Source organism: Canis lupus, chromosome 5, assembly GCF_011100685.1.
Source record: "Canis lupus familiaris isolate Mischka breed German Shepherd chromosome 5, alternate assembly UU_Cfam_GSD_1.0, whole genome shotgun sequence".
Taxonomy (NCBI): Eukaryota; Metazoa; Chordata; class Mammalia; order Carnivora; family Canidae; genus Canis; species Canis lupus.
Genome location: NC_049226.1, coordinates 50,347,944 through 50,453,998, shown reverse-complemented (window position 1 = coordinate 50,453,998; position 106,055 = coordinate 50,347,944). Strand labels below are relative to the sequence as shown.

Genomic DNA, 106,055 nt, shown 5'->3' with positions numbered 1-106,055 from the left:
AGAGAGAGAGAGAGAGAGAGAGAGGCAGAGGCACAGGCAGAGGGAGAAGCAGGGAGCCCGACGTGGGACTCGATTCTGGGTCTCCAGGATCAGACCCTGGGCTGAAGGCGGAGCTAAACCGCTGAGCCACCCAGGCTTCCCATGTATCCCTATTTTTAAAGCACTTCCTTGCTTCCTGTCATTCCAAGATGCTCCAGACTCATCTTGCATTTTCTCTGCCCTAGCCCTGGAATCAACTATTTCTCCAAGGAGTCCTGGCTCCTTTTACTGGAGAAAGGTATTAGAAACCAAGATCTCAGGCTAAAGGTACTTCTAGACCCTCAGTGGAAAGAGCTAAAAAATATGTGTATGGATGTATACTAATCCATGTATAAGTTTTAAGGAGATAAAAGTACAAATTGGTTATTATTAATGCCAGAAATGAAGAAAAACACCAGATACCATGTAAAAGAATTATAGGTGTGATTTAATATAAAGAGTGAGGTGGAGGTCAGAGTGGTCTTCTCTGCAGAAGGAATATTTAAACCAAAATCTATTAAATGAATAGAAATTAGCCAGGTGGAAGGGTGAGAAGAAAGTACTTCAGGTAGAAGGAGCAACACCTGAAAAAGTTCTGAGTAGGAAGAGCTCAATGCATTTGAAGACTTGGTAGAGGTCCATCATGGTGTGAGCACAGTATTCCAGGGAAAATGTGACTACAAATGAGCAGAAGCTAGATCATTAAGGGCCTTAAAGACCATAGTATTTCCAATTTTTTTTTCATTGATGCAGTGGGTTGCCATTGAAGGGTTTTAAATGGGGAAAGGAGATTATCCTATTTCACTGAGAAATGTAGAGCTAAGTGAAGCAGGAACCTCACCAACTTCCTCAGCTTCCCCACCCCACCTCATAGAAGCTTTGCTCTGCTGCCAGTCATCCCCAGGAAGTTTTCCACCTGGCCACATCATAGTCATACCTTTCTAGGTCTTGGATTTCACCAAGGCCTTATCTATAACATACGTTCATATGAGGGATAATGGTTCTCTATTTACTGAGTTGCTAAAAAGCTCATGCCTATGTTTTGTTTTGTTTTTTTAAGATTTTATTTATTTGAGAGAAAGAGAAAGAGCATAAGCAGAGGGAGTGGCAGAGGAAGAGGGAGATGCAAGCTCCCTGATGAGCAGGGAGCCAGATATAGGGCTCTATCCAAGGACCCTGAGATCATGACCTGAGCTGAAGGCAGACTCTTAACCAACTGAGTCACCCAGGTACCCCATGACTATGTTTTCTACATAGTTATATTTTCCTGAGCTGTGAATTCATGATAAAATATATTTCCTCTCCTTCTCCTTTACTGATTAGTTACGTTAAGTGAGTGCTGGGATTGTTGTTGTTTTTTATTATTATAAATACCTGTACTTTTATTGTAAGCAAATTGAAGACCTCTTTAGAATTTAGGACAGTTACACACTCTGGTGTTTTTATTAAATTAAATTAATTAATTAAACTTTTTTTCTGTAAAAACACTTCCAGTGATTATTTTATTCAGGAAAAAAAAAAACAAATAGGAGAAGAAACACAATTCTGGTCATTTGCAGTATCTATCAGCTTTAAATTTGGCTCTCCTGTCCAGAAGTGTTTTATGCAAAAATCCATCTTTCTGGGCCTTTTTGAGAATTTTACTGTCTTCTTTACTTATTTTAAGTTTGTGGTCTTGGAAGCTCTGAAATTTCTTTACATAATTGATTTCACACTGTTTAGCATTTCCTTTGTCTTCTTCTGGAATATCATCTTTTTTCTTAGTTTCTCTTTCAGCACATGATCTAATCTTTATCATTTCTTCTCCCATTGTTTTACTTTTTGCTTATTAAATCATTTATTTTAATTCAATTAGCAAACATACAATACATACTTAATTTCAGATGTAGTGTTCAATAATTTGTCAGTTACGTATAATACCCAGTGCTCATCACATCACGTACCCTCCTTAGTGCCCATCACAAAATTACCCAATCCCTCCACCTATCTCCCCTTCTGCAACCCTCAGTTTGTTTTCTAGAGTTGAGAGTCTCTTATGGTTTTTCTCCCTCTCTGGTGACTTCCCATTCAGTCTTCTCTCCCTTACTCTATGATCCTCTATGCTGTTTCTTATATTCTACATAGGAATTAAATCATATGATAATTGTCTGTCTTTGATCAACTTATTTCTCTCAGCATAATACCCTTTAATTCCATCCACACTGATATAAAGTATTCAACCTTTAGGATAGCTTAGTAATATTCCATTGTGCATATATATGTATATATATATATATATATATATATACATATATATATCACATCTTCATTATCCATTCATCTGTCAATGGACATCTGCACTCTTTCCACAGTTTGGTTATTGTGGACCTAGCTGCTATAAACATTGGGGTGCACATGCCCCATCAGATCACTACATTTGTATGTTTTGGCTAAAAACCTAGTAGTACAATTGCTAGGTCATAAGGTAGCTCTATTCTGAACTTTTTGAGTAACCTCCATACTATTTTCTAGAGTGGCTGCACCAGCTTTCATTCCCACAGTGCAAGAGAGCCCCCCTTTCTCCACATCCTCACCAACATTTGTTGTACCCTGTCTTGTTAATTTTAGCCATTCTGACTGGTGTGTGGTGGTATCTTACTGTGCTTTTGATTTGTGTTTCCTTGATGCCAGGTGATGTGGAGCATTTTTTTGTGTGTCTGTTGGCCATTTATATATTTTCCTGGAGAAATATCTGTTCATGTCTCTGCCAATTTCTTGACTGGATTATTTATTTTTTGGATGTTGAGTTTGATAAGTTTTTTTTTAATAAGTCTTGGATACTAGCCCTTTATCTGATATGTCATTTGTGAATATCTTCTTCTCCCATTCCATAGATTGCCTTTCAGTTTTGTTGACTGTTTCCTTTGCTGTGCAGAAGCTTTTTATCTTGATGAAGTCCCAATAGTTCATTTTTGCTTTTGTTTTCCTTGCCTTGGGAGATGTGTCTAGCAAGAAGTTACTGTGGCTAACGTCAAAGAGCTTGCTGCCTGTGTTCTTCTCTAGGATTTTGATGGATTCCTGTCTCACATTTAGGTTTTTCATCCATTTTGAGTTTATCTTCATGTATGGTAGAAGAAAATGGTCTAGTTTCATTCTTCCACATGTGTTGTCCAGTTTTCCCAGCATCATTTGTTGAAAAGCTGTCTTTTTTCCATTGGATTGTCTTTCCTGCTTTGTCAAAGATTAGCGGACCATAGAGTTGAGGGTCCATTTCTACATTCTCTGTTCTGTTCCACTGATCTACATATCCATTTTTGTGCCAGTATCATACTGTCTTGATGATTACAGCTGTGTAGTATAGCTTGAAGTCTGGAATTGTAAAGCCTCAGCTTTCGTTTTCTTTTTCAACATCCCTTTGGCTATTTAGGGTCTTTCCTGGTTCCAAACAAATTTTAGGAATTTTGGTTCCAGCTCTGTGAAAAGCGTGGATGATATTTTGATAAGGATTGCACTGAATGCATAGATTGCTTTGGGTAGCATAGACATTTTAACAATATTTGTTCTTCTGATCCATGAGCATCGAATGTTTTCCCATTTCTTTATGTCCTCTTCAATTTCTTTCATGAGTGTTCTATAGTTTTCAGAGTTCTATAGTTTTCATAAGTGTTCTATAGTTTCAGAGTGTTTTATAGTTTTCAGAGTATAGTTTTCAAGAGTTCTATACCTTTACCTTTTGGTTAGGTTTATTCCTAGGCATCTTATGGTTTTGGGTACAATTGTAAATGGAATTGATTCCTTGATTTCTCTTTCTTCTGCCTCATTGTTAGTGTACAGAAATGCAACTGCTTCTGTGCACTGATTTTGTATCCTGTGACTTTGCTAAATTGCTGTATGAGTTCCAGCTATTATGGGGTGGCGTCTTTTGGGTTTTCCACATAAAGTATCATGTCATCTGCACAGAGTGAGAGTTTGACTTCTTCTTTGCCAATTTGGATGCCTTTTGTTTCTTTTTGTTGTCTGATTGCTGAGGATAGGACTTCTAGTACTATGTTGAACAACAGTTGTGAGAGTGGGCATCCCTGTCATGTTCCTCGTCTTAGGGTAAAAACTCTCAGCTTTTCTCCCTTGAGGATAGTTCCTGTAGGTTTTTCATAGATGGCTTTTTATCATATGAGGTATGTTCCCTCTTACTCTACCTGGCAGAGAATTGTTATCAAGAGAGAATTCTGTATTTTGTCAAATGTTTTTTTCTGCATTTATTGAGAGGAGTATATGGTTCTTGTCCTTTCTTTTATTAATGTGGTATATCACATTGATTTGTGGATGTTGAACCACCCTTGCAGCCCAAGAATAAATCCCACTTAGTTGTGTTGAATAATCCTTTTAATGTATGGTTGAATCCTGTTAGCCAGTATCTTAGTGAGAATTTTGGTATTCATATTCATCAAGTATATTGGTCTGTAATTCTCCTTTTTGATTGAGTCTTTCTCTGGTTTTGGGATGAAGGTACCGCTGGCCTCATAAGATCAGTTTGAAAGTTTTCCTTCCATTGCTTTTTTTGAAACAACATCAGAAGAATAGGTATAATTTTTTTCTTTAAATATTTGGTAGAATTTCCCCGGGAAGCCATTTGACTCTTGTTTTCTGGGAGGTTCTTGATTTGCTTCAAATTCCTCTCTGGTTATGAGTCTGTTCAGATTTTCTAATTCTTCCTGTTTCAATTTTGGTAGTTTAGATGTTTCCAGAAATGCATCCATTTCTTCCAGATTTCCTAATTTGTTGGCATATATTTGCTCATAATATGTTCTTAAAATTGTTTGTATATCCTTGGTGTTACTAAAGGAATGGAATATTATATCATATATGATATATGGAATGGAATATATATATCATATATATGGAATATATCATATATATGGAATATATATCATATATATATGGGGTTATATATATCCCCATGGGGATATATATAATGGGATATATAAATATAAATATGTGTGTATATATATATATATATATATACACACACACACATACACACACACAATGGAATATTACTTAGGACGAATACCCTTCATTTGCTTCAACGTGGATGGAACTGGAGGTTATCATGCTAAGTGAAGTAAGTCAATTGGAGAATGACAATCATCATATGGTTTCACTCATATGGGGAATATAAGAAATAGTCAAAGGGATTTTAAGGGAAAGGAGGGAAAATGAGTGGGAAAAATTAGAGAAGGTGACAAAACATGAGAGACTCCCAAGTCTGAGAAATGAACAAAGGGTAATGGAAGGAGAGGTGCGTAGGGGAATGGGGTAACTGGGTCACAGGCACTGAGGAGGGCACTTGATGGGATAAGTACTGGGTATTATACTATACGTTGGCAAATTGAACTCAATTTTAAAAATTGGGTCCTTTCTTTTTTCTTTTTGATAAGTCTGGCTAGGGGTTTACCAATCTTATTAATTCTTTCAAAGAACAAGCTTCTACTTTCATTGATCTGTTCCACTGTTCTTCTGGTTTCTATTTCATTGATTTCTGCTCTGATCTTTATTATTTCTCTTCACCTGCTTGGTGTAGGCTTTATTTGCTATTCTTTCTCCAGTTCCTTTAGGTGTAAGGTTAGCTTGTATATTTGAGGTTTTCCTATGTTTTTGGGTTTTTTTTTTTCTTTTTTTTGAAAGGCTTGTATTGCAATGTACTTCCCTCTTAGGACCTCTTTTGCCGTATCCCAAATGTTTTTAACAGGTATGTTTTCATTTTCATTCATTTCCAAGAATTTTTAAAATTCTTCTTTAATTTCCTGTTTGACCCATTCATTCTCTAATAGGATGCTCTTTAACCTCCAAGTGTTTGCATTCTTTCTAACTTTCCTCTTATGATTGAGTTCAAATTTCAAAGCATTGTGGTCTGAAAATATGCAAGGAATAATCCTAATCTTTTGGTACTGGTTGAGACCTGATTTGTGACACAGTATGTGGTCTAGTCTAGGGAATGTTCCATGTGCATTTGAAAAGAATGTGTTTTCTGTGGCTTTAGGATGGAATGCTCCATATATATCTGTGAAGTCCATCTGGTCCAGTGTGTCATTCAAAGTTTTTTTTCTATGTTGATCTTCTGCTTAGATGATCTGTCCATTGCTGTGTGTGGGATGTTAAAGTTCCCTACTATTATTGTATTATTATCAATGTATTTCTTTAATTTGGTTATTAATTGGTTTATATAATTGGTTACTCCCAAGTTAGGAGCATAAATATAACTGTTAGATATTCCTGTTGGAAAGACTATTTAAATACGATATAGTGTCCATCTTCATCCTTTACTATAGTCTTTGGTTTAAAATATAATTTGTCTGGTTGAAGATTGCTACCCCAGCTTTCTTTTGAGGTTCATTAGCATGATAAATGATTCTCCACCCTTTCACTTTCAATCTGGAGGTGTCTTGAGGTCTAAGATGAGTGTCTTATAGACAGCATATGGTTAGGTCTTGCTTTTTCATCCAATCTGGTCTCTTGTGTCTTTTGATTGGAGAATTTAGCCCATTTACATTCAGAGTAACTATTGAAAGATATGAGGTTAGAGCCATTGTATTTCCTGTAAAGTTCCTGTTTCTATAGACTGTCTCTGTTTCTTTCTGGTTTATGTTACTTTTGGGTTCTCTCTTCGCTTACAGGATCTCCCTTAATATTTCTTGCAGGGCCAGTTTAGTGGTCACATATTCTTTTACATACTTTGTAAAAATTAACAAAGATGTAAAGATGCCCATCCCATGACTTGAAGCAAGATTTTTTTCTTTAGCACCACTACCAGCCTCATCCTGAAGATTCTAGTTACATGGAACTCCTGAGGTTATTCTGTTTTTCTGAACAGCTCTAATTACAGTGAAGTTATTAGATGTTTATTGATTGTTGTGCCAAATGAATAAACAATGGTCTTTTGTTGTTAAATAATGAGGTGTTAGTTGTTCAAAGATGTTTATAGTGTCTTATGTAAAATCTAAAGATTTATTAAGTGTAAAACACATTAAGAAAATAGTTTGCCTATTAAAAAACAAAGTTTAAAATTGCATGCATCAAATATAACTATAAAAATGAAAATGGAAGGTTCTACATCATCTATAGAGCTGTGCTGTTAGAATGCAATAGAGACAAATAATTATCCCCAAGGGAACTCTATTACAGCCATTGCTTAATTATGGTTTATTTTTCCTTTCCTCTTGTGATAATTATTCACTCCTTCGGACTGAGAGATGCTGACAGTTCACTAACAACATGGTTGTTTTTGTTCCACAGACCCTGTGGTTTCTTCTAATTTTAGTCCTAAGACAATGTATTCAACATTTTCAGGTCCTAAATTTGTTTTAATGATTTCTATGTCTGTTTAGATTAATAAGTCTCTAATTTAAGAAATTATACCAATTTTATTTTTATATTTTAAAAATATATTAACCACCATTTAACATGTTAAGGAATTCTTAGTCCTTCCCTCATGCATAAATTTAAATTTGAAAGTCAAGCCAGGAGAGCATTGGGACATGCTCTTTTTTTTGCTAGCACATCAAAGCATATTTCTTTTAATAAAAAATCGACAGTATGTACATTATTTACAAAAAAAAGAAAAATCAAGTTAAAATTGTGTGTGTGTGTGTGTGTGTGTGTCAGAGAGTAAAGCTGGTGGATGGCACTAGGGTAGACTAGTAAAGAAGCAGGTACAAAACAGTTCCACGGGAGCTAAAAAGGACGACAGATTTGAACTTGCTGAGGTTGAGAACCAGAGGAGAGAGTAAAGGGTGGGCAGCGAGGGATTTGTCAGGAAAAACCCACAAGATGGTCAATCCCAAAGCCAAACTGCAGGTCCCAGATAAAATCTAATGGGTGATCTAGACTCAAGACTTGGTTTTGAATGGCAACTCCACACATATTAATTTTGACTGAACTTGGACAAATCAATCAATCCCTGGAGGTATATATTTTTCCTTTTTTTTTTTTAAGATAGAGTTGGAAGTCATTCCAACTTTCATCACTGGGTGGTTAGGTGGTTCAAATGGAATAGTGGCTGGAAAACTGCTTTGTAAACCCTAAAGTTCTTGATAAGAACTATGCTATTGAAGTATAGTGTATGTATGCATTCATCTCAAGAACACTGAACACACACTATGTGCCAGGCCCAATGCTTATGCCAAAAATGTGCAGGTGTTTGAAAAGAAGATTATGATTATAATGATTATGATGATGACAACAACCAAAGTTGCATAGGTTTGAAAATATATGTAATAGTTCTTATAACTATATAACAACTTCAGGATATTATTTTTAATTTAATTAACTTAAATTAAATTTAATTAATTAACAGTGTATTATTAGTTTCAGATGTAGAGGTCAGTGATTCATCAGTTGTATGTAATATCCAGTACTCATTACATCATGTGCCCTTCTTTTTCTTTCTTTTTTTTTAAAGCTTTTCTTTTTTCTTTTTTTTTTTAAGATTTTATTTATAAAAAAATAAATAAATAATTTAAAAAATTTTATTTATTTATTCATGAGAGACACAGAGAGAGAGAGGCAGAGACACAGGCAGAGGGAGGAGCAGGCTCCATTCAGGGAGCCCGATGTGGGACTCGATCCCGGGTCTCCAGGATTACACCCTGGGCTGCAGGCAGTGCTAAACCACTGCACCACCAGGGCTGCCCTCATGTGCCCTTCTTAATGCCCATCGCTCATTTACCCCATCCTCCATCTACCTCCCTTAAGCAACTCTCATTTGTTTCCTATACTTGAGAGTCTCTTATGGGTTTTTACCTTCTCTGATTTTATCTTATTTTTCTTTCGCTTGCCCTATGATCTTCTGTTTTGTTTCTTAAATTCCACATATGAATGAAGTCATATGATATATGTCTTTCTGTGATTGACTTATTTCGCTTAGAATAATACCCTCTAGTACCATCCACATCATTAAAATGGTAGATTTCATTTTTTTGATGGATGAGTATATATATATATATATATATATATATATATATGTGTGCACTACATATATATACATATATATACACACACACACACACACATATATATATATATACACAGGTATATATATTTCATATCTTCTTTATCCATTCATCTGTCAATGGACATCTGCGCTCTTTCCACAGTTTGGTTACTGTGGACCTTGCTGCTGTAAACATTGGAGTGCAGGAGCCCCTTCAGATCACTACATTTGTATGTTTTGACTAAATACACTCTTTAATTCTAATTAAAGAGTGAGAAACTGGTTAATTTTTTATTTACCTGGTGAATTCTATCAGTGCAAATGCTGGGCTATAGAGTAGCTCTATTTTGAACTTTTTGAGGAAACTCTATACCATTTTCCAGAGTGGCTGTACCAGCTTACATTCCTATCAACAATATAATAGAGTCCCCCTTTCTCTGCATCTTCACGAACACCGTATGTTGAAAAGACGGTCTTTTTTTCCATTAGATAGTCTTTCCTGCTTTGTCAAAGATTAATGGACCATAGGGTTGAGGGTCCATTTCTGCATTCTCTGTTCTGTTCCACTGGTCTACATATCTGTTTTTGTGCCAGTATCATACTGTCTTGATGATTACAGCTGTGTAGTATAGCTTGAAGTCTGGAATTGTAAGGCCTCAGCTTTCGTTTTCTTTTTCAACATCCCTTTGGCTACTTAGGGTCTTTCCTGGTTCCAAACAAATTTTAGGAATTTTGGTTCCAGCTCTGTGAAAAGCGTGGATGATATTTTGATAAGGATTGCACTGAATGCATAGATTGCTTTGGGTAGCATAGACATTTTAACAATATTTGTTCTTCTGATCCATGAGCATCGAATGTTTTCCCATTTCTTTATGTCCTCTTCAATTTCTTTCATGAGTGTTCTATAGTTTTCAGAGTTCTATAGTTTTCATAAGTGTTCTATAGTTTCAGAGTGTTTTATAGTTTTCAGAGTATAGTTTTCAAGAGTTCTATACCTTTACCTTTTGGTTAGGTTTATTCCTAGGCATCTTATGGTTTTGGGTACAATTGTAAATGGAATTGATTCCTTGATTTCTCTTTCTTCTGCCTCATTGTTAGTGTACAGAAATGCAACTGCTTCTGTGCACTGATTTTGTATCCTGTGACTTTGCTAAATTGCTGTATGAGTTCCAGCTATTATGGGGTGGCGTCTTTTGGGTTTTCCACATAAAGTATCATGTCATCTGCACAGAGTGAGAGTTTGACTTCTTCTTTGCCAATTTGGATGCCTTTTGTTTCTTTTTGTTGTCTGATTGCTGAGGATAGGACTTCTAGTACTATGTTGAACAACAGTTGTGAGAGTGGGCATCCCTGTCATGTTCCTCGTCTTAGGGTAAAAACTCTCAGCTTTTCTCCCTTGAGGATAGTTCCTGTAGGTTTTTCATAGATGGCTTTTTATCATATGAGGTATGTTCCCTCTTACTCTACCTGGCAGAGAATTGTTATCAAGAGAGAATTCTGTATTTTGTCAAATGTTTTTTTCTGCATTTATTGAGAGGAGTATATGGTTCTTGTCCTTTCTTTTATTAATGTGGTATATCACATTGATTTGTGGATGTTGAACCACCCTTGCAGCCCAAGAATAAATCCCACTTAGTTGTGTTGAATAATCCTTTTAATGTATGGTTGAATCCTGTTAGCCAGTATCTTAGTGAGAATTTTGGCATCCATATTCATCAGGTATATTGGTCTGTAATTCTCCTTTTTGATTGAGTCTTTCTCTGGTTTTGGGATGAAGGTACTGCTGGCCTCATAGAATGAATTTGGACATTTTAGTCATTTAAATAAATAATTTTATTCTAAATTTGTCATGGATATTATGTACTGAATGTCAATGTAGTTTAAACTCTGGATTTGCAAGCAAGATATAATTTATATTGCTATTAGTTCTAATTAAAGAGTGAGAAACTGGTTAATTTTTTATTTACCTGGTGAATTCTATCAGGTTTTATATTGAGTTTCTAGTATTTTTTCTGATTAGCTTTTCCTATTTTAGAGTGACAGTGGGCCAAATCAGAGTTTCAGTACCAACTGTCATGGGGAAAGACTTTTGAAACCTTCTATATAATCTTTTTTATGATTTTATTTGAGAGTCAAAAGCATAAATGGCAGTAAGGATTCCAAGAGCAAGAGAAATGTGAACTGTAATTGCATTGGGGCAGCAAAGAACTATAAATATTAAGGGGCAGCAAGAGACATTAAGATTATATGTTGATTTCACACAGTTAGTCAACAAACCCTGATGGAGTATTTGCCATGCACAAAGCATTGTGCTGCTGACAGGTAAACCACCTAGTGAACAGAGCGTGATTCCTCTTCATGAAGCTTAGGAAAATTAAGAAGAGTTCAGAAAAGTTAGAATCTTCTAGACAAAAATGGCACTTGGGAAGGCCTGAGGGTAGGAAGAAGTATACTACCTTTAAGTTACTCCTGGAGCATAGATGGCATATCTGGGTGTTTTAAATATCTGTGTATTCCTCACAATGTCTGGTATTGTGCTACACAGATTAAACAGATATTTTTGAAATAATAATAAATTATGAATGCCAATGACTATGACACCATTGTTATCAGTGGGCCTTTCCAGAGTTTGTCTAGTTCTGAAGGCTAGAACATGAATATCTTCTCTCGTAAAGTGTGCAAATGATATCTACTACACACTATGATATAGAAATATAAGGTGTCATACAAAAAACAATCTCTAAAATGCAAAAACATCATCAACGTGCTCATCATTCATCTTTGAAACAAAGAGAAGAGTAGAAAAAGCAGGGATAAGAACATCAAGGAAGATTATCATTAAGAAAGGGTCAGAATCCTTAACATTTTGTTAATTTAATGCTCAAACACATAAAATAATGTATCTGAAGCAGAAATAGCCTCATCTGTGTCAGTGTTAAAGTCTCATTAACTTGGGGGAGAAAGAGAAAATCCTCAATCTACCCTCTTGAATAAAAGAATAGCTGTTTCTCATGAACAAAGCTCACAGGTTGGGGGCGCCATCCATTTCTGTTAGGAAGGACGTTAGGCTTGAGGAGAATAACTACCATGACTTCAGGCGCTTTGAAGAAACCTCAGATGCGAGGCCTTCTGGCCAAGCACCTGCGATTTCATATCATTGGAGCCTTCGCTGTATCCCTGGGGGTTGCATCTTTCTAGAAGTTTGCTGTGGCTGAACCAAGAAAGAAGGCATATGCAGATTTCTACAGAAATTATGATTTCATGAAAAATTTTGAGGAGATGAAGAAGGCTGGTATCTTTCAGAGTGCAAAGTGAATTTGGAATATAAAGAATTTCTTTGGGTTGTGTTTCACTGAAGCTTGTCACTGACTGTCCTGTGTTCCTGAGCTATGAAACATGAACACTTGGTAATGGAATAGATTCTCTTAATAAACAAATAAAATAAAATAAAATAAACCAAAGCTCACAAGTCAAAAAAAAATTAAATTTAATTTTAAAAAAGCTCACAAGTCAATGCACCTGAGTTTCACACAACAGCATAGAAGTTGAACAATTTGGTTAAAGAATATGTTAATATTCTTTGGCACTGATGCCAATCAGTGAATTTGGATAGATTTCCCCACAGAATCAAACTCTTGTTTTGATTATACATTTATATACACAGAGTATGTATGTGTTAAAAAGAAATTTGTTAACACTTTTTTTTGGGGGGGTATGAGATATTGTATATGAAAGCATATAATCTACAAATACAGGACTCTAAGAAACTGCTATTATTAGTAATATTTTTACTGTTATATTGTTCCATGCCATTATAATCTTATGGGCAAGGCTTCTTAATAATGATCCTTTGGGAGCGTTCAGTAAATGGTCTTGAATGAAATCCAAGTCTTGAATTGCTTAAATGAATTCCACTCTCCCCTTAATGGCATAGTACTGCTTCAGGATGTTAGTTAATGGAATTGTGACCCTACAACTTCAGCAGGGCTAACTCTATTAATAAGGCTAAATAGGCCTTTATCTAGGATGATAAAAACAAATAGCACAGCACTTTTTTTTTAATATCCATTGAGATATCCTTGGAATAATGCCACAAATTTGAGTCTGAAGAAGAAAAATCAATTATTTGGAAAAGGAATGCATTCACATATTGCTCATCCTGCCTTTTACAAAAAGTACTTCAAGTATGAAAAACAGACTATACTGATGCTCATCACATCACATACAGTGAACTTGAATAAAAGGCTCTCAAGATGTCTGCTAGTAAACATGGAAGCCACTCTCTCCATAGGGCATTTCCATATTAAATATCTTGTGTTATTATCAGTTAATTTACTGGTTATATTACACTAAACATTGCAAATAGGTTTCAGTTCCCCTGCCAATTCTAATTGATTGGTAGTGGCTGTTGGGGGCACTTTGTTGAATAAAAATGTGATGGAAAAAAATGTGATGGTAAAATCAAATTCTAAAGCAAAGATCATGGATGTGTGTATCTGAGGGTGGAAATAGGAGGCTATGCAGTGAATCATGGCTCTGGATTAAGGAAAAGGCTGATTAAGTACAGGCCCATGGTTACACACTCATTTATTCATTTTCTTATCATTCATCCCTTCCAAAAAATGGGAGAAATATTTAATATAAAAAATATGAAGTCAGGGGAAAAGGAAAGTAAGATCAAATAGTAAGAAATGCAATCCATAAAATCCTGTACCCTCAGCAAAAGGGCCTTATTACTTGACTCTGAATTTCCTAGTAGCTAAATTAAAAATGGGAATTACAATCATCTACAAGATCCACTTTGTCAAAAATATAAGGAAGGTCCTATAAGGAAAGTATAAAATAGACATATTGGTAAAAAAAAAAACAAAAAAACAAAAGAATAGAAGTGGATCTAAAAGGCATGAATTTAAATCCTATTTAAATTTAACAGCCATGTCACTTTCAGCAGATTATTTAAAATTGACTGCCTCAATGTCTTCACTTGTAAATATTACTTCCTGAATTGTTTCAAAGTTAAATTCTAAAGTGAGTGTGCTCTTTATTTTTCTTTTGTCACCTAAATCCATTCCCCTCACTTCTCTGCCCTGCTCTGTGCCATGGGAGGCTGACCCTGCAAACTTCATCATCCAGGATCCCTTTGCCCTCTGGTGTCCAGTTTGGTTCAGCCAACAAGAAGTAACCTCTCCCCACTGACTGAGTGCTGAAAATCTAATGGTAGCCACTCTCTCCATAACCATAGCTTCTGATGGGCAGCAGCCTTCCATAGCACCAGCTCTCACAGAGCTCCAAAAGTACTGCTGCCTCCCCTTGCCTACAGGTAGTAACAGCTTCTAAATTACCTGGTGCCTCTGACCACTTGTTGTTTTCCTCAACTGTATTCATACTTCTATAATTAGTCCCTTCTTTAAGTTCTCATCAGAGACCAATTTGAGCATGCATTCTGTTTCTGGCCCAGGCCCTAACTGATGATACAATAAATATTTATAACAAGATGGAAGAAGGAGGGAATAGAGGCCTAGTTTTGAGTCCCTAATACAAGTCAAGCACAGACACTGTTTATGATAGATATTCAATAAATGCTGATTAATCTAAACAAAGGAGTCTGAGTCAGGATAAAAGAAAAAGATACCACAAAAATTTCAGACACAGGACTCAGATCCTTTCTATTGGATGTCCACTTTCCCCAGTATGAAGGTGAGCAGAAGAAGGAAAATCAGCATTGATTTAGTCTGGACAACAATAACATGCTAGAATTTTGAAGATGGAAAATATTGTTCTCAGTTTTAATACAAGTCAAAGAGGAATGATGTGGCAAAGAGCAACTCATGATTTTTCTTTGTGCTGCTTTATATACATGGGTTTATGATGGAAGCAAGTGGGCATAACATAATTAATGGAATGACTAATATTCTCACATGCCTAACCACTTTTTGGAGTGATTTACAATTTTCAAATAATGTACCATCAGAAAATAAATATTTTGCCTCCTTTTCACATGCAAAAAAAAGGGGTCAACTTTAAGAATGACTTAAACAACAGAGAAATTAACTAGTGCCCCAAAAGTGTAATGTTCACAGGGTCTAGCACAGGCATAACAAAAGGTTTGTGAGCATCCAGGAAATTCTGTTGTTATTCTCAGAAATCACCAAAGCCAGTCCATCCTAGTGTTTCTCTTAATATACTATCCTATATGTGACTTAATATACTATCTTACATCCTAGTGTTTCTTTTAATATACTATCCTACATGTGACATGGGCCTCAGGGGAGGCCCTCTTCCTCAGATCCTCTTTATTGATAGAGACATATTTTTTTCTCTTCTGATGCATGATTTTTTACAGGAGAACAGAGATGTCCTAGATCCTTTCTGTATAAGTCATCTCCATAACCAGACAGACAGATCTTGTATAAAATAACCACAGTGTAGGAGAAAACTCACAAAGAAAAAGACTCATAAAGTAAAAACACTTTACTTTTCTTTTTGCCATTTTCATCCTGTTTTGATTTTCAACATGCGTAAATAATTCTGTGCTATAAAATTTATTAAACAAAGTAGAAAAGCAAAGACCAAAAATTTAATAATTAAGCAAAGTTTTAATCCTTTACAATTTTTTGGCATGATCAGCTTGGTTATATTTGATATACACTTAAGGGTTTTGTGTCTCAGAGGGAACTTTTCTTAAAACTGTTATGTGTCCCAGATGTGACCTAGTTTCATTCTGGAAAATAGATGCTGAGTGTTGCACAGGCAAGTCAAACAGACATGGCTATTTTAGGAGTCATTAATGCAGTATACTTAACAGGAACCAAATATGAAATCCCAGCTGGCCAGTGCAAGCCTTTGTTGAGCATGTACTATGTGCTGAGCACAGAAATGCAGAAACAAAGGACAAGTCCTGATTTTAAGGATAGAGTAGTAAAAGCGGCAATAAACATGTCACATTGTAAAAGAAAACAAATGTAAAAGTACAACCAAACACATTAAAATATCAGAAGGTTAGGGGTGGGGATAGAGAAGCATTTTGTATAATGCAACCATATTTTCTGTTTTAGGAGAGTTGGGATGCTTCATAGAGTATTGGGATTAGAGCAGATTCTGAAGTTTTAATTCCGGTTTGCAAATTTTTTTTCAATTAAGTCATGACCTGTTTATGGACAAATGTCCACTTGGATCAGCAAAATAACAGATGGACAATGACTAGCCCAAGGCTGGACATAAAAGTAACAATTATTAAATGTTTCCTCTTTCCTTCTATATGTTTTTTAATGGAGGTAAAATTCAATAACATAAATTCACCCTTTTAATCATTTTAAAGTGTACAATTCAGTGGTGCTTAGTACATTCACAATGTTTCGCAACTATAACCACTTTCTAATTCCATAATGCCTTCATCATTCCACAAAGAAACACTCTGCCAATTGGACAGTCATGGGCCATCCCCCCCTCTCCCCACAGGACCTTGCAACCATTCAGCTGATTTTGTGTCTGTGCCTTTTGTGGACATTTCCTATATATATTGTCATCCAATATGTGGCCTTTTGTGTCTGGCTTCTTTCACATAGCTTAATGTTTTCAAGGTTCATCCATATTGTAGCATGAATCAGTACTTCCATTTCTTTTGATGGTTGATTAATATCCCATTGGATTTGTAGACCACATTTTATTTATCCATTCAGCTGTTGGTGGACACTGGGTTGTTTCCATGTTTGGACTGTTGTGAATAGTGCTGCTATAAACATTTGCATATGGTATTTTATTTAAAAACTTGTATATATAATATATTCATATCATCTGTGACTAGAGATAGTTTGGCCTCTTTCTTTCCAATTTGGATGCATTTTATTTCTTTTTCTGGCCTTGTTGCTCTGACTAGAACTTCCAGTACAATGTTGAATAGAAGTGGCAGTAGCAGACATCCTTGTCTTGTTTCTGATCTTAGGGAAAGCTTTCATTCTTTCACACTGAGTGGGATTTTCATAGATGACCTTTATCGCATTGAGGAAGTTGCCTTATTTTCCTACTTTTCTGAGTATTTTTATCATGAAAGATTATTGAATTTTGTCCAATGCTTTTTTTTGCATCAATTGTGATGATTGTGTGGGTTTTTTCCTTCCTTCTATTAAGATGATATAAATTGTTTTTCACATGCTGGACCATGCTTGCATTCCTGGGATAAATCCTACTTGGTCATGGGATACAATATTTTTAATATGCTGTTAGACTTGTTTTGCTAGCATTTTATTGGGGACTTTTGCATCTAAATTCATAAGGGATATTTGTCCTATCATTTTCTTTTCATGTGATGTTTTTGTCTGGTTGTGATACTAGGGTAAAGCTGGCTTCATAGAATCAAGTGTTCCTGCCTCTTTTATTTTTTGGAAGAGTTTGAGGATTGGTGCTATTTCTTAAAGCATTTGGTAGACTCCACCAGTGAAGTCATCGAGTCTTAGCTTTTCTTTGTTGAAGACTTTTGATTATTGAGTGTTACTTGTTTTAGGTTTGAATATTCAGATTTTTCTATTTCATCTTGAGTCAATTTTGCTGGTGGTTGTGTGTGTGTAGTTTGTGTGTTTTGAGAAATTTGTTTATTTCATCTAGGTTATATAATTTGTTGATATGCAAGTGTTTGCTGACTGATGAGTGGCTAAAGAAGAGGTGCTATATGTATACAACGAAATATTACTCAGGCATAAAAAAGAACTAAATCTCACCATTCTCAATGACATGGATGGCACTAGAGAGTATTATGCTAAGCAAAATAAGTCAGAAAAAGACAAATACTGTATGATTTCACTCAAATGTGGAATTTAATAAACAAAAGAAAATTACTAAAGGGAAAAACAGAGACAGGCTAACCAAAAAACAGACTCTTAACTATAGAGAACAAACTGACAGTTACTGGAGGGGAAGTAAGTGGGCATATGGGTAAAATAGATGATGGAGATTAAGGAGGGCTCTGGTTGTGATGAGCACCAGGTGCTGTGTGGAAGTGTTGAATCACTATATTGTACGCTTGGAACTAATATTACTCATTACAATATTATATGCTACCTATACTGAAATTTAAATACAAACTTAAGAAAAACAAAAAAAGAATATATAGCCAGGCTTTGCTGGCAATGGGCCAGGCGTAACAGAGCAGGTATAATAGCATGTGGCTTGAAATGGACCATGGCTATGTGAGATCGGTACATGTGAGCTGTGTATACTGCTGTGCAGCTTTTAGAAGCCGTGTGTGTTTAACAAAACAATGTAAAATATCACATTAAAAATATTCATAGTATTCCCTTATAATCAGCTTATTTCTATAAAGTCAACAGTAATGTCCCATTTCATTTTTTATTTTGTAGTTTGAATCTTTTTTTCCTTAACTAATAGAGCTAAAGTTTTGGTAATTTTGTTACTTTTTCAAAGAGCCAGCTTTTTATTTCATTTATTCTATTTTTCTATTTTCTATTTCATGTATCTCTATTCAAATATTTATTACTTTCTTCTTTCTGCTTGCTGTGGGTTTAATTTGCTCTTTCTTTGCTAGTTGCTTAGGAAGATGAGATTATTGATATAAGATTTTTATTTTCTTAGAATGAGGCATATAGAGCTATAAATTTTCCTCTGAGCAAGCACTCTTTAATTGCATCACATGAGTTTTGATGTGTTGTTTCTTTATTCATTCATTGCACACTATTTTCTAATTTTCTGACTTCTCTTTTGACCCATTGGTTGTTTAAGAATGTGTGGTTTAATTTCTGCATCTTTGTGAATTTTCCAGTTCTCCTTCTGTTCTTTCTTTCTTCCTCCTTCCCTCCCTCCATTCTTTCCTTCTAAAAGGATGTGTTAAGAACATTAGACATTAAATCTACTATCTAAAAAAATTTTAGGTGCATAATACAATATTGTTAACTATAGGCACAATGTTGTAAAGTAGACCTCCAGAACTTCTCTTACATAACTGAAACGTGTACCCATTGAACTGTAACTCCCCATTTCCCCCTCTCTCCAGCCCTTCGAAGGGAGCATTCTACTCCCTGTTTTTAATAGTCTATTTTAGATAACTCATATAAGTGGAATCAGGCAGTATTTGTCCTGTGACTGGCTTATTTTACTTAGTGTAATGTCTCCTGGGTTTATCTATGTTGTCACATATAGTATGATTTCATTCCTTTTTAAAAAGCTGAATAATATTCTATTGTATGTATATACCACATTCACCTGTTGATGGACATTTAGGTTATTTCTATACGTTGGCTATTGAAATAATGCTGCAATGAACATGGGAGTTCATATATCTCATTGAAATCCTAATTTCAATTCTTTTAGATATATACTTGCTAGACCAGATAGTAATTCTAATCTTAATTTTTTGAGGAAATCCTATAATGTTTTCCCCAGAGGTTGCACCATTTTGCATCTTACACGTATCAACCATGTACACCAATTTCTCCATATCCTTACACTTGTTAACTTTTTAAAAAATATATAATAGACATCCTAACAGATGTGAGTGATATCTCATTGTGGTTTTGATATGCATTTCTCTGATGATTAGTAGTATTGAGCATTTTTTCATATACCTGTTGGCCACTGTATGCCTTCTCTGGAGAAATGTCAACTAAAATTCTTTGCCTATTTTTTAATCAAGTTATTTGTTTTTGCTGTTGAGTTGTAAGAATTCCTTGCATATATTCAGCATTAATCCCTTATCAGGTATATGGTTTTAAAATATTTTTCCCACTCTTAGTTTGCCTTTTCACTCTGTTGACCACCTCCTTTCTGTGTGGAAGTTTTTGGTTTAATTACTTTTATAATTTTGCTTGTGTTGCTTGTGCTTTTGGAATCATGTGCAAGAAATCATTGCTAAACATAATGTCATGAGCTTTTCCTCCTTTTCTTCTAGAAGTTTTACAATTATTTCTAATATCATTCCATTGTGGTCAGGGGAAATGCACTGTATGGCTTATCTTTTAAAATGTATTGAGATTTATTTTATAGCCTAACGTGTGGCCTTTTCTGGAGAATGTTCTACGTGCACTTGAGAAGGATGTATATTCTGCTGTTGGGCAGTGTTCTATATATGTCTCTTAGATCTCATTGGTTTATATGTTGTTCAAGTTTCCTATTTCCTTGTTGATCTTCTGTCTCATTGTTCTATCCATTATTGAAAGTGAGGTAGATAAGTCTCCTATTATTATTGTTGATCTATTTTTCCCTTTGTCAGTTTTTGCTTCACATATTTTGGGGCTCAGTTTATGTGGTTATAATTGGTATATCTTCTTGATGGGTTAATTTTTGACTCATTATGTAATGTCCTTCTTTGTCTTGCAACAATTTTTTTCTTAAACTCTATTTTTGCCTGATATTAATGTAGCCAATTCAACTATCTTTTGATAATTATTTGCATGGCATATAGTTCATATCCTTTGTCAACTTATCTTTCTTAGGATTTAAGGTGTACCCCTTATAGAGGACATGTGGCTGAGCCATGTTTTTTACTCTATTCTCCCATTATGTGCCTTTTGTTTGGAATTATTTTGGGGGGTGAAGTTTTGTTTTTTGTTTATTTGTTTTTTTGTTTTTTTTTTTGATTGAGAGAGAGAAAGAGAGAGAGAGAGAGAGAGAGAGAGGATGAGTGGCAGAGCCTGACCCAGAGCTTGTTCCCAGGATCCTGAGATTATGACCTGAGCTGAAGTCTGTAACTGACTGAGCCACCCAGACACCCCTTGTTTGTAGTTTTTAGTCCATTTACATTTAATGTAATTACTAATAAAGAAGGACTTCTATTTAGATATATGTTTTCTATATGTCTTCTATATTTTTTCTCATTTCCTCCATAACTGCCTTCTTTTGTGTTAAATATATATTTTCTAGTATATCATTCTGATTCCTTTCTCATTTTTTTCTACACTTTTTCAAGTTATTTTCTTAGTTTAACATTCAATTAGAGGGATTACAATTAACAATTGATAGCAATATAGTTTGAATGAGTATCAGGTTAGTTTTAATTTTATATATAAGAGTTTTTTCTATACAACTCTATCCCTCCCTTTATATTGTTATTGCCACAGATTACATTTTTATATACTGTGTACCCATTGACATAGATTTATAATTATCTTATACAATTTTTTAAAAATTGCATAGGATGGGATGCCTGGGTGGCTCAGCAGTTGAGCGTCTGCCTTTGGCTCAGGGCATGATCCTGGGGTCCTGGGATCAGAGTCCCGCATTGGGCTCCCTGCAGGAAGCCTTCTTCTCCCTCTGCCCGTGTCTCTGCCTTTCTCTCTGTATCTCTAAATAATCTTAAAAAAATAAAAATAAAAATTGCATAGGAAAAATAAGGAGTTGCAAATCGAATTACTGACATATATTTACCTATGTCGTTACCTTTACTGCTCCTCCTGTGTTCTTTTTTTTTTCCCTTCTCTTCCCCTCTTTTACTTTTCACTCATCTTTTGTTCCTTTGCTCCTTCCTTTTTCTTTTTTTTCAAACACTGGTAGGGGAAAAAAAGAGAAAATTATACTTTACTATGATTTTAAATTGGGAAGCTTATAATGTCCTCAGTGATTAAACCTTTCTCTCCTCCTTGAAACATGATTTGTCTCTGTGTTATTTGCCTTTTTGATGTGCAAGTTCAGCATCCCTAATTACATGGTAAGCATAGTAAGGATAGAGACTCTGTCTTATATTTCTCCACATTTCCAGAGTCAAAGGAAATGTTCTATTCATAGAATGCACTTAAAATATGGTTGGTGATGTTGTCCTAGATATCCTGCCTCCTTTCTTCAGGCAAGCAAGCTATTATCCCCACCTATAGTGAGAAACTGAGAACCAAGAGAGTTCAGGGACTTCACCAAAATAATAATAAGAAGAGGAGAAAAACATGTTCTTCTGGGCTTTGTACCCAACATTGTTTTCCAGGCAGCTTGTCTCAGTTACCTCTCATAAGCTTGTAGCATGCTTTCCCACCACTAGCAGTAACTTCTGGCAATAGGCAATACTTGTAATGAATAATCCAACTGAGACAGCATTCAATTTGAGATGCTTATCTGTTCTTTTTAAATCAACACTGCAAGCAAATGAAATAGAATTGTTTCCCACAGACTTCCTGAGCAGTAGAGAGAAACACTTGAAGCTATTTTTTCAACCGAGGACAAAGTTTGTGAGGGTGGCTGTGCAGGCAAGTCACAATGAATAACTTCAAGTGAAATAGGAAAGCAGCATGTTAGCATCTTGTTTCTCAAAGTTTAAAGTGGTTGAACTTTGTCTTCTCAGGCCCAGAACTCCTTGCTTGGGTTTCAGAATGTCATGGTGTAGTTGAAGGCACAGGTGAGACTCCTAAGGTTAAATTGAAAAGGGGGGGAAAAGGGGAGGGTTAGTTCTGGGTTATCTGCCATATGCATTCCAACTTTGAACAAGTTACTTCCTCATTTGCAAAAGTAAGGATTTATGTGAGGATTAATTTATGCCCTGTATGTGAGATGCCCGGAAGAGAAAAAATTGACACCAGCCTTCTTTCCTCATCATGGGTCCCTCTCACTTTTTCGTTGTCCCTCCCACTTTCACATTGTTCAGTGTCCTCATTCCCTTAGCTTCCTATCCCTTATAAAATACATGGGGTGATAAATACTTTCATGCTAAAGTATACCAAATGATGATTAGGGTCCATATTGAATTTTTACAGGAACATCCTCATTTTAACAGGGGACTGAAATCAAATGTCCAATAAATGAAATTATAATGTTGAAATGGAAACTGGCTTGGTTACAGAAATTCAGTCTTATTAAAAACATCATTCCTCACAAAATAGAGCCAGGGCTTCTTGGAGAAATGGATGATTCCAGGATAGGGACATTAAAGCACCAAGTAAACCTGAAATATCTTGTCCCAGGAAGTATAGAGTACTTAAAAGATAGGAGAGGTATGCAGAAAGGATGTAGAGATGAACTTGAAGAGGTTCCCACTGGCTGAGCTTAGGACAATTTGATGATTAAAATGAATACTGACAAAAATGGATTATATCATATTAAATAAAAATACATTTATGAATCCATATTTACACTTAAAAAATATAAAGTTGGGTGTGGACAGAAGAGGAAATACTCTTTTAAAAAAACCAGAATAATGCCAACTAATGGATGTAAAAGGAATAACAGAAATAGAAAATCACCATTTTATGACAACATAGTAATAGTTAATTCAGGCAATGACATGGATACTAAAAGCACTGTGTGATAACCTTTTGAGGAATCATATATTCAAAAATTCTCAAGACTATTTAGTAATTACATTCAGAAAAAATATCTTTACAATGAGGAAATCTGGTGGACACCATCCTGACTAAATGATAAAATTTAACATCTCCCATAACTGGACAATCCAATACTATGTTCCTGCCAATGTGATGCACCGAGCTCACAATATAATCTCTGCTAAACATGATAATGAAATAAATCTGATCATGAAGAAATAATCTGAGAAAACTTGCTGCACTGGACCATTCAAAAACATTGCTGTCATGAAATATTACAATACCGTCACATATATGGGTGTTCATGGGCCCAGATAGGGAACAAACCTACATCAGAGGAGACAAAAGAGACATGGTTATAAATACAATGCATGATCCTTGATGCCTTGATTTTGGATCCCAGAGGAAAAAAAGAGAAAAAAAATGGGGACAATTAGGTAAATTTTTAAAAGATGCAATTTAAATTTTAAATTGCATATTAAACAATATTTAATTTAATTTAAAATTTAAATTTAAATTTCCCATGTTTGACAATACATATGGTTATCTTAAGAGAGTGTCCTTATTCTTAGAAGATAGATGCTGAAGTACTTGGCAAAGGATAATTATTTTTGTTACTTTAAAAAAAAAATATATATATATATATGTTTCTATATATATAGAAACAGAGAAAATGTGGTTAACTATAACCAAAAAAGAACTTTGTACATAAAAATACACCACAAAGGGTAGGCCAGTTATTTAATCAAATAGTCAATTTAGTTATTCTTCAGAAAAAAATCATGTTAAGTTTTTAAGGAAAATTATAAAAGGTCAAGTTTACACTTGTGGTGAGCATAGCATAATGTAGAGAGTCTTCCAATCACTATGTTATACACCTGAAACTAATGTAACATTGTGTGTACACTGTATTTCAATTTTTAAAAAAGCGTCAAAATGTCAAAATATGTTTAAGGTCTCTGAATCATCTATTGTAGTCATTAACCTTCAGTCAGCAGATTTTTCAAACAGGTAACAATTAATTTAACTCAACCAGATCTTATGGCTTCACTTGCTTCACAGCGCAGAACAAAAAGAATCTTGACTGCCTGAAAAAAATATTTTAGTAACAAGGGAAAATATAGAAACAATAATGACTGAAGACCTGTACATGTTGTATTTTATTTTGGCATGATTATCTTTAAAAATCAATTCTTACCACAAAAAAACATACAAAGAACACAAGGTAATTTTTGGAGGTAATGAGTATGTTTGGAACCTTGATTGTGGTGATAGTTTCACAGGTGTATACACATGTCCAAACTCACCAATATGTATATATTAAATGTGTGAAAGTTTTTGAGTATCAATTATACTTCAATAAGGTTTTATTTTTTTATTATTTTTTATAAATTTATTTTTTATTGGTGTTCAATTTGCCAACATATAGAATAACACCCAGGGCTCATCCCATCAAGTGCCCCCCTCAGTGCCCATCACCCAGTCACCCCATCCCCCAGCCCACCTCCCCTTCCACCACCCCTAGTTCGTTTCCCAAAGTTAGGAGTCTCTCATGTTCTGTCTCCCTCCCTGATATTTCCCACTCATTTTTTCTCCTTTCCCTTTTATACCCTTTCACTAATTTTTATATTCTCCAAATGAATGAGACCATATAATGTTTGTCCTTCTCCGATTGACGTACTCACTCAGCATAATACCCTCCAGTTCCATCCACGTCAAAGCAAATGGTGGGTATTTGTCATTTCTAATGGCTGAGTAATATTCCATTGTATACATAAACCACATCTTCTTTATCCACTCATCTTTCGATGGACACCGAGGCTCCTTCCACAGTGGCTATTGTGGACATTGCTGCTAGAAACATCAGGGTGCAGGTGTCCCGGCATTTCTTCAATAAGGTTTTAAAGGGCCATTCTGATCTCCTCTAGGAGGAGTTTCCTCTTCACCTCTGGAAAGAGATTTTTCTGAAGTATTCAACTTATTTCTTATATAAGCATGGGTACTTTTATGCATCAGTTTCCTTATCTATGAAATAAAAAGTATTACTACTCTGTCAGATTGTTAATAATAAATGAATTAACACAGATGAAGCACTTAAAATAGTGTATAGCACCTGATAAATAATTTTAGGTGGTTGTGTTACTTCTAGCCTCAGGATTGGATATTTTCTTGGTTACCAGTTGTGTTCATATAAAACATTACTAAAGTGTGGAGTTCCTTACTTTAATGAAATGTGCAACTTCTTGTATAAGGCTAAGCCCTCATCAGTTTTGTGTTGTTACTTTATGTTTTTGTTTTCTTTTTGCAATTTCTGGAAAATATTTCCAAATTGCATTACAAAGTATTTGTTTATTTGGTTAAGTAATTTCAAAAAGTCCAGTAGCCATAGTGGATTTCCAGGTACTTCCTACAACTCTTCATATTAGCCAACCCTTCACATATCATTCCGGGCACTTCCTTCTTTGTTCCTACAGCCCACTTATTATTGCTCATGGTTAGGCAGCTCCTCTTCTTCTGTCTTCTGTCCTTAAATGACCTGATAAATTTCTCCTATTTTGATATTTTTAAGATGTTTCATGTTCTATATAGGTTATACTATGTAACACATGGAGGGTGAGCAAGACATATTTCCTCTGGCAAAAATCACTTTAATGTATTTTCAACTGATACATGTGCAGAGGTTTCAGAATACTGTATTTAGCCACAGTAGTATCAAATATAGTTTTCTCAGGCTATGATAAAATATAAGCAGTATTTCTAACACAGTGATCCCTGTCCTCTTTAGAAATCACGCTTTTATTTCTGTGAATCTTGTCTCAAGAGCAGAATTCTATTTACTTTCCATTTATATAAACTAAATAATTCATTTTAAAATATTAATTTTCGATACCCTTGGAAAAAATAGAAGGTACTTTAAATATTTATACTGTAAATTTAGATTTTACTTGATTTATAGAGACAGACATCCCTGGATTAAATGATTAGCCACTATGTGTCAGTGTTTGGCCTTTATTTTTAAAATCTGCTTACATGGATTAGAAGGATTTTTGTACATAAAAAAATAGGTCACCAACAGAATGATAAACATGGATAATCCCTTAACAGAGTGTAAAATTATGACATATCTTGTGATTCACTTAAACTGAAATATAAAGTATAGGATTTATATGTTACAAAGATACTTTAGACTGATTACACTATCAGTACATTTTACTAAATGTCTTTATTACACATTGTTTTTAAGTGTTTGAAAAAATAGTGCATATACCTTTTTATTAATTTTTTATAATCTGAGTTACTTTAGGACATGATGAATTAATTATGTCCAATTTTATTTCACTAGGACTTTGGGGTGAATTTAAATAAAATGGTTATATTAATTTTAACTCAATAAATGGCAAACTAAACAACCCTTTCCATTAGTTTAAATACAATTTATAGGGGTGCCTGGATGGGCGCAATCATTTAAGTATCTGACTCATGATTTCATCTCAGGTCATGATCTTATTGGTTGTGGGATCAAGCCCTGAGTCAGGCTCTGCACTCAGTGGGGAGTCTTATTGAGATTGTCTCTCTCCCTCTCTCTACCCCTTTCCCTTCTCTCAAGCAGATAAATCTTTAAATAAATACAATTTATAACATTTACCTGTGCTGTGATTTATCTTTCTGTAATTTCTGTTTCCCCAAGTACTCCAAAGTAACATTTGTTTAGTTATTTGATACCAAGTCCCTGCATGAAATTATAGCTGTGACTACAATCCCTTTCCATTTTGGAGCTTTTTCAGTATAAGAAACAAAAATCCCAAAATTCTTCCTCTGTGACCATTATAACTTTGCAGTTATACTATTGGCACAGTTAGAGATACTTTTCCATTTCTGACTCCATGCTTTACCATTCTGAATGATGGCACCTCCACCCTAAATGACTGTGAATACTGTTCAGAAAACAATATGATGTGATGCCCAGGTCCCCAACATTTGAGACTGCTGTTGTGAATTGCCTTGGCTGGCACACCACTTTTTCAGGACAGTTCGCATCCAATGATTCATCAACATGGAGGTATAAAAACTAATCTGCTTTCATCTAAACTCTGACAACCTGAAAGGCCCACTCTAGCTTCAGAGCTCCCCAGAAATTGGTTGAAACTTTTTATTTATTTTTTATTTTTTTTTATTTTTTAATTTTATTTTTTTTAATTTATTTATGATAGTCACAGAGAGAGAGAGAGAGGCAGAGACACAGGCAGAGGGAGAAGCAGGCTCCATGCACCGGGAGCCCGATGTGGGACTCGATCCCGGGTCTCCAGGATCGCACCCTGGGCCAAAGGCAGGCGCCAAACCACTGCGCCACCCAGGGATCCCCTGGTTGAAACTTTTATTAGGACTGCACCACAGCCTTCTTTCCCCCTCTGTGTACTTCTGCTTCCATTTCTTCTTCTCCATAGCTCTTAATTCCCAAGACCACTTCTTAATAAACCTTCTGCCTGCTAATCTCCATCTCAGAGTCTACTTCCTGCAATTTTTCTGCTTATAGTGTAATTTTAAAATCCTTTGTACTATAGATATACATGTCCCAGTAACAGAGATGCCTTCACCCTTAGTTTGAACTTCTCCATTGAAATCTTAAAATAATTTTTCTTTGGGTAGCCCACCAGATGACATTGCTTGCAAGCATGGAACTAAAATGCATCAAAAGGCAGTTTTACTAAATGATATAAAAATCTTTTGAACTTAAGTCTAAAAGCACTAGAAGCAAAAGTCTCAGTGTCACCTACAGTCTCCACTTAAACATTAGTTTTGTAACAAGACTCACTCAGTTCCTGGTCAGTGTGAGGAATAGATAAGTATTTCCTTTTATGCAGTGAGAAGTAGTCCACATTCTTGATTCCCTTCCTCCAGCCTCTACCCAAATAGACACGTCACCGGAAATATCTGTAGAGATAAAGTTGCCCCAACCCCATCACCTAAAAGTTCAGACCTAATGAGTATACAAGTCCATGTTCTCCAAGGTTTTCTCTTTATTAGAAAACCAAGCCTTGGGCAGCCCAGGTGGCTCAGTGGTTTGGTGCTGCCTTCGGCCCAGGGCGTGATCCTGGAGACCCAGGATCGACTCCCGCATTGGGCTCCCTGCATGGAGACTGCTTTTCTCTCTGCCTGTGTCTCTGCCTCTCTGTCTCTGTGTCTCTTATGAATAAATAAATAAAATCTTAAAAAATAATAAAAAAATAAAAAGAAAACCAAAGCTTACCCATGGTTAGTGTCGGAGATTGGTCTTATTTCCCTAAACCCAGTACAGTAGTTAATAGAGCCAGACAGTAATGCCCACTGGGATCAAAGGCCTAAGAAGTAGAAGCAGTTTTAGAATGTCAATTTTTGTCACCATTTCTCTTCCCTAGAACTCTGAAAAGGGCTTGTGATCTTTCCAATGCCCTAGGCACTATTATTTCAAAGTATCTCTCAGATTCTGAAAATTGTCAATTAGAAGTATCTGCTGTTATATTTAACTGCCTGTGGACCTTGATGCTTATTGGACATATCTAGAGCCTGCTATGGTTCTTTGGATACTGGACTGCAGACAAATCCTGGGGTTATCATCTAGAAAACCAAGTTAACCCCTATGGTGGATTTTATATCATTCTGGATTCTTTTCTCTGTTGCTGAGATCTAGCCATTTTGCAATTTCTTTTTTTTTTTTCTCCTTCCTTCTTCCCTCCCTTTCTTTATCCCCTTTCCCTTTCTTCTGTCCCTAAAACAGCTGTAGGACTTCTGTTTGGGGGACTAATGCAAAGTACAGCTGCACTTAAACAATGCTGTAAGGATCTTGTGTAGGGGCCCCGATAGTTTGCTTCAGGAATAAATGGCTTATTAATGAGGTCTGCCTGGAATGTTTGCAGCTGGTATGGTCATTCTGCTAGAATGGGTGCTGTGTCTGAATGTCTAGATTGGTGTCTGTCCAGGTCAGAGTTTTCCTTTAGCTGAGGTCTATTCTCAGCCATTCAAGGTATCTAGATATCGGCAGGGGAAAACCTTTGATATCTCCATCTCTTCTCACCATCATTTGCTTGTGCAAGGTACAGATTTCCTCTTCACAAGTACAGCCTACTACAGTTCTATTTGAGGTACCTAATCAGAGATTCTCTTTTATCATTTCTCCATCTACTTATAGTCCAATTCAGAGTTTTACATCTCATCTCAACCCATCTCTCTCTAAGATAGTATTTGTTTTTATTCATTTTTTAAAATTTAATTTAATTTTACTATCTTTTATTTGTATTTGTTTTAATTAAAAAGTTAATACTTGTTCATTTTTATGAAATTGGAAAATAAAAAAATTAACAATCACAATGAATAATCACTGCTAATATTCTAATATATTTACTTTGTTTAAAAAAAAAAGTGAGTAGAAACATAACCTTGCACACACACCCTCCCAAGACATATACACTGTATATATAATAACTAAAATGTATTGAGCGATTATGAGCTAGAGTCTCTTGTAAGTTTGTTTGTTTGTTTGTTTGTTTGAGAGAGAGTGAGTTTGAGCAGGGGTGATACACAGTCTTCCCACTTAGCAAGGAGTCCCAAATGGTGCTTGATCCCAGGACACTGGGATCATGACCTGAGCCCAAGGCCGACTCTTAACTGACTGAGTCACCCAAGTGCCCCTCTGTTAAGCATTTAATATGTATTTGATATTCAACAACAATCATGTGAAGTCATGTGCAGAGAATCATTTTTATTTTTGTCTGAATGTATCCATCTTCTCCACCCTCCATCAACCACCTCATGATTTCACCTTGGATCTGCAGTCCTGCTGGAGCAGACAATCTAGGGACTTGCTCTGTTTCTGGCAAAGGATTCGACATTCATCCTATGACAGACCAGTCATATGGTCTCACTGGAACTTGAATCTTGATTAGAATGACTTAGAAAAACTTAGCAAACATTTGATCATATTCATCTAGGTGGTGTTCTCTTCAAAAGACTTCCATAGATCCATAGATCAGATCCTAGATCTGATGAGCAGCTCTCCGACCTGCTCTTGGCCATGCTGAGTTCTTTAGATATTCCTCTGTATCTATAAGATTTCTCATATTCTTGCAACAACATAGTTCTTTATAAAGTTACCTAGGTTTTATTTCTCCCACTTACCACCAGAAAATCCATAACTAATATAGAAATACATAGAATCAACAAGTCTTACTCTATTTTGCAGAGACTGAGACTTACTGAAATGAAGTGACTTGCTGAAGATCACCCATGCAATAAGAAATTATATTAGTTCTCTGTAACACTATAGAGTGCTTAATTTTAACCAACTCTCTTTTCAATCTCCTTCTGTATAGATACACAGATATGTGTGTGTATTCTTATATTCTTCCACATTAAGATCTGGCCATACTCAAAATTTTAATCATTTTCAGCCTTTAGGGTTTTTTTTTTCTTTGTCTGATAATAAAACCATCGAAGAGCAATTTTAAATTAACAAAAAGTACAAAGAAGGTAAAACATACCCATTATTTCAATACCTAGATATCATCAAAATTACTGTTAATGGGGCACCTAGGTGGCTCAGTGGTTGAGCGGCTGCCTTAGGCTCAGGTCATGATCCCGGAGTCCTGGGATTGAGTCCCATATTAGGCTCTCCAGAGGGAGCCTGCTTCTCCCTCTACCTGTGTCTCTGCCTTTCTCTCTGTGTCTCCCATGAATAAATAAATAAATAAATAAATAAATAAATAAATAAATAAATAAATAATTTTAAAAATTTACTATTAATACTTCAGTTTATTTTGTTTAGTCTCTCTTCCCTTCCTCTCTTCCCCAGTGTGTACATATACACTGACATGCATTCACAAATAGGGATCCATACATAAATTTACATGTATAGTATATATATAACAGAGAGAGCCATACTGTATATATGGATTTGCATCATCTATTTTCTTTTAATATTATTCTTTAAGCCTTTTCCTGAGCAATTAAACCTCTTTCAAAATATTTTAATAGCTATAATATATATCATTGTATGGATATACCATAATGTATCTAATCACTCTTCTTTCAGACATTTAATGGCTGTTTCTTTTTTTACTTTGATAACTAGTACTGCAATCAACAATTTTTTTGGCATCTGATTATTTTCTTAGAATAGATTCTGGAAGTGAAACTATTGATTTAAAGGCTTTGAGCATTTTAAAGATTCTTGATATATATTGTCAAAAATTTTCGGAAAGATTATTTCAATTTACAACACCACAAGCAGTGTTTAAAAATAAGCTTTATTCAGTGCTCCAAATATAGATGCCAACTTTTAGAAATGAATGTCAACAGTTGGAAAATAAAAGACTATATTGTATTAGGCATTTTTTAAATATATATATTTCTGATTATAAAGTATACAAACTAATTGCAGGTTGAAAAATATAGATTACAGAAAATAATCCCTTAACCCATAGATAAACATGAGTTTGATGAATATTCCTTTTTTTGTCTTCTTACTGTGCGCATGTTAAATAAATTAATATTTATAATGTTGAGATCATATGGCTTTTACTTTTATATCTGAATTTTTAATTTAATGAAATTTTAATATAATTTAATTTAGTATCATGAAGAATTTGTATTAAATATTCTCCAAAGCATTTTTTTATTAGTTGCCAAATATTTTATCTTATAAATTGGCTATAATGTAGTTAACCTTTTCTGCTTATTGTAATGTGTATTGATCATTATATACAGGATTGCAATACATAACATTGTTTCTAACCTCTGGCTACATTTCTCATTATTTCAGGAGAATTCGTGACCAGAAGTGGAATTATAGAATCATGGGTTTAAATAGTACGGATATTTTAAAGTTTCTTGATACATATGGATAGAAAATCAGAAAAATTATTCTAAAATGTTTCATTCAGCTTTGTGCTGAATAAAAGTGCACTTCACTCTTCTCAATATTATTTTTTGTTGTTTTTTTCAATGATCCATGTTTTGCATTTTTCTGTTTCATATTTGCTTGAATTATTTGTTTTTTCTTATTTGAATTCATCAATCATGTCCTTCACATATTTTTCCATTAGACCTAGTATCATGAAGACTGAGCATCCATCCCCGAGAATCTGTTCTCTGCTTCTAAAGAGCTCAGAAGGATAACTCAGTTGCCCCTAGTAATTCAATCACTTGTGACTCTTAGTGATAAGCATATGATCATAGTAACTCATATTTACAAAGGAGTATTCAGTACATTCAACTCTTCCACATCCATCATCAGTTTTGTCCCTGTGAGGGAGACCGGGCAGGTTGGTGTCATTAGCATCACGGTAGAAATGGGGACGTTGGGATCACACAGGAGAAAGCCGTCAATAGCCAATGGGGAGTCAAGTCAAGACTCAGACCAGGTCTTCCATTCCTAGATCTTTTCCTTTTCCTTAAGTCACTTTACTGATGTTGCTAGTGTCCAGAAATAGAAAATGACTCCACATAGGGTAAGAAAGTTCTGAGATAATCTTAAGAGACTTGATAGCAAATGCAAGGACTATAAATTTAGAATGAGACTGATTTACATTTGAGGGCTTTTAATTGCAGTCATCCATCAGTTTTAAACTTTCAATGTCTAAATATAAAGACGTGGCAATATAAATGAGCCAGCTGCACTTTTACACAGCACATGAACTGATGAGTTTATGAATGAGTGAAGTGATGGAAATCAACAGCGCGAATAAGAATATCCCAACCCATTTCAACAGCCTAAGCCAGACATCAGTACCTTGGAGAGCTTCCAACTTAAGCCATACCCTCCCTCACATTCCTGTCTCAGAAAAGACAGGTTTGCAACCGCCAAAGGAAAGTCGGGAAGCATTTTATTTACACTCTTATCTTCCATGATTCTTGAAAACTAAAAGATGATTTCATTTTCCATTTTCCTACCTGAAAAAGAAAAAAAAAAAAAAAAGGTCTTCCCTTTTGCCCTATTTAAAATAAAATTGCCCGTGGCTTGTGATCTTGTGACAGCCTATTTAATTTAAGCAGCTTCACGGTATTTCCCCCCCCCCCCCCCCCTTAAAGAACAAACATTTCTTTGCCACGTCTGCAAATTAAAATGTTCTTTGCCGGTGAGCTCCCAGGAGAAAACCAGCTATCCACTCCCTATCGCGAGTGGTGTTTATTCTGGGGGTAAGAGCTATTCCGGAGGGCAGGAGGGCATCAGCGTGTGGGTGTCCACAGGTAGGAGCGGCCCCACGGCGAGAAAGGAGGCGGGAGGAGGCCGGCGCCAGCGGCCCCGCGGCCTCTTCTGCGCCTGGGGCTGCGCGAGCTCCAGCAGCTCCCTCGCCCCGCCGCGCACGCGCGCTGCCGGCCGCCGGCCTCCCCGCACCTGCCAGGTCACAAACCCCTCCCCACGCTCCCGCGCTCCCTCCCGGAGGCTGTCTTGTCTCCCGCTGATTGGTCGGAGCCCGGAGGCTGCGTCCAATCAGCAACCCCTTCTGCGCAACCCATCCCCGCTCTTCCCGCCCCCTCCCGCCCGCACGCCCCTCTCGGGCACCTACTTTCTTTGTGACTGGTGCGCGCTGCGGTCACTCAGCGCGGCGGGGAGAGGTGCGCGGGAGAGGGCCGGAGGCGGGGCCGGGGGCGGGGCCGGGGCCGGAGGGGCGGGGCCGGGGCCGGGGGGCGGGGCCCAGGTGCGGAGCCGCGCGGGGGCGCCTGGCCGGGGAGGGGGCCCTCCGCGGGGCGGGGCGGGGCCCGGGGCGGGGCCCGGGGCGGGGCCCGGGGCGGGGCGGGGCCCGGGGCGGTGGCGAGGAGGGGGTTACGCCGGCGACGTCGGCAGCGCGAGGCTTCGCGCGTGAGCCGCGCGGGCGCTGGGCCTGGCTCCGGAGCTTTCCCGGCCGGCGGCGGGCAGGTGGTCGACGCCGGCTCCCGGAGGAGCGCGGGGCGGAGGGAGGTGTCGGTGTCCGCGGCGTGGTCGACGGCGGCCCCGGCCATGGAAGAGACGCAGCCGCTTCCGCAGACCGAGCTGCCGCTGTGCGACAGCCTCATCATCTGGGTGAGTACGAGGGGGCGAAGGGCGCCGAGCGGCCGAGGCCAGCTGCCCCGGGTCGCGGGGGCCCGCAGGTGAGCCTGAGGAGTCGGCCGGGCCACCTGCGCCGCACACTGGGCGCGTTGCCCTTCGCGGCTGCTGTCGCCCTTGACCGCGAGAGTGCCACCTGCGGGGCGCGAGGCAGGTGTGTGTGTGTCTGCAGACGTGGGAGGGGTAAAGGGAGCTCTGCAGGTATAGGGGTGGAGGAGGCTTGCCTCTCCCCGCGGATCCTGCTTCTGACAGCTGTGACTGGAGCCAGGTGTCCATCCCCTTTTGGCTGCCCTATTTTCTCCCTCTGGACCACCGACTCTCTCGCCTTCTGTCTGCTGATCAGCCTCACTGTATGGATCTTTGTGCCCCTGGGGAGCGAAGCCTCCCTCCCTCCCACCTCCCACCCCCCCACCCCCCACCCCCCGCCGCTGAAACTCCCCTCCCAGCCAAACCACTTTGCTCTGCTTGGACACAGGTGGCCAAGAGGTGGTTTTGATGCCTGGATCGTGAGAGCTCCTCCAGGATCCCAGGACATTCGATTTTGTAGAAGTCATTTAGAAGGGTTATTTCTACATAGTTCCTGTTTGGAGAAAAATAAATGTTGGGGGTAGGGGCTCGTATTACCTTTTTTTTTTTTTTTTTTTGCCGGCCCCCATTTTCTCCTTCCGGTGGACAGCATTCTCTGTAAAGAAAAAGACTTGGCATTTTCACTTGCACTTTGTGCGTGCTTAGTATTTTTTTTTTTCCCCTAAAGTAGGCTCCATGCTCCTTGAACTCAGGAGCCTGGGGTGAAGACCCTGAGGCTTAACCTACTCAGGCACCCAAATGCCCCTGTACGTGTTTAATATTATAATTAATTTGTGTTAGGTGGACGAGTAGAATCTGCCCCCAGTATTCCTATCAGTAAAATGATATCTCACCTTTTGGAGGTGCTCAGCCATCAGAGTGCTGGCATTCAGGTGTGGTTTCTAACCTACATTTGGTAAGGTTGTTGCTTGATGGTCTGTCCACAAGGTGCTGTTGATGGTGCCCATCCCCAAACTAGTTGTTTGGTGTGTGTAGAGGAGTGTGTGCATAATGGAATGTATACAGACTGGATCAGGAGGCGGTAATTAGTTGATGAGATTCTGTAGCAGTCTCTTAATTGGAGTAATGCAAAAGAATGGGAGAAATCAGAGCAGGTTTCTGGCCACGTATGAAGTCTGTTGGAAATAACCATGATTTAAAGCAGCTTTTACAGTGTAGAGGTAAATAGCTTTTGTTATAAGCATAATGCAAGTATGTAGGGTTTCTGAGTTAAAAGCAATTAGCTAACTATTCATCTGTATGTTCATTCAAAATAAGTATTAGGGTTTAGATGCTATATCCTAAGACTGTCATGAAATAAGGTAGCATTGTTTTTAATGAGGTGTTTTGTTTAAATAAGTGACTAATTAAAGAGCGTATCCTAATCTGTAACTTTATTGCTCCAAACAACTGACTTAAGTAGTAAACTTAGTCTTTATGATGTCATTGACTTATATGAGGTGGAGGAAGAGTTTAGGATTTTTCTTGAATTGTATTGCAGTATTTTAAAATATTATGTGACTGTATTCATTCTTTGAACCAGTAATTATTGAGTTCCTACTTTGTTCAAGGACTGAGGAGGACAGATAATGAGAATAATCAAAGAACTTTCCATTTTTTTGCTGGGGAGCTAGGCAGAGCTGTGCATTTTCACAATGAGAGGCAAAATTCCTTAAAAACTGCAAAAATGGTACAAATGACAACAGTGTAATAAGTTATTTGCTTCTCGAGTTCTAAGGCTGTTGAAACACTGTGGAGAAAGTGGAGTTATTGTGCAGATTATTGCCTTTTGGATGCTGCTACAGCCAAATCTATCTGTTCCCATAACAATGCCTAGCTGCATAAAGACTAGCAACAACCACCCAGTTTCCCTCATGTTTTCTTGCAAAGTTTTATCGGTACCCTCTTTGAGCCCCCAATTTTTCTCCCCTCGGGAAAATGACCTCGTCCTTATCTTTGACTCCAGCTCTAGATCCCATCCCTTCTACCTCTTCTAAAACTTTGCTCTATCATTTATCTTCTTTCTGTATTTACTACTTCTTCCTCTCCTTTGGCTCCTTCCTCTCGACATGTAGACTTACTCAAATCTTCTTTATCTTAAAAAGAAGGAACAAAGAGCCACCACTCCCTATTAAAATGACACTGTATTTCCCTTCCCTATGCAGTTGAATTGAGTTTTTAAGTACTCAACTTTTATACTTCTTGAACTTTCATTCACCCCTGAACCCAATGCACTTGAGTTTCTTTTCTTTAAGGCCTTCATCTATTAGATTTGGCAACCTATTATATATAATGCTTATCTTACTTGCGAAATGATCTTATCTTACCTTTGTGAAATGATCTTCTGCCTTAGTTTCTTGGGTACCTGTCTGTTGGCTTCTCTTTACCTCTCCAGATGATTCCCAGGGAACTGTGGTATCTTATTTTGCCGTTGCCAGCCACTGCCTTATTGATGTCACTTCACTTCCAACATGTTTTCCCAAACTCTCCTGATGCCACACTCCCCATGCCCACCATGCTGCACTGACGTTTTCTTTCTTGAGGAAGTTAAGCTGTTTTTAATATACCAGGTCTTCTTAACTTTTCTTTCCTCTACCTAGAATATTCTCTTCCTGGTTCTTTTAGTGGCTACCTTCTTCCTACCATTCATTTCTTGGATCTCTTGTCATCTTTCTGAATCAGTAACAGTGAATGGCCATCTTGTGCCCCACTCCTATATCCCTTTGTAACTGGTTACCCACTTTCTATGTGCCTATAACATTTAACACTGTCTGAAGTCCTCGTATTTGCTCCTTGGGGTCAGAACCCTTGTATGACTGGTTTTCTGCTCCCAGAAAGCAAGAACTGGCCAGGATCTCTAATACAACATTGAATCAAAGTCATGATAGGCTATATCCTTGTCTTGGTCCTGACCTTAGAGACCAGCATTTCACCATTAAGTAGATTCTTGTAGATACCTGAAGTGAACTTCTAACTGTATTATAGAGGATTGGATTTCAGCAAGTAGAAATCAGGGGAAATGAATATTCTAAACACAGGGAAGAACCCCTGGCAGTAATGTAAATGGTCTCCTTTGGCATTAGATCCAAAAGAAATAGTAGCAGCCACATCCTTGTCATGATATTTCTTGTCTTGTCTCTTAATGGGTTCCCTACCATGCTGAGTAACTTTACATGTTGAGGAGAAGTAGTAGGAGATATAAGATTAAAAAGTTATGATGGGGGGAATGCCTGGGTGGTTGAGCCTCTGTCTTCCGCTCAGGGCAGGATCCCCAGTGGGGGGATTGAATTCTGCATCTGTTTTCCTGCAGGGAGCCTGCTTCTCCCTCTGCCTATGTCTCTGCCTTTCTCTCTATGTCTCTCATGAATAAATAAATAAAATCTTTTTTAAAAAGTTGTGATGGGATTGAATCATGGAGGTGAGAAGACAGTTGTAGTAAACTGTGTTCTTTTAGCACTAGATGGTGTTCTAGGACAGTAAAACCTACATTAACAGAATTTAAGAAGTCATAAAGAAAAGTTGGTTAGTAAGAGATGCCTCTTCCGGCAGTTATTAAGAAGTTATATTTTATAATTTGGAACTCATCTTAAAATAATTAGTTCTTAGAAACATTATACCACTACTTAACAAAAAACTCAGGGCTGAAGGATAAATTTGGGCATCATTTACAAGGTAGAGGAAGTATAGGAGTTTTAAGTATATTCGTATGAAGATAAATTTAATTCTGCCTCTAAGCTCTGTGACATTTGGAAATTTAAAATTTTGGGACTTTAATTTCACCAATAAAATTAGAGTTGAACCATATTTTGTTTTAATGGCTTTCTTAGTTCTTGTATTGTTGACTTTGACAGGCAGGTAGAGGAAAAACTCATGCCAAATAATGCCCAAATTCACAAATACTAAAGGCTGAATCATTTTTATGAAAACAATAATCTTCTTTCTGAAATGAGCATTTAGAGGAGGAGAATATGAGAATAGAGCTGACCCAAAGTTGAGTTTTCATTGGCTGTCAGTTGTGAAAATCCTTTTTTCCCCTTGATTTTGGGAAGACATTTACAATGAAACAATTCAGGAACAACATTTCCACATTTCTAATTTTTTTTTTATTTAAAGATAAAAAGAAACTAAGATGGTTATTTGCCAGAACACTGAGGTTACTGATGGAAGCCCTGTCTGTTCCTTCTGGCCACTTACTATAAAAAGTCTTTTGCTTCTTCACCTCTACGTAAAGAGTGTGAAAGAAGACATTTTCCTTCAGCTGTCTGTTTTGGCTTCACTACCCATACTGAGTTTTTAAATTTATTCACTCTACTTGGTTATAAAGCCTTTCAATTTGGCCAAATGAACTTACATTTATGTTTGTCACTAATTTATTTTGCCACTAATTTAAGAACTTACAAGAGACGCTCCAGTTTCCATGTCTGTAGGAAGGGAAAATTGTTTTAATCTGGACATGATGAGCAACAAGGCAACTACTTAGTATATGTATAACTTTTACATATTTCTTTACTGTTTAGCTTAATAGTCTATGCTTCTTAAATCATCCTTTTTAGGTAACTAATCATATCCATTTTGTAAAAAGTTAATCATGTAAAGTATGAGTAGGAAGAGTTGAAAAATGGAAGCCACAGTTTACCTAAAAGTATGTGATTGTCTTCTTTTTAAAGATGCCCTAAACCCTGGGGTTTTTCTTTAATGTACATCCACTTAATTGCAAAATCCGGGGATCCCTGGGTGGCTCAGCGGTTTAGCGCCTGCCTTCGGCCCAGGGTGTGATCCTGGAGTCCCGGGATCGAGTCCCACGTCCGTCTTCCTGCATGGAGCCTACTTCTCCGTCTGCCTGTGTCTCTGCTTCTCTCTATATATATCTCTCATGAATAAATAAGTAAAACCTTTTTTAAGAAATTGCAAAATCCTTGTTATTTTATATTTTAAATTCCATAAATTCATTCTGTCCTCTTAGTTAGCATTACCTTAATTTCAGCCATCCATTTTATCAACAAGATCATTGCAGGAGCCTTCTCCTTTAGGAGCCTTCTCTCTTCCTTTCTCTGTGTCACTATTGCTGCTATTCAGAATATGCTAAAGATGTCACTCCCTTACTACTCTAAAGTGATTCATTATTACCCAGAGCAATGGTTCTAAAAATTTTATGTGCATAAGAGTCACTTAGGGATTTTCTGATTGAATATGTCTAGAGATTCTGATATGTACAGTTCTTAGACCCCAAACATTGAGAAACTCTGAATCATAGTTCATTGCTAATAGCTATTGAGCTTGTACCATGTGCCAGGTACTGATCTAAATTTGCTGTGTTTGCTAATTACATAATTCTCAAAACCAACTTGTGTGGTAGAAAGTATTCTACTGTTTCTTATTATGAGGGTGATACCATCAAGGGTAGGTCCAGGCTTCTTGTCATGGCCCTCCAGAGTCTTGACCCATGTTTATTTTCTTAGTCCCTTAGTTGTCACCCCTTCTCTTTCCTCTCTACACTGGAAATCTAGTAATACTGAGCTGTATGTGGCCCCAGAATACCATTTCTTTTATATATTTGTGCTCTTGTAATGTTCCTTTTTCCTGAAGCTTCCTTGTCTTGGACCTTTCTTTACTTAAGACATTCCGTTTGGCAATCATCCCTAAGGAGTCTTTCCTAAATACAAGCCCTAATTAAATTAGTTAACTCCCATCTATTTCAGAACAATTTGTGTGTATTGTAGTCAAGAGACTGGGAATGGCATTATCTAGAAATAATTTATATCTTTTTCTGCTCTCCTTAACTCTTTTTTTTTTAAAAGATTTTATGTTTTCATGAGAGACACAGAAAGAGAGGCAGAGACATAGGCAGAGGAAGAAGCAGGCTCCCTACAGGGAGCTTGATGCAGGACTCGACCCAGGACCCCAGGATCATGACCTCAACCAAAGGCACATGCTCAACCACTGAGCCACCCAGGCATCTCTCCTCTCCTTAACTCTTGATTGAAACTGCTTGAAGGTAGAAAACTGGTGGTTTTCCTTTGTAACCCCATCATATACTACAGTGCCCCCACATAGAGTAGGAGCTTGGTAAAGTATCTTTGTATGTGTACTTTGAAAGGAACTGTGTCTAGATTTATTTGTGTCATCTTTCCATGTTGTATTAGGATAATGGAGATAGATTTGCAGAATCTCAAAATAAGCAATCACTAAAGGTGAATCATGGGGAGAGATTTTTATCAGATTAAAATAGGTGGTAAACTAAGGAATTATATATAATTCAGTAGTAAAGGGGATGAATATGTTTAGGCAAAGAGAATCATAGTGTATTTAATTTGAAATGATTATGGGTTGAGATTAGATGTCTAGGAAGTATATAAACCATTGTATCTCTGTTACAATTCGCTTTTCAAAAATTCTTCTGTCTTGTATTACTTTATTAGAGAAAGATGCCACAGTTCCACTTCTCTCTCTTTTTAAAAAATGTATGTATGTATGTATTTGAGGGGGGAGAGGCAGAAGGAGAGGTAGAGAGAGTCTTAAGGTGATGCTGTGCTGAGTGTGGAGCCTGACGTGGCCTGTGCCACCCAGAACCCCCCGCACACTCTCTCTCTCTCTATCTTTTTTTTTTTTAAGATTTTATTTATTTATTCATGAGACACACAGAGAGAGAGCGAGAGAGAGAGAGAGAGAGAGAGAGAGAGTAGCAGGCTCCATGCAGGGACCCCGACATGGGACTCAATCCCTGGTCTCCAGGACCATACCCTAGGCTGAAGGTGGTGCTAAACCGCTGAGCCACTGGGCTGCCCACGCTTCTCTTTTTGATGTTTATGTGAATGTTTAAAAGTAGAGATTTGAAAAGAGTAATATCTAAAGCCAAACTAGATGTAGTGGGTGGGCCCTGGACCATTCATGCCCTGAGACTAATTGTTGAATGACAGGCTAAGGCTCTGCTTATTTCAGAGCCCACTGGTAATTTAAGTAGTTTTAGACTTGACATTTCTAGCCTTTGTTGTCTTACCACATGATGTGAGTGAAGTTTTAACTTGAAATAATAGGTTTTCCTAAAGCTCTTTCTGATGTTATTCTCCTAAAAATGAACACAATGCTTTCCATGAGGGTTTCAGAAATTCTAAAGTACTTCATACATTACATCAAGGCATTTCACTGTCTTAGGTACAATTTTTCATGATTTTAAGAATTGTTAAGTGTTTGCTTTTATAAAAATATTACATAGCCATAGAAACTTATTAATATAGTTTCATTTGTTTGGCACAGTCTGAATTTAAACAAGACAGGACAATTTTTAGTTATTTTTCTCTGTAGTGTTCATATATATATATATGTGTGTGTGTGTGTGTGTGTATGTTTTGGGGGGGAGGGTGGTAACACTACCCTGTAAGTATACAGAGGCAGTAAAGTCATTTGTTCTATGTCATTTTAGCTGCAGACATTCAATACAGCTGCACCCTGTCAAGATGTCAAACAGCTGACTAATGGAGTTGCCATGGCACAAGTTCTTCATCAAATGTAAGTAGTGGTCCAGACTGTTTTTGGAAGAATTATAAACCCAATACCAACGAAGAAAGCTTAGAGTCATTCTAAAAGTCACTGAAATTGTATCCTATGAAGTCCTGCCAGCCATATGGTACTAAGGCATTATTGCATCTGGAGAATTAAAACTTTTACTACCTGATTATTCCTTGCTTGTTCATAGAGATACATGTTAATTAAATGAGCAAACAAGTTTCTTACTATTTAAGAGATTTTAATTTTAAACTTGTTCTGGTCACATTCACAAGTTAAAATAACTTGAAAAGAAACAGCTTTGAAATGAATGGTATATTGTTTATAATGTTTTTTTTTTCAGTTATATTACTGCCACTGGAAGGTATCAATAATCTTATAATAATAAGATTATTATTTTAGAGATAACTGAAATATAAATACTGTCTTTGGAAAAAATATTAAATTTTAAAATCTATATTTGAATTGGAAGTATGACTTCTGTAACTCCACCAATAATAAAATGAAGTATGCATGAAATTTGAAGTCACAAATATTGGGAAATCTTAACTAATAATTCTATTTGGGGTAGGCCCATATTATATAGTATCAAAAGTGCTTAAGTCCATTATTTCCTAATTTTTGCCAAACATTGTGCAAGGATTATGATTATAACATCTGCAATATGAGGGGGATCCCTGGGTGGCTCAGTGGTTTAGCGCCTGCCTTCGGCCCAGGGTGTGATCCTGGAGTCCCGGAATCAAGTCCCACATCGGGCTCCCTGCATGGAGCCTGCTTCTCCCTCTGCCTATGTCTCTGCCTGCCTCTCTCTCTCTCTCTCTCTCTCTGTCTCTCGTGAATAAATAAATAAAATCTTAAAAAAAAATAACATCTGCAATATGAGCTCTACCCTTAGTAGGAACAAATGGAGCCAATTTATTGATAGCCACATTGATTTTGCTTACGTTTATGATAGCCTTTGTTGTCTGTCTATTCTGAAGCCAGAATCCTATCTCTGCCACTTGTGTTACAGCCAGAGATTATTGATTTAATTGTTGCCATTATTTTGTCAAGGTTTGTTGTGATTGGCATTGAAAACCCTGTAGAGGTTTCTGTAGATAGGTTTGCACCCTCACACAAACAACTTAAAAGTGTCAAAATTCTAGTTACTTGGAATCTTCAACATGATCTAATTTGAATAGACAGGTTTTATGGTTAACTCAAGATGAACACATTAAGAGACAAACGTAGTCATTCTAAAATATGCCTTCCTCCTCTGTTTCCTTAAAAAGGGATCTTAAACATTTCGTTATTTTATACTCTGATTAGTTTCAAAGTTATTTCATTGGTCAGATCCAAGCATTCTGGATATTGATTTGGGAAAATCCTCATTGTTTTTTGTCATTAGAATGTACACCTTGTCTTTTCTTATTGCATTATGTTGTGGGTATTAGTATAGATGCAGCTACGTTGTGGTTAGTATGGATTGTAAGGCTGGTGTGCATTCATTGACTTCAACGGTGCCATCCAAAGCTCTTATTTTTATGTGTCGTAGTGGCCCTGATACCTTTTATACTATATAACACAATGGAAGAGACCTGTTTTTACCATGGTGTGATACAATGACTCTTTAACTCCCTATACTTTAGCACTGTACCTAATATTTAGAGTAGGGTCGGTTCAAATTCAGTTAAACTCGGGGATCCCTGGGTGGCTCAGTGGTTTAGCGCCTGCCTTCGGCCCAAGGTGTGATCCAGGAGACCCAGGATCGAGTCCCATATCAGGTTCCCTGCATGGAGCCTGCTTCTCCCTCTGCCTGTGTCTCTGCCTCTCTCTCTGTGTCTGTCATGAATAAATAAATAAAATCTTAAAAAAAAAACAAAACATTCAGTTAAACTCTACAGACCCTTATCACCAACTCATTTTCTGTAATCTTTTGGATTTCGCTGTCACTGCTGGTCCTCTAGCTCTCTGATTTTCTTTTCTTTTTTGTTTTCTTTTTTGTCTCTTATTGTCTTCTAATAGCTTTTGTGCAAGAATAATATAATAGCCAACCAATCAGAAAGCTCTCTTTCTTCATAAAACTATGATTGACTTAAAACTGGATCAGAACCTCTTTTTTGCTGTTTGCCAGTTTTTGCATTTACTTAGCTGTCTAAGCCTCCTTATCATCTAAGGATTACTTTAATTTTTCTTTTTGAATCTGCTTCTTGTTTTGTAGCTTTACAGAAGTCTGGATCTGGAGAGTGAAACTTAGAAGCATACATTTCTCCCTAGTTGGATCAGTATATCGTATTCCTGCTAAAAGGGCACATTTTACCATATTTCATTGAACACTTCAAAGCACTTTGTATATGTTACAGTCTATCATGTATTGCATTGATTGCTATTGTGACTCATATTAAATCACATCAAAGTTGTTAGTGAAGATGAGAAGGGAAACTTTGCTTTCTAAGGAAGTAGCAACATTAAATGAATAGTTCTTTTATTATTTACCTGAGGCAAGTATGCTACAGAATAAGATCTAAGATCATAAAAATTAATGCCTGGAGCATCTGGATGGCACAATTGGTTAAGCATCTGACTCTTGATTTCAGCTCAGGTTGTGATCTCAGGGTTGTGAGAGCCAGCCCTGCATTGGGCTCCATGCTCCTAAATAGAGTCTATTTAAGATTGTCTCTCTCCCTCTCCTCTGCCCCTCTCTCCTGATGCATGTGCACGTGTGTACATGTGTGCGCTCTCTCTCTCTCTCTAAAATATATAAATCTTAAAAAAAAGAAAATCAAAGCCCAAACTGTATGACTTAGACATGGGAAGTCATAGACTTATTTCTAGGGTTCTACAAGTCCCTAATTATCTCTGGTCTGAATGCGTTATATATATCTATATATCTGTATATCTATCTTTTTAAAATATAGGTTGATATTTAAAAAACACATGGGGGAAAAGCTATAACTACAACTGTATTACTTTCCTAGGCTTACTATAACAAAGTACTACAGAATAGGTACAAAACAACAAAATTTTGTTCTTTCATAATTCTGGAGGCTAGAAGTCCTAAATCAAGGTATTGGCTGGGCTATGTTCTCTCCAAAGCCTGTAGGGGAGGATCATTCCTTCTTCCAGCTTCTGATGCCTTCCCCTACTCCCCATTCCTGGTTTATGGCAGCAAAGCTCCAGTCTCTGTCTCTGCCACATGGCTGTCTTCCCTCTGTGTCTTTGTGTCCTCCTCCTCTTAGAAGGACACCAGTCATACTGGATTGGGGCTTACCTGAATTATTTTGACCTCAATCTTAATTTGATTACATCTGGAGTAATTTCCAAATAAGGTCACAGTCACAGATATCAGGGGTTAGGAGATAAATGAACGAATATTTTTGGAGACACAATTCAGTGCACAACAACTATATTATAGCATGTGACTCTATAAAGTCCTCTAAAAGAAAGGCTTAATTTGGCCACTTTATGCAACAGATAACTTCTGTTTGTTTGTTTTTGCCTTTGACAAGACATTTTTGCTAGAGGAAAAAGAGTGAGATCAAGAGTATAGGAGCCCAGAGGCCTCAAGTACCACACACTCATTTGTTCACTCATTCATTCGGTAGATATTCGAGCATTTGAAATGATAAATCATGATAGCCATCATCTGAGTATTTCCTAAATTATAAGACATTGTTAGGTACCCTAAACATATGTTTATTTCATTTAATTCATACTGTTCTATGAGGTAGACATTCCTCAGTCTATCTGTGAAACAGAAGTTTATAGCAGTGAAATAACTTTTGTAAAGTCAAATAATGAGTTATTAGCAAAGCCAGGATTCGCATAGCTTTGGCCTGACTCTGACACCAGTGCTTGCAGTCAGCTGTAATCATTGAAATCTAGTATCTTGAACTTCTGATAGATTTTTTTTACTTTGGTGTTTTAATACATAAAAGTCCAGATGCACATGCCCAAAGAACAGCTCACAATCTGATGTTTTAAGTAAATAGACCTTTTGAGTATTCAAGAAGAGTGTCAGGATGTCTGTTGAACCAAAACAACTATGTCATGTATAGTAACCTGTAGGTGTTAATTACTGCATGTATTTAGTTGGTAAGACTATCGAAAACAAACACCATGGGTAGAGTTAGAAAATAATTTTATACGAATTCTCTCTTACCTTTTTAGAAAACAATTGGACCATATTTTGCTTCCTCAGTCTTGAGTCCTCTTATTTGGTGTCCCTTGAGATTCACTCAAGTTCTGGGAAATAGGAGAAAAGGAACTAATTGTTAGGGCCAAAAGTCTAGTTAAGACATGTAGATGTGGCAATGAAAAAAAAGTAAAAGAAGAATATGTCCAGAGAGTTTTGAGGTTGGATATCAAGTTTGATTGTGGGAAAGATTGACTGTCATTACAATTGTTTAAGAAGGATGAACTGTTTATAAGAAAGAAGTTAGTATTTCTCAGGGTATTATAGATTGAATGTTTGTATCCATTCTAAATATATATGTTGAAGCCCTAACCCCAGTGTAGCTATTTTGGAGCTTCTGAGAAGTAATTAAAGTTGAATAAGTTCATAAGACTGGGGCCCTGATCTGATAGGCTTATAAAAGAACATACATCAGAGAGCTCACTCACTTGGTACTCTTGGGAGTACCAAAAGTCATGTGAGCACACAGTGAGATGGCAGCTACCTACAAGCCTAGGGAAGAGATCTAAGAGTTAAACTTACCTTGCCAGCATCTTGATTTTGAACTTCCAGCTTTCAGAACTGTGGGAAATATCTGGTGTTGAAGCCACCCAGTTTGTGATGTTTTGTTTTAGAAATTTGAGCAGACTAAGACACAGGGCTGCAGTTGATTTGGAGTAGAAAGACAAAGAGGCACACAAGATAAAGGGACAAAAGCTAGAAGAGGTTATATTGAGATCCATTTTCTAATCATGTTATGATTATAGAATCATATGTCTCTTCACATACGATTCTTTAGGGTCAGTTAGTAGACTGGTTTAGTAATCAGGGTTCTCCAGAGAAAGAGAATCAATAAGATATAAATATATACAATAGGATGTGTATATACACACACATACACAGAGGAGAGAGCAATTTGTTTTTAGGAATTGGCTCACATGATTGTGGAGGCTGGCAAGTCCAAAAGTCACAGGTCAGGCCTGCAGGTCAGATTTTCAGAGAAAAGTTGATGTAGCTAGAGTTCACAAACCATCTATTGGCAGAATTCACTCTTTCTTGAGGGAGGCTATTCTTTTTCTTCAGGGCTTCAATGGATTGGCTGAGGCCCACCCACATTATGGAGGGTAATGTGTTTTACTTAAAAGTCTACTGATTTAAGTGTTAATATTTAAAAAAAAAAAAGATTTTATTTATTTATTCATGAGAGACACACACACACACACAGAGAGAGAGAGAGAGAGAGAGAGGCACAGGATCACACCCCAGGCCGAAGGTGGCGCTAAACCACTCCACTGAGCCACCGGGGCTGCCCTTAAGTGTTAATCTTATCTAAAAAATATTCTCATAGCCACATCCAAGCATGCTTAAGCAAGAAATGGGTAACTTCACCTAGCCAAGTTGATACATAAAATTAATCATCACAACTGGCTCACCTATTTTACTTAATCTGATGTCAAAAGAAAATGAATTTGTTTTGATGACAGTTTTGGTTCATTACTAAATAGATCAAACTTTTTAAGTAAATATTTGGTTATAAATACACCATTTATGCATTTGTAGCCAAATTATGTTGGTAATTGTAGCCTTAGCATCTGGGGAGAGTTGAATATAATCAACATTAATTTCCTCAAAAGAAAATGGCTACAGATTCCACATAGATGAATTAGATGGCAAAGTAATTTGTGGTTACCCCAGTAGGAAGTGATATCTTCTGTACTAGAGCATCTAAGGCAGAATGATTTCTGAAAAACTAAGCACCCTGTTTTAGTTTCAGCTTTATATTTTTAAATTCAGGCATTGGAAATGAATCCCTTTAATTGCTTCCCCCACTTTTGTTGGCTTATTTGTGAAGTACAAAATTTAGATGAGACTTGATGACCTCTGCTCGTACTATTATTCTGTTATTTTGCAGTGTTTGTGGAGTTAATATAGTTAATATAATTAATATAGTTAATATAATTAATACAGTTAATATAATTACTCTTATAACTCCTCAATTACCCTTACATTTCATACATTCTCCTTTGAGTATAGTTTTGTGCTTTTTTTCTTTCCTGCTTTAATAGCTATTTCCCTGAGAGTCATGGTAGTAAATTATTCATCTTTATATTAATCTTGCTCAATTCCTTACTCAGAGCAAGTATCCAAATATTTGTTTAGAATATATAGAATCTAGGGATGCCTGGGTGGCTCAGCCATTGAGTGTCTGCCTTTGGCTCAAGGCATGATCCCAGGGTCCTGGGATCGAGTCCCACGTCGGGCTCCCTGCATGGAGCCTCCTTCTCCTTCTGCCTGTGTCTGTGCTTCTCTCTGTGTGTGTGTCTTTCATGAATAAATAAATAAAATCATTAAAAATATATACATAGGATCTATTAACAGAGTTCACTATAGCCAAATGTTATTCTTTAAAACCTTACTAAATACATAAAAAAATCGATGTAGCAATTCTTTGTCTTGCCTTTCCATATTAATATGACTTGACTGTATAAGCTTAAAATGAAATTCGTCCTTGTAGACATCTCTTTACACTCATTCTACTCAATTACAATCAAGTAGATTTATTTTGGACTTTGCTGTGTACTAAGGTCACTTTGGGCAAATCTCTTATCTTCTCTCGTCCTCAGTTCCCTGAAGAGTAAGATTGAGTATAATCATAATCAATCCTTTGCCAATTACTATGATAATGAAATATTGCACTGTGGGGAAACCATCAAGCACAGTGCTTAATACAGAGTAGACACATTAGAATGTTAGTTTTTTTCTTTTTTTTCTTTTGTCCCCCTCTTTAGAATTGGGACTTTTACATCTTCTTGCTACCAGAGTGTCTAGTATGAGATATTTAGTAAATGTTTATTAAGTAATTTATAATGAGAAATTACAAAAGAAATTCTTAGGAATCACTAAAAATTCAGTGAGTTTGTTTAAATAATATTTACTTGTATTAAAGCTTTCAGATATAAAATAACCTAGTGATTTAATTTGGTACTTTCTATGTAACAGAAACGTTGTAATGTTTTGCATTTGTTTTTTTGTTTCAGTGATGTAGCTTGGTTCAATGAATCTTGGTTAAGCCGAATTAAAGAGGATATTGGTGACAACTGGAGAATAAAGGTATACAGAGCAAGTAGTAGAAGCATTTAATCCAAACAGTGATTTTAAAATTAATACTAAGATCAATTAAATCTTTCTTTAAAAATTAATCTTAAAATGCATTTTATTTTGCACAATTTGAGTTTTGACACATCTATGTTCTTCTGCAACTACCATTGTAATTAGATGTGGAACATTTCCATAATCCAAAACATGCACTTATGCCTCTTCCCAGTTAATCCTCACACTTGGCCCTGTGGATCTGCTTTCTGTTACTACAGATTTCTAGAGTCCATGTAAATGGAATTAGACATTGTATATTCTTTGTGTTTAGCATTTTTCACTCACTATGATGTTTTTAAGAATCATCCATGTTGCCTATATTAGGATTTCTTTCTGAATAGCATTTCATTACATTTATACACTACAATTTGCTTACCCACTCATCTATTGATGGATAGTAGAATTGTTTCTGTGTTTACCTACTTTGGGTAAAATTACAATGACATATATCTAATTTTTCTTGGGTAAATTCCTGAATATGATTGTATCCCATTGTCTAGGTGTATATTTAACCTTATAAGAAACTACCAGGCTGATTTTTTACTTCTTCTTAAGTCAGTTTTGTTGTGTCTTGTAGGGCATTTGTGTGTTTCATTTAGGTTGTCCACAATTTGTTGGCATACAGTCATTTTTGACTGTTATGTTGCTACTAATATGCTGATGGTTGTGATCTTCAGTGATGTATCCTCTTTCTTTACTGATGTTGGTAATTTATGTCTTTTGCCTTTTTTTTCCCTTGATAAGTTTGGCTTGACATTTTAAAATTTATTAATTTCTTTTTAAGAACTAGCTTTTGTTTTTTATTTTATAGATGTCCTCTCTGTATTATTTCCTTTTCTCTACTTACATATTCTCTTCTTTTTTCTTGTGTCTTAAGGTGGGAAATTATAAGTTTTGGCCTTTTATTTTCCTAATATGAAACATTGCCTTACACATCCCACACTGTTTGACAAATTGTGTTCCTATTTTCATTCAGTTCAAAATATTCGTTAATTTCAAATGTGGTTTCTTTTGATCCGTGGGTAGATTAGAAGTAGGTATTTTAAATTATAAATATTTGAGGATTTTCAGATACCTTTCTTGTTTTTATTGATATCTAATTTAATTCCATTTTTGCTTGAGAACATACTCTGTATGGAGAAATTCTTTCATATTTATTGAGACTTATTTTATGATCTAACATATAGTCTGTCTTGGTGAATGTTCCATGTGTACTTGAAAACATATTCTGCATTTGGATTATGTCAAATGTACTGATAATACTATTGCATCTTTTGTATCTTTATTGATTTTCTGTTTGATTATTCTATCAGTTATGGATGAGGAGTCTTTATATCTCTAACAATGATTATGGATTTGTTGATTTCTCCTTTCAGTTCTGTTAACTTTTAAATCATATAATTTGAATCCCTATTGTTTATATACACCAATTTTTAAATGTCTTCTTGATGAATGAATCTATTTATCATTATGAACGGCCTTTTGTTATCCCTGGCAATCCTTCTTCTGAAGTCTAATTTGTCTGATATTAATGTAACCACTCCAGTTTTATGATTGTTTTTTTTTTGTTTTGGTATATCTTTTTAAAAATTCTTTTAATCTATCTTTATATTAGGTCTTTCATGTAGACACCTAACAGTTGAGTCTTCCTTTTTTATCTAGAGACTATCTTTTTATTTTGTTCTTTAAGAAAAAAGAAGAAAATCTTCCATTTCTGTCCTTATATTCCTGTTGTCATTTAAATCCTTGAACATTTTGACATTAGCAGTTTTAACATTATATTGTCTTCTAATTCTTTCATCTCATTTCTTGGCCCATTTCTATTGACTGAGTTTTCTCCTTATTATCATCTGCATTTTCCTGTTTCTGCACATAAACAGTAGTTTTTTATTGGATGTTGGATAGTATGAATTTCATTGTTGAGTGCTGGCCTTTTTCTTTCCCTTTAAAGAGTGTTGAACTTTGTTCTTGCAGGCAGTTAAGATACTTGTGAATTGGTTTGATCCTTCCAAAGTTTTGGGTGTTAGGATACAGATGTAGAATTATCTTTCCTCTAGGGCTAGATTAGACCCACTACTATGATGTGACCTTTTTAGGGTCTTTAGTTAGTGCTTGTCAATGCAGCAGAGTCTCTTCATTCTGGCTGATGGGAATTTCAAAATTTCTGGCCCCATGTAACCTTGGGAATTGTTCGTCTTAAAGTTCCTTGGATTGTTTTTTTCCTTGGAAATTATTCTTGACTGGGAAAAAAATGGAAAAAAAAAGTGAAATTATTTTTGTTTAATCTCAATGAGCTTCACCCATTCACGTGCCAATTAATATGCAGCTAAAAGTTACAAACCACTGTGCAAATTTCTGGAGCATTTTCTCTCCATAGTGCTCACCTCTTTTCATTTGTCTGCCCTGCAAATTCTAACTACCATGACCTTCCTGAACTTCTGATGTCCATCTCCTCAACTCAGTGAGAACATCAGGCTTTGTTCAGTTTCTACCACACTATATACCATGGAATGAAAATTGCCTCCAGAGAGAAATCTTAGTCAGGCTCATCATTTTTGTCTTCCTTCTCTCAGAAATTAGAGTTCCATACTGTCCAGCATCTAAGGCTTGGAAAAATTGTTCTTGCATTTTGTCCTGCTGTCTGTTGTTTGTGGCAAGAGAATAAGTAGAAGCCCTGTTACTTGTGATTGGAGATGGACACGCTCATAGCTAAATCTTTAAAGTTGGTACTTCTCTTCATTGTAGCTCATTTTAAATAGAACCACCCTGGTTAGCCCGCAGAAGCATTTAGACACTTTTAATCAGATTCTGATTAAAGCTTTCATGTTTAAACAATATCATATACTTGTATTTATAAAACTCTAATATATGTATTTTGTTGTCATTGTTATGAAACCAGAGTTTGTGTTGTCTTTCACCTTAGCATAAATTTTTTCATTAGTAACATGAAATAATTTATTGAATTCTTACTCTTTTTTCCCCATTAGGCTAGTAATTTAAAGAAGGTACTTCAAGGAATTATGAGTTATTACAATGAGGTATGAAAAACATATGACTCTGTTTAAATACAAAATGCTATGTGATTATTACATTGACATCAGAAAATAACCTGGATTTTTGTTTATACATCTTACTAGAGTGTAATTCATAATTGGAATATATTGTTTTTTGGCATTTTCAGAACACGCTAATTTTGTGAACATGAACAGGCTTAAACTTAATATATTGATTTGTAAAATAATGTTGCTTCTATATTGATACTCTTGAAACATGTTATTTTCTCCAAGAGAATTACTGTCATCTCTCTATATGATTTGATTTTATGCAATGCTATAGACTATAATTAAATTAAAGTATTTCCTGTGTCAAGCTTTATTTTGACATTTCTTCTCAATGCAAACAGCCTCAGAAGTATGCATGCTGTGAAATTATGCTTTTGTGCAAGTAAATTGGGAAAAATGCAAAATGAAAGTAGTTTTAAAATCAGTTTAGATAGTATACTATTCAAGTAGGTTTTTTCTTAGTACCATAGCAAGTTCTCTAGTAGGATTATTTGTTGCAAGAAAGCTTTTTGGTTATATTTGAAAATTTTTAGTGTGGTCTTGCCATTGAAAGATTTGGTTTCTATTTTTTAAAGTTGTCACATATTTATACTTCTGGTTGTTATCCAAATAATTTTAAGACTGAAATTTTTCAACCTATTAATGCCTCAAACTATTTTGGAGTTTTTTTTTTTTCTAATGCTGAAGACTTAATGAGCTGAAAAAAAAAATGATAAGCCCAAAAAGATTAATCCATTAGATTTGTTACATTTCCTGTTCATTTGTAAGTATGATGGTTTATCTTGTGGTTTTCTACCAATCAGTCATGCATCAAAATTTTATGCATATCCTTCAGCGTAACATAAATCTGTTTATTTTTGGAAAGGCATAAGTTTTGTCATAATAGATACATCTAAAGGTTTCTTAATCCCACTGACAGTGGGATTAAAGGGTATTTGATGTAAAACCATTTTAGTTGTTGGTTAGTCAAAATTTTGGGATGCTGCTTGAGCTTTGCTAACTGGTTTTAGTCAACAGTTATGGATTTATCAATTTGTTAATTTACCCAAGTCATTTCAAGATCCTGTTTATAATTTCCTTGTCATAATTAAATGTAATAAATTTTTTGTAGCCTACATAAAAGAGTGATCTAATTTATTGTCTCAATTCTGCAGTTTTTGGGGCAACAAATTTCTGAAGAACTTATCCCTGATTTAAACCAAATAACTGAGAGTTCAGATTCTGTGGAGCTTGGGAGGTTGCTCCAGCTTATTTTAGGTTGTGCAGTCAATTGTGAAAAGAAGCAAGGTAAGTGAATTTCAGTCAATTCAAAGTCAATTTGGGGATATTTACTCTCTAAAAACACCTACATTGTATAGAAAATACCATAAAAATTTACTATTACGTCTTGGCACAACGCACCTGGAAAGGTAACCCAGGAGACCTTAAGTCTAATCCAGTTCTGCCATTAAAAAGCTACAAATCTTAACCAGCCTATTTGTACCTGGATTTGTACCTATTTAATTTAGCACCTGTACAGTGGCTAAATTTTTCAACCTATTAATGCCTCAAACTATTTTGGAGCTTTTTTTAATGCCAAGAAAACTTTTAATGAGCTAAAAAGAAAAAAAAAGATAAGGCCAGGAAAGATTAATCCATTAGATTTGTTAGATTTCCTATTCATTTGTACAGTGGCTAAATTAAATATATTTTAGTTTAATTAACTTACTATATTCAGTGCTTAGACTTAGTGGAAATTCAGTAAAAATTGTACCTGATTTATTTTGTTTCACGTGTAAGATGCACACTTAGGTTGATTTAGGTTTTTATAAATAAATATGCAGATATTAAATTATAATCCAAGCTTCTTCAGATAATATTCTGCTCTTTTTAGAAGAATGACTGTCTAGTGTATCCTCCAGTTAAGCAGTCTGGAATTGGTATTTTACAGTGATATATACAAACACAGTGATCCATAGACTAATGAGTACAAAAAGACCATTTTTGTTTGCATGTAGTGACTAAATTGATGAACTGAACAGACCAAGACTTACTTCCCTCAGGGCCTGCATCAGTCTGGGTGGTGAGATTTCTAGTGCTGATGTTTTTTGTATGATTTGTCCAAACTTACCGTACATCACCTTTATAAGAATATGTTGGGTGCTTAAGTTTGTACAATACTTTAAGCCAGGACCTTAGAAGACAAATTCAGTATTATCTAAATAATGAAGTAAGAATATGAGACAGGTTAAATTCAGTAAGAAAAAATTCAGGAAGAAGAAAAATAAAATACATGAAATTAATTGCTTATTAATAAAAAAAGAAAAAGAATTGGGTATCAGAAAACTTTGGTATTAGTCTGTCTTTATCATCAATTAGCTATATTTTTCCAGGGCAAGTGAGTGTTTCTCCATAGGTTTTTATTTTTCACTTAGAGATAATGTCAAAGATCTATATATTGGGATTTTTCACAAAATTTGCTCATGGAAAACTTCCGTACATGTTTAATTACAAATTGACAAATAGCAATTAATTTATAAATCTAGAAATTCTCTGTTATTCTTATTTTTTATTTGATTAATAAAACTTTTCTGTTATTTCTTTTTATTTGACTAATACTTTATTTCAATTATTGGTTGTTTATAATATCTTTTTGCTTAATTTTAGCACATTTGGTAGGGTTTTTTTTTTTTAAGTATAATTGACATTCAATTTTATATTAGTTTTAGGTATACAACATATTGATTTGACGATTCTATACATTACTCAGTGCTCACCAAGATAGGTGTAGTCCCCATCTATCACCATACAATGTCATTGCAATATTATTTACTATATTTCCTATGCTCTACTTTTCATCACTATGACTTTATAACTGGGAGTTTGTACCTCTTAATCCCTTTTATCTGTTTAACCCATCCTTCCACTCACCCCTTCTCTGATGACCACCAGCTTGTTCTCTATATTTAAGAGTCTGTTTTGTTCTGTTCTGTTTTGTTTTGTTTTAGATTTCACAAGTAAGTGAACATATTGTGTTTGTCTTTATCTGATTTACCTCACTTGTCATTATACCTTTTAGGTCCATCCATGTTATTGAAAATGGCAGATCTCATTCTTTTTTATGGCTAAGTAATATTCCATCATATGTTTACATACATGTAATATTTCTATGGTGTGTATATATACATACAGGTATATATTCCATTGTATGTATGTGTGTATGCACATATATGTGTATATATACATTTGTATGCACTACATCTTCATCTGTTGACAGACATTTGGTTTGCTTTCATATTTTGGCTATTTAAATAATGCTACAATAAACACAGGAGTGCATATATCTTTTTAAATTAGTGTTTTGGTTTTCTTTGGGTAAATACTCAGAGGTAGAATTACTGGATTATATGGTATTTCTCTATCTGTGTTTTTTAGAAACCTCCTTCCATATTGTCTACTACAGTGGCTGCACCAATTTATATCCCAATCAACAGCACACGAGTGTTCCTTTTTCTCCATATCCTCGCCAACACTTGTTGCTTCTTGTGTTTTTTATTTTAGCCATTCTTACTGGTGTGAGGTGATACCTCTTGTGGTTTTGATTTATATTTCCATGGTGATTAGTAATGTTGATAATCTTTTCATGTATCTGATGGCCATTTTTATTTATTCTCTGGGAAAATGTCTAGGGCCTCTGCTCATTCTTTAATGAGATTTTTTGTGTTTTTGGTGTTGAGTTGTAGAAGTTCTTTATATATTTTGTATATTAACCCTTTATTGGATATATCACTTGCAAATATCTTCTCCTGTTCAGTAAGTTCCTTTTTGTTTTGTTGATGGTTTCCTTTGCTATTTTTGTATTGTCTCTGTAGTTTATTTTGTCGTATGTTTCCCTTGCTGAAGAGACATATCCATAAATATGTTGCTAAGGCTGATGTCCAAGAGATTACTGCCTCTGGTTTTTGTTAGTTGTGATTTTAGGTCTCACCTTTAGGTCTTCAATCCATTTTGAGTTTATTTTTGTGTAATGTGTAAGGAAGGAGTCCAGCTTCATTGTTTTGCCTGTAGCTATCCAGTTTTCCCAGCATTATTTATTGAAGAGACTGTCTTTGCTCCATTGTATATTCTTGTCTCCTTTGTCATAGATTAATTTGACCATATAAGTGTGGGTTTATTCTAGGCTTTGTATCCTGTGGCATTGATCTATGTGTCTGTTGTTAAGCCAGTACCAGACTATTCTGATTACTAGATCTTTGTAGTACTATCTTGAAATCTGGGATTCTGATACCTCCAGCCTTGTTCTTTCTCGAGATTGCTTTGGATACTCAAGGTTTGTTGTGGTTCTATAGAGTTTTAGGATAACTTGTTCTACTTCTGTGAAAAATGCTGTTAGTATTTTGATAGGGATTGCAGTGAATCTGTAGATGACTTTGGATATTATGGACATTTTAACAGTATTCTTTCAGTCTGTGAGCCTGGTATACCTATTTGTGTCAGCTTCAGTTTCTTTCATCAATTTCTTAAAGATTTCAGAGTATAAGTCTTTCACTTCCTTGGTTAAATTTATTCCTAGATATTTTATTTTGGTGCCATTTTAATAGGATTGTTTTCTTAGTATCTGTTTCTGCTACTTCATTATTGGTAGATAGAGACACAACAGATTTCTGTATATTAATTTTGTATCCTGCAACTTTACTGAATTCACATATTAGTTCTAATAGTTTTTTGGTATAGTTGTTTTCTATATAAAGTAGTATGTCGGGATCCCTGGGTGGCGCAGCGGTTTGGCGCCTGCCTTTGGCCCAGGGCGCGATCCTGGAGACCCGGGATCGAATCCCACATCAGGCTACCGGTGCATGGAGCCTGCTTCTCCCTCTGCCTTTGTCTCTGGCGCTCTCTGTCTCCCAGTCTTTCATGAATAAATAAATAAATAAAATCTTAAAAAAAAAAATAAAAATAAAGTAGTATGTCATCTGCAAATAGTAACAGTTTAACTTCTTCCTTACGACTTTGGGTGCCTTTTATTTCCTTTCTTGTCTGCTTGTTACAGTGAGGATTTCCAGTACTATGTCAAAAAAAGTTGTGAGGATGGAAATCCTTATCTTGATATTGATCTTGAGGAAAAGCCTTCAGTTTTATACCATTAAGTATGATGTAACTTGCGGAATTTTTAGATATGTCCTATATTATGTTGAAATATGTTCCCCCTAACTTATTTTGTTAAGGGTTTTTAACCATGAATGAATATTGTACTTTGTCAAATGCTTTTCTGCATCTATTGAGATGATCACATGGTTTTTATTCTTCTTATTGATATATCACATTGATCGATTTGTGAATATTGAACCACCTTTGCATCCTTGGAATTAATCTCACTTGATCATGGTGAATGATCCTTTTAATGTGTTATTGAATGCAGTTTGGTAATATTTTGTTGAAGATTTTTGAATCTGGGATAATCAGAGATATTGATTCTTAATTTTCTTTTTTTGTAGTGTCTCTATCTGGTTTTGATATCAAGGTTATGCTGGCCTCATAGAATGAATTTGCAAGTTTCCTTCTTCTATTTTTTGGAACAGTTTGATAAGAATAGGCATTAACTATTCTCTAAATGTTTGGTAGAATTTACCTGTGAATCCAGCTGTTCCTGGATATTTGTTTATTGGGAGTTATTTTTTATTACTGATTCAATTTCATTACTTGTAATAGGTCTGCTTAAATTTTCTATTTCTTCCTGATTCCATTTTGGAAAATTATATGTTTCCAGGAATTTATCCATTTCTTGTAGATTGTCCAGTTTGTTGGCATATAATTTTTCAAAATAGTTTCCTGCAATTCTTTGTATTTTTGTGATGTCAGTTACTATTTCTCCTTCTTTATTTCTGATTTTGAATTGCCTCTTTTTTCTTTTTTCTTTTTTTTTTTTTCTGAAACTGGTTAAAGGTTTATCAATTTTATCTTTTTAAATAATCAGCTCTTGGTTTCATTGATCTTTTCTATGGTTTTTTAGTTTCATTTATTTTCACTTGAATCTTTATTATTTCTGCTCTTCCACTAACTTTGGCCTTTGTTTGTTCTTACTTTCCTAAAACTCCTTTTGAGATTTTTCTGGTTTCTTGAGGATAGGCTTGGTTCACTATAAACTTCCCTCTTAGAACTGCCTTTGCTGCATCCCAGAGGTTTTGGACTGTTGTGTTTTCATTTCCATTTGTCTTCATGTATTTTTTTATTTCCTCTGATTTCTTTGTTAACCTGTTGGTTGTTTAGTTGCATGTTGTTTAGCCTACTTATATGTCTGTTCTTTTCCAGTTCTTTTTTTGTATTTGATTTCTAGTTTCATACTGTCTTAGTTGGAAAAGATGCTTGATATGACTTCCATTTTCTTAAATTTATTGAGGCTTGTTTTGTGGCCTAACATGATCTATCCTATAGAATGTTCCATGGGCAATTGAAAAGATTGTGTATTCTGCTGTTTTGAATGGTATGTTCTGCATATACCTGTTAGGTTCATCTGATTGAATGTATCATTCGAAGCCACTATTTCCTTGTAGATTTTCTGTCTCAGTGTTCTATCCAATGATGTAAATTTTTTGTCTTCTGCTATTACTGTCAATTCCTCCCTTTATGGCTCTTATTATTTTCTTTATGTATTTAGGTAGCTCCTGTGTTGAGTGCAGAGATACTGACAGTTGTTACATCCTTTTGTTGGAGTGACCTCTTTAATATTATGTGGTACCCTTCTCTGTCTCTTGCCACAGTCTTTGTTTTAAAGTCTATTTTCTCTGATAGAAGTATTGCTATCCTGGCTTTTTTTCCTTCTTCTATTTTCATGGAGTATTTTTTTTTTTCTATCCCTTTACTTTCAGTCTATTTGTGTCTGTAGGTTTGAAGTGAGTTTCTTGTAGGTTCATACAGGTGTAGCATATAGATTGGTCTTGTTATTTTTATCCATTACATCATCATAGGTCTTCTGATTGGAGTATCTGGTCCATTTACATTTAAAGTAATTATTGATAAGTAATATACTTATTGTCATTTTATTGTTTTCTGGTTGTGTTTGTAGTTCTGTTCCTTTTTTTTTTCTCTTGCTCTCTTCCCTTGTGGCTTGATGCTTTTCCATAGGATTATGGTTGAATTCTTTCTTCTTTATTTTTTTTGTATATCTGGTATAGGTTTTTGATTTTTGGTTGCCATTGAGTTGATCTATAACATTCTGCATAGGAATTTATATTAATTTGATGGTTGCTTAAGTTCTGAGAGCACTAAATTTAGACTCCCTTCTCCACTCCCTTCTCCACATTTTATGTATATGATGTCATATTTTACATCTTTTTGTTTTTTTGTATCCTTTGATTAATTTTTGTACATATAAATGATTTTACTACTTTTGTGTTTTAACTTCCATAATAGCTTTATAAGTGATTAATCTACTGCCCTTATGTTTGCTTTTATCTGTGAAATTTTTTCCCTTCATAACTTTACTTCTGGTTATGTCCTTTTGTTTCCCACTTAAAGAATTCCCTTTAGCATTTCTTGTAAGGTTAGTTTAATGATAATGAATTCGCTTAACTTTTGTTTGGGAAACTGTTTATCTCTCTTTCAATTCTCAGTGATAACCTTGTTGGGTAGAGTATTCTTAGTTCTTTCCTTTTGGCACTTTGAATATATCATGCCATTCTCTTCTAACCTACAAAATTTCTGCTAAAAAATCAGCTGATAGACTTGTGGAGTTGCCCTTTTATATAATGTTTTTATTTTTTATTTTATTTTTATTTTTTGCTGCTTTTAAAATTCTCTATCATTATGCTTTTTTGGGGAGAAGAGGCAATACATTCTTCTTCTTCTTTTTTTTTTTATTAGTTTAGATGTAGAATTTAGTGATTCATCAGTTGCATATAACACCCAGTGCTCATTACATGAAGTGCTCTCCTTAATGCCTCCCCTGCCCCCAGCAACCCTCACATCTTCCCTCCTCCATGTTTGTCAATTTTAATCATCTTTTTTCGAAGAACCAACTTTTAGCTTTGACTCTATTTGTACTATTTAGTATCTATTCTTTTTATCTCATTTCATCTATTTTCTTGTGAATTAATCAGTTCTTCCTATTATAGATTATAATTAGATATTTTAAGCTGTAATTTCTCCCTAAGTTGATTTTGTTTCCTTCCATGAACTTTAACATTATTTTCATGATTTAATTCCAAGCATTATTTAGCAATTTTGTCCTCAGAATTTTAAAAGGAAATTCAGTTTCCACATATTTAAATAAAACTAGTAAATACAAAATAGTTTCATTGTCACTATTAAAAACATCAGTGTTACTTAATTGGATTTCTTCTTGGAGGTATGTGGGCAATTTTTAGAAGTGAGCAAGTAAAGAAAATCTTGCAGTAAATTAATTAAAACTTAAAAACAAAACACATACAAAATGTAAAACAGTTTACACATCTTTATACTTTGTAATGAGAGTTGATTCCAGAATGATTCCAAGGTATTGCAGTAACCTCAGTCTTGAAAGAATGAACTTCTTTGGTTAAATAAGTATTCTGTTTATCTTGATGGAAGAAAATATAATTTTTTGAAGGCTTTAGCAGTCTTATAACACTCCATTATCCAGAAAATCCAGTTAAAGTAAAACATTGCATTGCTTGTACATTCTCTACTTAATTCTTCTGCTGGGCAGCCTGGGTGACTCAGCGTTTAGCACCACCTTCAGCCCAGGGCGTGATCCTGGAGACCCGGGATGAAATCCCACATTGGGCTCCCTGCGTGGAGCCTGCTTCTCCCTCTGCCTGTGTCTCTGCTTCTCTCTTTCCCTGTGTCTCTCATGAATAAATAAATGGACTCTTTAAAAAAAAAATTCTTCTGCTTTCCCACCCACTCCCCACTTAGTGGTCAGTTGCATACCAGAATCTATCAGAATCTTTGTCCAGTCTTGGCTTTACGAATGAAAGATTGAGAGAACTTTCAGAAGTTTTCTAGAAGAATCATTAAAACAATAAAAGTATTTGAAAATTATGTGATGGGGTTTTTTTTTGAAATTTAGAAATTTTTGGAAATTGTTTTAGCTGAAGAACATATAGTTGAGGTGGATTATGAAAATATATGGAACACTTTTTCTTATGGTTCCTCATTTCTTATTGGGACAGAATCAACTTACTGCCTCTGTGTTTGTGGTAAGGCATAAATATCTCCTTGAGATGAGATGTGATGAATGTTGAGTGTGTGTTTACAGGAAGTCCCTTCTTTAAAAAGCCCTCCTGAGGGAACCCTGGGTGGCGCAGCGGTTTGGCGCCTGCCTTTGGCCCAGGGCGCGATCCTGGAGACCCGGGATCGAGTCCCACGTCGGGCTCCCGGTGCATGGAGCCTGCTTCTCCCTCTGCCTATGTCTCTGCCTCTCTCTCTCTCTCTGTGTAACTATCATAAATAAATAAAAATTAAAAAAAAATTCTAAAAAAAAAGCCCTCCTGAAATGAGCTAAGTAGGTGATAAAATGTGACTTTTTAGGCTGGAGATTTTAGGAATTCATTTAATATTTATGGATTCATCCTAGAATACTGAATATTTAACAACAGGGAAGAAATTGTCATAATTGTTTTAAGATTATAATTTCTTTCTCCTAAGAAAATGAGAGGTTTTCTTCTTTAGAAAAAATAAAACATTTAAAATTATGAATATTTCAATTCTGCTTATCTAATATTAGTAGACATATATCTTATGAAAAAATACTTACATAAAGAAGTATGTGTGGTAAATGAACTTTTGTGCTGTTAATTGAATGGCTAAGGTACCAGGGGTAAAGAGTAGATTTTTATCAGATCTTTTTTTTTTTTAAACACAGAACATATTCAAAATATAATGACACTGGAAGAATCTGTTCAACATGTGGTTATGACTGCTATTCAAGAGGTAAGTTTTTTTTCATATATATATATACATATATATGAATATATATTTCTGTTTGTACAAACAGAAATCTGCTTGCTCTTTGCAGCAGATTGACTTATCTTAAGCTAGTATATCTTTCCTTCTTTTCTTTCCCCAAAATATCTTAAAAAGACTTCAATCCTAATTTTAGTACTTCTATATTTTAAAAGATAAATTAATATTGTCAGGATCCCTTAAATAGCTTCACCTAAGCAGGATAAACCACCTCTGACCAAATAAGAATTTTTTATCTTTTTTTTTCTACCAATTAGGACAGTCTGTCTTGAAATTTTAAAGCATGTATGTAAATATATCTTATATTCATTTTCAGAATGTTAGTACTGTAAGCAAATATGGTGATAAGTTTGGGAGCCAGGTAGGCTGGGTTCAAGCCAGTCTAGTTGTGTAAATTCAACCAGAAGGATTCAGAATTCATGTGGTACACGTTGATTCTTAACATCAGACTTAAAGGCTAAGGTATGTGGAATGCAGAGGAGACCTGAGGGTAGGTAGAGTAGGGAATTAGTGAGGGCAAACTTAGTTTGGCAGGAGCATGATGTGGAGGGAGACCTTTCCCAGGAAGTTAGCACTTTGTGTGCTCTGAGTTTGCATTGCTGGCTTGAATTTAAAGCCTCAAAATACATAAATCTGCCTTTCAGATGCAAAAAAGTTATTTTTATAAGGATCCTTTCTTTCATGTAATTGTAACTCCTCCTTTTAAAATAACTTCTCAAATTAGGCTTTTGCCATGTCACACATTTAAAGGTTGTATTTTAAGAGTGTTAATTTATTTTATGGAAGAATCTTTAATATTATTTATTATTTTGTTACCAGTTTTATATAGTAGTTCATCTTTTATAATTTGGATTGTGAATTTTCAGCATACAAGTATTAAATATATCTTCAAGTCCACTTTGCTTCTGGTATCCTCACAGATCTAATGGTTAAACATTGTGTTATTTAGCTTAAGCCTCTAGTAAAGTTTTTATTGGAATAATATTCTAAGGATCATCAAAGTATGGCAAAGGAAAACTGAATATCAAGCATTTTACTGTCCTTTCAAGTAAACTTGTTTTTTACTTTGTAGCATCTTTTTATTGTACTTAACTTTACTATTTTAATTTCTTAGTTGATGAGTAAAGAAATATTGAACTCTCCTACAAATGATACTGTTGGAGAATTAGAACAACAGGTGAGTATCTCAGTATGTGGGGAAAATGTTGAAAACATTCATACAGTTCCTTGGCTAATTATAATTAGTATCATAAAGCTTACATAGGGGAACATATACAAGAATATTTTTCTCCATAAAATTTAGGTCGTTTATTCTGTAACATTTCAATTGAGTATTGTCATGCATTCCCTCATGAATGCAAGTACTGTCAGTCTCCAGAATTTTTTATGCTCATGTTCAAAGAGTTGAGTGACGTTGAACTTCCCTTCTGAAACTTATAATACATATGTGACTCATTCTAAGGGTAGACAATATACAAATTCTGCTAATACCTAATTTATCTAATAAGATAATATAATTTTTGTCATGTTGAAGAAACAGCTCCAAGACCCTGTGCTCAAGAATCCTTTCCCTGGTTCTATTACATGACTGTTTCACAGGGAGCAAAAGGAACTCTCCTCTGACATATAATCTGAACTAGATTCTAGGGGAAGGGGTATAGGGAGAGCCAAATGCATCTAGTACTTTTTCTGTTATATTTTTGAACAACTGTTTTTCATGAGTGTCACCAGTCATTTCATGAAATATTTCAAATTAAAACTTTTTTTCTATGAAATTTTATTTGAATTTAAACATACTATGTTTTTTCTAAATTTTTTGAAATGAAGTTAAACAACATCCTCTAATACTCTGTTGTTTAAATATTTCATAAGGAAAGTTGTATGAAAGGGGAGGTTAGCACTCCCTTTGACAAGGATGGAGGAGGCCCTTGGGCCTGACAACACACAATACAGTTAAGAGGCATTGCCATCTACTTCATGGCATCTAACCATTGTGGTGTTGTTGTTGAATCATTGTATTGTGTATGTGTGTGTATATATAAAACTCTGTTACTGATAGTTCAATTTTTAGAAAATGCAAATTGAATAAAAAATTTTCATAAAGATTTACATAAAACTTTATTTCTGAAAAAAAAAAAAAAACTTTATTTCTGTGGGACTTTAGCCTTAAACATTAGACTGTGAATATTACTCACAGAAAAATAACAAATTGAGACATTTTTTAACAGATACATTTTTTAAAGTTTTCATTTAAATTCCAGTTAACATAATGTGTAATATTACCTTCAGGCGTACAATATGGTAATTCAACACTTCCATACATCACCTGGTGTTCATCACGACAAGTGTACACCTTAGTCCCCATCACCTATTTAACCCATCTTCCCACCCATTTCCCTTCTGGTAACCATCAATTTCTTCTCCATGGTTAACTTATAAAATCCAACACCCAAAAAACAAATAATTCAATTTAAAAAATGGGCAAAAGACATGAATAGACATTTTTCCAAAGAAGACATGCAGATGGCCAACAGACACATGAGAAAATGTTCAACATCACTGATCATCAGGGAAATGGAAATCAAAACTACAATGAAAGCCTTTTTTTTACTGCTATATCCATGCAGTTGAGCACTGTTAGAGAAAAGTACAGCCATTCATTTGAATTGGGGTCATTATAAATGCATGATTTCCATCCACAGTTAGGCCCTTCATCATTGTTCTGTACTAATCAACACCTTCTCCCATAACCCAAATGACCACTGTCTCACACAGCTATCCATTTGCATAAAGCTGCTACCTTAAAATCTTCCCCCTCACTCTGAGTAGTCAGTCATTGTCTACCATGTGCCAGAGAGACTGTGCTAAGTGCATCTTCTATTATATAATTTGCATGGTAACCCTAGAAAGTTTCAAATGAAGACCCAAAGAGAGTAAACTTATTAATAAATTTTAATAGCTATTTTTAAAAAAAGATTTTAATTAATTTTTTGAGAGAGGGAACAAGTGAGAGAGTGAACATGAGTAGGGGTGGATGGGGAGATGGAGAGGCAGAGGGAGAAGCAGACTCCCTGCAGAGTCTGATACCAGCTCCATCCTGGGACTCCAGTATCATGACCTGAGCCAATGGCAGATGCTTAACTGACTGAGCCTCTCTCATATGTATATGATGTACATATACATCATACGTATATGTATGTACGTACATATATTTTTCAATTTGTGTCAAAACACACCTTACTAAGAATCAGGACATTTTGTGTTTCAGCTTAAAAGGGCCTTGGAAGAACTTCAGGAAGCACTAGCAGAAAAAGAAGAACTGAGGCAAAGATGCCAAGAACTGGATATGCAGGTGGGAAAAGAAATCAATCTGAGAAAAATTTAGTCTTGAAGTTTAGAAAGGTTTTATTGTAAATAATTCATTGGCAAAGTGTTTTAGAGGTTGGGTTTCATTTCTTAGAAGGCAAATTTAAAGTATTTGTTATAGGCTTGAATATTCAAGCATGAATTTCATAGTTATTTTTCTCTTAGAATTGAAAATTGCTAACACCTACTTCTTTGAGAAAATCCTTTTGATTGTAGAATTTCAAGTATTTAGATGAGCCCTTAGTTTCTTTTGTAAAAAGAAGAAACTAAAATAGCTACTGCATAGAGTGTGAATATTTAAGTGAGGTCATTTATTGAAGTATTTAGAAGTGATCGACCTGCCCCACCCTTCATAAATGAGAATACCAAGTTTGTTTTGCTAACATGTACATGTATCTGAACACATGTATATATATAATTCTTGAGTTCATATGCATTTACACATTAGCAAACTAAACTTGGTATGAGAGACAATAGTTAATGGTTAGTGGGGTAGATTTTAAATCCACCTAACCATATTCAGAACCTAGCCGTGTTATTGGTTGTGTCCTCTCAGGCAAATTATTTAAATTCTTTATAGTTCAATTTTCTCTTTTGTTCTAGAAATGATGTGATAATAGTATGTATCTCCCCAGAGTGATTATAAGGATTAAATGAGTTGATATACATTAAGCACTTAGAGCAGAACCCATCACACACAACCTTACCCCATCCTTCCTTGACAATTCACAAGGCTGAAGAGAGAAAACAGTCCCAACCATGACTTAGAAGGGAAGATGTACTAGGTCTTGCTACAGTGGAGAGGGTGTCCCAAAAAGTCTTCAACTACACTGGAAAATATAGGGTATCTTGACTGCTGATGAAGCATGAATTAGATGAAAAGAATAAAAGCATGACAAATGTGCAAACATTGCAGATTAAAGAGCATGCTCAAAGACTTGAGCTAAGCTTAGAAAATAACCTTTGCTTCATGTTGTATAACAATTTCATCAGTAAAATAGACTAGGTGGTAGGGCAATAAAATGAGGTTTAAAAGGAAATTGTAGCTATATAGAAACAAATCCATGAATAATACTTAACAGCAGGCTTTATCCTAGGTAAGCTACTGAACTTCAAGAATAAAGGAAAAACAAGTACTAGTCATTCAGGTAGAAAAGGCAAATCACCCACAAAGACAAAATCAGGTTCCCCTACAACTTGAATGCCAGAATATGGAAGAGAGGTTTCTGCAGAGTACCTAGGCAGGGAAGCAGCCTTATACCCAAACAAAGCGCTCAGATGCAAACCTCATGAGCCATTCTTTTTTTTTTTTTTTTTTTTAAGATTTTTATTTGTTTATTCGTGAGAGACACAGAGAGAGGCAGAGACATAGGCAGAGGGAGAAGCAGGTTCCCTGCAAGGAGCCTGATGTGAGACTCCATCCTGGGTCCGTAGGATCACAACCTGAGCCAAAGGCAGGTGCTTAACCACTGAGCTACCCAGGCACCCCTCATGAAGCCATTCTTAAAGAAACTATGTGTTGACACAGTTTAGCTAGCAAACATGTTTTAATCAAAGAATGCAAAAGTGGGAATTTTGTGGTGAAAGATCTGGTGAAGCTTGAATCCTTTCAAATACAGAACTATGTTGGTTCTGTGCACATTATGGTTATAAACATTGGGACAAGCAAAATTCTGATCCAGGAAATCAGAAGGCAGGTCCAATAATGTGTACTTGAGAAAAAGAAAGAAAAATCTCCACATGATACTTTGATGTGAAGTTCTAGAAACTCTGATGTAGTCTTCTAGTTCTGTTCCAGTCAGGATTATTATGGGGCCTTCGGGCAAGTTCTGAAGTGTTTGCCAGTGTTTTTTATTTTTTAATTCTGCTTTTCCCAGCCATTATTCATAACACCTGGCAGCAGTAGGCAGCAATTCTTCACTTACTGCAGTAGCAGTGGCCAGTCTTGCTTATGGTATGTTAGAGAAAACATACTCCTGCCCACCATTGTACAAGATAAGTGTATATCTGAAACAGTGATTTTCAAACTCTAATGAGATAAAGGGGACTCCAGCTATAGAATTTCATGTTTCATTTTTTTAAATATGCAAATGATATACAAGTGTTAAGTTAAATCTGGTGATGTGAGAAAATGAGCCTTTTTTTTAGCTTTTTGAATTTTTCTATCTCTTAAATAACTCAGAGAAACAGAAACAGAGACAGAGAGACAGCAACAGAGGAGAGAGAAACAAAGAAATAGAGAACAAACCAGAGAGAGATAAATGCAGATACATTATGATGCCTAGAACCACTCCTGGACATTCTAAGGCCTGGATAGGAGGGTGTGGTACAAGGAATTTGCATGTTTATTACCCCTTCCTTCAGTCTATGATTAAAGGTGGCTCTGAGGCCACACTGTAAAACATGGATAGGAACCAGGTTGATTACACACTGGGTGTTGAAAATTAAATTTGCCCTTGCCCCTCTACCCTCTTTGGAGGGTTCCTGTCCAGTTTTGGAAGACTGAGGGTATTGTTTCTCTTCCGTTGATCTTTTTGTGAGAGCCTCTCCCCTCCAGCCAAGATGAGATATTCTTTCTTTTGTGTCCCACCCCCACCTTATGGTATGCTTCCATGAAAGCACCTTGAATGTTTTCTGTTGTGTAATTATTTACATTTCTACCCCAAGGATACTGAGGGTTCAAACTCTCATTCTTTTTGTGTATCTCAATAATTTAGGATTGTTCATAACAGATAATAGTCACTAAACTGCTTGCATGGCAAGGATGGATGTATGCATTATATTTAGGAAGAGAAACTTCTTTCTCCTGTAGTCAGTCTGGGGACAGTTCTCAGCCTTTGTGTTGCTCATTTGAGGGACAGTGTTTGTAATCTTTAATTTCCTATTACTAGCTCACTAGCTCACCAATCATTCACATAATTGGGTTGAATTAATTACAATTATTGAAAAAAATAATCTCTCAAACCTATGTAGTAATATGCTGAAAGTCATGAGAGGCCGAAGATTCGGGTTTTTTCAAATGAATCCTAATAAAAATTGGTCTTGTATAAGGTTACAGCCTAGCTGTAAATTTTTAAAGATATTTTTAAATGGAAAAGAAAAAGAATTGAGGGAGCAAATTATATTTGTTGCATAAATATGTAAATAAAATAATGTGTTAGGCACTGGTATTGATGTGCTTCTAAAATTACATGTTTTTATCAATTGTAAAATGTAAACGGGATGCCTGGGTGGCTAAGTCAGTTAAGCGTGTGCCCGCAGCTCAGATTATGATCCCAGGACCCTGGGATTGAGCCCCACATCAGGTTCCCTGCTCAGTAGGAAGCCTGCATATCCCTCTCCTTCTGCTGTTCCCCCTGCTTGTGCTCTCTGGCATGCTCACGCTCTCTCTCTCTGTCAAATAAATAAATAAAATCTTTAAAAATATATATAAGCAAACAGCCTCAGTGTGCAAATGGATTCAGTTCAACTTTTTGTTACCGATTCATTAGCAAAATAATGGGCTTGTGCCTGAAGGCATATATGTAACTGATAATTTTCTGCTATGAGCCTAAAATAACTTTGTGCATATATGTGTGTGTATTTTAGCTTACTAGGTAACAGCATCCTGATAGTAAATTTATAACTAAAAGGGGAACAAATTAATTTTTTGAAGTTTATTGATACATCAAATTTTAGAAACATTTTCTTCCCCAAACTAGGGCAAGCATAACATTTTGAAGATACTTAAATGTATTACTCTGTTTTCTCTATATTAATCAAATTATTTTGATTTCTTTTCTTTGACTTAAACAGCCTAGACCCAAAATTTCAGATTTGGAAGGATCCATAGGAACTATCTAGTCTGATTAACCAAGCTAATTTAATGGCTTAGTCACAATTATAATGTGACCTCGGGACTTTTTTGCTATTGATACTTATGTTTGTATATTTGTTTTTTAGGTGACTGCACTTCAAGATGAAAAGAATTCATTAGTTTCTGAGAATGAGATGATGAATGAAAAACTTGACCAGTTGGATGGATCTTTTGATGATCCAAATACAATGGTTGCAAAAAAGTATTTTCATGCGCAGTTACAACTAGAACAATTACAGGAAGAAAACTTCAGGTAGCATTTTTAATAAAAATTATTCCGTAGAATTCTGTTTAAGAGCTAGAAAATCCTTTCAACAACTAATTATTAAGCATTTTATCACATGTTGTAGCATCTTAGAGCTTTATAGCATGCTTAGGATACTGATTAAGCTCTGAAGATACCCAAATGGTATAAGTGGTTCTTGCCTCTACAGAGCTTAAAATCTAGTTAGGTAAGTGGGATATGTATATAAAAAAACAACAACAATGACGACAACAAAAAACAGTTTAAAATAACTTATGATAAGGGCCAAATGCGGGCAATGGGCAAGTCCTCTGGGAGTTTAAAGGAGTGATCACTGGGGCCTGGGGAGAGTGGAGCATTTCTTATGTATAAGAGGGAACCTGATAATAAGTGGAAAAAATGGACATCTTAAGCTAAAGAGGTGCTTTCCATTTTAACTTTTATATTTCTTCTTAAAAAAAAAAGGTGTTGTACATCTTACCTCTAATAAACATTGTCTCTTGTGTGCTTGCTGCTGAGCCTGGAACCATAAGGCACTCTAATTGTACTATATGTATTTTTTTGTTCCTTTTTTTTGTTATCAAATTTAAATGCAAAAAACAGTTGCAACAATAGTGCAAATAATTCCTTTATACCTTTTACTCAGATTCCACAATTGTTTTTGCAGTTTTTACCATTCACTTTAGTATACATATTCTTATGGATTCACATTTTTTTTTCTAAACCACTTGAAAGTAAGTTGGGAGTCTTGTACCATTATCCCTGCATACTTTGGCATGTATTTTCCTTAAAAAACCTACTGTCTTATAAACCACAGTATAGTGATTAAAATTCAGGGGTTTGTCATTGGTACAATATTGTTATCTAATCCACAGATCATATTCCATTAGTTGTCTCATTGTCTCTTATGGCTATTTTTTTCCTGATTCAGAATCCAATCCAGGATCATGCATTGCAGTTAGTAATGGATTCTTACTCAATGATCTTTAAATCCATAGCTGCTATCATTTATTTAAAGGTGAAATTATCCCAGATTCGGCCTCTAGGAAGCCTGTCAGCTGCCTCCGGTGTCCTTTCAATGTGTTGCTATCCTTCGAGCACTTTCTTACTTTCTGGAACAACAAAATACTCCTCTTGTCCTTTCCTGACTCTGCAGCAGCCATTTTTCCAAGGATCCCTCATTCCTTATATTTGACAATATTGTTTAGAAACAAAGATCTTGTGCTCCAGATGAGTTTTTCTGTCCTTGCTTCTAGACACCTTTGGTGTTGTAAAGAGCTAGGAAATATACTTGCACATGGTCACACTTGCTGTGTTCACACACTTGTATATACACATGTCTGCATTGGTTTTTATTCGCTCACTATAAGTTCATATGGACATCTTTCATTTTAGTCCTCTGTGTTTTCAGGGTTCATTCTGATCTCCATTTCCATATTTTAAACTCTTTCTCCAATAATGAGAAACCTGTCTCCCATTTTCCTCAGTATATTTACTCATATACTCTGTCCCAAAACACACAAGGTAATTTAAGAATTGCTAACCTTACCTTTGTAATAAAGCAAACTATTAATAAGATTTCAGTATGTTTACAGTTCTTTTACAAGGTAACATTTACATATTGTAAGATGAATAAATAGTACAATTTGACATGTTTTAACATGCATACATTTGTGTAATTTCACACTTTAATCAATTACTGTTCATCTCAATCACTGAAGAAAGTTCCTTTATCTTTCTTCCCATTCAGTCCCTACCTCTCAGAGGCTAATTACTCTTCTGATTATTTTTCACTATACATGAATTTTCTCTGATTTAGAGTGTCATATAAATTGAATCATACAGTATAAACTCCTTGGTGACTGGCTTCCTTTGTTCAGCATGCTTGTGAGATTAATCTATGTTTTGAATGTATCTATGATTCATTATCTTTTATGACTGAGTAGTATTCAAATATTTGCAGTTATTCCACATTATAGCACACTTTTATTCATCAATTTTCCTTTAGATGATGGGCATTTGGGTTTCCATATTTTGGTTAATATGAGTAAAACGAGTCTGAATGTTGTAATATAAGACTTTCTGTTGATATATTTTTTTCTTATTTCTCATTGGTAAATATGTAGAGTGGTATTGCTGAGTTATGCAATAGCTCTGTGTTTAATCATAAAAGACACTGCCAAGTCATTTTCCAAAGTAGTCATAACATTTTATACTCCCATGAGCAGAGTTTGCTGCTCGTTGCTCTGGTTTTTTTGCCTGAGTAGCATAATTTGTTCTTATCCATCTTTTTAACTTTAAATATTTCAGGAAAAGTTTAGTAGCATCTCTTTATGACTTAAATGGCATTTTCCTGATAACCAGTAATGTGATAAGCTCCTTTCCATGTGCTTGGTGCAATATATCTTACTTCATGAATTATCTCTTCACACTGTTGACTTGTTTTTAAATTGGATTATTTGTCCTTATCCATTAGTTGTGGGAATTTTGAAAATTTTGAATGCAAATTCTTTGTTAGATATGTGCATAGTAATATTTTACTCATCCTGTGGCTTGCCTTTTCATTTTTTAAATGGTGTCTCTCAGTGAATAGAGTTCTTTACTTAGATGAAGTCTATTTTGTCAGTATTTTTAATATTAGTGTTTTTATGTACTGCCCAAGAAATCTTTGTCTACTACCATGCCGTGAAGATACTTTCTTCTATTCTCTTCTAGAACCTTCCTAGTGTTCTCTTTTACATGTAAGTCTATGGTCATTTTTATTTTATTTTTTTGTAATAGTGTAAGGTGTGGGAGTCAAGCTTTATTTTCCATATGGTTATCTAGTTGTTACAGTATCATCATTTGGAAAGATTTTAATTTTACTCCACATTGCTTTGTACCTTTGTGGAAAATGGTTTAACCATAAAATTTGGGTCATTTTCTTGATTCTTTAAGTTCTTTTCCCTTGATCACTTTGTCTTTTTACCTATATGGTATGGTCTTAGTTCTAGAGTAAGCTTAAAATCAGGTAGTGTAAGTATTCCAATTTTATTCTTTCTTTTCAAAATTTGTTTTGGTTGTTCCAAGTCTTCTGCATTATCACTTAAAATTGAGAGTCAGCAAGTCAGTTTCTGTTTAAAAACACCTTTTGTGATTATGATTTAGGTTGTATAAAATTGAAAAGTACATTGAAAATTTCTATCTATGGATATGGTGTCTTCATTTATTTAAGTCTTTAATTTCTCTCAGCAATGTTGTGTTGTTTCCACCAGAGAAGTCTTGTATGTGTTTTATTACCTTTATTCCCAAGTAGGTACTATTAAAAGTACAATTAAAATTATTCTGAAAAGTGGCTGCTGATATGTACAATTGATTTTTATAGGTTGAAATTTGATCTTATATTTTGAAACTTTTATGTCTTGTAAAGTTTCTTAATTCACCTATTGATTCTGGTAATATATGTAGAAAATCTAAGGCATCTACAATCATCTAATCTATTAATAGAGCTTTACATCTTCCTTTTATTATTTCTGCTCTCTATTTTTCTTGCATTGAGCAAGAGCAAACATCTTACTTTCTTCCAGGTCTTAAGGGGAAAACATTCAATTAAGTACCATCAAGTATGATGCTTGCTGTAAAATTTTTTTAATGTGCTTTTTATCACTTTAGAGGAGTCCCCCTTTATTTCTGGTTTGCTAAAAGTTTTTATCATTAATTGGTATTGATTTTTGACAAGTGATTTTTCTACATCTTGAAATAACAGTGTGGTTTTTCTTTTTCATTCTTTCATTATGATCGTTTAATTTTTGAATGTTGAACAATCTTCTATTTGAGGGTTAGACTAGTTTGGGTCATACCTATTATTCTGCATAAGTATAACTGGATTCAATTTGCTAATATGTTGAAAGAATTTTTTTGATTGTCTTCATAATAGATATTGGTCTATAACTTTTTTCTCTTGTAATGTCTTTTTCAGGTTTTGTTGTCAGAGTTCTGCTAGTCTCATAAATAATTGGGAAGTATTCTCTCCTCCTCTATTTTCTGAAAGAGTTTATGTAAGAATGATATTGTTTCTTCCTTAAATGTTTGATAGAATTTATCAGTAAAACAATCTGGACCTAGGTTTTCTTTGTGAAACACAGGGCTTTTAATGACAAAATTTCGTTAATGGTCATAAGACTTCTCAGATTTTCTAGTTCATCTATGTCAGTTTGAAAAGTTGTACTTTTCAAGGTGTATGTTTATTTCATTTAAGTTATTGAATTTATGGGCATAGAGCTGTTCATAATATTCTTTAACTGTCCTTTTAACAACTATAGGAGTGATACTGATACTTTTTCATTCCTAATATTAGTAATTTGTGTTTTTTCTTATTTTTCTTGATCATTCTTACTAGGGTTTCATCAATTTTATTAAACTCTTTAAGCACTTTATTGACTTTCCATATTATTAGTTTTAGATCGCTGTTCTTTTTTTTTTCCCCTTTTATTTGGGTTTAATTTGCTGTTCTTTTCCTAGACTCTTGAGGTTGAAACTTGGATGATTGATTTTAAGCCTTCCTTTATTTCTAATATAAGCCTTTAAAATTGTAAAATTTCCTCTAAGCACTGGTTTAGCTGTATCCCCAAGGATTGGCTGGTTGTCTTTCTGTTGTTAATCAATCTGAAATATTTTCTAATTTTCTGTGTGATTTCTTTCTTGACTTGTGAATTATTTAGAAATGTGTTAATTTCCAAGTGTTTAAGACTTTTCTAGACTTCTTATTGTAAGTTCTAATTTAAGTCTCTAGTGGTTAGAGAACATATTTCATAAGATTTCAATCTTTTGATACTTGTTTTATTGCTTGGCATGTTTCATTGTGATGAGTGTTCCATATGCACTTGCAAAGACTGTGTATTCTGTAATTTTTGATGACAGACATGTTCTATACATGTCAAATCAAGTTGGTTAATAGTGTTGTTCAGAGCTCTTCTGTAGTTTTACTGATATTTTTGTTTATTTCTGCATTTATTGGAGACTGGTATTAAACCATGATTGTGGATTTTTGCCTTTGAATCTGTCAGTTTTTGCTTCATGTATTTTAGGCACATGTATGATAATGGCTTTGTAATGAAATGACCCTTTTATAAAAATTATGAAATATCTGTGTCTTTAATAATACTCTTTTGTTTTAAAATTTATTTTGTTTGATGTTAACATAACCACCTCAATTCCTTTTGCTTACTGTTTGCAAGGTGTTTATAAATCTTTTTACTTTTAATCTACCTGTGCCTTTATATTTAAACTATCTCTTGTAATTAGCATATATTTGAGCCTTGCTTTTTATCTAGTCTGACAGTCTCTGCCTTTTTAGTTGGTGTGTTAGTCTATTTGTCTTTTATGTAATTTTTGTTATGGTTGTATTTAGGTCTGTCAGTATACTGTTTTTTGTTTTGTTTTGTTTTGTTTAGTATGCTGTTTTTCACTTGTCATATCTGTTCTTTTGTTCCCTTTTCTGCATTCCTTTGGGTAAATCAAATAATTTTTTAAATATTTAATTTCATCCACTGTATTCTCTTTACTATTTGTTGTTACTATAGTGTTTGAAATACTTATCCTTAATTTATCATAGCTTACGTAGAGTTAATATTTTACCACTTTGCATGTGATGTATATTTTTTAGAAATTTTAATAAATAGCTATATGTTATCTCTTCATCTTTTGAGATTAAAACCCTTATTAGAACTAGAGATAATCGAGTACAGTGTTTCAGAAGTGAAAATGAAAATTCAGACCATTAAGTTTATTCTCAGCCAATTTCAAATCCAGAAGCTGAAAGTGTCATATTCCTTTAGTCTTTCTTTTGAGTGTGGAATTAAAAAAAAAGATAATTTAAGTATGTCTTACTAAGCATTCATCTCAGTAAGAAAATAAATGATAGAAATTACATTATAAATACTTGTTTTCTGTATGAAAGGCTTGAAGCTGCAAAAGATGATTACCGTGTTCACTGCGAAGAACTTGAAAAGCAACTAATTGAATTTCAGCATAGGAATGATGAACTGACTAGTCTTGCTGAAGAAACAAGAGCCCTGAAAGATGAAATAGACGTTCTTAGGTATGGCATATCTAAATATAATTATGTCACTTCTGAGTTATTCCTTAGTCATTTTGGTATTCCATATTCTAATCAGGGATTCTTAGTTATTCCTATCAAGTACTGATCAGTTTTTATCTAGGTTCCTAGTCTTTACTTATTTTATGCTTATTCATAGGAATTGCTGCTTAAGGATAATATTCAATTCTTGTGAGCACAATTTTTTTTTAAAGAAAAGAAGGATGGGGGAGGGAAGGGGCAGAGGGAGAGAGAGAATTCCAGGCAGGTTCCACTCCCAGTGCAGAGCCCAGTGTGGGGTCCAATCCTGCAATCCTGGGATCATGACCTGAGCTGAAATCAAGAGTCAGATGTTCAACCAACTGAGCCACTGAATTGCCCCATGTTAACACAAGTTCATATTAGAATTCATAAACTCAAAGTGATATCTTTTTCTTAAAACTGTGTAAACTGAATTACTTTTAGATACATTTAGCTTGACCTCTTTGTACTCAAGAGTATATCTTGTGAACTTTTTACATAAGGGAAAGCATTCTCACAATCCACACTTTGGCATTTGATATAAAATAGGTACAGGTAAAGTACCTTAATACTTATTTCAGGATTATCCCAATGTTTTCTAATTGTCTTTGACAATATATAAAATTTGTATTTGGCTTTTGCCTTTGAAATATTAAGCAAACAGACTATTAATGTGCTATTTATATTTTCTGTTAAATTTTCTCAATTAACCATTTTTATTGCAGTTTTTATGTCCATTTGAAACAATCTTTATACCCATTCATTTGAACCTTATGTGTTAGAAAGTGATTTGGTTTATGTATTTACTTTTGCTCTAGCCCAGTTTGTCAGGTTAGCCCAACTAAAAAGGACAGTGCTTTGTCAGACAAATTATAAGTTTGACAAGTCAACTTTCTAAGTATATCAGATACTTGGAACAAAACCATTCTGAATGCTATACACAAGGCAGAACTGGCCTATAAGCTACAGAGAAGCTTAGGTTTGTTCAGTTGCATTTGTAAAACCATTCTTTTTATACATTGTGCTCTATGAAATGGTTTGATAATTAGTGTGTCACATTTAAGGCATTTTTATTTTGATGCCTTTACAACAAAAAGGCTCAGTGGTGGATTTGAGTCTTTTTCCAAAGTTCCCACAAAGTTTATTTCTTTTGTCTCTCTCATTTTCTTCCTTCCTTTTGTTTTGTTTGTTTGGGCCAATTGCTCACTTATCTGGCTAATTTTACAGCCAGAATAAAATTGTTATATGCATTTACTAGTTCTTACCCAGTAATGTGCAGTTTGTATTATCATAGGGCTACCTCTGATAAAGCAAATAAACTAGAGTCAACAGTTGAAATATATCGTCAGAAGCTACAAGATCTGAATGACCTTCGCAAGCAAGTGAAAACTTTACAAGAAACAAACATGATGTATATGCATAATACAGTCAGCTTAGAAGAAGAATTAAAGAAGGCAAATGCAGCCCGTACGCAGTTAGAAACATACAAGAGGCAGGTAAGAAAATATCTTAATTTTTTAAATTAAAATCAAAAGAGCTCAATTTCTTTTGATTCCTTTTGATACTCTAAGAATGATAGAGATGAGAAGAAGCATTGCCTTATAGTTGGCTGTGAACTTATGATAGATTTCTTCTACCTATAATTTTAATTCTGGGGTTGATAATTGAATTTGAGTATCTAGGTCTTTTCCCTTTTTATTATCTTCTGAGTTTATATATATATTTTTGGGTATTTTATTGTTTGTTAGCATTTCTAGTAACTAATAATAATTGCCTAGAGAATGGAGGTATAACTGATAATACCATTTTGCTATTTATCAAGCAACCGAGAGAAACAGTAAAGTGTAAGATTTTTGTTTTTTGGGTTTTTTTTTTTTACTAAATTATTATTTGGGTATTTTAAAATCGATGTTAACTTCTATATACATGCTATTTCCACAACTATTTAGGATTACTAAATTATATTATTACTATAAATTTTATTTCCAATCAAATTTTCATTTATTGAATTACAAAAAACACTTAATATTATATGGTCTTACTATCTACTTTTGTTTCTGACAAAAGGTTCAAGATCTTCACAATAAACTTTCCTCTGAATCCAAAAGGGCAGATACCCTAGCGTTTGAAATGAAGCGGCTTGAAGAAAAACATGAAGCTTTACTTAAGGAAAAAGAGGTACACATAAATATAGTTGATGAGTAATACATCTGTCTTCTCTTTTTGTGTTTAATATTGTCCTTGCTCTTCTGAGAATGGAAGTCATGTCAATCAGATCTTCTGTCTTTCTCCAAATTAAAGTGTTGGTGTAAAAAAAATAGTAGAAATTCCCTTTGCAGTGTTGTTAATTTCCTTCACAAGGGAAGGTGAAGTCACAGGGGCAAGGCTACATGTCTCAGTGTGCATTTTTCCATTCTAGACCATTGGCTCCTTGACAGTAAGGGCCATAGATGTTATTTTTTAATGGGTTTATTGAGTTATAATGTATATACCATAAATTTTGCCTACTTGAATGTATAATTCAGTAGGTGTTAGTACATTCACAGTTGTGCAGTCATCACTAGTCAAATTTTAGAGCAGGGCCATCACCCCATTAGTTTGCCTACTGGCATATGCTGTGCATTCTGGTTCCTCTCCCCTCAGCCTTCACAACCCTTATTCTACTTTCCGTCTACAGATTTGCCCAGTCTATCTAGAATATGTCATCATATACTTTGTGGGTTTTGTGACTGGATTCCTTCATGTAGCTTAGTGCTTTCAAAGTTCATGCATGTTGTAGCATGAATCAGTGCTTCGTTTGTTTTAATGCTAAATAATACTCCATGCTATGGATATATGCCACATTTTATTTATCCATCCATCATTTTATGGACATTTGGGCTATTAAATAATGTGGCTATGAACATTTATGTACAAGTTTTTATGTAGACATATGTTCTCATTTCTTGAGTACATATGTAGATATGGTACTGCTGGATCATCTGGTAACTATGGTCAACCTTTTAAGGAGCTACCAGGCTATTTTCTAAAGTAGGTGAACCATTTTTCATTCTTAGCAATTTGTAAGGGTTTCCAGTTTCTCCATATCCTTGCCAACACTTACCAGACTTTTAATTTTAGCTATCCCTAGTGAGTATAAAGTGGTATTATTGTGGTTTTGATTTGTAGTTCCCTAATGACTAATGAAGTTGAGCATCTTCTCATGTGCTTATTGGCCATTTGTATGTCTTTCTTGGGGAAATAACTGTTCAAATCCCATATTCATGTTTTATTTAGGTTATTTGCTTTTTTATTGAGTTGTAAGAGTTCTTTATAGATTCTGGATATAAATTCCTTCTCAAATATATGATTTGTAAATATGTTCTTTTTTTTTTTTAAAGATTTATTTATTTACTTATTCATGATAGAGAGAGAGAGAGAAAGAGACAGAGGCAGGGACACAGGCAGAGGAAGAAGCAGGCTCCATGCCAGGAGCCTGACGTGGGACTCAATCCTGGGACTCCAGGATTATGCCCTGGGCCAAAGGCAGGCACTGAACCGCTGAGCCACCCAGGGATCCCCAATGTTCTTTTATTCTGTGGATTCTTCCCACTTTTTTATGGTGCTATTTGTAGCAAAATAGGTTCTTATATGATGAAACCAGAGTTAACCTATTTTTTCTTTTGTTGTTTATGCTTTTTTTGGCAGTATTTCAATGAAATCACTGAGTAGTGTGAGTTTATAAAGATTTATGCTTATATTTTCTTTTAATTTTATAGTTTTAGCTCTTAGTCTGTGACAAACTTTGAATTAATTTTTATATATGGTATAAAGGAGGGATCTAATTTCATTCTTTTGTGTGTGAATATTCAGTTGTCCCAGCACTGTTTGTTGGCAAGATTATTCTTTCCTATTGTCTTGATACCATTGTTGAATTGACCATGACGTTGTAATGATAGATCCATTATACATTTCTCAGAACTCATAAAAGTAAAACAGAAAGAGTAAACCCTAATGTAAACAGTGTCCTTTGGTTAATAATAATGTATCAATATTGGCTCATCAGTTCTTCCAAATAACCACTAACTTTACCTGTCCTTACTCAGAACACCTTTGCAAGGGTTTATGTATTCACATTTCCATTTGATGCTGTGGATACTAAAGCCAAAGAGTCAGCTCACCATAGGTGATGTAAGTGAAATATGTAATAGTGAAACTGATATTCAAGCCATGATCTATTTGCCTCCAAAGTCCATGCTTTTTTTTTTTTTAATTACTCTATGGTTAAAAAAAATTACTGTTGAATATTTGTACTCCACTGTATAATTACATCAGTTTGTTTCAAAGATTAATTATCTAATGGGGAAATCACAAAATTTATATTGTCAGAGGAAGACATAGACATGGCCAACAAGCACATGAGGAAATGCTCCGCATCACTGGCTATCAGGGAAATACAAATCAAAACCACAATGAGATACCACCTCATACCAGTGAAAATGGGGAAAATGAACAAGACAGGAAACAACAAATGTTGGAGAGGATGTGGAGAAAGGGGAACCCTCTTGCACTGTTGGTGGGAATGTGAACTGGTACAACCACTCTGGAAAACTGTGTGGAGGTTCCTCAAAGAGTTGAAAATAGATCTGCCCTACTACCCAGCAATTGCACTGCTGGGGATTTACCCCAAAGATACAGATGCAATGAAACGCCAAGACACCTGCACCCCGATGTTTATAGCGGCAATGTCCACAATAGCCAAACTGTGGAAGGAGCCTCAGTGTCCATAGAAAGATGAATGAATAAAGAAGATGTGGTCTATGTATACAATGGAATATTACTCGGCCATCAGAAAGGACAAATACCCACCATTTGCTTCAATGTGGAGGGACTGAAGGGTATTATGCTGAGTGAAGTAAATCAATCAGAAAAGGACAAACATTATATGGTCTCATTCATTTAGGGAATATAAAAATTAGTGAAAGGGAATAAAGGGAAAGGAGAGAATGAGTGAAAATATCAGTGAGGGTGACAAAACATGAGAGACACCTAACTCTGGGAAATGAACAAGGGGTAGTGGAAGGGGAAGTGGGCAGGGGGTTGGGGTGACTGAGTGATGGGCACTGAGGGGGGCACTTGGTGGGATGAGCGCACTGGGTGTTATGCTATATGTTGGCAAATTGAACTCCAATAAAAAAATTTTTTTTTAATTTGTGTTGTCTAAACATTTATGTGATTTATGTAAGAGAAATTATCTCTTAGCATTAAAACTAAAACATTGTCACATAATTAGCTAAGCAATAATTATGAAATTAAGATAAATTATTATAAGCATAAAGTACATTTCTGGTAGCAGAATTAAATATTTTGCTTATATAAACAATTCTTTTTTAGAGGCTAATAGAACAGCGTGATACTCTGAAAGAAACAAATGAAGAGCTTCGGTGTTCACAAGTACAACAAGATCACCTAAACCAAACAGGTGAATTTTATTGGATTTAGAAGGGTTTTTTTTAATGGTAGAAATTTTGAAATGGTAATCTTTTGTTGTTGTTGTTTAGATGCATCTGCTACAAAAAGTTATGAGAATCTTGCTGCTGAGATTATGCCAGTGGAATATAGGTAAATTTTTTATTAATTGAAAATCTATACTTAATGGTAGAAATGTCTTTTTAAAAACATTATTAAAAAATATATATAAAAAAATAAAAACATTATTAGCCTTTAGAGGGTCCCATTTTATGAGTCATGGAGCTCAGAATTACTTTGTCTCATCTGTTTGAACTTCTTAGATTGTTACTGCTACTACCACAATTTTAGACTTTATTCAAAGGTAAAATTTTACCAACTAGCTGAATGAACTATTCTGGTTTTTATAATACGACTTTTATTGTATTGAACTTCTTTTCCTACCCATAAACTCAATGGAAAACCTTTTTCATACCTGGCAGTCAAATCCACATGGGTGAAACACATAGGAAAGGAGCTGTCAGTAATAGCAGGAGGATTAAGCAGAAGTTAAATAAAATACAAATTTTAGAGGTTCCTCTTAACCAGCTTTTATCCTAGTATTTTGCTGCTATGTTTACTTCTAGAAATTTGACTAATCTAGCAATTGTTTATGGTTTTCCTTTCCTTTTTGTGGTAACAGTTTTATTTATTACTTCATACTCTTTATTTAAATAGATTTATTGAGATACAATTCATCCATTTAGACCATATGGTTCAGGGGTGTTTACTGTAGTCATAGCGTTGTGCAGCCATCTAATTTGAGAACATTTCATTCCCCTAAAAACATCCTATACTTTTTAGCAGTCATTCCTGGGTCCTGCTTCCCCTCCAGCTCTAGCACCAAGCCCTGAGAATCAACTCTGTCTCATATAATAGGCAGCCTTTTGTGATTGACATCTTTCACTCAGCATATAGTTTGCAAATATATAAATTTTCATTTTGTTCAATTTTTTGTTATTTAGACAGAGCTCTTTACATACTGGACTGGAAAGCAACTTGTTAGTTATTAATATCCAGTGATATTAATGTCATCTTAAAAATAGCCATATGAGAAAAGCTATATGAGCCTGTATTTTAAAGTCATGATGCAGCCATTCAGAAGAACATAAAATGAGATTAATTGAAATTAACCTTTTAAGAAATTGCATTTAGGGAGGCAGCAGGTAGGAGAACATTACTTTTTTAATTTATTTATAAGATTTTTTTTAAAAGATCTTATTTATTTATTTATTTATTCATGATAGAGAGAGAGAGGCAGAGACATAGGCAGAGGGAGAAGCAGGCTCCATGCTGGGAGCCCGACGTGGGACTGGGTCCCGGGACTCCAGGATCACGCCCTGGGCCAAAGGCAGGCACTAAACTGCTCAGCCACCCAGAGATCCCCTATTTATTTATAAGATTTTTAAAATTTATTCATGAGAGACACAGAGAGGCAGAGACATAGGCAGAGGGAGAAGCAGGCTCCCTGTGCAGAGCCTGATGCAGAACTCCATCCCAGGACGCCGGGATCACAACCTTAGCCAAAGGCAGATGCTCAACCATTGAGCCACCCAGGCGTCCCTCCTTTTTTATTTAATATCATTCCTATCATTTGCATTTTAGAAAGTGTGTATATGTAAACTCTTAATAAAAATTGTTTTCTGAAAACAAAAAAAATCTAGAGACAGTCATATGACTCTCATTTTAAGAGTATATTTAAAAAATATTAAGCAAACTAATTTCTTAAATCTATTGCTTTTATTTATTTTTTTAATCTATTGCTTTTAATGTTTGTTATCTGAGGATGTGCTATGCCTTCAGTGAACAGCATCACAAGTTACCCGTAAAATAACTCCTATTTCTTTTGGGATTTGCATAATATTTAATGATATATAATATCTAATACTGGTGCTTTGAAAAATTTATTGCTTGATTTTTGGGATAGTCTTATAATGTATATAGTTTTTTCTTAAAAACTTTCAGAAACATCAGTTACATTTTTAAATGACAGCTATTAAAGGAATTGGAATTTTCTGAAAAGTTAAGAATGAAAAAAAAATGTTAAATGTACATTTAAGAAATTTAAAAGCAAACTTTGCTTTTCCACATCAGGGAAGTATTTATTCGACTTCAACATGAAAATAAGATGCTCCGCTTACAACAAGAAGGCACTGAGAATGAGCGTATTGAGGAACTTCAAGAGCAGCTAGAACAGAAGCACCGCAAGATGAATGAATTAGAAACTGAGCAAAGGTGACACACACTCTTTTGTAATTGACATTCATAATGATTCCATTGGCTAGCCACAAAATCTGAACTTACAGAAGTTGAAGATGTCTTTGTAGTTAAAATAAGTAGGATTTAAAGAAGTTTTAAAAAAAAATAAAGAAGTTTAAATAGTTACTTGGTTTCAGCCTCTCACTCCCAATATTTTAGCATACTTTATTAACCAGGTTGCTTGTTCTTGAATTTCATTTTTAAGCCTTCATAATTCACAGAAAATTTAACAATTGGATACATGACAATCTGGCTTTGGACTGCAGTCTATGCATGGATGGAACTTAGACTGGAGTCAAATTTGAGCCCTGCCTCTATTTAAATTTATTAGCTTTCTGCTCTGGGCAACTCACACTTAGTGTCCTCAGTTATGAAAGCAAATGGTGTACTCATCTGACAGCAATGAAGCACTTAATAATTATATTAAAAATATATAAAATTGATACAGTGTTCACCATATGCCAGGTGCTTTTCTAAGCACTTTTTCAGTATTCATTTGGAAAGCCACACAATAACTGTATGAAGTAAGAATCATAATGATTTCTTTTTTATGGATAAGGAAGCTGAGGTCCTAGCAGGTTAAGTAACTTGTCTAGAGTTCTAAGCTAGTAAATTCTCAATCCCACATTTGAACTTCCTGTCTGTCTGATTCCTGAGTCTGGACTCTTAACCACTATGCTAACTTGCCTCTTATAAATAGCATATTTTGCTATCAAAGTATTTTATTTCATCTGACCAACCTTTATTGATCTTAGAGCCCACTTTAACCTTGCCTCTCAAACTTGTATATATAGTATTACATCAACTGTGGTTAAGAGGAAAATAACATTTTAGCTTTCTGAAGGGACCATCAGATCTTACTATCCTATACAGTTCAATATCAGCATTGGAGATGCGAAGGGTCAGCCTTTAAAGGGTTACTGTGGGAAAATAGACATTTGAATAATGATTGTATTATGGGATGCCTGCAACAGTAGAATAATGGAGTGTTTTAAGGGGCAGGTATGTTAGGTCGTATATACATGAAAAGAGACATTCAGATACTTTCTCTTGCTGGTAACCTCAGTGGAGGTAACTCTTAAGCAGGGTTTTAAAGAATAAGATTTTGTCAAGTTAGAAATCTACTCTAGGGGCAGCCTGGGTGGCTTAGCGGTTTAGAGCCGCCTTCAGCCCAGGGCCTGATCCTGGAGACCTGGGATTGAGTCCCACGTCGGGCTCCCTGCATGGAGCCTGCTTCTCCCTCTACCTATGTCTCTGCCTCTCTCTCTGTGTCTCTCATGAATAAATAAATAAAATCTTAAAAAAAAAAAAGAAATCTACCCTAGTTGCTAGTGTTAGTCTCTTTAATTTAAATAAAAAATTATGAAAAAATGATTGGGAAATGGTGGCCTTTGTCAATACACCATGAAATCTGAAACAAGAAGAAGAAACCTCATTCCCATTCACTAAAGATACAAATGTAGGAAAATTGAGCTATTTTTCTGATTGTCTTTTTCTGATTTTTATACCAGTGAGGATGGTGCAGAATTGATGTACTTTTTGCAAGTGGCACATAAATATCTAAAATTTTTAAATGTGGGAATATATACTTCCTTGATAAAATGTCATCTTTTTAAAAATATTTTCTTGCAAGTAGCCTACTATACTTACATTATATATTATACCTAGCTACAGATAATTGTGGGTCATTTGTTATTGCTATTAAATACAGACTTCATGAGTTAAATTGCACAAATGTACCTTTATAGATCCAAACTACTTTGGCTTTCAATACAAATAAATATATATATGATTCATCTTATTAATAGACTAAGCAAAGAGCGCATCCGAGAATTGCAGCAGCAGATTGAGGACCTCCAGAAATCTTTACAGGAACAAGGCTCCAAGTCTGAAGGAGAAAGTGTAAGTAACTTAAAAATTGTAATAATTCTGCTGTGTGTGGACTCTCTGCCATAAGTTCTGATGCCCAAATTAGTCTTGTATTTGAAAGTGCTACCCTTATCTTTTGAGGGTACCCTCGAATACCGTATATATCTGCATAACAGATGCAGCAGTTTTGCCAACTTGGAGCCTATAAATTAATGGTGTGTACTGGAAGGTGATTTCTGTCTATCCTACTTCAACATCTGCACCTAAATTCATGGTAATACCTGGTTGAGAGTGTGCTGCAGGAGAGGTCTTCACAGCTCTTTTCTCAGGTGTGAGAAAAGTACAAGTAAGAGTAGTCAGCAGTCAGGATTGGGGAAAACTAAGAGGAGGGAGAAAGTGAGACAATGATTTCTACCAAAGAGCACCGAAAAATTGGATCATACCAACCTCCAAAGGACAGACACCTCAATGCAGCTTTAAAGACATCACTCCAAATATATTTCTTCCCTCTTTCCATGCTGACTCATTTATGGCCTTGCTGTTTCTCATGGGCTTTGATGGCAGACATTGCGAGGGCACAGATAAGAGGACTCAGCAGAGATGGAACAGCCCGAATCTGCATATACCTAGCCAGGTGTCTGTAGTTGGATCTCTGTACCCAGAGGGGAAAAGAAGTGACAATGGAGGGAGGAAAGCATTTAATTAAAACAAGATAGAGTTTGATGTGTGTTAGACACTTGGGTAGACGGACGATAAGGTGGTTATGCCTGTGTTGATGGGGGAGAGAGCTATGAAGAGTGAGTAGAGAGATGAAAAAGACTGAAAGGGTTGTATTTCCTCTCTGTCTTTTATATGCTTTATATGATTTTCTCTTTTTTCCCTGGGGGCTTGGAAATAGAAATCGTCTCAGGCATGGCGGCATCTCATATGTGCATATATACGGTATTGTAACCTCTCTAATACAAATATTCTTTTAAGCCACATTAGGGAATACTTTTAAAATGGGACCTATTTGGGGGAGTACGTTTTGGATTACAGTATTTTTTAAAGATTTTATATTTATCTTTTTAAAATCAATTAGTGTCTGAGTTATATTTCAGATTTTATATTTTAAACTCTTCATCTATTTGGTAGATGATCCTGAACCCACTATTGGAATTTAAAACTCCTGCTTTTTAAAGAGGAAGTTTTATGTTTTAAATTTTATTTTTTAACAAAATCCACTGCTTCACTTGATATTAATATTAAAGTGTTTGCATTTGTAATGATAAAGCTTCATTGTAAAGGTAATTATTTAAGTCTATTCTTCATTAAACTCCTAAAATCTTAAAATTTATATTTTAAATAATGATTTTTAAATGTTTGATACTCCTCAATATATCACATTCAGCTTGCATTTACTATTTCTCTTCAAGTTTAAATTTTATTTTCATGGTATTCAGAAATATGAAGCATTTTTCTTTTTACTGTTTTGCTCCTCCTTTCATTTCCTAACCTCCTTTCCTTTCCCTTTGAAGTAAAAAATATCTAAAATTTTATATTTTTACAAGTATGTTATTAGAAATACAAATTTTTGAAACATTTATAATTTTAAATAACACTTCAAAAGGAGGTAAAGAGATTTTGATGTCTGGAAAATTTATCTTTGTCACAATAGTTATCTCACAGCAACTTTTTTTAATTTTTGTAGTCCAGCAAACTAAAGCAGAAGTTGGAAGCTCATATGTAAGTAAAACTGATATTTCATTTCAAATATGAAAGGGGAAGGGTTTTAAAAACTTCTAAAGGTAGTATTCTTATCTGATTTTGTTTGTAAGAAAAATCCCCCAATGCCAATTGAATGTTCATCACTGCCCCCAAGAAATGAAAAGAAAAAAGTGCTAACATGTTCAGCCTGACTGCCAGTGATCCCAGATCCTACATTTTTCAGTCACTAAATGTCATATGAAGAGTTTACAAAGTAGACAACTGTCACAACTTGACTATGTGAAGACGTGGGATGCTTAACCAAAAAAAATATTTCGTTTGATTTTCTAAGGAAGCAAGGATGGCAAGGGGAAAAAAAATTAACATTTTTAGCACCCATCATGTGCCAGGCAATTTACTTATCACAGCAGCCCCTATAATATTTGGCAAGTATTATTCCCATTTCACAGGTGAGGAGATTCAGTATCAGAAAGTGATTTGCCCACAGTCCACAAATGTTATGTGGCAGAAATCAGTCTTCATTCCTAGGTCTGTTTGCTTCCAAAACTCCATGCTCTTTCCCCTACTTAGGGAAAAACTAACTGAGGTCCAAGAAGAATTACAGAAGAAACAAGAACTCATTGAAGATCTTCAGCCAGATGTAAACCAGAATGGTAGGTATTTGTAAAAACTTGGATCAGACTCCGTCTAAGGACTTGCCCTTTTTAGTTAAAGGATTCAAGAACTGTGTATAGGTTTTTGGACGCTCCATAAATACATATGTTGTAAATAAGAACCATGACAATTTTTTAGTGATTTAAGTAATAAATGATCTAATCTTAAAGCAAAAAAAAAATCTAATAAAATGAACTGATTGATATATAGGAGTATCAAACATTATAAAAACATAATAGAATTAATACTATGAAAATATAAATAAAATAATGTATAATCAAAGTAAAGTAAGTTTTAAATATTGTGTAGAAGGAATGCTTTATTTTCTTATGATGATTGTGATAACACTGTAAAGTGTGTTTAGTCATTGAAACATTTGATAGAAAGAAAAATAGCTGGATAAAGCAGATTACAGATATTTTTTAAGAAAAAAATGAAATGAAATGATTGAGGATGTATTGGTTGCAGCTCAAAAGTTTTAGATAAGAATTCATTACAGAGAAGAAATAAACATTTCTCTTAAGTTCTCTTATCAGTCTTTAGAAAAAAATTATATAATTTTTATGTGAAGAGGGAGTATTTAAAATTGGTCATGTTTCATTTCATTTTCAATAACAGCACAAAAGATCAATGAACTTGAAGCTGCTCTTCAGAAGAAAGATGAAGATATGAAAGCAATGGAGGAAAGATATAAAATGTACTTGGAAAAAGCAAGAAATGTAAGTGACTTATTTTTGGGGACCCAAGTCGTCTTCTGACTCAGGTTCTTATCAGGCTGGTTCCACCTGTGGGACTGTTCCTCTTCTATCTGTGTCATGTCACTTTTCTCCCTATATCCAGCCTTGGGGATCAGTTCTCAATTCTCTCCTTGTCACTCATCAGCATCAGGTAAAACAAACATGGGTTTTAAATGGGGACTGTAGTGGCTTCATTTGGGGAAATGACTATTATGAAGTACAGGAACTTTAGTTCTTAAAGTGAATGTTTGCCTTTTGTGAAAATTTAGCTCTTCAAACTTGTTTCAAATTATTTTAGCATTCGGTCTAGATTAATAGTTAAGCACTATTCTGTTTGCCAAACTAATTTTTCTTTTTTCTTATTTCAAACTTAAATATCTCTAAGTACTATTCTCACAAAATCTTTTATTTCCATGAATACCATATATTTTCCTAATTAATTATAAGTATTCTCTCTTAGAGAATGTTAATCTACTTTTTTCTACTTATTAAATAAGAGGATTATATGATGAAGTTTTAAAATGCTGCTAATACATTTAAATTTTTTGTTTATTAAGTTATAAATAGGACCAACAGCAACAGATAAACCTTAAGATCTCAAGACTTAAAAGGTAGAAGTTACTTCTTGATCACAGGAAGCCCATCTTTCAGTGGGGGAGGGGCCCTGCTCCATGCAGTCCCCTAGAGCCCCCAGCTGACAGAGGTTTTGCCTTCTTGAACATAGCATTTCCAAGCTCACTCAACATAGTCCAGCTGGTAGATGAGGGATGCCAGCCTAGACTATACTGGGGAAGATTCATGATGAGGTAGACCTGGGAACTGTGAACCACTTTTCATTCTCATTTCAGTGGGCAGAACTCAGGCATGCAGCTCCACCCACCTTCTAGAGAGCCTTAGTAAACATCTGCAGTTGTCTCTGCCACAGTCCAGTTTCTCTCAACTACGAAAGTAGAAATGCTTTTAGTAGAAACTATAAAACATAGAAAGGTTCCCAGAGATAACTATTAACCTTTTGGTGTATTTTCTTAACAGAGCATTTTTTTCAATGTATATTGTCTCCATGACTGCTGACCACAATACAGACACACACACACACACACACACACTTTGTATGATCATGGTACACATGATTTTAAAAGTTAAACACATTTTAAGAATTAAAATAATAATTTCCTCATGTTATAGTATATGTCCTGCCAAAGCGAGCATAATTTCCTCATGTTATATAAATGTAATTTGACACTTACTGAGCACCTGTTATACTAAGCACTGGGAATATAGCTAAACAAGACAGACACTTATGGAGCAGCCTTTCAAAATAGAAGAATGGCTGTTAATGTTCAGTTGAGTGGGGTATATCATAATTGACTTAGTCATCATCATACTATTGTTGGAAATGGTTCATTTCCATTTCTTTTTTGTTCTTCTAGAAATAAGACTATAGACAACATATTTATACAGAAAGCTTGCCCCTTATTTTGGTTTATTATCTTAGCCAGGTTCCTAGATTAATGGGTCAAATGGAAGTTGTAGGTCAGAGATGCTTGATATGTATTTCTAAATGTTATTTTAAAAGGATTATAACTAAGTAGACAAAGCAATGACAATGAATACCATATTCTTGTCATCATTGAACACTATCATTTAAAAGAACCAATTGCCTGTATAATAAATAGGATTTCATTTTTTTACCTTTACATTACTTGGAGGGAGAGTTAATTATAGGAATGTGATGTCCATGCTAGAAAATTCAGAAAATAGAAGTCATATTCATTCTTATTATCACTTAGAGATAACAAATTATGATTTAAACTCTACTTTTATAATGTGAACTCCATGAGGGCAGGCACCAAGTCTCCTGTATCCCCATGTGCCACTGTCGGTGCCTGCCATATTCAGCACTCTGCAAATTGTTTTGCACTCAGCAAAATGTTTTGAATTTAGGCTTTTTCCTTTACCTCTATAAGTATAGGTGAAACCTTCCTAATTCTTTAGATGATTTTTTTTTCTAAGATTTTATTTATTTATTCATGAGATACAGAGAAAGAGAGAGGCAGAGACACAGGCAGAGGGAGAAGCAGGCTCCATGCAGGGAGCCCGATGCGGGACTCGATCCCGGGTCTCCAGGATCATGCTCTGGGCTGAAGGCAGCACTAAACCGCTGAGCCACCCAGGCTGCCCTCTTTAGATGATTTTAAATCCTTGTTACTAGATTTGTAATTCCATCATACAGATGACCCTATTACTGGAAACTTGTTTTTGCTCCTGATTTACACCTGATATTTCTGAGTTAATTTCTTATTATTACTATTGGCTACATAGTTTGGTTGAGTCTCCAAACAACATTCTGATTGAATATCTCTTACCTACCTTTTAATAATTTCCATAAATGTAATTGAGATATCCTCTGGTTTACAGACAAAATCGCTGATTTCTATTATATTGATCTTATATAGAATTACATTAAGTAGGTTTGGTAGTAAAAGAGATTGTTACTATGATTTTTTTTTGTTACTTACTTTATACAATTAGTTTCCATATAATTATCAAATTTGTTTTAATTTGAAAAAAATACTCAAGTCAGATAAATATGGAAAGTGTTATTTCAAGACCTTAGTGCTCAGAGCTTAATAAGACTAAATTACTATCTGAGTACTGAGCCTTGGAGAAAGGAAATTGTATTTTGGGAGAGGGATCTTCCTATTTTTGTACTGAAGTTTGATACCATTGTACCTCTATAGAATGCTATTTTTGTTATTCAAATTTAGTTGCCAAATTAAGCCATAGTTAGCACCTGGATCTCTTCCTGGATAATTTTTCACTTTATGTACAAATATGTATATATATTTAAGTTCAATTTGCCAACGTATAGTATAACTCCCAGTGATCATCACATCATGTGCCCTCCTGGATACCTGTCATCCAGTCACCCTATCCCTCTGCCCACCTCCCCTTCAGCAATGGAGATATTATAGACAATGTTCTTATATTTCAATACTTGGTAAGGTAAAGTAAATGTAAAATATTTTTTTTCTTTAAACAGGTAATAAAAACTTTAGATCCCAAATTAAATCCAGCATCAGCTGAAATAATGCTACTTAGAAAGCAGTTGGCAGAGAAAGATAGAAGAATTGAGATTCTGGAGGTAAAATGTTCATATTCATACATTTCCTTTTAATTATTCTGTGTAGCCCTGGTAATTAATTGCTGTCATATATCTGTCATCAATGATCAAGTCTCATAAGAAGTTGAAGTCAGAAGTTAGAGATATGTTTTATCACTCTGTGTTTTTTACAAAGAATCTCATTAGCCCACAAGATTGGTCTCTTGAGTGTATGTACTCTGCTGCATTGTGTCTCTCTCTCCCCAGAGCAGCCAATCAAATGGGTATTCCTTACTGTCTAATAGAGTTCTGCCATATTAGCTCCTTTTAAGCTTATGTGGATTAGAGTTCATCCAAACAATATAAATAAAATAAAAAGAAAGAAATCAAACTCACCTTTTTAAAAAGGCACTGTACTCAGCTAACCAGATATTCCTTCTCTTTTCTTCTCTCTGTTCCTCACTTGAAACTAAATAAACTCCTTAGTTGCAATTCCTGAGGGAAGAAAGTGCTCACAGAATCTGTAAGCCCTTGGACTAAAGTGGCAGTCTTGGTTATTAATCATGCACAGCTATATTAGTGATGACATCTTCTAATTAATTAGCTGAGTCTTTAAGTTTTAAAAGTTATTTTTTGCACTAACGATGATACCATTTTTACTAGCTGGGTTAAGTATGTCAGTCTGGAGTTGTATATTCATAGATTTTATAATTGGGCATGTTCTAGCTTTCTTTGCAAAGTGTTTTACAAAGCTACTATTTTTAATATGATGTTGAGATGTGATACTGTTCTTGAAGTCCATTTGTACTTCCTCATAATAATGTATGTGTAATTGTAGAGCCATGATGAGTTCTATATACTAGCCTTGAAATTTTCATAATTGATAGTAGGTTTCTTTTTAAATCAACTAGAAATGCTGTATTTTAGAGAGACACATTATATTCATTTACTGTTTTCTTCATATTATTTCTGAGCCAGTAGATATGGACTGTAGTGGAAACATTTTATTTAAAGACTTAAAGACTTCACATTCAGAATGGACACTAGTCTTTTGTGCACTGGCTAAGTGCTTGTCCACACCATGGAAAGTGCTATAGAAAGCACTGGATAGAGGTATCTCTCTGAAGAAACACTGTTATTCTACAGGATCCAACTTATATGTCTCTTCCCCCATAAAGCTTTCATATGTGTATTCCTAAGGCAGAGTTGGTTATCTCTCCATAGCCATTCCATGTATTCTGAACTCATAAATTCATCCTACAATAGCATTGTTCTTCTCTTTGGTGTTTGTGAGAGTGTTTTGAGAGCAGAGGCTATATCTGATATCTCTGTACTCCCAGCATTAAATATCACAGAAATCAGAGGCCTGGGTTACTGGTTTATTGGTATATTCTCTTAAAGTCATCACCTCCTCTCTCTGATCCTAGATCTTCTAATTGGTAAAATAACGAGACTTGGACTGAAAAATCCCAGAACTTTTAAATTGCATTGGTTATTTACTTCCCAGTGAAAATGTACAAGCATCATTGTTGATGCTTGAAGTACAGCTCCCCACTAAGTAGAATGACAAGTGGCACCTCTGACTATAGGGCTCTGAGGAGAAACTTGACTTACATCACAGCATATGGGCCTTTAGCTTACACATATTTTTCTGTATGTATACCGCAAGAAGCAAAAATGAGAAAAGTGGTGGAAATAGCAGTGAGTATTCTATCTACCATCCCTCTTGGGGAGTCTTTGTTTGGATGTGAGCCAGAAAAAGGTCATCTTGCCTCCCTCATTTTTTGTGTGCTTTTGTATCATAAGCATCTTACTGTAGGAACATTCAAATAGTCTAGTTTATAACTTTTTATATGCGTCAGCTGTATTTGGTGCTCAGTGAAATTACAAAATTTGCTGTATTTCAGGAATTAAAAAATGGATGTAAGTCTCTAGGGTAGTGAGCAAATATGGCTATAGGCAATCTAGTATACAGATCACCAAGAATAGAGAGACAAAAATTTGTGTTAAGCTTTAGAGGAAATTTTTAAAGGATTTTCTGGCATATGTTTTACTACATCCTCTTTCTCCTTAGTTTTGACTCCTCCATAGGTGGAGTCTATTTTGTCATTTTTTTTTTAAGATTTTATTTATTTATTCATAGACACAGAGAGGCAGAGACACAGGCAGAGGGAGAGAGAGACGCAGGCTCCATACAGGGAGCCCGATGCGGGACCCGATCCTGGGTCTCCAGGATCACACCCCAGGCTGCAGGCGGCACCAAACCGCTGCGCCACCTGGGCTGCCCTATTTTGTCATTTAAGCCAGTGGTTACTTTCTTCTCTAGATAATGGGGGATAGTAGCATGAGAGTCACTAGTTTGTTTGTTGTTGTTGTTTAACATCTGTTCTTCCAGTAAAATTTCTAAAATAAAGATTTACTAGTCATTATCTTATTCTTTCTTAAAGGCATATACATGCATTCTCCATGATTTCATTAAGATATTTTTTTAAGACTTTGACAGAGAGAGAGCACACACAAGCAGGGGGAGCAGCAGAGGGAGAGGGAGAAGCAGGTTCCCTGCTGAGCAGGGAGCCTGATATGGAGCGCAGTCCCAGAACCCCAGAATCATGGCCTTAGCTGAAGGCAGAGCCACCCAAGCACCCCCAACCCCCGTTCAGAATTTGACTGCTTTATGCCACACAATGCATTTTTTTAAATTCTCTACATGGGCACAGGGAAAAAATGATTCCATTTTTTGGTTGTTTGGGTTTATTTCTGGGATTTTGATAGTCCTTGTATCTTTTTCCAGAGTGAATGTAAAGTAGCAAAATTCCGTGATTATGAAGAAAAACTCATTGTTTCTGCCTGGTACAATAAGGTGAGTTGACATTCAGCCAGTGATTGGATATTGTGTTTATCAAACATTTTGACCATGAACCATAGGTGTTTTGGGTTGATTTTCTCCTTCTTAAAATCCCTAAAATTGATTTTGTGACTCATCAACTGTTAGTTGATACACATGAAGCACACATACAGCAATTCATAAATATTTCAGGAATTGCCTTATTTGAATGAAAATCTTTAATTCATACTTCATAAAGGGTTTCTGAAGTATGAATATCTGCAATGCAAAATTAAATACTTATAGTACTCAACATTTATTTTAACATTCCATAAAGCCTCTATGTCTGTCTTTCACTGTTTTTTTTGTGTGTTTTTGTTTTTTTTAAATCAGCGGTGCTCTTCAATAATTATCTCAACAAGGAGAGAGTAGTATAAAATTATTTGAAGTATTTTACTTTGTCATCCTACTATTAGCAAGATGTTTTCAAGCATTTCATGATGTATTCTTTTGGGTTCTTTTAATCCAAATAGAGAACAACGAAGCCATTATCTACCTTAGCTGCTGCTTTAGTATGAGAGAATATCAACACATGGATTCTCCATGTGTGAACGCTATGCTTCACCACATAGAACTGGTGGCTGTTCCTCAAACATGCCTGTTCTTCTATGTCACCATACTTTTTGTCTGTGCTCTTTCCTTTCCTTCTCTGTTTGGTAAAATCTGACCTAATTTAGCAAGGCCTTAAAGGAAATTCTATGTAAAGTGTTCCCAGGACCTGCCCTCATGAGTCAGTCATCCTAGTTGAAACTGCGAACTGTGTATTATTATCCCTGTTTCTCTGTAGCATTTTTTTTATATATATAAAGATTTTATTTATTTATTCATGTGAGGCACAGAGAGAGAGGCAGAGACATAGACAGAGGGAGAAGCAGGTTCCCCACAGGGAGCCTGATGTGGGACTCGATCCTGGGACTCCAGGATAATGCCCTGAGCCAAAGGCAGATGCTCAACCACTGAGCCATCCAGGCATCCCTTCTCTGTAGCATCTTGATACATGAATCATTAAAGATATTAGAGCCAAATAATGCATTATTATTCATTTTCTACCCATATCTTTTGAGCATTTACTATGTTCTATGTCTTCTACTAGTTACTCATAATTCTAAGCTGAGTAGAAATCTGTTATGTGGTCTATTGAGAAAAAGTAATGACTTCTTTTACTAAGAAACCCAACATCCACAACTACAGTAATTTGTCTCATATCAGTATATAGATAAACAATTGTGAATTTGAACTATAATGGTTCTCAAACTTTGGCATGCATCAGAAGACTTGTTAAAACAAGCTATTCAACTCATCTGCAGAACTACTGATTTAGTAGGTCTGGGTAGAATCTACAAGGTAGAACTTGCATTTTTAACAAATTCCCACTGGTACAAATGATGATCTGGGGACCACATTTGAGAACCATTGATCTAAGAGCTTTTGTTGTGCTATGTCTGCTCATTGTGGGTAGAGTGAAGGATCCAAACACACAAATTTCTTTGGAACCTTTTTTGTTATGATTAAGCTTAATTTTAGAATATTATTTTAAGCTACTATTTTTAATGATTTCAAATTCTGTAGGTTAAAATAGAGAAACTGGATTTTATGCCTTTGTTTCCTCTTCCTTGCTAATATTACAATGTGCAGAATAATTAGCTTCTGAACCCTTTACTTTTTCTATAAAATGAGGAAAACATCAGCTTTATAGAATTGTATTCAGGATTAAATGACTTTATATATGTGAAAAGCACTTTACAAACTCTAAATAGTTTTGTTATTTGTTTGCTTATTTTTGTTCAGAGTCTAGCATTCCAGAAACTGGGGATGGAATCTAGACTTGTGAGCGGCAGTGGTGCATGCAAAGACACTGGTGCCTGTACTCCTGCACGGTCTTTCTTAGCACAGCAACGGCATATCACCAACACCAGAAGAAATCTCTCTGTTAAAGTTCCTGCTATAACACCTGATTAAACTATAAAAGAAAACATAAACAGAAGTGCCCTTAAAATATTTTGTATCCTTCAGTTAACTGCCAGATTGAAAAAGAAATTTATGGTGGTGGATATCAGCTATTTTAAAGTCAATATGCATAAAATTAATTTTGTCAGCTTACTTTGAAAACAAATATAGAATTAGCTATTTCTCTAAGAGAGCACATTTGAGTAATTGGAAGATGTAATTAGGCACACATTTTAAACATTTGTCTTCTGAGAGTATTATAATTTCAAATTGACTTTGTATATTTTAGTTTAATGTTGTCAGTTATACTAGCAACTTAGTTTGCAATGTGTTATCAGTAATAAGTAATTTAAAAATATATCTATATTTGTTTTATTATTTTGGTCCATATAAAAATAGTCTTGAAGTAGGTACATGGAGAACTATACAAGAGTTATATTTTTTGACTTGATATATATAAGGATTTACCTCTATCCTCAAATCTGTTAGGAAATGGGCCTATTTTATCATGTAGTGAAAGATAAAACATTTGGAAGATTGGACTATTGCAATAACTTCTGCTGTAGTAAGTGACTAATTGGAGATTTTGCAGATTCAGGAGATTTCATAGTTCTCCTGCATACCTACTATAAACAAGGGCTTCTGTATAGTGTAGTTGAAATGCTAAGGGTATGGAATTGAATGGACTTTATAAAAGGTGATTTTTCTGGTGGGAAGCAGGGCAAAAAATATAATTTGTGTGAAACATCCACACCAGTCTTAATATGATTATAGTTATTGCTTTTAAGCATAGAATTATCAAGGCTTTTGCTGAAAAACATGCTGTAATAGTTTTCCCCTACACTGCAAGGAGATGGTGCAGTAAGGGAAACAGTCGGGGATCAGTTTGATTTTGTTTACGAATTAAGGAATCTGTCCAAGACTCCATTCATAGTATTCAGTTTACTTCTGTCCAAAGCTCTTCTTTTATTTATTTTCTAATTTTTTGTGTCATTTTTAAGAGTCACACTTTAGAACTTTGAGTTAAATCTGTGCTGTCCAGTATTGTAGTTAAGCCAGGTATGGCAATTTCAATAAAATTAATTCAGACTGAAAGTTCCTTGGTCACATCAGCCACATTTCAGATGCTCAACAGCCACGTGGCTGCTGCCTACCATTTTGGAAAATGCACATATAAAAGATGTCCATCATTGCAAAAAGTTCTATTGGACAGTGCTGTACTAAACCTTTTTATGGTAACTGGGAAATAACTCTTTGATGTTTGACCACAAAAATAAAAAGAAGAAAAATTTTAGGACTGTTTCAGATATGAAAAGGAATTAAGTTGTGACATAACTAGCATTCTGTATTCCTTGGAGTTGAATACCTTATGTTGTGATGTTCATTGTTAATCTTTCCAGTGCTGTTCAACAACCGCACACCTATCAGCATATGTCTGACCCAGGGGTCAGCAAACTTTCTGTAAAGAGACAGGCGATAGATATGTTAGTTAATATCATAGGCTTTTTGAGCCATATGATCTGTCCCAACTACTGGACTCTGCTATAAGTGTGAAAGCAGCAATCATAAACAATATTTGTATAAGCAAAATGGACATTGTTGTATTTCAATAAAATTTTATTTACAAAAACTGGCAGTAGGACAGATTTGGCCTGCGGGCTGTGTCTAGATTTTATTTTCAGCCTTTCTTTGCATATATGAGTATTGTTCCATTTACAGTATTATTCATTTATATACTTGGTTTTTAGATTCTTTACCAGTAAATTTTTTACTAATCACTGACAATACAAGAATTTCATATTGCATTTAAGTCTCTTAAGATTGGGGAGCAGCTATCAGGATATGTTGTTTTATCAGGGTTACTTCTGTTGACTACCTCTTAGATTTTGATGTTTTTTATTGGTACAATTATATTGTTGGTTTGCGTTTTTGTATATTCTTACAGTCTGCTTGCCTGCAACTTACAGTGAAATGAAATAGCCCTTTGAAAATATTTTAGCATGCTAATTAAAATTTTCCAAATATTATGGCATTTTGGTATATTTTGGTCAATATAAGACATCTCCTCCTTTGGTGTTTACTACTTACTTATAATTGAGATTTTACAAGCTCTTCAAACTCCCTTTTCTTGAAACTTGTTGTAAGACATCAATTTCAATAAATTAGTATTTTCACAGTCGTTCATAAATTTTAGTTACTATATTTGGAATTTCTAAGCAATTCATGCAATTTCTGAATAAGGACAGAAGGCTAGTTGTTTTTTTTTTAATAGAGAAGAAACAAATTTTGTGATTTATCACTTTTCTAGTTGATAAGTAGTATTTAAAATGCTTGATATAGAAGTATTTATACAAGACTAATGTAAAGTTCTGTATTATTGTGATTAACTATACGGAAATTCAGGAACTGATCAGAAGTGAGATTCTTTTCCACATCTGGTTAATGTAGTGAGATTGACACCCTGTGGGTGGTATAGCATTATAAATATTCATCACGAACCATGACTTCTACATGTCTGTTTTGTGAGGTTTGAGTGTATATGCCAGGGAAGGGAAATCCAGCATTTATCTGTTTGATAAGGAATTGAATGTCCCAGTGATTAAAGAGTAAAACCACAGACCAATTTGGAAATGATCTTTAATTTTGAGCATTTGCTCTAAGGTTAATATACTCCTTTCTCTTTTTAAAATAAAAAGTGTGTATACATATGACAATGATCATTTAATGTATTGAGAAATATTTGAAGTTCATTCTATTTTTTCAATGAATAAGGCTGCTGAACTAATGATTTAGTATAGATTAAGAATTAATGTCTTATCTAGAAACATTAAACTGAGTATCCTTCATTAAGATGTCACCACCTCTGATAACTAGATTGCTAATTTGAATGTCAGATAATGTTTCTACATCTACACCTCTTTCCGTATAGCTGGACATCTGGCTCTGTGGGGTGGCTTTTAGGCCACAGTACTGCATTAGGTTCTCTATCTGCATATTTAATGAGAAGCATTCCTATGTAAAAGTGTGTGTGTATGGTTGTATGCATACATTCCTATTGTGAACCTGTACATGGCAAAGAAGTAGTTTGGAAACTTGTAAAGCACAACCATTAAAGAAAATAGTGTTCAGTTATTAAACTTGATGTAGCTTAAATATTGTTTAGTTTATAAGAGGTTCTTTCTATTTTCTATGGCAAAGACTTTGACACTTGAAATATAGAAGCAATACTTGATTTATTTTTGTAAGTATTTAGGATATTATTTTAAATAAATGATTGTCTAATAACAATAAATTAGTTGTGAAAGGTTTTAAATAAACTTTCTGATTTATGTGTCTGACATTTACAGTGGATTTTTTTTAGCGGGTGTAAGTGCACATTCATTTGCTGTCTTAAATAAAGGATTTAAAATATTAGTTTTCTTTAAGAACTAATTACATTGACTTAATTCTTCTAATTTTGTTTTTCATTTGAATTTTTTGGTGAATAAGATGTGTAAAAGTGATTTTTCTATGTTCCCTTTTATGTCTCTGGTTTCATCACTATAATCTAAACATTTTGCATTATTGTGAAATCTGGAATATTTCTGGGTCTTTGGCAGAGTTGCTACTTATCACTCAACATCCATTCTCCCCTTCCTTTAGTAATAGAATGCCATATTTTAGTTTGTTACATTTTCCTCCAATAATGGGTGAGGGCAGGAAGAATAACTACTTCCCAGACTCCATTGTAACTAGGTGGGGCCATTTAACTAAATGCTGTCCAAAGAGATGTGAATAAGTAGTGAAGGGCAACCCTCTGGGACAGTGGAACTACAAGGAAGAAGACACTTGGATCCTCTGATACAGCCATTGGGTCAACTCAGCTGTCACTTCCAGCCCAAATTTCTCTGAAGCAATTTTTTTAAAGCAATTTCATTTTTTCTAGCATTCTACTTATTTCCCAATCTCTACATGTTTGTAAATGAGTTGTGAAATTTTTAGGAAAATGCAGGTGTTCCATGTTCTTGGAACATGTCTTGGAAAGGTTTAATTCTTTTGCTGTTAAGAGATGCTCAGTAAATACTTGTTTTATTACATGAATGAAGTTCATGTGCCAGATATGCAAAAATGGAAAAAAAGTGAAGTTCCATCTCACTTTAAATAGATCTCCATGATCTCAAAACAATGTGATTCTATAAATCTCACTTTCTGAACTTAGCAATAAATGCTGGCCCAACATCATCCCATAATTTTGTGATTAGTTTCCTAAGAACAACCAAAGGCTCTTGACCTGCACTTGACTTGCACTTGTGGCTGCTAGCCACAATGGATACTTAAGCATAAAATTTAATTAAATTTTATTCCCTCGTTACAGCCACACATGCCTAGGGGCTACAGTATTGGACAATACAAGTAAGGAATTTTCAGTCATCACAGAAAATTCTAGAAGCCTAGGTTGAATGTACACACTCTGCATCTCTGAAATTTCAGGTGATATGTGATCATAAATGTAGTGAAGTAAAACTTTCAGACATCTTCCTGCACGCAGCAACATGCCCAGGGCTAGAGCTGCAGTTGGATTCTTAAGCTAGCTACGGTTGTGTTGGTGAAGCACTCCACTCCCTTGTCCACCTGGGCTGTAGCAACATGCTATCATAAGTGGTAAAAGCTGCAGTTTAGGTGTCTTGCCTCGAGCTTCATTCAACTCAACTATTTCCCCTTTCCATAAACTCTTCCAAGGTTTCTCAAGTGAGATGAGAGCCATTTTTCTAAAATTTTCTGACTCTGTCTTACTGATCTTAATGTGATCTACTTATTTTTTCCTTCAAATATCTGTCCCAATACACTGTTTCTTGAGATCATTGGCCATGTCTGATTCATCTCTGTTTCCCTCACAGCACTTGGCACAGTATCTTCTACACAGTCAGTACGTATATACTAGGTGAACTAGACTTGATGATGATACACAGGTTTTCTTTAGAAATCCTGTCTCAAGATGCTCTGAAGAGATAAAGGAAGTGAATTAAAGGAGCTTCTGAATAGACCAATTAAGAAATGCTCCATGTGTGGACTCAGTGAATAAACTGCCACACATTGATCAATACTTCTGAGAGAAATCCAGAAAAACAGTTGAGATTTGTGCATACCATGTGACTAAGGAAATACCCACACTGAAACAGGTAGAAAAGCTGAAACACACTCTCACCATAAACCCGACTCCCAGCAATGTGCCTTGCAATGTGAAGGAGACCCCCAACAACCAGTTTCTCCCTGGGGAGTGACAGGTTTGAACCATACATCTAACATCCCAACTTCTTTGGCTGCTACCTGAAGAACTAGCTTCTAACTAAGGTGTCTCTGGTAGCTGATGAGCCATGGTGCTCACTAGTCTCCTAGGACCTCAGAGAACAAGGATGTGGTTTTAAATGGGTACACAAACGCTTCCTGGGATTCTTTCTCTGGTTCACTGCTGAGTGGCAGGCAATAAAGCTCAGCTCCCAGCTTCTCCCTGGAGGGGCTTCACTGTATATCTAGCACTTTTAACTTTTCTAGCTGCTGCCTGAGGATTTGCCTACTAACTAGCCTCCGTGTAAAACCTGATGGTGTAGGCAATTACCAGTCCTCTGGGAGCTTGAGCAGGCTTGTGAGCACTTTCTGTAGCTTCTCCCCATCTTACTCCAGTGAAAAAAACCAAGCCTTCGTTTTCTCCCTGGAAGGAGTTGAACTATACATTTACTACTCTGACTTTTCCAGCTGCTGTGTGAGGGTCTAACTTCTTTCTTGTTTCTAGGAGTTGACAAGGCCCAGCCTTCAGTAGTCGCTTTGGGTCCACAGAGAAAGTGACAGTTTTGAATGGCCCTGCAGACTATTCTTAGGACTTCTCAGTTCACTCCACAATAAAACCCATCATCTCTCTGGAAGGGACACTGTATACTACTACCCTAACTTCTCCATTTGCTGCCTGATAGTCTGGCTTCCAACTTGTCTGTTTCTGGGAGCTGACCACACAGGTAATGATTAATCTTGTGATTTTTTTGAACACATGTATAGGCACTTCCCAAAGCTCCCAATACCCAGCATGCTGCAGTGGTAAAACCAAGTCCCCAGCTTCTCCCTAGAAGGAGTTCAACTTCACACCTACCCACCCCCATCCTTTTCAGCTGCTACTCAAGGGACTGGCTTCTAACCCAGCTATCTATGAGAGGTAACATGACCCAGCATTTTGCCAGGACCCTGGGGACAACAGATCAACCATTTGAAAGAGTGTGTGGTCTAAATGAGGAAGCAGGAACTGATCACAGCTCCTCTCCCCCGCTCAGTATAGGGCAAGTGAGTGATAAAGTCCAGCTCCCAGGTTCTCCCTGAGGAGAGAAGGAATTGGAACATCTAGTGCTCCAAACTTTTCCAGCTGCTATTGTGAGGAATTGGCTTTTATCTCGCCTATCTTGAGGCACTGACAGGACTTGGCATATTCTATTCTCTTGGGGGCCACTAAAAACTAAGATGGCAGTTTGGACAAGCACAAAGGTTTGAGAGGCATCCAGAATCTCTGGCCAGGCTGACTTGTGAGGCTCATCTATATGAGGCTAGTCTGTGAAGACTGGGAAAGGTGAGTGTTTTACGTAATGTGCAGAAACCAACATAGATTGTCAAGTACAATGAAGAAAGAGGAAAATCTGTTCCAGAAAAAAAGAACAAGGTAAATCTCCAGAAACTGACCCTAATGAAATGAAAATTTGTGATTTACCTAATAGAGAATTAAAAATAATGAAGTCAGGAGAACAATGCGTGAGCTAAGTGAGAATGTCAACAAAGAGAAAATATTAAAAAGTACCAAACAGAAATCATAGAGTTGAAGAATACAGTAACTGAAATGAAAAATTCAAAACAGATTAGATTAAGCAGAAGAAAGGATCAACAAACTAAAAGGTCATTGGAAATCATTTGGTAAAATGAGCAAAAGAAAAAAAGAATGAAAAAGTGAAGATAGTTTATGAGACTTATAGGATACTCATCATGGGAGTCCCAGAAGGAAGAACGAGAAATGGATGGAAAGCTTATTCAAAGAAATAATACCTGAAATCTTTCCAAACCTGGGAGAAAAAATAGAAATCCAAATCCACAAGTCCCAAAGGATACCAAGTAAGGTGAAATAGACTCATACCAAGATACGTTATAATCAAATTGTCAAAAGTTAAAGACAGAATTTTGAAACAGCAAGAGAAAAATGACATGTTATACACAAAGGAACTCCCTTAAGACTATGGGCAGATTTTTCAGCAGAAATCTTGTAGTCCAGAAGAGAATGGGACAATATACTCAGAAAGCTGAAAGAAAACAAAAAACCCTGCCAACCAGGAATACTTATTCTGAGAAACCTATCCTTCCAAAATAAAGGGGAAGTAAAGACTATCAGGTAAACAAATGCTGAAGGAATTCATCACAACTAGACCTGCCTAAGAAGAAATACTAAAGGGAGTTTTTCAAGTTGAAATGAAAGAATATTAAACAGCAACACAAGAGCATCAGTATGAAAGGTGGGCAGCCCGGGTGGCTCAGTGGTTTAGCACCGACTTCAGCCTGGGGTATGATCCTGGACCCGGGATCGAGTCCCACTTCGGTCTCCCTGCATGGAGCCTGCTTCTCCCTCTGCCTGTGTCTCTGCCTGTCTCTCTCTGTGTGTGTCTCATGAATAAATAAATAAATAATCTTAAAAAAAAGTATGAAAGGTAAATTGGCCAAGGTAAATATAGACAATAAGAGAATACTATATTACTATGACAGTGGTGGGTAAATGACTAAAGTATTAAATATAAATGATGTTATGGACACAATATAAATAAACGTAAATTGTGACGTTGTTAGCATATAATGTTGGGGGAAGAGAGGTAAAAGTGTAGAGATTTGTTTGTAAGTGAAGTTACCCACTTGGAATGGACTGTTACAATGATAGTTTATGTACACCCAAAAGAAACATACTTACAGAAGTTACATAAAAGAAAATGAGGGAAAAAAATAAAAAACACACAAAGGAAGAGAAGGAGAGAAGAAGAAAAGAACTACACAACAAATTATTTAACAAAATGGTAATCCTCCTTCCATATCAATAGTTATTTTACATAAAAATTGATGAAACTTTTCAGTCAAAAGATCTAGATTGGCTGAATGGATTAAAAAACCCAAGACTATGTGCTATCCATAAGAAAGAAAAAGGCAGGCTAGAATGTAAAGGGATATTAGAAATGGAAGACAGTAAAAAAAAAAAAAAAAAATGGAAGACAGTCCTTTCCTGTGGCATCCAGAGAAAGAGGAGTGTTTTTTCAGCCTTTGAAAAAGAAGGAAACACTGCCATTTGCCACAAAGGTGAACCTGGAGGACACCATGTTAAGTGAAATAAGACAGTGAAAGACAAATACCACATGATATCACTTAAATGTGAAATCTAAGACACTGATCTCATAAAAGCAGGGAGTAAAACCATGGTTGCCCAGGGGCTGGAGGGGTGGTACTCATTAAAGGGTACAAAGGTTTAGTTATGTGGGATGAGTAAGTTCTAGAGAACTAATATACACATCATGGTGACAACAGTTAGCAATACTGCATTTCATACTTGAAATTTCTAAGAGAATAAATCTTAACCTCCCACCACACACACGAGATTAACTATAGAGATGATGGATAAGTTATTTAGCGTGATTGTAGTGATTTTTTTTCACAATGCATACTTACATATAAAAACAAGTTATACACCATAAGTATATGCAAAAATGTCTCAAATAGTCTTTTAAGTTGAAATAAGTATTAATTAGAATTTATTACTACTTTAAAGTTGTTAAAAATAACTTATCCTGAATTTTTTGTTTCATAAATCCAGTGTCTACATGTCCTCAAGGTGCTTCTGTTGTTTACTTCATATTGTGCATGTTGGCCATAGTTTCCTATTCTTTTACATGGTTCATAATTTATTCGTTAAAAATTTGACATTTTAAATGATACAATGTGGAAACTGGAAATCAGGGACCACCAACACCTGTAACTGTTACTGTTGTAGAGTTCATTACTTCTTGTTTGATGACTTTCTGAGACTAATTCTGTAAAATTTCTATTCTTCATCATGGCAGATACTGGATGTTCTGCTTTGTTAGTACTGTGTTCAGCTCATGTTTGGACAGAGACCTCCTTAAGTGCCTTGAACCAGGGAGTCTCTCAGGGCTCTACCTATGAGTTGGGTTACATCTTGGACACACTAGCAGTTTGCAACTCTGTTTTAGCCTTAATTTCCTGATCATGCAGAGCCTCAAGGTCAGCCAAGGTGAGAGATTAGGGCCTTTTCTGGTCCTTCCTGGCCATGTACACAGTCCTTGCATGTGCCTGGGCTTTTAGAATCCCAGAAATATGTTAGAGCTCCTTGAAGCCCCCATGGACATCTCCTTCCCCAGTTTCTCCTTTAAAAAAAAAAAAAAAAAAAAAAAAGATTGATTTATTTATTCATGAGACACACAGAGAGAGAGAGAGAGAGAGAGAGGCAGAGACACAGGCAGAGGGAGAAGTAGGCTCCATGCAGGGAGCCCAACGTAGGACTTGATCCCAGGTCTCCAGGACCATGCCCTGGGCCAAAGGCTGCACTAAACTGCTGAGCCACCCGGGCTGCCCCCTTTTCCTTTAAATCCTCTTGTTAGCACCAACTGGTATCACCACCTTGGGTTCAGTGTT

At 35.3% G+C, this 106,055-nt stretch overlaps 1 protein-coding gene and 1 non-coding gene across 3 annotated transcripts; both read left to right on the top strand.

Annotated features, from left to right (window-relative positions):
• Nucleotides 1–34,092: 34,092 nt before the first annotated feature.
• Nucleotides 34,093–99,702, top strand: HOOK1 (hook microtubule tethering protein 1). Of its 2 annotated transcripts, XM_038537367.1 has the most exons (23): nt 34,093–34,270; nt 41,781–41,866; nt 49,055–49,127; nt 52,157–52,207; nt 53,386–53,518; nt 62,052–62,119; nt 63,267–63,329; nt 65,421–65,504; nt 69,461–69,627; nt 73,577–73,615; nt 75,557–75,697; nt 77,010–77,211; nt 77,783–77,893; nt 81,089–81,176; nt 81,256–81,316; nt 83,297–83,437; nt 85,270–85,363; nt 87,021–87,055; nt 87,608–87,690; nt 88,310–88,410; nt 91,472–91,573; nt 94,323–94,391; nt 96,204–99,702. In XM_038537367.1, the coding sequence occupies exons 1-23, from the start codon at nt 34,208–34,210 to the stop codon at nt 96,372–96,374; spliced, it is 2,226 nt and encodes a 741-aa protein (XP_038393295.1). In that variant the 5' UTR covers nt 34,093–34,207; the 3' UTR covers nt 96,375–99,702. The 2 variants fall into 2 exon arrangements, with proteins under 2 accessions (XP_038393295.1, XP_038393296.1); XM_038537368.1 differs by lacking the exon at nt 73,577–73,615 and having other exon boundaries at nt 34,208–34,270; nt 96,204–96,374.
• Nucleotides 64,027–64,152, top strand: LOC119872074. Its single transcript, XR_005360270.1, has one exon. It is a non-coding gene; the product is annotated as a U6atac minor spliceosomal RNA (small nuclear RNA).
• Nucleotides 99,703–106,055: the final 6,353 nt, after the last annotated feature.

Excerpts from the sequence above, each read along its gene's own strand:
- HOOK1 (XM_038537367.1), top strand. The coding sequence starts at position 34,208 with ATGGAAGAGACGCAGCCGCTTCCGCAGACCGAGCTGCCGCTGTGCGAC. Across the intron at positions 87,056-87,607 it reads CAGAAGTTGGAAGCTCATAT|GGAAAAACTAACTGAGGTCC; the intron begins GTAAGTAAAACT and ends TCCCCTACTTAG. Across the intron at positions 94,392-96,203 it reads TTTCTGCCTGGTACAATAAG|AGTCTAGCATTCCAGAAACT; the intron begins GTGAGTTGACAT and ends ATTTTTGTTCAG.